We start from the raw sequence: 144,179 nt of genomic DNA on the forward strand, positions 1-144,179 counted from the left end.
TCAGCAATCTTATTTTTAGACAGAACAATTGATCTAAGAAGAATTTGCAATGATGCTACATTAGTATATGCTAACTAAGCCCGAGAAGATAGAAACAAGTGTACGAGCTGAAGGCTTGGCAACGAGAGGCTGCGGAAGGTTCACTGTTAAAACGGAAGGAAGACACAAATGGATTTCCTCAAGCATGGATCATTTCCCTCCTCTATTCTAATACCCCTGGCAGAAATTTAGGAGTATGCTGTGACAGGTCACAGGACAAGAGCTGCTGTGGTCAATAAAGGTGACCAAAATGCTGGTCAGGAAGCATGAGATGACCTTGACTGCATAAGAGAAATTATGTGAAAATGAGTAATCAAAAGTGCTCCTTGTGTACATAAGGAGTAAACCCAGTGATTTCTATTGGGAACTGGTGGTAAGAGAAGAGAAATGAGTCCTACAGGCATTAGCAACCTCCATGTAATCTTAATGAATGTAGCACACCCATGCAAAAAGCTAGTATGACGCTAAGAGGTATCAGGAGAGGTATTTCCACCAGCGTTAGGGGAAAAGCTTTGGGAAGCAGCACATATGGGTTTGAAGATGAAGTTTTTGCTTAGGGTTAAAATGAGTCTGACGATGACAGAGATGTAGGAAGAAACTGAGGGGATTATGAACTTTGAAAGATGAAGGCTTAGAGATGGGTCCTCTGATGAAAGTTGCCCATTCTTCATGCACGTTAACGCTGGCTAGCCACACCAGTTATGGAAAAACAGGCAATTAGCAATACCTCACATCTCTCCAGGAATTTCATCAGGTTTCACAGCTATCTCTATAGCTAATTATTTGTTATTTAAAGCAGTGTTTAGCTTGCACTTACATGTCAGAACAGATTTTCAGGGCTGACAAGCCTAACCTGTAGGTGTAGGAGCAACAGTTAAGAGATGGATAGATGCACAGGTCACACTGAAGATACCCATTCAGATTCAAGCACCAGTGAAACAGGCATGTCAAGCCCAGAGGTTAGGGGTTTGGCAGGAGAGAGCTCCAGACAGCCATGGGACAGTTATGCAGAGCCACAGCCCTGGATGCCCAGAAAGGCTTGCTTATGGCTGCGGTTATTCTTGGTGGCTGCAGTGAAAGGGCTAGTGTGACGTGGGTTGGGAAGTGATGACTTGTGTGGTGTGGATGATGTGAGCACAGGACAGCAGTGCTCCTGTCCAGGAGCATCACCCCACCACAGAAGGGTGCACAGGGCAACACCCGAGGGAGGGTTCAATTTCAGGCTGTTCCTGCATAGAGAAAGGGAGTGCCCTGGTCAGAGCAGAGCCCAGTTTCTCCCCAGTGCAATGAAGGGATCTTTGCCTGGACAAATTCAAGCACAAATATCTGCCCCCAGCCCCAAGCTCTCAGCAGCAACCTTGCCTGCCCATGCCGCAGCCTGTTGCAGGACCTGCCGAGCCCGGGCAATGCTCTGAACAGCTGATGGGGAGAGCTGAGACTGCAAACCCGTAATTATAGAAGATGAATTTGCATGTCATGCTGGCACATCATTTTCTGTTAGATTTGCTGGATGAGTGCTTTGATCAGAGGGCAGGGTGCTTCCAGGGCGAGCATAAGCTCTGTATCTGAGCACACAGAGCCACGCTCCCTGCTAGCTTTTCTCCCATTCTGCATCTTTCCAAGGACAGTCCGAGCCCCATGTTAACGGGTGCTCCAGCTCCTGCCTGAGAAGAGCTGGGAGCTTCCCATTCAATTACACAACAGATGTCCATTTAAAGGCAGCCAAGAGGAAATGGGGAAAGCAGAGGAGCGGCTGGGGCCTTTCCTTCATCAGGAATGTGAGTGTCTGAGCAAAGCCTCATTGCCTCCCTGGGATGCCAGGTCCAACCCCCCAAGAATGAAGCCCGTGCTGCTGCTCAACGCTGTTCCTGTCCACCCAAGTTCCCAATTCACTATTTCTCCCAGTGAGTTTCCTTCTGTTCAAGAACCTGATTTCCTTTAATATATCCACAGTTATTATTGAATCAAAACCTTCCGCTTTTCAACTCCAGGTAAAGAAAATTACAATTAACCTGATTTGGTTGTGAGTTAATTCATTTAATCTCCAGGTGCCTTTAGTCTTGAAATTAGTGCCCCTAAAACACTGCTAGATAGCATTCAAATCTCTTCCTTTAATTATGTGTGTAATGAAGCTCATTTAGAAGGCAGCCAGCAGGATGGAGACCACACTGCAGGCTTCACTCTTTGCCACCACCATCCAAATCACTTTTTCCAGGTTAGGCTGACACTCAAGACTTTGGTCCCCTGCCCTGGATGCGGCAGCCGAGGGATGCTCTGTCACCATGGCCAGCCTCCCAGCACCACCCACTGGCTCAGGTCCTGAAAAGAGCATCCCACAACAGCAGCACCTGGAGATTCTGAGCCCTGCCAAATACAGAGCAGAAATAGCCTTGGTGGGTTCAGTTTGTGGCATGTCATGGCTTTCCCTGCCATTCCCAGCAGGTAAAGGGGTTTCACTGGCAGCAGTCGCTTCTTATTCCTCCCACCTCTCCCTGCATTAACCTTTCCCTCTGCTGCACGTCAGCCAGGCTCCCGCAGCCCTCAAATGCTGTGCCTGAGCAACAACATTGACCTAAACTACTGTTTTCTACCTGACCTCCTCTGTAAGTCTGCAGAAAAGGAGGCTCAGGGGAGACCTTATCTCTCTCTACAACTACCTGAAAGGAGGATGGGTCAGTCTGTTCTTCAAAGCAACAAGAGGTAGGACAAGAGGAAATGGCCCCAAGCTGCACCAGGGGAACTTTAGATTGGATATTAAGAAAAGTGGCAACTGAAGGGTTGTCAAGCATTGGAACAGGCTGCCCAGGGAAGTGGGGGTACAAGATGTGTGTATGTGGCACCCAGGGACATGGTTTAGTGGTGGACTTGGCAGTGCTAGGTTAATGGTTGGGCTTGATGACCATAAAAGTCTTTTCCAACCTGGCCGATTCTATGATACCTTGGTGTCCTACCTGGAGGAGGGCTGTGAGCTGTACAGCGTTTCTACTGAGCCCTCCAGCAAACTTCTTGCTTCCATCAGCAAGGATGGTACTACAGCTTGGGGAATCTTCACCCCTGATGCTAAAACCCAGGCAAAAGACTGAGGACGTACAAATCTTGCCATGGCCTCCTTCAGCTGGAGCAATGATGGTGACTGAGAGGACCAAACACCTGCAATGGGCTGTAGGCCCACAGTGGTAGGCAGTGAGGACAGCACAGCGGGTGAGACTAACTCTGGATGCCCCCATGCTAGGGGATTTGAACTCCTCTGCGACTGCGAGGTGTCATGCATAGGGTACCTGGGCTCACATGCCTTGGTACAATACTCAGCTTTTCACTCACTTACGTTTTTGGCAAATTGCATGTTTTCTTCCAGGGTTACTTTGGATGGGCACCCCCATCTGACCACCCCTCATGACAGGTCACCAGGCACCAGCCCGCTGCACCCCCTGCGCCAGGAGCTCAGTGTCCATCTTCCCTGTGTGTTCTGTTTGGTCACAGGTTGCAGCTGCCTGGCTCCTGGCATGGAGTATGAGCGTGGCTGGCTCATGGGCAACCCATGCTATGGAGAGGTGTGTCCTGCAAGGAGCATCCTGCCTGCCACCCCACAGTGCAGCAGGCTGTGTTGTCAGAGCTGGTTGCTTCCTTGCCTGTTCATTATGTTTCCGTCTAAAGTCTTTGCTGGGGATGCCAGGGAAAAAAGAAAATAAAAACCAAACAAACCACCCAAGCCCCTTGTAATTAGTTCCTGTAACTGGGTTTTGAGCCTGGTTACATCTCTGGCTCAGTCTGACCTAAGGTTTTTCACGCCCTTTCCAAAATCACATGCTAAAACTGGTTCTCCGAGAATATTCCGGGGCATTTGGCATAAACAATGCTGGTCTAAAATGGCAACAAGGAGTTATTTGGGTTTCTTTGTGTTTCCTCAGGACTTTTCTAATAATGGCACAAGGACCATATCCCTGTCCCTGTGGGAAATGAGGACTTGTTCTCCCTGCCTGCTGCCAGCTCCAGCCCCTGGGTAGCTCGGCAGCTCCGGCTGGCCAGCCCGTCCACCCATTGCATGCCTCTCTGCACGCCAGCCCTTGCCCAGACCTCTATCCTGGCTCCTCTGGGCTTGGCATAAGCAGGAAAAACTGGCATGACCAACACCATGGTCACCATCACTCATCCCCACTGGCACGGCATCGCTTCTGCCCATCCCATTGCTTCATGTGGATCCCTCCATCATGGAATCTTATTGTAGAGACAGGATGAGGAAGGGGAAGAGAAGCATATAAAATGGATCTTTAATCAATAAAATGGATTAAAGATGGGCTCAGGCTCTTCTCAGGGTGGAGGGACCCTGTCCCAGGTGGGCCAGGACTCTCCCCAACCCATCGTGTGTGGGCAGCATGAACAGGACAGAGGATTTGGGAGGGGATTGGAGGGTGCTGTCCTGGGGGAAGAATTCCTCCCCATGCCTGTGGTAACTGCATCATGGATTGCTGGCCTGGGGATGGGCAAAGATGTGGTTGAAGGACATATACCAGATTTAATCATTTAACTTTATGAGGCAGAGGAAGAAGAAAAGCCTTTGTACCATCACGCCCAGTGTAAGTCCTTGCATCCCGGGCAAGAAATCACCTTTCCAATACCTTCTAGAGAGCTGGCAGCTGTTGTTCGCTCTGTCTTTTCCTTCACTGCTGAGGTTCCCCCAAGCCCTGTTTGCACCATGGTGGCTCATGGCAGCCATCTGGTGACCACATCGTCACCCTCTGAAGAAACTAGGTAAGTGATGGCAACAGAGCACTGTCAGGCTGCAGTCTGAGTATTCCCCCACCCTCCTGAGCTGACCTGAGTTGGCACACAGCTTTGCCCAGAGAGTAGGCAGCACAACCCCAGACAGACTCTTATGCAGTAATAATTTAGTCATCTCTTTTGATGTATCCGAAGTGTCTGTATCCTCATCAATGTAGTAACATAGCTAATAAAGCCAGAGGAACATTGTGGCATTCAAGCCACAACCGTTATGCTTACTTTTGCGTCTCATTTCATGTTTCTTGGATGCTCAAAATGTTTAGGGTTTGGTACGTGTTTAAAAAACCTCAGGATTTGGATTCAGTGTGATGAGTGAATTTGCAGGTTTCACACTGGAGCACTGTAAGTCCTTTCCTTCCCTGATCTAAGTCAAGGCATTCACCCTTTCTAGCCTGCAAACAAATGCACTCGTCACATTCGTTCTCTCTAACTAGAAAAGAAGAAGAAATAAAAGGTGCTTTTAAGATCCTAATGCACATCTTTGCAATAAGAAACATAAGGGCTCTTGCTCTGAAATAAGAAAGGGCTGAGAGACACGGGCCAGTTTTAATCAATAATGCAGGGAATACTTTGGCTCTGGGCTCATCTCTGCAAAAAGATGTTGTGTCAAGGGTTTGAACCTCCCTGGGACCAGAAAGAGAGATGTGCTGAGTCACTAAAGGACATCACCCTATGCAGGAAAAACCTTAGCGCGAGATGCTCGCGAGGGATTTAAGCAGCCTGTGTAGGCATAGAAACTGTCAGAAAGGATCCTGCCCTCTCCCGGGACAGCCCCTTCATCAGCAGCATTCACAGTGTAAGGACCCATTTCACCTCTCTGAGAGGGGGTAATTATTTCTTGTCAGTTAGACTCAATCACTGAACTCCAAACAGCTGGTGGTAGAGAACCATTTAGCCTCATTTAGCACCGTGATAGCCTTTTAGCTCTTCTACATTTCACACGGTCTCTGCCATTTCGCCCATAAAAAAAAAAAAAAAAAAAAAAAATCATAAAAATTTATGAGGGGGGAAAAAAAGGGCAGAAAATGGAGGCGGCCAAGAGAAAAGGTACTGAAATTTTCTAATGAAGATGAGGTTACATACCCCCAGCTGTTTGAAGTGCAGTGATTGAGGGTCTCACTGATGAGGGATGATTACATTCCTCCTGCTCCTCACCCCCGTTAAAGGCAACGCGCATCCTCCCTCTGGATACGGTTGATTAGCAGTAACACAGGGAAGACCTGGGAACAGCCACATCCTCCCTGTTTCAATACGATCCATGAATTTTCCTGATCTTATTGAATGAAAACAAGCCCTTTTCAATAAGCTAGCACCTTTAAACAGTCTGAAAGGTTTATAGCAGCAGGAACTGCAGGTAACACTCTGCAGAAAGGCCAGTTTGTGGCAGTCTTTGAGATGGAGAATATACACAGAAGTGATCTCCTCACTCAGTTAAATGGGGTTCGGCTTTCAGGACTGGTTTTGTCACATAAACTTCAGGCTGGAATCAGAAAAGGACATATTTACAATGCAGAGGTTCTCAAAGAGCACCCTGGGCTCCACCAGCCAAATCCTAGTTAGTTCCCTGGGACACAGACTTTGCATCCAGCTACTGTTTGCAAAGCCAGTTTCGATAACAAAGTTAATAACAATAATAACATAAAAAGCAATTGATAGGAGTGACAAAGAATAGACAGATACCAGAGCCACTGAATATCTGCACAGAAATCTTAAATTCATCCAGAAGCAAACACACAGCAGCCCTTCTGCTTTATTAAAGCCCTGTCTAAGCACAAAGCAGTAAGGATTTGCATGATGAGTGTTCAGTGTTTGTAATTTGACTTGCTGTCAGCTTGTCTTGAAATGTTAGATTTCAGAAAGATACTATAATTTTTTAACAATTAGACCATGCCAGTGAACAGGATTTTGCCTACATGTGAAAGACTTGATTCCAACCACCACTAACTTAAATATTATCCCTTCATGGCTTAAACATTAACATCCCATGCTCATGAGTACCTGCCCCAAGACCATTTTGCTAAATAGATACCTCACACTTGAGAAAGTGCCCAAACCCCCTCTGGTGTGTCTTAGAAAAACACCTGGAAGACCCCAAGCTGTAAGAGCACACAGGTATCCCAACCACTGAATATCTTTCTGACCCCTACCAAAACAAGTGCCACAGTGGCCTTTTACCGTTTCCTTTCAAGCTTCTAGCTATTTCCCCAGCCCACATGCCCTGCAGGGTGGGATCCGTGTTAACTGAGGCCATGGAAAGCATGCAGCAGAGTGTTGTGTACCTGACTCACAGCATGGATATATGAAGGAAGAAGCCTCCAAATCTCCTTTCCTTCTGTTCACACTAGGTCTGCCGTAATGCTGTACTGGGATACCTAAGCTTTGGAAGACGCAGCCCAATTTGTTTGTGACCCCAAGAAAACGGGACTGGAAAAGGCTGCTGGGCTACTGAGTCCATCCTCTCTCTGTTGTCTTAAAATTCTTTATGGAAGTAGAACCCTCTCATCAGTAATGAAAAGCAGGTAATAAGTTAAGAACCAGTGGAATATGGGACGAGAATCAGAAGAAATGGAAATGCTCCCAAGCCCTATCCAACGCATTCCTAATGCTGACCACATCTCCACAGAACAGTTTTCCCAGTCAGCATCTTTAATTTTTCACCAGTCGAAGACGTACCTTCCCCTGGGATCCTTTCAAAACATCATGGATGGGTGAAAATGTTTAATGTACATTCAGCAGTTACCAGAATTGACATTTGAAACCGAGGAGCAGTGGCACCGTGTGATACATCAATTCTCATTGAACCCAACCAAGGATGTTTTCTGTAGCTTAAGCCCTGGTCTTTGAAAGGCTGAACGTGTAGAGCAAAACCACAGAAAATCTTTGATAGCTGAACCATTCAAAAAGCTCCCAAAATAAATATTCACAATGGGAGGGCTGTTGGCAGGGAGGTGTTTGGTTGCTGTTCTGAAACCCAGCACTAAATCTTCATACTATACATGCTAATGTTCATTTCTGGAAGTGCCTGACCCATCCATCCTAAAAAGGCAGCCAGTTGTCTTTTCTCACAGTTCACTACATCAGCTATCTGCAATTAATTCACGGCTCCTCTTTTCCCAGTGACTCTTACAGCAAACCCCCTTATTTATTAACAGCAGAGTGCACGGTCTTGCACTTTGCAAGATTAAATTTAATCTCACCTCTATTACTCTAATTCTCCAGCTCACCCAATTGCTCTGAGATGCTCCAGTCCTCCTCCTCATCTGAGCCCTCCCTCGTGAGCCTCCCAACACGCTCGGTGAGCACACTCCAACTCCTCCTGCCCAGATTGTTACAAATTAATTAAGGTCAATCAAGACCAATTTTTGAAGCACTCCAGTCGGCACCGCAGAATTTGATTTCAAAGGTTTATTTGTACCTCCCTTCATCACTCCCTTTCCATCCTTTCAACTAGTTTTTGAACCCATGGATTTCCTCCATCACTGCAGTTGTCAGCCGTCTAGTTCTCAAAGCACATCCCTGCATGAATCCTGAAATCTTATGAAATTACAAGTTCATCAGCAGGACATTTTAACTTCTGAAGACCACGTGGACTCATATGCCTGATCCTAACCAGTGCTCTCAAAAAGAAAGCTTGTTCCCCTGTGCTGCGTAATGGTTAACCCATCCAGTTTATTGCAAGAGTGGGCTGATGAGTTGATACTCAGCGGTGCATTAACTTCACTAAAACACAAATCCAAGTCCCAAGACTGCAGATGGACAGAGGCAGGGTAAGAAGGTACAAAGAAACAAGGAGATGTAACTCATCAGTCTGGAGTTTGAAGGGTTTTGGTGAGGTTTAGTTTTGCTTTGAGCTTTCTGTAGAGGAGATACAGAAGAGGTGATCCTGCAGCATCAGATGGATATTTACAGTGTGTACCTCTTATTAATTCAAAATTAAAAGCTGAAAACTAAGCTGGAACTTTGTAAGCAAAGGTGATTATACATTACTCACTACAAAAAACACCCTATCAGAGGCATTTTTAGATTGAGCTTTCTAAGATCACTGTGTTGCTTGTCACTAACATGTCCTCTATTGAGGTACAAGCAGAAACAACCACCTTGGAGTATCATTAGTCTGCCCCCAGGTAACAATGTTCTCTGGAGATCTACCCTCAATAACGATGATGTGACTTGCTAGTAATGCATCACTGAAAACGTATGTACAGGATCACAGGTGGCCGCTTCCAGTGACAGTAGGGCGATAGTGAGATGGTGTACATTTAACTTCGTACATAACTTTAACGAACTATTAAGAAACTCTATAAAGTGCAAGGCAGCCGAACCCAATCTCTTTTTATGATACACATTAGCCTCCATTTCTGCTGATGTAATTGTGTTCAGGTTACAATTGATGATGACCATGCTAAGAGCTCCTCTTTACATCATAAGGTAGGCAATATTTGAAAGTAGAAATCTTTTACTAGACATGTCAGTATGGATGAAAAAAAGTGGAAAAGCTTTTACACTCCTATACCTGCAACATCCTTGTTAACCTCTAGACCATTGGAACTGGCCACACAAGCCCAAGCCCCTTTCACTATCACCTATCCTCAGTCACTTGTTTTTCCATCTGGGGCACCTTCGTACGGCTCTGAAAGAACCCCGTGCTGAGATGCTGATGTAAAAGCAGGAGCCCAGAGATACTACCATAATAAAATCATAAAATAATATGGTATGTGGAGCTTTTTCTGACAAGCTCAAGTTGTATATCAAGCACCAACAGAGGAAATATGATAAAGATCAAGTTTTATTGACATATTTGAGGTACAATAAATAGATTTACATGCTTACATTTCAAACATAAAATTACATGTAAAAAAACTTGTACATGAGATCATCTTGTTTCCATTTTTACATTCACTTAAATAGGTACAACAAAGGTCTCTTATGGAAGTGTGGGATTTGGTATACTTCAGTATTACATTCAAGAAATTGGTAGTAAACACTGTGTGCAGATGATGCTGTAGAAAACATGAGGCAGACGAACTCCCAGTGGAGTCAGTATGATAGTCGGCTGTTGAATTTATATCCTGAACTGCTAATGAACAAACTCTGTAATCCATATTAGAGCAATACATTTGAAGTGGTTCTCAAAATACCCACATATATACAGCACTTAAGACTTTACAGGTTAGGAAGGATCACATTCAGTAATAGTAATAGGAGGTAGAATCATGTTGACAGTGTTCATATTTGTACATGACAATAGAAAAAGCAGTGCTATTACTATCACTGAATTCAAGAACAGAACTCCTGAAAAAGTGAAAAGGATAAAAGAGTTGTTAATCCTGTTTCGCCTGGCTTGCTGCAAATGCTAGAGCATGTAAACGAAATGTTTTAATTCTCCAGCATGAATAAAACTGCAAAGCAAAACTGTTAAGTGATGCTTCTCCAGTGCTTTGGGATGGGCAGCATCTCCTAAGGCACAATACCTGTAAAAGCAACCTCAACTTTATAGACGAAAGCCTGCAAAGGAAAGTAGAGTAGGATGCACTTCCAGGTTTCAGGTATCCTCAAAAGAGCTATAAGACCAGAAAATAGAGCTTAAGATTGAATGCAGTGCACTCCGATAGCAAAAAAGTGCGGAGAGATGAGCAGAGAGTGAAAAAGGCAGGAATGTAAACAAGGATACAAATATCCTTGTGGGAATGAAAAAACAGGGGCAAATGAGATGGAAATGAAGTAAAGCACAGGGTAGAGGCAAAGGATACCCCAGGAAAAAGAGAAAGCTGCCTTATTCTAAGGGCACTTTGCATCAATAAAAGCTGTATGCAATGGAACAGAAGATCAGCTGTGAATAAATGAGTGTTAGCATCTTGTCTCTGCTGTAAGTGGAAATGTGTATTAATTACAAGTTAAACCGCTGAAAGAAGTTTCACCATCTAAAAAAGAAATCCTGCAAAAAATGGTTTTGTTATTATATAAATAGAAATAAAACTGTAAGGTTCCAAAGTCAGCATGACAGACACTAGGAAAAAATACAATGTGTATTAAAAACTATTTGATGCACACAATGAAAATCCTGAATTGCTATGTTTAAACACAGCAGTGTCTTAAATTGTGATCTTCCAAGTGACTACACACAACAATGCAATACAGCTACACTTAACTGTACACAGATTCTTTTATAAAAATAATCTGTAATACTGTTTTAAACTATATGGCAAGAATCACTTAACCCAAGTGCTGTTACATTAAATAAAAGCAGTGTAACCTGTTGAAATACAGTGTGTATAAAAAGCCCACTTCCAGTTAGTAAGAAAACTCAGTGCATCCAACCAAGAAAAGCAACACAGGCACCTAGAAGACCTAGTGACATTAACTTTCCCCTTGAGGTTTTCTTTAGTGCAGTAAGGACCGTACTTCCCATCAAAGTAAGCAGAGAAGTAGAAAACGGAAGTGTTTTGGTTTTGTCTATTAAAAAACCCCAACCCTGCAAAAAGCAGTGTTATGAAGAACAAAATGATCCTTCCCAACCATATTATACCAGAAGTTGGTATACGTAAGGATCCAATATGAATCAGTGTTTTCGTACATAAGACCCTGTGCTCATGTGGATAATAAGTCATCTCCATGATTAAAAAACAGGTTACAAAAAACCTTACATAAAATCCTTAGGATTTGGTACTAATTAAAGATAAAATACTTTCAAGTATTACGTTTATGAATTAATTAGAGGTTAAGGCATGATTTAAGGTAACACTGAAACAAAAGCCCTATGTTACCCTAAATGACCTTTATAACACAGCTGACCTTCTGCAATCTGTTCAGGATTTGTTTCCTTCACATTTAATTCCTCATCCAACATGCTGCTAAAAGAAAATGAAAACACACAAAAAAAAAATTTAAAAAAGAAAAAAAGGTTCGTGTCTCTCCGAACAAAAAATGCCTTTTTGACAGCAAAGAGGTGAATTCAGATTTCAACCTTCAACTATCATGACTCACGTAACAAACACAGCACTACGCGAAGGACAAAAACAACACAAGGCTACACCAGAGAACAGATGTGGGATATCTCCCAGGTTAGACAAAAAACAGGCAAAAAAAACCCTCAAGAAATGCCCATGCCCACCTCCCACCACCCCTCTCAACCCAGCTGTAAGGCACCGCACCCACACACACACACAGACACGCAGCTACTGTGTGTACCCAGAGGAAGCGCCTTCAGCAGCTTCTGGGAAAAGGGCACAATTTCAAGTTAAACAGATAAAAGATACTATGTTTAAAAAAATGTATTAAAAATTCAGCATGAAGTGAATGTTTTTTTTTCTTATTCCAAGCAGCCAGATAAAGTTAAGAAAAAACAATGAAGACCCTCAAGATTCTTCTGAAATAACCCACAGCTTTATAAAAAAATTACCTATATCCTTGCAGTGGAAACCTAACATTAAATGCTCACTCTGCCTGGCATTTAAATGGCTGGGAGGACTTTTTTTTTTTTAACCAGAAATTTGGAAATCTGAAGTGAATCTTCAAGATTTAAATGGGGGAATAAATCAAGTATCTGATGATACATTACAGAAGGGTGCCAGTATATACTCTTCTTCCTCAAAGTTGCATTGGAGATGTATGCGGGCCGTGAACAATATCCCTGTCCAAATTTATTCTTTACCCTTCTCCGAGATGAACATTTGCTCCTCCAGCTATGAGATGCTATGGACCTGTCCTTGTCCTGCTTAGCACCAACTACACCGAGCTTTCTGAGCATTGCACACTGTTCCATCATATAGCACGTGCCACACTAGTTACCAACATTCTGATGAGCCAATGTGTTACATGACCGACTTGAAATACGTGTAAAACCAAAATATCCCGAACTTTTGAGAACAATATTACATGACAGACCTCATTTGCACTTGCACAGCACAATGGAACAAACCTAGAAACCCCATGCCTTGGTCTGACAGTGCACTGTATATCCCCTCAAAAGTTAAAGGACAAGTTTTTTATTTTTTTAATAATAAAAAAAAAGGTAGAACATTCTACTAAAACACCACAGCTCATATGGCCAATCCAATCTCTTAGTCAAGGCAAAATATGTTTAGTTATCAAATAAATTCTCCAGTGCTACAAGAAGAAAACAAAAGAAAAGAATTTGGAAAAAAAAAAAGTTGGTTTCATATAATCACCTCCTGGAGGTGCCTAGTAAAATCTTTATAAAGTTATGCTAATAAAAACTGTGAACAAATAATACACAGATGAGGATATATGTATTGACTTACTAGCATCTTTATAAAAATTTGAAGATATACACAAAAGCACATCAACATTTATGGAACTGTATCCATTAAACTTTGATGAGACAACACAAAAAACCTAACAAAGAGCTAAGATGTGGTTGACTGTAAGCACTTTGAGTAACATTTTAATTTTAAAAGGTCAATATTTACATACTACATTAAATGCCTTCCCTGCCCCCCCCCCCCCCCCCCCCCCCCCCCCCCCCATTTTGCATTGTATTTTGAACACATGATAAAGAAAGAACAAGATAATGGTTGCAACAGATCTTCCAAGAAAGTTAACTTGAGATGCTCAGATTTAACTATGTGCTGAAAGAGAACAAGGCAAGAACACATCCTTCTAGCTTTACCTCTACTTCCTTTGGGTTTTTTTAGGAGGAGACAGCAAAGGGATCTAAAAGAGCTGTATCACTCAAGCTGATCATTGCCAAGAGATCCACTTTTAAGTTAGGATTTGAGAACTAACAAAACACGAACATTTTAACAAATGACTCACCTAACTGCTACTTTTGCTACTGAGTTTTTTAAGATATTAGAAAGATGATGACAACACAGGGTGTGAGTATGTATGTATGCTTATAATAAAATTCATATAGACACACATACATATAGTATGTTTACATACAGTAAGATACTCTGGTACTGCAATAAGCAGCTAAAATGATCACCACCGACCCACCTGTACCCTGCCTATGAACAAGTAATACTACTGCAACTGCCTTTAAAGAGGGTGCATATAGTCATTAAACAGGCACTGCTTATGTTGCCTCCAACATCTAAACAGATGTGAGGTGATCTCAGGTCTTTAATCCAGCCACACATTCACCTCAAAAATCTTTTTTTTTTTTTTTTTTTAACCCCAACTGAATAAAAATTCTTTAAACTGAAGCTGGCTGAACCTCAGCCTCTTTGGGATAGATTCAAAACTCAAAGCAGAAGAATTTCTACAAACTTCTTTGACTTTTGAATCAAACCCATATTCTTAGGCTCCAAGAAACTCTTAACTCCAGTAACATTTGGTTCTGACAGGACAGCTGATCAGCTGCAGATGCTCCTACTGCTGAACTCAGCTGCTGGCCTGTCTGGCATTTGCATCTAACCCAGATTTCCAGACATGCACTATTATCATTCCACTCCGAGACATCTTGCCATCCTTCTCATTGCAAGAAGCTGCTCCCTAACAGCGAGATGAACAACTGCTTCATGACTTGTTTTAAAGATAAGCATTTAATTATTAAAAAATAAAAACTACATAACCTAAGGAAGCAGCATAGGGATCCTACTGCTCACAGTGTGAGGAGTTAAGCAGCATGGGAGAGATCACCTCGTGTGAGTCTTCAGGGTTGGCTCCCACCGGGCACCTCCTACCTGCAGCTGGTTCTCTGTCCTGGGTTTGAGTCTACCTGAAGCACTAATAGGACTTTGTGTAGTAATTGTGCTGGATGTTACTAACTATTAAGCACAAATGGGGAACTACAGAGACAGATGCAAAGCTCAAAACTCACTCACGTGCAAAAGTGTCACATTACAAGAAAAGTTGTAAACGGGCTTAGAGTATCTATTTCTTTCCCAGTACATTTCCAAAGTACTACATTACTGTATTATTTCAATGAACAAAGAGCAGTTTTACCTAGATTTTTGACAGTATTTTATTATTAAATCATTAGTAACTTCTACTTAATTGAAAATCTGGACCAGAACTGTAAGAAAGCCTATTAGGCCTTTGTGACTTAGTTACCATTAAATCTTTATAAAAAAATTAAAAGAATTTAAAAAAAAAATGGTACTATATGGTACTTTATGATGCTATAAACTTGCTTACTTCACCTTCTACATTTGACATGCCTATTTTGGACCCCGTTTGCAGCTGTTTCATTACATACCAATAGTGCTCTCCTGCGGTCACTCAGGTAACAAACCTGGACGGGTTCTGTAAGTCCCCACCTTCACGCAGTAAGTGGGGTACTTACTAAAGTATTTCTAAAATAAAGGATGAACCAAAAGCTCATGGTCTAAAACTAAGAAAGTGTTCATAAAAACTGGAATCCAATATAAAGATGACATTGTAATAAGTTTATTCAGAAGTAACTGAAAAAAAACGTTCCTTTGGCAACACCATCTAGATGGTTCTTAACCAAAAGGAAATAATACGGATTTTACTTTGAATAAAATATAAGCTCCTTAACGTTTGCACATTATTTTGGGAACTGCCACGTTCACCGGCAGACTCGCAATGTCATAGTCCTGTATTTTATTGGGAACACCACATCAAACCAAGTCCTTTCAGTTATGGGTTTCTTATGGTTCAACATTAGTCACAAAATAAATCCCAAAGAAAAAAACTCTAATCAAAATAAAGCATAAGGCAATCATTAAACGCTAAGCCAAGAGAACTATTAGGAATACAACACTCTTCCTATGTAGCATTTTTGAAGTGAGCCACCAAATATTTATTTTTCCTTGTATCTGGCAGCATCATCTAAAACAACCTAGTTACAACTTCGAGTTCACTACCCCACGATGCTCCTGAAGGGCAAAGATCCTTGTTTTTAAAACCCAAGGGAAAATACAGCAATGTTATATCTACACAGGGTTTTACGGAATAAGTGGAGTTGGAAGGAGAAAATGGAAGTCTGTGTTGGAATAGAAAAATGCAAAGATGGATTTAACTTATTTACAAAGATCAGAACTACAATTTTCCAGTGTCACCTCCATAGCTTCTCAGCATACTGCTGTTCAGCGAAGTAGACCACGTTTAAATCTATGCAAGAATGCCTTCTATGCTCCCAGATATACAATGTAGCTAATGTGTTTTGTTTAGAAAAGTGAGTTTTCATTCAAAACTGAAGATAAGAGCAACCATTATCAAATATTCTTTGCTATGGAGAAAGTTTTTAAATCTTTCTATGTAAACGTTCTCTCTCAAGTCACTGTGGTCACACAGTAGGATCTTGAAGAACAGCGTCTACGTGCATTGAAAGCGTTTTGAAAAAGATTCTGTAGTTCCATGTGGTTACAACAGAATGTGAACAAACCTAACAGAAATTCCACTTTTGCAGATCCTCTCAAGTTCTGCTCTTCTGAAGAAGATCTTGCTGCTTTCTGTAGTTAGCAACTAAAGACTAAGCTGAAAGGTTTCACAACCCGATGGTTTTGCCACTGTGCCTCATGTAGCTCCACAGTATGCTCCTGTTAGTGTCAGGGTTTCTCTCAGCAGTCATCACTCAACTATCAGTGCCACATTTATGTGGGACAGATCTATCATGTGCCTGTTAAAAGTTAAAAGAAATTTAAACCTGGTACTCAAACCGAATCTAGGGGTGGAGAACAAACAAGGAGGTTCTATGAAGGTCACTAATAAACAGATGCTTGGCTGGATTAAGAGAAACATTGAGCAGAGAAGACTGATTTAATCTTTTGAAAGGAGGGAAGGAACTGAAGCAGCAGCACCATTTAATTATTTACCTGTGGAATTTCTGTTGAAATGCTAAAGCATGCGCTGGCTCCTTAAATTTTGCTATGGCCTTCCGTTGTTGAGGAAGCATCTGTAAACTCTGCAGAGAAAAAAAAGCCAAAACACATTTTTAATATTCTCTTACAGTTACACTTAAAAAACCCACTCATTCTGCACCAAACTGATGGAAATTCTGCCATATTTCTTTCTTCTTACTGGTATCCAGGAAATGGAAAGACACTTCTGGGACTGCAGTAAGGGACACAGCTGAAGGTGTTTCAGCTGCTACGTTAAGCAACTGTACTGACTGGAAATCCCAGACCATCACACTTTAAGCAAAGGCAACAGCTCCTCGATTCTACCCATATAGATGACCCAAACCCTGCAGCCAAATTCACACCAACTAAATAAGAAACATTCCACTGGGCAGAGCAAAAATTCACACACAAGCACCTGGAGTCACCCACTTGATGTACATTAAAGGATCAGGGCTTTCCACAGGTCAAACAGGGCAGAATCAGGAAAACGAAGTGGTAGGTCTTGATCTCTAGACTGCATATCCTCAAACGGCTGTACCAAAAACAAGTGGCTAACTTTTGACAGATGCTAACCACCAAGAAACCCTGATGAAATGGCTTAGGTCACCACTTCCAAATCCTCCTAAGTAATGGGAAACCATGCCACACACATCTACCCAGGTAAGTCCATCTGATACGTGCTTCTCATACCATGAGAGCAGCATTTCACAGTGCTACAACTATCAAAAAACCCTGTATAGTATTGACCACTCCTCAGCCAGGGCTTTGGAGAACCTGTGTCCTTGCTCCCTGGTGCATCAAGAAGTCCTGGTAATGCCTGATGATCTCCATGAGCAGCCTGTGGCCTTGGCAATGAAAACTTTTCAGACTTACTAAGATTAAAATTGATGCTTTGAGTTAGCATGTTAGGTATAACAGCATATTTTTCAAAAAGACAACTCGCAAATTTGAGACTATGAAGTTTTACACATCAAGTAGGTACACACCCAACAATCAATGAGAACATGCAATAAGTATTCAGCATCGCAGAATATTCAAGTTAATCTGGACTGTATAGTTTTTGGAAATGTAGATTTTTCTATGATTAAAAGATTTAGTTAAGTCACTGCAACTTTTTAGTTTCTGGGCTTGTAGGAATGGCATTTAGCTTTAAAAATGAGAAAACATTTGGTAGATGATTTTTGTCTTTTTTCAATCTGAAAGCCCTTTACAAGGTTAAGCACATTCTACCCGCAAGAATAGAGTCAGGCTGCAGAAAATGCCAATGGAAGTCCTTTGACAAAGCTCAGTTCTCCTGGAAGTTATCTGCTGGAGTAGGTGAAGAAGGTACTGAAGTCTGTGTTCTCCTCCTTCACTGATGTCACTTTATCATGATTTACAGAACTGTATCTAATGCACATTCTCTTGACACTGCTTTTCTGGATAGAAAACACTAAGGATTAACTCAGTCCTATCACTAAGTTTTGAAGACTTAGTTAAAGGCATTAAATAAGATTTAGAAACAAGAAGCTTGGAATAGTTGGGGAAAATCTCTGAATTGCAATAAAAAAAATAAAAATCAAAACCCAAAAGTAAATCTGTTCCTTTCAAAGAACTTGACACTTTAAATATGAGAAAACCTGTTTGAATCACTGAAAGGATGAATATTTCACAGAACAGTGGAGCTGGAAAAGAACCCAGGGACGTATCCTTTCAGCTGTACCCTGAATGTCCTGCAGTTACCTGCTTCTCTCCCCATTCCTGAATCATCTCCAGCTCTCTTGCTGACAATCAATCCTCACAACAACAGGTCTCACTCAACCACAGGAGATTCTCCAAATGCTTTATGGTCTAGACCCATGTTGTGATCAAGTGAAGAAGCTACATTTAGTGACTTCTTGCACCAAAATTCAGTTGTTACTGCATTAATGAGATGTATAAAGGAAAATTTCATTTTGCAGTTTATATACCCATAATGAAAAATTAATAAAAGTAATTAGCATATAAAATTGACTAAAGGAAGACATTCTGGTATAGTACAGACTTACTAATGAAATTAGGCAAAGTATCTAAATATTATTACAGACAAGTTACTTACACTTTCATACAAATTAATAAAGTTTATTGACTGACTAGCTTGGGTATTATGTCACAGCCTGTTCTTACGTTGTTTTATTGCCTTATTTTTCAAAGAAAAAAAACCAAAACAATTAAAACACTAAACACATTATAATTTTAATGCTCAGCTGCTTTGGCAACAAGACATCAATTCTTTGATAAGTCCATTGAAAAGCATCTTTATCAGATTTAATTTCACTTGTCAATACAGACAGTTGTGGAAATAAAAAGCCAACCCATCTCATCCTTTGCTGAACTGCCCAAACACCTTTAGAGAATCCTGGAGTAAGGCAGTAACTTCTAGCATCAGGATCTTCTCAACTACTGCAGTTACACATGCCTATGCTTTAACCAGAAAGAGAATTAAGGACTGCAAAAAGAAAGATAAAATAATGCTACACAAACAATACTTCTTCAGTTGGAAACTGTCTGAAACATGTTAATTCAAATGGTTTAAAACCAAATTCTCAGCCTCTACTGCATTTAAACTATGGTAATGAAAATGGTACACAATCACTTCACGTTTGTTTAGGTATATTAGCTATATACACCTTATTTAGGTAGAAAAAAAAAGTTTGGGTTTTAAACACAAAAAAAAGGCAATTACTAAGCTAAGTTAATTTGATGATATGACCACCATGGCCTGAAATACCAACATAAATACCTTTGCTGACAAAGATTTTTAATATCACAACATAAACTGTGATCTACATCATGTTTTCAAACAAATCCACATCTATCATGACCTGCAAGTATAAACATTATTTATCCAAGCTAACAAACACCTCTTGAAAACATATGTTCTGATTTTAGGGTAATATTTGCTTACTTACATTACTATTTAAATCCAAGTTTTGTACTTAGCAATGCTGACTATCAGATACAGAAGAAGCAGGTATGATTTTGTCGAGTGTGTAGGTCCTGAGCTGCTGTTAGCCCACCCAGAGCAGATGGGTTATCAGCTGGGCATACAAACTAGTGTTCCACTTCAGTGGAAACCTGACGTAAAGTAACTACATACTCATCCTACCGGATTATTTCCATCTCCTTGGATTCAGGATGACATGCAGTTAGATGATGATAACAGTCTGAAGAAAATGTTTTTTTTTGTGTAACCTGTGGATTTTTATTAGCTCAAAATGTTGCTCAAGGCATTATCTTAAAGACTTACTTCACCACCTTCTGCTTTTGTTGATTCCAAATACATGTTGGGAAAGTACATACAAAATTAATTTTGTGTATCTTAATCATGCTACCTTGCTTTGTTTAACAAAGTTCTCCACCTTTGTTTAATAATTTGTCAGCCTATTTTTTTCAGTGATAACATGCAGTATTTCTAGCATCCATAACATTCTCTGATAGTTTGAGCGCTCACACATTAATTGCAAAGATCTTGAAATAAACTCCTAGAAAGCTGTTATTTTTAATCATGCTCTTTCATCAGACTATCACTGTATTAGCCAGTTTACTTGTAAAGAATGTCCTAATTTTGTTTCCAAAATTATTGGTACCACTATTTAATGTGTTTCATTAATGTAAAACCCCATACATGTGCAAGCATTAATCTTTCATTTTCAAAGTAAAACCTGAAGTACTCCATTAGCTATTGTAGAGCTTGTACAAAAACAGATGCTCACCTATTTTTATTATTTTTGTTTCCCCACAGTGTATCTTAACTTCTATTTCCAACAATACTGTATATCAGGATAAATTTAAACTTTTGTCATTTCCTTTCATACTGCCTAACTACTTCTGAAGATTATGTTAGAACAAATTAAACAAGGTTTTACTGAACAAAAGCTCTTCTTGCCTGGAGCATCTCCTCCCCTCCTTCTGCACCAACCTGGGTGTCTGCAGAGATGTTCCTCTCACATTTTCTCACTCTTCTCTCTGGATGCAATTTCTCCTGCACACTAACTTTTCCCCCTTCTTAACTATGTTATCCCAGAGGTGCTACCACTGTCACTGATGCTCTCAGCCTTGGCCAGCAGCAGGTCTGTCATGGAGCTGTCTGGCACTGGCTCCATCAGACCTGGGGGAAGCTTCTGGCAGCTTCTCAGAAACACTCCCACTGCCAAAACCTTGCCGTACAAACCCCATACACATTCTGAAAAAGTACTTTAGTATGTTGGTTTTAGACCTGATGCAATACCACAAAGCTAAGAGCATCAGACTGGTCTTCGTATAGTACTAAAGACAGCTGCTCTCTCATTTTCAAAGAACACATAGTAAGTACTAAAGTAATCCTTAGTCTTATGATCTCCATCATAAAAACATGATCTTCCCCAAAGTATCATGGCTCATTAGGAATTTGACCTGAATTTAGTATTATTCTGTAACCTACTGATTTTGAAAAGCCAGTCAGAGGAGACAGGAAACAACCAACACCACAGCACTGCCTCTGGAGACAGGCTGGTTTTACTGAGCAATACCTGACCTCCCATTTAATGGGAGGACACTCATGTTTCATCCACAGGAGCTTTCCCTGTTGCCACACTGCACTGCACTAGGATCACCTTCTATCATGAATTCCAAAGCTGAAATACCACAATCCTCCCAAACGTCACTGCCCTGAGAAAACAACTTCATTCACATTTCTCTTTAAGTTGACCTAATAAGATGTTCACCAGAGGATGAAAACCCCTTCCCAGATCCACTCAGGTGTAAAGGATTGACAATACATACAATAACTGCCAAGGGATTTCAAACAAGTGGTTACTTTACAGATTTGGGTGTACAGATCTACCATACACCATTTCATGGGACCAACCTGAGATCAGAGGTATTCTTGGCATGTTCCTATTTGACTCTGTTTTCCAGAAATTACATTCTGACATATTCCCAGCATCAAAAATAAAAAGCTGGTTTAGGCTAAGAAGGAGTATTTTATATGGAAAGGATTTAGGCAGCATAGAGATCATACTGATTTGACTGTCTCCCTTTTCTGCTTCTTTAGGCAGTGCCATGGGAAGACGCATACCTTATATTGAGCAGATACCAGCAAACCCCAGTATTTCATGATCACTCATGTTTTTTTGATTGACAGTTTGCCTACAAACTCTTTTAAAACATGCTATTTAATTCAACAACTTAAAAAAATTAAACAGGGGCTCTGGCTTTTTCTGCAACTGAACTATTACCAGTGACTAAAGCATGAATATCATAAAAGGACTATTCCCTCTGCAGAAATTTCTTCAGAGTCTGCAGACCTACACTGCCCTTTTCTCCTTTACATAAGCTCTGTTATTAAATCTACACATTCACAATATTATATGATTCTATGATATCAGTGAAAATAATACTAAAAAGCCTGTATGACAGTAGCTGCACAATAATCTCTAGTTAATCTTTGCTGCAAAACAAAGAGCCTTGAGATAAGCAGCAGGACATCCATGAGTAGAAAGCAAGAGATCACTTGCAGAGAATAAGCATCTTTGACACCAAAACTCTCAGAGGTTACAAAGAGAAGTTAAAAGGGAGATAACAGAGCACTGGGAGACGGAAACCAAGCAGGCAGGAGTGAGACTGGAGCAAGCACTCATTTCAATTATAGGAGACAAATGAGAAATAAAAGTTTCCTCATTTAGTCAATTTCTTTCATTGAAGTAAATGGACTACCTAACAGTCTGCAAATTCAGTTCACCAGTGAGTTTGGGACTAGCAGTGGAAGTGCATAAGAAGCTGCTAAAAAGGGTCTATGCAGAAAGCATAAATGTTCCTAACCAACATCATGTCCAGCGTGTGATCCATCATGCTCTGCAACAAGTCAAATAGCAGCATGGCAGGCACTTTCTAGAAGGAAAGATCAGATTCTAGTTAATTCTTCCCTCCCCATCAATAAATGCGGACACGTTTTTATTATCCTCGCAGTCTCCTGACACCTGAAGCATCCTTCCTGGGAACGACACTTCCAAGTCATTTCCAACAAGCATACAGGCTGGGACAGAATGTATTTATTTTATCCTCAGTTGTTGCAACTGATCCCTTCCACCTTTTGTCCCTCCTTCCTGTTTTGCTGCCATCTTTGAATTCATACTTTAAAAGTGCTCAGCTTTCCATCTCCATATGCAAGATGAGGTGAGAAGAAAGAATCTTCTCTCATTGAGATGGGCATCAGCAGGTTGAGAAGTTGAGCCCTCCAAAGCAGGGCTGAGCTAGACAGGATCAGGATGGAGCTGCTCTTCTCTTCCTACAGCCCCAAGGATGAAGCAGAACTACCAGCATCTGCTGAAAAGATTTTTACAGAAGACTACACATATTTTTGGGAAGACTACACAGGTCAGCTCTACGAACCTTGTGTACTGCCTCACACAGAGAACCACCCCACTGATCTACAAGAGCACTCACGTCCTGGGCATACTCATCCACGTGCGCTCGTCATTTCCACTGCTAAGTCTTGAACTAAATTCAGCAATTCTGAATAGGGTCAGCGCAGAGAGCTGCGTTTACCCTGACTGAGCACTAGGTAGCGCTGTCTCTCTAAGAAAGCAAAGAGAAACGCACCGACATAGGAATTGTTTTTCTCTCCTAAGACCAAAAAAGAAATGACGACGTTATCAAACTCGTATTCATAAAATTACTCAAAATACACCTACAGTTGCAACATTCTTGTCACCTCTGATACACAGCAGTGGGTTGTTTTTTTTTTTCTAGTATTTCTCCCCCCTTTTTATTTAACATCAGAATTTGTAATCTTGAATCTTCACAAAGCAATGCTGAGATTTTTGTGCTGATGTTGTATGCTTGCAACCATTTCACGTAAGAATATATAATTAAAGATGATGATGGAAGACATCCACAGAATGATCAATCAGTACTCAAATTATCTGGAGGTCTAGTAAGCGCTCCCCTCTGTCACCATCCTAGAAAAAATGTGAGGGTGGCAATAACTAGCTGAATGCAAGCCTCCAGAGACAGTATAAACATTAAACCCAGATTCAAGAGCTCCAGAAGAATGCACTTCATTTTTCCTGACCTTTGCAACTTATTAGTAATCTAGTTCAGCAAGTGTTTCTGAATGGATGTGTACCGAATGTTACTGCTTTAGCACAACCCCATGAGGCTCTATTTTGGTGATGTGCTCAGAAATCTGTACTTTCCGACACTCTGGAATACATAATTTCATTTATAGCATGTAATTATTTTAGGTTGAGCACTCTGATTTTACTGAAGGTACATTATTTGTACCTGAAAGTTTATCCTCTCCAGAAAGAGTCTGACAGCAAACTGTATGTTGAAAGGAAGCACTTTTCCTGCTAATTTAATTATGTTTGAATTGTAAAATGCAGCTATGACTAAGGGGGGGTTCCTGGAGCCCCAAAGATTTTTTTTCTATTTGGTATCTCGAGAATCTTCATGGTATTTTATTCTCCTATGTTAGTAACAGAGCAGCTTTAATGAAGCAAGGATGAGAACTAAAGAGTCTTCAGTGATTAGGCAACACAGGGTATTTCAAAGCTCATACACAGGAAAAGATAATTTTCTTAATTTCTAGGGTATGGAGGAGACAAAATGCTGAATTGCCAACTACAACTGTGAAAGTATCCTTCATCTCTTATGCACACCCAGCTATTCCCAAACCCTGGCTCCCAGAACGCCCACCTCAATGATGGCAAAGCTAGGAGTGTTGAACATTATGAACTGAGAAAAGTTTTTAACTTCCCTTCTCAAGGTTTGTGCAAGGTGCTTGCATCTCAATGACACTGATACGAAAAAGCTAAAATAAAAATCCAGCCTTTTTGTACCCAGAAAAACAAAGTAGTCTCATCCTCCCCTATTCACTCCACTGATATTGGAGTGACTTTTTCCATAAATACGTTAAAACTTTCTGTTACAGAATCATAGACTGGTTTGGGTTGGAATGGACGTTAAAGACCATCTAGTTCCAACCCCCCTGTCATGGGCAGGGACACCTTCCAGTAGACCAGGCTGCTCCAAGCCCTCTCCAACCTGGCCTTCAACATTGCCAGGGATGGGGCAGCCACAGCTTCTCTGGGCAACCTGTGCCAGGGCCTCAGCATCCTCGTAGTGAAGAATTTTTTCCTAATATCTAATCTAAATCTACCCCCTTTCAGTTTAAAGTCATTTCCCCTTATCCTGTCACTACACGCCCTTGTAAAAAGTCCTCTTCCTGAGAAAACACATGAAGGATTAAGCACACTGCAACAAAATCAGGAGTCAAACTGTATTTGAAAATAGGAGGTGGTGTGGGATCAACGGCTCCGCAGCAGAAACTGTTACACGAGGCAATACTTAAGATTTTTGAGCTGTGTTTGCATGTCACTTTGAAGCAAGATGTTTGCTTACCATTACAGACGCATGTCCTACGAGGTTGGACCAGATGATCCCTGAGGTACAGTTTGGAAACCTTTGACTTTAAGCAGGAATTTGAGTGCTGAATAATAAGCATGTGTAGTTTCAAAACAATATCCAGGCAGGAAGGTAACTCCTTAAATTCTGATTCAGATTTGAAATTTCTTTTAGAATTGCAAAAAATAAGCATGAGTTTGACACACACATTTCTCCCCCACCCCAGGATAAATAAAATTCAAGAAACTGCTGTCTCAGTCTTCAGTTCAGTAAGGAAAAATTTACTGAATATAGCCAATAGCTAAAGATAGAACACTCTACATCTTAAAGATGGAGTCAGCCACAACTGATTCACCTTTCTCTCCTCTTACTATCTCTTGAACTCCATCTGAACAAGCTAAAAACCTCAGCACCATGCTTCATTTCCAAAAGAGCAGCTAGAATTTCTCACCATGCCATTTTCCCCACATTAGCCATCTCCCCAAACTCTGTCTATTTCGAGTTCAGCAAGCTTTTCATTTAGAAGACCAGAGCTCTGCACTATCTGAGATCTCTTTGCTCTGGTCATGGCCATGACCTGTACTTGCCTCTCACATGAAATCCCTTAAAGCCCACACAGCAGGGAGCCCTTCCATTCACTACTCTGCTCTCTTTAGGCGCTCATGCCTGCACTCCTCATTGCAAGTCACTTACATGAAACCCATTTTAAAGAAAGAATGAGGAAATAACCAAGCAGGGTTATTTCTACCAGTTATCACTACCAGAGCCTGCTGGCCATTTCTAGTTGCAGGAGATTTAGTGCAGCACTGAGCACAAACACCAGTAAAAACATTAATTAACAGCCACAAAAGAATCCACTCATGAACTTCAGAACAGTGACCTCTTTGAAAAATCTAGCACCATCTGTATGAAAGTGACTGCTGTGAGCAGGGACAAGACAGGTTTTCAAATATATCATTTTCAGTTCTTCAGTTTCTTGGTTCAAGGCACCTAAAACTGCTGCTGCCCCTTCCTCATTTAGTTTGTTAACATTTCTGTGGTACCACTTCTCAGAGTACCATAAAGAAAAACCAAAAACAAACCAAAAAGAAACCCCACAACCAACCAAAAAGCTAAATATTGCACATGGTAATACCAGTCTTAGACTCTTCCTACAGAAGGATCACTTCTCCCCTGGATATCTATCTCATTATCCACATTTGTGAAACATTATTCAATCTCAAACTAGCCAGGAAATTCCTAGCCTTCTACAAGTCAGACTTGAAATTCAAGTGCAGAATTAGAGAAAAGGCCTCCTGCCCTGTTAGCTAAATTCAAACATCTCTTTTAAAGTACTACTTCAAGATCTCTGATAAGGTGAAAATGATGATTTAGAAACCCTCATTTCCTAAGGTACAGCTGATGCTGCTGTAAGAATACAAGTTCTGTAGGGCACACGAATGTATCAAATCCCACTACAAAATGAGTTACCTTTTTTTCTTCCTCTAAGTAGATCCTTCTAAATTGATCTGTGACACTGAATTGAGAGACCAGAGTTTAGATTCGGCTAGCAACAACTAGCTAACAGGAAGTTTTGAATAAATTTTTTAGCACATTCTCAGTAACTTCTCTCAACTGTGAGTATCTCCTAGCAGGGTTTCTGTTAATCTCCTCCTAAAATTCTCATGCAAGATTTAGCAAGTAAACACTGAATAAATGTGCTTTGGAACTGTATGAATAATTTCCTAGAGTACTACAGAACATGAAGGCACAAAGTACGTTGTGAGAGTGTTTTCGCTTTCACAAACAAATTAAACCTCTCTGAATTGACGACATAAATAATTCAGCATTATTCCATTTACTAAATTGGGAAGAAGTGAGGCAGAGTGTACATCTTTAAGAGAGCAGTGTGTTTTGCAACAGAGAGATGATCCCACTAACAGAGAAGTCTCCCAGAATACCACCAATTCATGCATTGCATTTGTCTGAAATCGTTGATCCTGTCAAAAGGAGCACTCCAAACTGAAAAAAATCAAGGAAAAAATTCTCTTAATCTGTATGTTTCATTATTTATTGACTGCCATTTTCAAATGCACTAACAGTAAGTCAGCCAGGGCCTCCTAAGCCCTTCAGCGCTTTGAAAACCTCCTGTATTCCTAAAGTCAGTTTAACTGATACATCATTTCAAGGAGGCAGTTTACAAACAGAAGCTTCACAGGAGATATATCAGTGTGTGTGTTTGTGTCATTACCTTGCTCACAGGCCCTTCCTCAAAAGAATCCTCTATAAAAATGAAGGATAAATAAAATCTTTCAAAGGAGACTGTGTTTTTATCTGAAAAATTCAATGGTGCTACATGATAAAAAACCTCCACTGGGTAGTGGTCATTAAGTGCTCTTACCACAGGACTGCAATGACAGGAAAAGGTAAATGTCAATAAAAGATGGTAGGTGCAAGTCAACAATAAAAGCAAGGACAGCAACCAAAAATACATTTGCTTTTATATGATCGTCTGTCTTTAACAACCTCACAGAATAGACAGGCTTGTATTGTGTAAGAAAATATGGGAGACAGCACAGGAACTCCAAAATGAAGGAGACTTTTGCAGCAGGAATGTGATGGTTAGCAAAATCCTCCTGTGCTGCAGTATCATCACGTGCTTGTCTTTCCTACCAGGTGTAGCATGTGTGGATGGGGGTGCCTTCAAACATAAATTACCAATAAACACACATTGTATTTAGTGTCAGGGAATTAATTGAGCTTTCTGGAATGAAAGCCTTTTGGCACAAAAATGATAAACCGAGGCTGACCTACCTGAATGGGTCCCACTGACATCAGCAGGTTTTTCAGTTGGACATCAGTAGTTGATGAAGAAAGCCCTTCAACTGACACAATACAGGGCTGAGGTTTGCACTCCACCACTCGCAGGTTCTGTTTATTTGGCATCAAGCGTCCTCGGCCCATCTGGCCTGCTACTCCTCTGCCTCTGCCATGCATAATGACCTGCCAACAACAAAAGTAACAGTATTTTGATTTACTTACCTAGAGCTTCTGCTCACAGCATTTGACAGGTGATACAGAAGTTGGCTATTTACTTACAGACTTGATTAACGAACAGGGTGATGTAAAACAGCTTGTTGCTGTTTGCTGATTTGAAATGCCACTTATTAAAATATTCACCCACTGCTTATACAAACCTTTTTTAGAAGGACAGCAAGTTGTATATTGAGTTATATATATATATTGCATTGAGGCTAAAAGCCGTAGCTTTACCACAGACCAACAAAGCAGTGGAGTTTCTCAGACCAAAATACATAACTTAATTTTCAACACGCTAGCAGGATGTGTTCGGCTCCCATATTTTAAGTCTGAACAAAAACCCCACAAATCACCCCCCTCCTTTTTCTCTTCTCAACCTACAGGTAAATCTAATGTACCCACAAGACCAGCAAACTGCTTCAAATGCCTCCAGTCTCTATTGCTACCAACTCTTGGTCTGGTATCAGGATGGACTACTTGCATATGCTAAATAATTTTAAAACAATTTTTCAAAGTTCCTTTCCCCCAGATCCTTAGGACCTGGCACCACCATATGCTCTGGAGCTGGAAATGTGTGGATTTAACTCTTGTAAACGAAAGACTGAACAGGTGGAAAGAGGTTAAATAACAATGAAACAGAGTAACAAACATTAAACAGAGTTAACACTTAACACTGAGTTAACACCCAACATGGTTTCTCCATTCCTACCTGGAAAGCCTACGGAGGCTAACAACTTTCTACACCCCTCCACATCAGCAAGGAAACTTAATCCTTACAAGAAGCAGGAAGACTATGGCCAACAGTTCAAAACCAAGAAATTAACCTGGAAGTCAAAATAACAGCTATCTTCAAGGAGCATGCCAGTTTGCAAATGCAAAGGCGACACAGGCCACTGCCACCCCAACCCTTGCCCTGCCGCCTCCCAATGCATGACCAGTGCAAAAATCAAGTTACAACATTACCAACTGTTTTGAGTGATATAAACTTGGAGGATCGACCAAAGAGCAACCTGAAGCAGTCGCTGTGCACTCCCCTATGTATGCCAGAAACAGCTGGAATAAAACCGTAAGCACAACTTCAGAAAAACTCTCAGTTTTAAAGACAGAAAACACATTGGCTACCACCTCCTACAGCAGCTATCTTGGGATGCACTCATTTTCCCTAGGGACTACTGTGCTGGCCAGGAAGTCAGCAGATGAAACAACCTGCAGGCATCACCAGCCTGCACTGGGTACAAACAGGTCTCTCTAAATTAAAAGCTTGATGTGCAATTATGCTTCTCCTGGGTCATGCAGCCCTGTGCTAGCAATTGACAAACAGGATGCTAGTTATTAATAGAGCAACACAGCTAGACAGTAAAATTTCTAGCAGTGACATGTATCTAAAAATCACCTTTTTAGGTTGATGGATTCCCTGGATGTTTTTGACCCCTTGAGGAGCTGGTGAATGGATCTGTGCCTGCTGCTGCTCTTGGTGGTGCTGCTGCTGTTGCATTCCTTTTGTCAATGTGACCTTCCGCACTGGCTGCTGTTTCGGCTCCAGGGGTTGTTGAGGCCGCTGGGGCTGGCCCTCTGGGTGAAAAAAGCCAGCATCATCTCCCCCCTGCTGAAATCAACACAACAACAGGCGGCTCAATGTCCAGGCACTGCAAACTGCCCCATTCAGCTTGCTCAGTGCAGAGAGAACACCTAGCGGTTTGCCTGCTAAAGCGAACCAGTGGCCATGGTAGGCATGGGAAGTGTGCTCCAGCCTAAAATAAACCCAGGGTATCTGGAGAACAGTTTACTTTGTTCAGGCTTTATTATAATTACAATGGTAAATTAATGTCTTTTCATACACCAAATAGCAAGGTGTTTTCACTTCTCTTCCCAAATACTTTTTCCTTCCAGGGTTACATGTAAACTATGAGTTTATTTTGTCATTACTGTTACTTATTACTATTATTTTTTAGAGACATACACATTGCAGAAGGAGCAAAGAACTGTGAAGGCTGGAAGAACCAGGTAAATGCTCATCTTTAAAACTTCAACCTCTCTTTAGTTAAATGATATCTACTTCGAAGCATGTACTTTTTCTGCCAGCTTCTATACCAACAGCCTTTTAAGCAGTCTCCTTCCTCAAACACTGTCTCTACTTGGAACGGTTCTTCCCTAAGGTTGTTTTGGTTTTCTTTGTTTTCTAAAGCTCTTATAGATATTTATAATCACAAACATGACAAAACACCACCTCAGTGCCTCTCTCATCCAATGTATCTCTTTCCATAACACCCCTCAGTGCAATCAAGCAGAATAAAAGCATAAACTGAAAGCACTAGGAGAGAAATGATTCCCTTCCACTGCCTCTACCCAGAAAGTTTAGTCTTTATTACAGACTGATGATTCTTGAACCTGTATCCTGCTGTCCAGATCACATCAATTCCTGAAAAACATCACATGGAGAAAGAGACAGCAGAGCCTGACAAAAGAGAAGTATTTTTGCATCTATAAAGCACATCACATTATTGCATGGTTTTAAGAGCAGTATCCATACCTTGACTGGACTCCAACTTTAGAACTCAAATACTAGCAAGGCTTGTATTTGCCAGGGGAAGGCTTCATTTAAGTCCCTAATCAACCTCAAGAAACCCTGCCAAAGCTCTCAAAGAGAAGGCATGTCTAAACAGAGGGGGAGGGGGGAAAGGAGGAATTATGAAAGCATCTTTCTTTACACAGGGTTATTTTCCCCCTTTCCTTAAATATTAACAACTCAAAACTCCTTTTTCATCTGTAACATATCTCACAAAACAGAGGGTTTCATGCTAACTGCCATGTTTCTTGCGGATAAGGAGACAAAATACAAGGCTGCAGAAGAAACAGATTTATGGTCTAAGAGCAAGATTACATTGATCGGGAATAAAAATCATTACACTTCTACTGGGATTAAACAAAAGCAAAAGAAACACTTACTGAGGACTGGTGACTAAGTCTCCTCACTATCATTTGAAGAGAAATAGTCCTGTACATGTGATATGCATGTTTGCAAGTTCACTAGTTCACAGTTTACGCCCTTAAATCAAGTCCTCGATATTACCAAGTATATACAGGTAACAATTTCTCAAGAACTAGTTAAATCCCAGACAAATGAGCTTCACTGCCCCCTTGCACTGTCTACACTACGAAAGCACAATCTGTCACAGGAAAAATCTTGAAGCTCTTCCCACGTATGGGCTTTCAATGACAGTGTCCAAAGTGAGAGGGCATCCGGTTTTTCCACTTCTAATCACATACAGTGTTTTTTTCTCTACTATACTGAATGGCTCCGTCGCTTTCCAGAAAACGTGATATATAAACCTTTGAGAGAAGGAACTAGTGAGAAATTATAAAGCTTTCCCTTCAGAGTCTCTCTCTTCAATTACTGCTCAAAAATATAAGAGCAATAGCTCTCCTCCTCTCCTGAAAAACCCAAATGTACACATGCAAACAAAACCTTACCAGGAAACCAGCATTAAATCCTCCTAAGTTTAGTATTAATTCAATATCAGTATCACCATAAGCCCTATAGCCCAATTTCTTTTATTCAACCCTACAGCAGCTGGAAGATGATGAAACTAACAAGAACAACAAGCATTTCAGGAGGAATTTAAATGCAATAATTGGGAGCTAAATATCTAATCTCTGCTAACTGCCTGCTGTGAAAAACAGCCATAAATACTTGCAAGCATTTCTTTTCAAGGCAAAAAGCAATCCCAATACATAGGAAGAGCATGTGAAAGTGAAGCCCTCAGGTACAAAACACATCCAACATGCTCATTACAGAAACTTCAAAAGCAAACAATCATTTCCCATAAAAGGCTAGCATAGCCAACAACCCCCCAATATTTAACTACCAAGCCCAATTAGCACCAAATAAAACTGTGTAGGCTAAACACACAGAGTTGAAGACATAACACACAATGTTAGGTCACACTGATGAAAAATCTGACAGGGTTTGCTCCCTGCTGGGGTCTTCAAATGCCACCTTTGGGCTTCACTGTGAGCATGATGCTCTGGCAAAAGTCAAAAGGTAGAAAAATCTCCACACTTTCTGATGAATTAACACATCTCAGAAATAAGAAAACCTATGCAAAACAATAAATAAAGTCCACAGGGTAAGAAAAGGGCCTTGAGCAAGGTCTGCTTCTTCCTGCAACAAGAAGGAATAAAGGGCAACAGGATTAAACCCTTTCTTTATACTACTGCTCTGAACATCCACTGCTTTTTGGGATGACTTGAAGAGGGGAAGCAGAGGTGAACCTGCAAGCACCACCTCCCAGGAGAGGTCAATGAGTGAGCAACTTGGTGCTCAAGGACTAACAGTGCTCCCTACAAGTCAGCAGTACATTGCTTCCTGTTACAGATAGCCCTGGCTTCAGCTGAAGACAAGTTTTGGTGGTTTTCTTATGAAAATGAAAACCAAATGTGACTCCTAGGTCACTATGCACCTAAAAAGCAGAACACCACGGCCTCAAATTATGAATTTTAGAACCAGTTCCTTTTTCACTGGCTACAGATATGACAGTGCAAGGACAAGCACTGTCCGAGCCAAAATGAACTTAAGTAGTAGTATTTACTGGCAAATTAAGACTCACCACCACCGTCATCCTTTAAATTTCTACGCAAGACAATTAGTGACTTCTTGAGGCACGTAAATGGAGAAGAACTAAGTCAAGCAAACACCCACAAAGAGCTTTGAACATCTGGACTTCAAAGATACAAAACCTCAGAACATTACACACAAGTTATACATTCATACAAGATCATTAATATTTTAGAGAAAAGACGTATGACTAAAGATGACTATAAAGATGACCATAAAGATGACCATATGTAACATCAACTCCTGATTTTCACTCATGAAGTATACAATAAGCTGGCACCCATAAGGTAAATCAAAACCTCCAGCAAAGCTACAGGTGACTAAGTAAACTGAAGCTGTACTGCAGAAGCTACCCAAAACAATGACTAAATCATAGAAGCTAAATTGCTAGCACCTCTTCTACTTAAAATGTCTCAGTTCTAGACCATCTGAAATCACCTTTTGCTTTTCCTAAAGTCAATTTCACCACTGCTCATTTTTCATTAGCTTACATCACTGCCCTCCCCAGATGTAAACATGTAGCAACAGAAGAAGGTAATAAAATTTTGAGTCTTCTCTTGCCAAAAAATATCTTAACTCAATTTTTTCTATAGCATTTTGACATGTACAGGACAACACTAAATTTTTCAGAGATATCTCTATTCATTATCATGGCCTGCCTCATACAATTTGATGCACAAAGCGCTGAAACCAGGTACAATGCTTCTCAGGCCACCACAGAGACCTGCGATTGACTGAAACAAGCTCTGATTTTATACTACAAATTTCCTCTAAAGTCCTCTGCAGAAAAGCGAATTTCCATTCTTTGTCTGCAAACCAATAAAGGAAGAATATTGTTTTGTTATTGTCTACTGCTTGATTTCTATATTACGTATCATTCTGACCTTCAAAGTTCTGAATTTCCAAGTTTTTTAAAAGCTCTGCTTTCACAACATACAGCCAGGAAAAAGTTCTCTTGAATGAAACTTTACCATTATTCAGTTAACTCTGGAATAATGAAAATGCCTTTTTTAAAGTTGCAGGAGTTCTGTTCAGGGGAAAGTATAAAAACTATCTTTCAAATTTCAAGCACTGCAAGATTATTTGCAGTGCCAAAAAACCAAGTTAATTTCAAAGACTCTGCGTAATTAAACAAAAAAAGATCAAGGCAAAAGGGTTTATCTACATGGTGAATGGTTTTCAAAAGTTCTACTGTGGAACAGTCTGTGCAGTTTGATCCAAAACTGGATCAACAAAATGGTCATGTATTTTAGAACCGATTCCCTCATACTTATTGAGGCTGCTTTTCATTAGTGAGACTCTCTCACTATACACATAGTCAGTGTTGTGTTTTGAGAAGCATAGACCATTCTGTCAAATATGAGATCACAAATTCTAAAAGCAGAATTTTATGAGGAACTGCTTGAATTTAGCAAGCTGAAGCTCTCTCCTCTATCACAATCATTATGACAGTTTTACAATGAAGTTTTTTTGCCACCAACATTAGCAGGACAAATTTATTTATAACAAATGCTTTAAAATGTACTGATAAAAATGCCTATTGATACTGTCAGAGCCGCTTGCAATTTGACAGATCAAATCTTATTTTCATTCTTAAACCCCATGAAGAAATGGTATCACCAACTTGCATTCTGTAGTGAGCAAATTGATTAATCCTCCTCTATAGAAATCTCAACTCTTGATTACACCTATCAGACGTTAAGCAGCATTATTCTAGAGTGACAACACTTGACAAATTCCCAAACCATTTCTCTCAGCCTTTGTGGCCCTGCTAGCTTGTATTAACCCTGATGAAAAATTAATTTTCCTTATCTTCTGCTAAACCCCAAAATCCAAATCCGCCAAACTGGCAACTCTTTCTGTAAAGGTATTATGAAAACCTCTAAAAGATTAATTGCATGTCTTCAGGTGACATTAAATTAATTTCTGTACTCGTGACAGACATTTGATACTCCGTACTGAGAGGACAGATAACATTGTCAGGATACACAGAAGGACAGTGGTGCAGTGTCCCAGGGCAGCCTCTTATGAATTCTCCTTTCGATAAGGCCATACTTCACTGTCATTGGCACTGTTAGTGATCTTGCAGCCCATAGACCTCACTGCACAGGTTTCTATTAACTACGACAATGCTGTGTCTATCCATGTAATCTTTATAAAGCTAATTCAAAATCACCCAATAGTAAAGGGATGTGCATGCTGGATAAAGCACTTAAAGGAAATAAACTCTGGTTGATTTGTGTAAAAATAACAGAGAAGCAAAATGTTTTCATCTTTTCTTCCATGCACTGTAACTCAAATTCTCTGTAGCATGATGAAGGCTTAAATCTTGCAGGAAAATCTCAATCCAAAAATGTCTTGTAATTGATTTCCTTTAAGAAAGGAGAAACCCCTCATCTGTTGCTAGTTTAAGTCAGTATTTCAGAAATTAGTACCTCTACAGTATCACACTAGTGAAGAAGTGAAAAAAAACACCATCCTATAGCTTATTAAGTTCATCTTCACTTCAAGGACAAGAGAAACTACTATTCATCAGCTACATAGGTTGTCATACATAAACTTGTATTTTAGTGAGACTGACTACAGTAAAAAGGACAGATGCCTACACAGACAACTGTGTTCCTCATGTAACAAACAGATGGAAAAAAAAAACCCAACACTTAAAGCAAGAAGGACTATCATCTAATATATATGAATATTTTTCTCATTACAGTTATCAGGAAGAAGTATTAAAGGCAAATCCCTAATAATATGCTATTTCTCTTTGACTGGTGCTCCAAATGCTCTAGCACTTTGATATGGCTAGTTGACAGATGGGGGGAAGTGGGAATATGAAGCCTAATCACTTGCCAAATATCCCACAACCAAGTGATGTGATCAAGCACTGTTTCTGAACAGCTGAAGATCTGTTTTCAATCTGCCAAATGACACTGAGAAACACCTGGAGACTTTTTTTTTTAAAGGCCTTCTAAGACATTTAAAAGTATCTTTTTAAGTTCAAGAATAACAGTACTTAAGAAAACTCCTGCTCTCCAGCCAGGCTAGAATACACTGTCAATAGACAACTCATCATTAACAACCAGTTTAAGACATACTAATGGTCTAGTTTTGGCTGAGAGTACACACAGAAATAAGCTACATCAGACTACACAAAGCAGTAGAACAATCAAAGCATTCCCCATCCACACCAGAAAAAAAAAATAAAAAAATTTCTGGTACTAGCCAGTGAATTACAGGTTATTCTCCCAGCCTAGAACTTTTCCATGGAACTAACTTACCTCAAACAAGAGCACCCAGACTATGCAATAAATGAAGTGCAGAAATAGTTCCCGTCCTGTGACAAAAAGACGGCGCTACACTTCAGTGAGCCATGATGTGATGAAGACTATCTTCTGCACTTCATGGTGTATGAAAAGTCAGAACAGCAAGAAGAAAACATCTTGCAGAAAAAACAGCCAATTCCATTTAATCTCATGTACTAATAGAATTCTTACCTTAAGTATCTCCTCAACTGCCCAAGAAGAAAATTAAGGCATGGAGAAGGACTGGTCAAAATGATGCTAGAGAATTCAAGTCATAGCCATGCTACACTGAAGTTTCACCAGGAGTGCCAGAAACACAGTTGATCAGACGTTGAATCACGACTACATGTGTTTCTAGCACAACCACCCACGAGTTCATAATGCAAAAAACTATGAATTCTGTGTCAAAGCTACAGGAAAATCAGAGTTCAGGACTGGATATGTGTAATACTCTGCGAAGTAGCCTCATTTTTATGTTGCTGTCTGCAAAGTATATAATGCAATGTAATGTCAATAAACATGGCTTTGAGCAAGTTTCCTGGCTCCTTCTCAATGTGATTTGAGTGGCACACAGGGGAATCACCAGGAGAAAAGACTCCTGCTGGAAAACATCAGCAATTCAAAACTTCTGACAGCCTAAAGTTCCTAAAGGAGTACTTCCCAGCACAGAAAGCCGGCACTGGATATCAGAAACCAGAACAATTAAGAGTTTGCCTTCTTCTGTCATGTCCATTTTTTCGGGTTTACGTTCCTTGAAGCTTAAAACTAATGGCATCAAACCCTTTTGGTGTGCTCCCCTAAGGTCCTTGTACAGTCTTGATAGACAACCTGCATTACCTCCCTTCCCAACCACTTACAGTGTTAGGATTCTCCCACACCTCTGTACTCTAGTCCATTCCAGCTGGTCAAACCTGAAATACCATTTAACAAACGCATTTGTGACTTCTGGAAATAGTAAATTTGAATTGGACAAATCTACATGCTTCCCTCAGTTAAGAGACCGCATTCAATTCATTTTCATTTCAAAACTAGCTCTCTTTGTAATTGTCATGGTTTAAGCCCAGCCAGCAACCCAGAAACCACGCAATCATTCGCTCACTCCCCCCTCCTTCCTCCCCCCGCTCCTGGAGGGATGGGGAGGAGAATCGAAAGAATGTAACTCCCACAGGTTGAGATAAGAACAGTCCAGTTACTAAGGTATAACACAAACCACTGCTGCTACCACCAATAATAATAATGATAAGGGAAATAACCAGGGAAGAGAATACAACCGCTCACCACCCATCGACTGATACCCAGCCCAACAGAGCAGTGATCTAACCCTTCCAGGTGACTGCCCCCAGTTTACATACTGGGCATGACGTGCTGTGGTATGGAATACCTCTTTGGTCAGTTTGGTCAGAAGTCCCATCTCTGCTTCCTCCTGGCTTCCCCTCCTCACTGGCAGACCATGAGACTCACAAAGTCCTTGGTCAGACTAAACATTACTGAGCAGCAACTAAAACCATTGGTGTTATCAGCGTTGTTCCCAGGCTGAAAGTCAAAACCACAGCACTGCACCAGCTACTAAGAAGGAGAAAAATGACTGCTACTGCTGAATTCAGGACAGTAATGCACTTTAGAAGTGCCAAGGCTGCCTTTAGTCATTTCTAGCAGGAAACTGGGCTACTAGATACTCTAACACCAACATCCTATCAATATGAATTCTGCACTATAACATGATGGTTGAAAAACTCTCCTTTGAGACTTAACAAGAGCGACAAGCAATATCAAATGCCTTGCTTTCAGGGTGTTCAGGAGAAAGCAGCGCTCTTCTTCAACATACAATTTAAAAGTCTCCTGAGGAAAAGCAGAAACCTGTTCTGAAGCCTACAACAGAAACACTTTATTGCACTTTAGTTCCAAGTTATCCACAGCAAACTTAAATTCAATTTAGGGAGATCTTTCTTCCCACTTTCAAAGATTTTATTAGAAACCCATAAAAAGTACTGTCTGCATCTGGTGGTGTTCAGTTTAAATCCCTCTAGTTGCTAAGTGCATCCACACCTGCCCCCGTATTTCATCTTCCCGGTACCCGAATATGCCCCAAACAGTAGAACACAGTCTGTCTCACTACCCTGAGCCATGAAATAGTGTCTCTATAGGGACCCTCCTCACGAGAGGACTGGGAGGACAGGGTACTGCTCATTTCCAAATGTTTCATGAAAATACCATGCCTTCTTCATAATTGGAATACCAAAGGGCTTCCTTTTTTTTATTTTGAGATTGAATTAATGAATTAATGCCCATTTGTGAAATATGTCCAGACTGAAATCTTGCAGGTTGTGGCAGGCAGTCCTTTTCCAGCAGCACTTGTATTAGTACTGCTTCAAGGGTTTTGCCCATTTCAACACTAAGTGACAAACATGATCCCCAGGCAATCAGATACGACGTTTTCTGCAGCTCCTTCAGTCCACAGAATATGGACATCATCCATGCTTCCTTCAAGTAGTGGTATACAAACAAAACACAATGCCATTCTCTTGCTTCATAAAAAATAACAGGACCACATATGGCAAGCGTTTCTGTGTTGTTTCTCGCAGCTGGTAGCACTGCAGAGCTGGGTAAGGGGTTTCCTCAAGAACTTGTCAAAGAAATGACAAAAATCCTAGTGTTTGTAATTCCTGACATATTTAGATGAAAGGCGCTATAGAGCTTTCAATTCAAATATTTTTAATTACACTTGAACATAAACATGCAAGTAGAAATAAGTACAAACATTAAGTGAGGGTGTATGATAAGGTTACATTATTGAACAAGAATCATTTCAATCAGTCTTTTTCCATACTTAGAACTCCATATTAATTTCTTAACACTTTTCAATTATTCTAAATATGAATCAAGCTTGCTAGCTTCCATTCCAATTCCCTTTTTCTTTTTATAACCCAATCAAAGTTTTTGTGACAAGATTTCCAAACAAAAGAACGTCTCAGCTCTTCTTCAAGCTTTTCAGATGAAGCATTCCAGGTTTTCAGGAATTATGATCACTAATAAGATATTGCTTTTAATGCAAGAGGGAACAATGAGATTTTTATGTATTTTTATCTATTACGTGTTTTTATGTATTTTTATACATCCATGAAAAAAACTCATTGTGCAGCTTTCCACAGTGACAAAGACTGGTGTGTTCTTGGTGCAGCATAAGAATCAGCATTTTCAGGCCTCTGGGACAGACACACATCTCTTTGAAAATGGCAGGCTATTTTCTGGCTAAAGAGAAATCACCCAACAACAATATTAAGATGGCTGAATGATACAGTGAGTTTAAAATGCTATTTCCAACAGAAAATCCAACTAAATGAAAAAACATGTTCAGCACACATTTCATATAATCTTAAGATATCTAAGGTCACAGCTAGTACAAACCAGTTCCTCCATGAGTAAAAGCACTGCTAATATATTGGCTTAAGAAATTCAGTTACACTTGGTCCTAGAACTATTTACCAACAGACTGATCACAGAGAGCCCAAAGACCACCACCACAAACAGCCAAACTGTGAGAGAACATGCCCCATCAAGAGGGAGTGAAGGATATTAGTGCTCAGAAACAGTTAAGAGATCTTTTAAAAGAGAAAGTGCCACAAAGGGATATAAATTCTTTCCTGCCTCTCTCAATCACAGAATAGAATCACGGAATCATGAAGGTTTGGAAAGACTGAAGTTTAATACAAATAGTCATAGACTGAATATTGCAGTTTGGTCAATATAAGAATTCTCCTTAATGTGCACACTGGACACTGGAACAGATGGCCAAAGAAATCTCCAATAATGAGATCTCAGAAATAGACTGAAAAAATCTGTCAGTAATGCTACAGAGTTCATCTCCACCTTCAAAACAAAATAAATTATTTCTATGGTCCTTTCACCCCTATTTTCTTTTACTCTTATACCTGGAAAGGATGGCTCTGAAGCCTTGTCACACAAACCATAAATGACACTGGATCCACTAAAAGTTATTTGGGCCTCCATAATAAATAAATCAAATCAGAGTTCATTGCTAACCACTGCCTTATTTTCAGGAACATAACATTTAAAGGGAAAGAAGTAGAGGGATTTGTTTAAAAAAGCAAAAACATAATAATAACAAAAAAAAAAAAACACAAAACAAAAACCCAACAAAAAACAACCAAAAAACCCCAGACAAAAAAAATCACTGACAGTACCCAACATGTGTCACTTAGATGTGCAGACTTAGTCTGACATACAAGAAATGGTGAATTATTTTCTAATTCCCTTTTCTTTAAGAAACCATAGATTAAGGCATCTTATATATCACATAAACTAGACAAATTAAAATACTTACTGGAATATAATTAGTAATTCTTACAATTCCATAAAAATACTTATAAAACAAAATCTCCTCAAGAGAGAGTATTATGGAAACAGACAGATATTTTGACTTCTTCCATAACAAGGGATACTTCTACTTGGAGGTCAGAAATCCTCTGTAGTACTGCAGTGCCCAGCAACACAAATTAATGTAGATGCTTAAACTGGGAAAGATACTTCCAGTAGTACTTGTATACCACAAATCTTAACAAGTACATCTCCTATCTGTTAAAAAACATCACCAACAGCACAGCATCATTTAATCCTAGTTCTGCAGATGGTCCTACTAAATTTCATAGAATCACAGAATGTTTTGGCTTAGAAAGGACCTTAAAGTTCATCCAGTTCTAAGCCCCTGCCATGGGCAGGGACACCTTGCAATAGACCAGGTTGCTCAAAGCTTCATCCAACCTGGCCTTGAACACTGCCAGGGATGGGGATTTCTTATATAAATTTACACAGCCCTTGCTACCAGCTCCTGTTTCAGGTCAATTTGGTCCACCAGCTTCTTCTGCTGGCAACTCTACTATCATGCTGACAGGCTGTAAGAGAAGGGACTTTCCAAGTCTTTACCAACATGAATCAAGAGAGCTCTGAAAAGGAACCTGCACTGCGTCTAACCTACATTGCATTTAATCAAAAGCCATCTAACTTTACACAGGTATTCAAAACATTTCTGCACAGAGCTCTAGAAAGGAAAAAGGGTACAAGCGTTTGGACTGAGAGCAACAGCAGGGCTGCTTAAGTGCAGGATCGAGTCAGTGCATACAGGTAAGGGATACCAGCCAGCCCTTTGGCCAAAGGCAGGGAATTAGAGAAGGCACTAAGGAGAATGGGTAGAAAACATGAGATCTGTTTTTTGCCTTATATTTAACACTGAGGCAAAAGTTGTGAAAAATAAATATAGCATGTGGCAGGACTAAGCACTAGAAACAGAAACTAAATGTGATCTGTGATCTTTACAGTATTCAGAGTCCAAGTAGCTTTTAATTAATTCTTCTTCAAAATCCTGTCAAAATGGACAAGATTGGCCCCCCTGCTGCTCAATTTTTTCTTTTGCCTTGTGTGGTCAAAGAAACAAAGTCATAGATTCAGCTTGGCACTAATTAAAAATTAATCAACTACCTTGATCAATGTTGAATAACTAATTGCAATGCCTGCTTTTATTCTTCCACAGTTGGAAGGAAAACTTAAAATGGCCATGGCAATACAAAAAGAAACAACAAAGGCTACACGTGAAGAGCCTGCTTTATCTTGCTAAAGCCTCAGTTTCTGAAAGTTAAGATGGACAGAGCAAATCTGTTTCTGTATGCAATGAAAGAGGGGTTGCAATGTATTTAACAAAGCTAATTGTTCTTGCTTACCATGAGGCTTATCTGAAACAAAACACGGTTTTATGAAAGAGTATTATGATAAAAAAATATTTCATTGAGAATGCTACTGTGGGCACTGATAACCATTTGTTAAGAAGAGCTGTATACAGTGGTGACTGGTGTTTTGTTTCACCACATAATAAAAGAAGTTGCGCATGATTGCTTTATTCAATTATTCATGAACAACAAACCTGTCACACCTCTTGCAGGCCACTGGGATTCCTTCAGACATATTTTATATATAAGTATTTTTAGCCCAACAGAATCATTTTCTTTCAGCTTCTTGCAGTTTATTCTTCTGCACTTAAGTTAGCCTGTCTGAGGAGGAATTAGACATACTCCAAGCTAAGCTGCTGTCAGCTCTATGTGGTCACTAAGGCCCTTAATGTTAATATTTTGAAAGACCACATGGTCATTATGCAGTTCACAATTTTAAATGCATTTAAGTTTTATGAGCTGCAGAAAAACGTTTCTAAAAAGTAGTTAAGACTCTGGCATTTTGACTTTCTCCCCATTTTACAGAGGAAAGTCTAGCCTCCAAAGCCTTGTTCAGTCTCTGTAAACACACTGTTCGCTTTGTTACAGATTTACAGCAGTTCTGCAAGTTTCCCCAATGAATGCTCTAAATAATTTAAGTAGCATTCTTCCAAAATAAACTACCTCCAATGCACCACAGCATTAAGCCCACACCACATCCTCCCTTCTTCCTCAGCATTAAACCTGAGGACAGTCTTCGCACTGATAATGCCATCTCACTATGTCCCCTCCTCTCACTTGCTTTAGAGCCCTAACAAATTAACTTGTCTTTTCATTAAGACAGAAGAAATTTGGTAGAGATACCTTCTAACCAAAGCCCCAAATCTTAAATAGGCACACTGCCATCAAGATCAGCATTGTGACTCTTCCACAACACCAGTGCTCAAGGGACATTCTGCAAGATAATAGATCCCTAATCCAAAGATAAGGAAATCTCATTTAGATGCAGAAGTGAAATGGTAACATTTCAAACCCAGCCTGTGTCAGAAAATATCCCCCTCAGATACACTGCTTAGTTTCAAAACACACTTTCCAAGAAAATGAAACAATCTTCCCTTGTGTACAGAAAACACATCAACACTAGCACACAATCAAATCAGGTGGCTTCAACTACTAAGTAAGCAGAGCTGGCTTTTAACCAAACCTTAAAAAGAGCCATCCAAACCCTTTTCTCTGACCAAATATCAGACCTATTAACTTTAAGCAAAAGGAGCTCTGTGGAGGAGTCTTTCAGACTCAGGTTACAACTTATAGGAGTATTATTTCAATGATGTTTCAATGATAACTGCTTGGCAGTAAAGTATCACAGGAAACATTAATTTCTGAGTGATAACTGCTAATAACTTACAGTTCTGAAAACATAAAATATGGACTATTACATCTGCTAAACCTGCTACTTCCCTTATCAGCTTAGGCCCATATTTTATTTGGGGATTGCACAGAATGAAACACACAAAAACAAACCACAACACACACACACAATATGAGCCTTGGAAACTTACCCCTCCTGACAACTTAATCACCCTGACTTTGCTGCCGACATGGGGCTCATCTCCACTACCACAGTTTGTCCGGTGCATGACAGTCCTTTTCACGCCAGATTTCAGTTCCTGTGGCCTTGCTTGTACCGAAGCCACTCGAGCAGTCTGTGTTGTGGGCAGTGATGCTGCAGCAGGCTTTGTCTGCAATACTTTCTGTGGCGCCTGAGGTGAACTCAAAGGTATTGTTCTAGTCTGCCTCAGCTGCTTCGCTGGCTTCATCTGCTGTCCTTGATACTGCATATTTGCCCCAACCTGTGGGAAATCTGTGGGTTTGGGTTGGATATTTGGAACTACCGTATCTTGCTTTCTAACAAGGAGTCTGTTTTTCACATTTTGCCTGGTCTGTAAGCCAGAATGGGGTATGTAAGGGCTGCCATTGGTGGGGTACTCGGATGAGTCGTCCTCCTGCTGCATGTAGGACTGTTGCGTAGAAGGTTGCTGCTGCTGCTGCGCAAGTCTTTCAAGCAATTCTCTCTTTCTAGCACCAGCCTGCTGCTGCCGCCTCAGCTCCTTTTGTTTCAGGATTTCTTCTCTTAGACGCTTCTGCTCTTCTATCTTCAAGCGATACAATCTAGTTTCTTCATCTTCATCTGGATACTATACAGGAAAATACAAATGAATTTATTAAATTCTTAACAAATGCCCAGCTTGGTCAAAACAACACCTGAATTGTTGTTTCAGATGTTGTAAAGCTATAACTCTTTGAAGAGCTTTTGAAATTATCCGTGATACCAAATTAAGGCTACTACTGGAGTGTATCTGCTGGAAAGTTTTAGTTGCTATTCATTACAGACAAACAGCTCAAATCTGGTTTAGGACTTACATATACTAACTTCCTAAACAGAAAAGCTTCAACACCAGCTGAAAATCTGATCAGAATATGAAAAGAAAATTATTAAAATCTAATGAAGTTTTACAAATTGGAACTCATTTAGAAGCTTCTAAAACCAATTAAACTATCACTGTAATTCAAGATATCAAAATATGTTTCAAATGGAAGGTAACAATACAGAGGCAACCCACTGTCACACAGGTTTTATCTTGCTCTTTTCTGACAAAGTAACAAAAGGTAGGGTGGTAAATGACCTGAAAGGCCCTGATTAGAACTATTGATTTTTCTCACAGAATTTTCAGCCTGATCTCAAACTCATTTGTCACACAGTAATTGGTTATAATGAACAGCACAAGTCAATCTCTCTGACCTTGAACTCATGCACTCTCTTCAGAATCAAAATGTTGCCAAATGCAGTGTTGGAATATTAATAGTATATAGAGAATGCCTTTAATATTCCAGCCCTGGGCTCTTCTGAAAGAATTACACACTAACAAATAACCTTTCTCAAGGTTCAACTTTGGCAGAACGGGTTCTTACGAAAAGTTGTATAAATAATGGACAACAGTCAAGGAATGCTGATGCTCATCATCCCAGAAAAGAAACCAAATTGCTCGTATGATATAATCGCACGAATTTTTCAAAATTACAAAGCAGACTTTTTTCATTATACTTCTTTCTTTTCATCCATTTGGAAGATTTAGATACTTGACATATACAGCCTGCTTACAAATAAGCACAACATTCTACTTAGTATATATTAATCACCCCTAACAAAAACAGGGTCTCAAATTAACAATACTTTGCATGTCAGTAAATTGCAGCATAAATACTAAAATATTTCTCAAAAATTGGGAATCCACGATGAAGTTATTTACCCTGCAGCAAACAAGTGCAAACTTTTCACAACATAAATGCCATTTTTTGTACACCAAATGTGTAATTACCCCCCCCCCCCCCCCACCTTAATTTAAGAGCTTTCATTCCTGATATGCCCCAGAATCCTCACCAACCCAAGGGGAAAAAACAAACAAAAGAAACTGCAGAACTGAACATATACAACCATAAAGTTGGTTCACAGATCTAAAAGTCCAGTTGTCGTATTTGTACTCATAGAATCCAGATGCACAAATCCTGAATGGCTGTTTTCTACAGCAGTAACTGCTTCTTTCCTTAGCACGTATTGATAGGGTTTATTCCCACAATTACTAAAAAACAGCTGCATGTCTCACACTAGACATCCAGCCTAAACAATGGCTAAGACTCCTCTAAAACTGGATTTGCAAAATTCGTTTTTTTGTTGTTTTTTTTTTTTTTAAATTCAGGGATGAGGCCTAACGCTTTCCCTTTTTATGAGACTGCTTCACGTACTAAAAGGTTCTGATCTTCCTCTATACTTTTTGGACTATGGTGGTGGTAATTAATAATTAATCACTGTAAGAACAAGATTACAGGTCACTGTTGATAGACAGAAGCATGCTCCTACAGAAGGAAACTCAAGTATTTCACCTTATATTGAAAACTGGAGATGCTGGATTGTAGTAAAAAAAAAAAAAACACAAACAAAAAAAAACAACAACAAACTACTATCCTTACAAAATACAGTCAAAGGGTAAGGCCCTTTAGTTTTCATATGATGAGAAAATACAGATAAGATACAGACAGGAGGAGGATATGCTGCTATGCTGATTCTGATGCAGCAAAGAAAATTTTCAGTCATTTTCAGAGACAGTAAATATCTCAGTTAATGAAACTGCCCAAACAGAAATCATGTTTAACTTAATGAATTTGTTTAGCCATTTGCTTTCCTTCAAATCATAATATTCAACATTTTACCTAAACAGGTTTGATGGATTCCAGCAAGCCAGTACCAAACTTACCTTTGGAGTATTTTTAACTTATATTCAACTTAAGATGTCAATACCATCACAAGTCTGCATTAAGACCAGCTCTTTTATGAGCTGTCCTTTATTATTAGGACTGTCTGCTCATTTTATCATCTAAAAAGCTCTGAAGGCCTCAAAAGAGGTGGATCATGATGTATAACTTCCAAACATTACCGCAAAGTTACATATAGCAGCACAGGTATGTGAACTTTGCAGCACACTTAAATGAGTCTTGCCAGCAGACAGTAAATGAACATCCTGAGGGACTCTGGCCAATACATCCATGCAACATCGCTTGAACAGATACGCTGATTTCCACTACACTAGCATTAAACTCAGAAGACAACTGACAAACTGTAACACCAACACGTATGAAATTAGATGAATGTTTAGTACAGTATTCAGGTAACTTGAGCTCAAATACAATCTGAAATTTTCCTTTCAGGAACTAAACTCAAAACTTGGGAAATCAGTAATAATCCTAAGAAGTCGATCCCTTCTTAAAGAATAATCTTAAACATCAAGGGCCAAGAGCTCTGAGGTTATTTCACAACTGCAGATCAGCCTGTTAATGGGCTATAGGTAGACCTACATCCTTCACCATCATAAGCAAGTTCCTACTACTGTTCTCAGTAAAATCCCCTTGCAGCTAGAGGAAGACCAAATAATTTAACAGCTTGATGATTAACAGAGTATCTGCATTAGGAGTCAGGTTTAATTGAAACTAGTTGCACAATGACCCAACAGAACAGATTCAGAATGACAAGAAGTTTTTTACTAGGATGAAAACAGTGGCAATTAAATCCTCTGCTGATCAGCTTTAAAAGCACCTTATGTATACTGTATTACAGAGTGTGGGTGCGCGTATATATATGACCTATGGTACGTAATAAGGAGCTTCATCGTACAGAACAGGCAAGACAGTACTTTGGGTCAAAATGGAAACAGTACATGATACCGACTGATAATGATTTTCATCCTATTAGTTTAATAAGCCCAATACAGATTTTTCCAACAAGCAGTAAAAAATGCATTTCGCCTCCCCCGCGAAAAAACCAACAAAAAAAAACCAACAAAAAAACAACAAAAAAACCCAAAAAAACCAAAAAAACAACCAAAAAAACCCCACAAAAAAAAAAACCAACAAAAAAAAACATCTGGGAAAGAGTAGATATCCTTCAAAGTTGTCATAAAGTTCAGAGCTTGTGTTTGGAAGTTTGATGCCAAAACCAACATTATCTGTAGGTGAAGAAGCAGAAAAAAACCTCAGAGCAGCCTTTTTTCTGGATAAACTATTGATGTGTCACACTTCGTAGAAAATTCCACAACATGAAAAAAATGGTATATTGGAAACAGCTCTTCCTTTTAGAGAATGCTACAGCGTATAAAAGGCCAGAGATGCAAATCAGTTCCCTTGGCTTTGTGAAAGTCTTTTTTTTTGTTATTGTTGTTGAGTTTGGGGAGTTTTGGTTTTTGTTTAGGGGACAGTCTCATCCATCTTTGAACAGTTCGTGAACACATTATATTTCATTCTGGTTTGAAGGGAAGACTGAGCCTTAGCTATAGGCTTTTCTTCTGCCCCAAGATCCAAAGCAGCTTTGATGGCAAGTGCCAAAAGAAAATGTTACAGGCAGCTTTTCTGAGTTTAGCTGAGGAGCAGCAGTAAGACAAGTAGCTGTCTTCCATCGTTCTCCAGGAGAACTTAGAATGGCACTGTTAACTGAGGAAAAGACAGCAAAGACATGCTCTAAACCAAGGAAATAAAATTTCTAGTGAAATTTAAGTCTCAGTATTATTAGCTTGCTTTTTATATAGCAAATTAAAAAACTCATCCCACAGCTTTTCAGAGCTCTGCAGGCTTTATTACTAGTTAATAGAACGATTGAGTCGTACAGACTGCAAGTGTTCTGGTTTGCTATCAGGGAACAAAAAACAGAATCATGCAACCAGGCTCACTTGTGTCCCTCAGCAGAATGGGTGCAAGGACAGAGTGTCCTGGGTTCAGCAGTAGCAGTCATGTTTGTTTTTTTTTTTCCTTTGTGGTAGCTGGTACAGTGCTGTGTTTTGACTTCCAGCCTGAGAACGGTGTTGGTGATACCGATGTTTTCAGTTGTTGCTAAGTGATGTTTACCCTGACCAAGGACTTTGTGGGGCTCATGCTCTGCCAGGGAGGAGGGGAAGCCAGGAGGAAGCAGAGACAGGGCACCTGACCCAGGCTAGCCAGGGAGGATATTCCATACCACAGCATGTCATGGCCGGGGTGGGGGGTGACTGGGAGTTACCCGGAAGGACAAGGGCTTCCGGGTGGAACTCGTTTTCTTGGCCGGTGGTATCGTATTCTCTTCCCTTGTTATTTTCCCTTATCATTGTTGTAGTTGATAGTAGCGGTGGTGATTTGTGTACATTGGTTGCTGGACTGTTCTTGTCTCAACCCGTGGGAGTTGCATTTTTTTCGATCCTCCTCCCCGTTCCTCCGGGAGTGGGGGAGAACCCCGGTGGGGGGGGGACACGGACCTCGATTGTTGTCAGCTCGGCACCACTCACTGGGAGTGAGTGAACAAGTTACCTGACTGGGTTTAAACCACGACACAGAGTAATCAAAATGGTTTGATCTGTGACATAAACACAATCTGTTCAGCAGGCTCATAGTTATTTTTTTCAGTTGCAACATTAGAAACAAAAAGAGGCTAGAATAATTTGTCAAAAAAAAATCATGACAAGTCTTCATAAAACGTAAGGCTAGATCCAAGTTGCGTCATTTATCTGCTTGCTTTCAAAACCACAAAGTATCTTAAATAAACGTATCTACATCCACATCATATATTTCATGTTGCTGATATCAGCTCCTGAACCCTCAGAAGCTATGAGTCACCCTACCAAACACAGGAGCTGCACATCTTGGACAAGCAGGAAGAGAATTAAGAAGTTTAAGTTACTCTGAGAAGCACACTGCCCTCTTGCGATCTTCCAACTGGAAAAAAAAACCATCACGATGAAGAAGAACCTTCTAAGCATAAAACAGAAGGCACCATTGCAAAAATTTAGAAATCAAGCCTATTTAAACTGGACAAAACTCAAATTCAGACACATACAATTTCTCAGGTAGTTAATTTCCAAGAAGATGAAAAGATGTAGTTACATTTGGTCTTGTAACTTAATGCAGCTACTATTTTTCATACTATGAGCCTTGTTAAAACAAACAAGACAGCAATATAAAATCCAACAACCCAGCTACAAAATTCACTGGATTTGGGAGAATGACATGTGAAGATTTCAGTATAACAGGGCTATTTACTGCAAAATAAGTAGTTAATATCAATACAGTTACGATTATGCAGCATTAATTTCTCTTCTGTTTTGAGCTCCAATACCCATTTCGCCTGAATAGCTTCACACCACCTTTCCACATTCTCCCCCTCCTTTAAATCCAAAAATTCTTAATACTGTTCTTATATTATTGTCTCAATTCCTCCTATGCTAAACTAACCTCAACATGAGCAGAATTAGGCACACAGTCATCACCCACAATTTCCGGTTCCACTGACAGAATGATTTTTCAGACTGAGGGTATGTGAGTTTAAATCTTGAAGAGTTACAACTATTCTGAACAAAGGCACTGAAAAATCAGTATTTTGTAGCCTCACAGGAATGGGAACATAAGCATACCATTAGTAAAGTAGAAATAGAGCTTTTAATCTTCTAGTCAGTCAGGTTGCAAACCTTTCAAGTATCTATTTTGAAGGTGAGCAAAACCTCTTATAGCCAACACTGCTATTTTTTTGGTGCTTCCTGAATTGATAGGACATTCATAAATATGGCCACTGACTCTTCAGGAAGAAGGTTACAAAGAGAAGTCTTAATAATTTTCCAGTTGAAGACACTTGCAAAATAACCTGCCCAGTTCACTTATGAGCAATGCAGCTTGAAAAGATGACAGAACTTAACTCTTTCTCATCTTCATAGGGAGCTGAAGAACAGGAAGAAGTTAGGTAATTAGAAGAAAAACACATGAAAAAATACTGGAGAACATTACAATCTAAGGAGGGAAATGTAGCAACATACACTGCAACAGTGAAGAATATGACTAAATGCTTAGGAATGAACATTACTAGTGCAGCAATCTTGTCTGTAGAAGTGACAATAAGTGGCATCAGTGAACAAGACTACCACAGTGGCGTAGCTGAGGAGGTACAACTGCTACTACGCTGCTTGCAGCACAAGGCTCTCTTTCATATTCCCTCTGGAAAAAGAATGGTTCTGTGTGGGCACACATTCACACACTTTTCTAGCCCTTGCTAAGTGTATCTGTAAAGGCTTTACTTCTACAGTTAATAACTGGAAACTCCAGGAGACATCATTTTTTCCAAGACAGCCTTTTTTTTTTTTTTTAATCCTGTTTTGCAAAAACTGCCATAAAAGAGGTATCAAACTGTTTTAACAGATAGCTTTGACATAGCAATAAGGCTTTATTTTAAAACACTAAGAATTCATACAAGCAAGATCAGTTTGTCTTGCAACTATAAATTTGTAAAGATGTGTTTAAAACTTAAACTGGAGAGAACAAGATGACTGCTTTGGGGTTTTTTGCTTTGTTTTTTTGTTTGTGGGGTTTTATGTTTGGTTAGGGGTTTTTAATTAATTTGATTAAGAGCGGTGAAAAAATATTAATTTGTCTAAACACTGCCAGAGATACTTTGGAATTAATGCCTTAATTTTTATGACTACACTCTGGAAAAACTTTAAGACGTCTTAGATGGAGAGTCCCATAGCTGATTTGCTTCAAAATTTACCTTACTAATGGCCTGAAAGACAGAGGCTTCTCTAAGAGGAACTGCATTTTTGTGACTTAGGTTATTCCAAGAGACAGACTTCAGAGGAAGGGGATTACTTCAGTCATTTTTTCAATGACTGAAATTTGCATCATGATGAAAATTAAAAGCTGAAAAAAGGATTTTTTTAAATATTTCCAATGAGAAGCAAGTGCACAAGAGGTCAAACACTGATAGCTATGGGTTTCTTTTGTGCCTCACTTATGAGTTATGACCATCCTTAATTCAAGAACAAGATGAAAAAGCTAATCATGAGCAGCTTAAAGGGAATGCAGTATTACCACAATTAAAGCTTTCAACAGCTGTTGAAGAAAACCTGGTGCTTGAGACAAGATCCACAGTTATCTTAACTATAAAATTTACAGTTCTGCTCAGAACAAACTGACACTCCGAAATTATACAGGGTGCATTCAGCCATCATGTTCCTCTTGTATCTCCTGACATTCAGGATTAACAGCACCATCAGTGCAATCCTATGCACTCTCTCAAACTAACAGTGGGAATGGAGAGTCTTCTCTAGCTTCTGGGACAATCTGTGCAGGGAAATGGTCATCTGTTCACACTGCATGATGTAGCCGAGGCCTAAAATACTGGCATCTCATTCTTTTGATTGTGAAGAAGTACTAGCAGAGCTAAGAGTAAAATTTTCTCCAAAATGGAAAACGTAAGAGCATTTCCTATTTTCCTTCATGCCAAAAGTTTTCATAAAACACACATTTTCCTCTTCAAAAGCAAGAAGCTCCATGGACAATGGAGCTGCAACCCCCTGCATGACTGCTCAAGACCCTAAAGGAGACTTAACAGCCTAAAGGACAACAGCATGAGAAAATCAGCTCACAGGTCTCCAAACAGCCTCTTTTTTATCCAGCCATACAGCATTACAGGAAATGGAAGAGAAGAGGACTCCTGACTTAAAGAATGTGACTACTGGGAAAGAAAAAAAAAATAAGGGATCATAATCCTGGAAGACAAGAATAGGCACAATGGGTATTTCAGAGGCTTGCATCATTGATGACCCTTACTCACCCTCTGTCTTTCATAGTACAAAAGCAAAACAGATTCACCACAGCCCTGCCAACCTTCCAGATGTCTTTTTAATTTTTTGTCAATGGAGACTGAATTTGCTATCACATTAAAGTACAACTCAGAAGGGAGGCCTCTAGTGGTACCAAAATTTATTGGGCGAATAATGCATTAAATGTGCTTACAGGTCACAAGTGAAAACTAGAAGAGTTTTAGAAAGGTCGGAGTTTTTTGTTTCTTGGTGGGTTTGGCTGTTTGTTTTGTTTTTGCTTCTAAATGAAAGATTTTGTTTTACAAAGCCTTACCTCTGGTTCAGATTTTACTTCTGATTTTGCTTGGCCCACTGGGGTGATTGCTTTGGCTTTCATCTCAGGCCTTCCCTGTGAGTTTCCAACACCAGCTACAGACTTGGTGGCAGACATTGTGCTGGTAATGGGTTTGACCTGAGCAGCTGGGGTGGAGGTTCGTCTGTTGTTGCTCATTTCCATAGCATGTGATGGTGCTATCGGCAACTCACGCAAGTTACTATTTCTTGGAGCAGTTGACTGTAGCTGCTGATTTGGACGCTTGACAATATTTTGTGACGGTGTACTCTGAAAAGCAGAAAGGAAAAAACCTGCAGGCTTCTACTACAAATCAGACTGAAGTGCTTCGTGTTTCACATTTTCATGATTTTGAAGAGGCACAGTAGAAATGAGACTATTTTAACAATAGTCTTAGGGCTTGGTTGTTTTTTTTTTTTTAACTAAAAGCAAAAGTGAATCTTGTTTAACTTCTTTCTCAGAATCAGCCGCACTGTGTGATTTCATTTCCTAATCAAAGCAATTACTTTGAAGTACAGTCTCATTATCTCAAGCACTGCTACAGACTGTTGTGCTACCCAACCAACAGAATATGCTGCACAAAGGCAAAGTCACAAGACATGAATGGCACTATCTGAACCAGAAAGCTTATTTGCAGTGATACAGAGAGGCCTTCAAATTAAAAGACAGTGCCAGAGTATTGCACTCCCACACAACCACAGGCTACCAGCAGTTCTGAAGTCTTACTGAGCAAATCTATCTTTCAGAAACCCTTTATTGCCAGTTTTTGGGCAACTGAATCATCTCTTACTGGACCCAGATCAAGAAAAACACCCAAGACTGGAGAAGAAAATTAAAAGGGAAAGATACAAGTGCTATTTCTGGATGTAGTGCTATCATCCAAGTGCTATAATTTGGATGTTATAAAATGATCAAAGCAGAAAAGAAGCAAGAAAGGGTGGAAGAAGGGAACAGAGTAGGAAGGAAATAAATGGGACTGGAAAACCATGCTGGTGAGATCTGAAGCCTGTGCTTACATGTCTGCTACTCATGCAGAACTACACAAGGCAACAACATTGACATATGTGGTACTTACATGCCTTGGCTTCATTGGACCCTGTCGTGGCTGACACTGCATCCTGTTGTTATTTGGTGGCTGCTGCTGTGCGGCCTGCATGTGAGGCCTGAACTGTGGCTGGTTCATAGGCATCAAGGGCTGTGGCGGCCCTTGGAGATGATGATGGTGTTGCTGCTGTGGCTGCTGGTGATGGTGTTGCTGCTGCTGGTGATGGTGCTGCTGAGGTTGAGGTTGTGGCTGAGGCTGTAATGGAGGATGCAAAGGACCCTTCACATGAACAAAAAGATTATTTGGTTTTAGTTTCAAGGTAATAAACTCCTGAAAAATAGCTCCAGCCTTCCAAGTCCTCAAAAACATCTCTAAGCAGCTATGGACTAGGGTAAACCAAAAGTATACTGAGTAGAAACCAGACTAACAGAAGCTGTACAGGGTCGTCATTCTGCACTTAAACCTGTGTAAGTCAACAGCTGAAATGGAAAAAGACACCTGCAAAGGTTTCTGCCCTCTGTCTGCTTTTTTAATTACTTTTAAATTTGTTTGTTTGGGTTTTTTTATGATTTTTCCCTTCTCCAGCATCATTAGACTTCAGGATTCCCCCAGGTTCAAAGCGCAGACACTATGAGAAAACCCCGCATAAATCCCACAGAACATGCACGGCCCTATACATCACTCTGCACAACCCCAAATCATTTATCCATTTCAAACATCACTTCAGCTTCCTCCCGGTTTGCAGGAGGCCCCCGGCTCCCTGCCGGGCTCCGCAGGTGAGCGGCAGAGGGCGCTCCCGCCCTGTTGCTGACCGGGACAGGGGCCAGGCCGGGGCCACTCTCCCTACTTCTGCGGAGCTAAAGCAACTTCAGGAGCCAGGGCTGAGCTGCAGTCTCACTATCTGAAATGCGTTAGTGCTGCCAACTAGGTAGAAGATTAATCACTTTTTCAGGTACAGCAATTAAAAGTACTACAGGTCCATCTGCCTCATACCTGTAATCTCAAATAACTCTTACTTGAGCCACATTACTCCTTACATGGTAGCACTGGGCCACTTCACATGCTCCTCACAGGCCCCTTGCCACTGCAGACCCATACCTGCATGGTGGGCTGCGTGTGTGCAGCAAGGAAGGGCTGTCCCGGAGCCTGCAGGAACTGCTGTCTTGGAGGGATGAACGGCCGTGGATTTGCTGAACCCGGCTGGTTGAAGTGGAGAATTCCCACAGGACCTTGAGGCTGCATGTTCGGACGAACCGGCCGCTCCCTGGGGAACACGGGTTGCTGGCCCTGCTGACTGAACGCTGGCCCGGGCTGGCTGAATGGCATTGGACTTTGGGTAGGGACAGGATGTGCGCTATTAAGAAGTGGAGGAGGTGGTGGTGGTGGGGGGCTTCGCTGCTCAAATAAGGGATGAGTTGGAAACCTTGGATCTGTGGAAATCAGGTAAGCAATTAAATGACAACCTCCCTGGGACACAAACAAGCTTTTGAAATGTAATGCTCTATATTGATTTGGAAGAGTTACCTGAAATCTGTAGAAAGCAAAACTGTATGGGATGTTTTAATTTCAAAAGCTACCTTCAAGGCTATGTTTCTCTTGCTTCTGCCACTTGTGTATAAAAGGAATTGATGCCTGAAAGACCAGCACAACTGGTACTTTGCTGGAATTAGCAACATCTTTTAGAAATTCTACTTTAATGAAAACAAGGGAGGATTCCAGGGATTAGAGTATACATATACACACACTTAGCAGCTATTTTATTTGCTACACTGTATCATTTTAGGTAACCTTAACAGATTTCTTACAAAACACACATTTTCCAGGTGGTTAAAAACTTACTGGTGGAAACTAAAGCTCATGAAGAGTACTAGTATCATAACAAATTACACACAACTGTATTGCAACCACCACTTACACACTAACTTCACTTTGTATCTGTATAAAAATATCCAGGTTGACGGCAGTTACAGATACGAGACATTACATCAAAGTAGTAAAACCGTAAGAGACCACTGGAATTTTTGATATGTACTAGTCTGGCTACATCAAACAGGATCTTCCAGCCTTCAGGTTCTTCCAAACACTTCACATTGTATGATAAAATTTACACTGCATAGCCACTTTACAAAAAGTGGATTGTGTATGTTAATGGAAAGGCTTACCTGCTATGAAGAAAGGATCTCTTTCCTGTGGAGGTGGAGGAGGGAGTGGTGGTGGCGGTGGTGGTGGCCCTCTCCACTGGTCCTGGATTGGCAGCCTTGGGGCTTGGGAGAAGTTGGTGGGAACTGGTCCAGGCGTATGCTGCTGAAATTCCGGAGGGCCCTATTTTATAAGGCAGAGCTAAGATTAAGACTAACATCCAGGAATTTATCTATTGCCTGCTATAACTGCTCTTAAAAGTACAGTTGCTTTATGAATTATCTCCTATCATCTGCACAAACTGGCAGCCCTTAGTGAGTCATTCTTTCACAATGGAAGATCTATTAAACCAAAGTACAGTATCTTGAAGTGAATTCACAATGCTTTAATAATCACTAGCACCGCAGGAATGCCATTTCTTCTCAAGCTTATTGCAATCCATGCAATTATTGACCTTCTTTCCCATTAATCCAAAAAAATCTGAATGTCTACTTTAGAAGATATTCCTGACATTTATCTTCTTAAACCATGATATTCTTTACCATCAATTCAGTACAACGTAAGCTATAGAAGTGAAGCAGCTTTACTTAAAAGAAAAAAAAGGAAAAAAAAAAAAAGAGGGGTGGGGGAGGACAATTTATGGCATCCAGAAAATTAAAGAAAACATCTTTTAAAAATAAATGACAGTAGAGTCACACTCCCATCTATTCACAATGTACCATCTAAGGCATTATAAGCAAGAGTACAAAATTATCTTTCATCCAGTAAGGTGGGTCTGTCTTTTTTATTCATTCAAATGTGAAATGAGCCTTTATATATTACAAAAACCAGGATGGCAATCCAAAAGAATAACATTAATCCAAAAGCAGAATTTTGCTCAAGACACACTTGAGTCACACTATCATTTTTTCTTTTATATCTAAGTTGATAAAATACGTTAGCAATGTCTGATAAACGGAAGAAGCTTTGCTTCACAAAAATTATTATATGCAGAAGTATTTCCTTATTATGATTAAAACAAATGACGAAAGTCATCTATGAACACCTTTGCTTTCCTCTTTTTACAGATTCTGCAATCAGTGGTGGCATCTGTTCCGTTTACATTTGATGCTCACCTTAAAGCTTTTCAAAACAGAATTCAGGTCAAACACTCCCTGCTAGACTGAAACACAGTCATCAGCAAAGGATCATACAACTACACTGCAGTGGCTTATAATCTGCTATACCAACAGTATGTGCAGTCCCACACTATCCTAGCTGTACTGCAAAAAAAAAATATGAGCAAAAGCAAGTCTTCACATAGCAAAAATAGCTATTTGCCCTGGAAAATGAAGTCTACTCACTACTGAAGTAGCACGAGACAGAGCTGCTTCACATACTCCTACCAGCACAATACAAGTGGGATTCGCAAGGCCCAAGCCAGTAGCTGAGAGGCATTGGGGATCACAGCCATTATTAAATCTCTGGCCCTCTTTAAACTCCTAAACAGGGATATGTGAGATACTAAGACCTCTTACTTGGAAGCAAGACTGTGACTACTTATGTCATTATACAGCTATCACTTCTAAATACTTTTTCATTCCTAGAGATTAAAGGGTCTATATCCCGTCGTCAGTGCTCCTAGTCAGCCAGTCTCCTCTGGGTTTTCATTTAGTGGAAAGACAGTATATTACACTCAAGCATGACAGTCCTCATAACATACATGTAGTTTGTAAGAGGAGCTGCTACACTTCTACAAGTGAACAGTTACCAACAGAAAATATTCTTTCTACCTTGGAAAAGACTAATGCCTTTGTATTTTCACAGGCTGTCTGCAAAGAGCAGCAGCTGGAGGAAGAGCAAGCTATTTGGGATGGAAAAAGTGACATTTATTTGTCCCATCAAAATCCATTCAGGGTTAGCTGAACAAGGCTGCTCAGCTGCATTGCCCTTCCTTGTGTTGAGCTGGACAGCACTGACTGCCTGCCAAAAGAGCAACTGAACACAAACCTTCAGCATCCTGACCCTTTGCTCTTAAAATACAACTTTTAACATGACTGCATGGAGAAGCTGCCAGAGGTACTTTTTAACTAAGGTTAAATGCATTCCCTCATCTTGGAAGCCGTGGTGATAAAAGCCTATTTCTCAATGTACTGCTCTTACAGCCATGCTAGGGAATACACAGTGCTTCTGCAAGCTGCACAGCCTTGAGGGAGGCATCCCGCAAACCAACTGGTATTCAGCTATTTAGTTATTTGTTTATGAATGCATGAGGTCATTGCAACACAGGCAAGGGAAAACCAGTTCATCAGGGCAGTTTCACACAAGACAGTTTTTATCTTGCATCTTATTTACAGCACACAGTCACACGAACATGTCACACCTGGGGAGAGAAAACAGTCAGAACAGACAACCTGTTTTTTCCTATTTTTGGAGTGCTTGGCTTGGAAGCTCTGCAATTCTCCCTGTATTTTTCTCTAGACACAATATATACCTATATGTATCTTAGCTCTTTCTAAAATAGACAGCAAAAAAATTATGTGGAAACCTACCGTAACATGGGCTAATAAAACATACTTATCACATATTTGCCTTTTGAGCTGAAGAACTGGCAGCAGTAATGATATGGCTGGGCTTGCTTCCAAGCACCAAATGGCACTACAGCAACCACAGTCTCCTCTGCCTTCTTCTTCTTAACTCAATGTATTCTGCCCTGGTTGCGGTATCAGACCAGAGTCTCTCCTCTCGCTCTCAAATGTCAGTTTTAGTGCTAGGTTACAAAATACAGACTGAGGCTATGAAATAAGCAGGTATCTCTGCTTCTATGACCAAATTTGTAACACAGTATCAAGCATCTTCACAGTATCACAGCATGCTAGAGATTGGAAGGGACCTCAAAAGATCATCCAGTCCAATCCCCCTGCCGGAGCAGGAACACCTAGATAATGTCACATAGGAATGTGTTCAGGCGGGTTTTGAATGTCTCCAGGGAAGGAGACTCCACAACCTCCCTGGCCAGCCTGTTCCAGTGTTCTGTCACCCTCACTGAGAAGAAGTTTCTTCTCAAGTTTAAGTGGAACCTCTTGTGTTCCAGTTTGTACCCATTACCCCTTGTCCTATCATTGGTTGCCACTGAGTAGAGCCTGGCTCCATCCTCGTGACACTCCCCCTTTATATATTTATAGACACTTATAAGGTCACCCCTCAGTCTCCTCTTCTCCAAACTATAGAGACCCAGCTCCCTCAGTCTTTCCTCATAAGGGAGATGCTCCACTCCCTTAATCATCTTCGTTGCCCTGCGCTGGACTCTCTCCAGCAGCTCCCTGTTCTTCTTGAACTGAGGGGCCCAGAACTGGACACAATATTCCAGATGCGGTCTCACCAGGGCAGAGTAGAGGGGAAGGAGGACCTCTCTCGACCTACTAACCACCCCCTTCTAATACACCCCAGGATGCCATTGGCCTTCTTGGCCACAGGGGCACAGTGTTGGCTCATGGTCATCCTGTCGTCCACTAGGACCCCCAGGTCCCTCTCCCCTACACTGCTAACAGGTCATTCCCCAACCTATACTGGAACCTGGGGTTGTTCCTGCCCAGATGCAGGACTCAACACTTTCCCTTGTTATATTTCATCAAGTTATTCCCTGCCCAACTCTCCAGCCTGTCCAGGTCTCGCTGGATGGCAGCACAGCCTTCTGGCGTGTCAGCCACTCCTCCCAGCTTAGTGTCATCAGCAAACTTGCTGATAGTACACTCAATTCCCTCATCTAAATCACTAATGAATATATTAAATAATACCGGTCCCAGTACTGACCCTTGAGGCACTCCACTAGTTACAGGTCTCCAACTAGACTCTGCCCCATAGACTACAACTCTCTGGCTTCTCTCTTTCAGCCAGTTCACAGTCCACCTCACTACCTGATCATCCAGTCCACACTTCCTCAATTTAGCTGTGAGGATGCTGTGGGAGACTGTGTCAAATGCTTTGCTGAAGTCAAGGTAGACCAAATCCACCGCTCTGCCATCATCCATCCACCGTGTTATTTCCTCATAAAAGGCTAAGAGATTGGTCAAGCATGATTTCCCCTTGGTGAAGCCATGTTGACTGCCCCTCATAACCCTCTTATCCTTGATATGCCTTAAGATGGCACCAAGGATAAGGTGTTCCATCACTCCCCCAGGGATGGAGGTGAGGCTGACCGGTCTATAGTTACCCAGGTCCCCCTTCTTGCCCTTTTTGAAGACTGGAGTGACATTTGCTTTCCTCCAGTCCTCAGGCACCTCTCCCGTTTCCCAAGACTTGGTAAAGATGATGGAGAGTGGTCTAGCAATGACTTCCGCCAGTTCCCTCAGCACCCGCGGGTGCATCCCATCTGGACCCATGGATTTATGGATGTCCAGATTGCTTAACCGGTCTCTAACCCATTCCTCATCGACTAAGGCAAACCGCTCCGTTGACCTGACTTCATTTAAGGTCTCAGGGGTACAGGGCTCTTCAGGACTGCCCGCAGCAGAGTAGACAGAGACAAAGAAGGCATTCAGTAACTCTGCCATCTCTTTATCTTCTGTCACCAGGGCATCCATCCCGTTCATCAGTGGGCCTACATTGCCTCTGGTGTTAGTTTTATCTGCCATGTATTTGAAAAAGCTCTTTTTGCTGTCCTTGACCCTTCTCGCCAGGTTTAATTCTAAGGAGGCCTTAGTCATCCTAGCTGCCTTCCTACATCCTCTAGCAGCAGCCTTACATTCCTCCCAAGTGGCCAGCCTCTCCTTCCATGACCTGTAAACTCTCTTCCACTTGAGCATACCCAGCAATTCCCTATTTAGCCACGCAGGTCTCCTGGCCCTCCTCCTTGACTTCCTATGTGTCGGGATGCTCTGATCTTGAGCTCAGAAAAAGCAATCCTTGAATGCCAACCAACTATCTTGGGCCCCTTTACCTTCAAACAGCCTTGCCCATGGGACTTCCCCTAGCAATTGCTTGAAAAGGCCAAAGTTTGCTCTGCTAAAGTCCAGGGTTGCAATTCTACTTGCTATTCTACTGGTCCTACCACACAAGATCCTGAATTTCACCATCTCGTGGTCGCTGCAACCAAGGCAGCCCTCAACCCTTACTGCTTATCTTCCCCAATATCAATTCTGTGTCCAATTAGCTTTACTGTTCTTTTGGTCCTGCTTTCTCTTCAGATACATTCTCGTACCCCCATTGCATCTTCTGCTTTGCTGTTGGTTCCTAACCCCAGCATGGATCCAGCTTTCCAGCTCCCTGACTCCATGGCTGGCAGCCCTGTCTTGTGGCAGCCAGTCAGAAGCTCTTATTTGCCCCCGGCAGACCCTGCCATGTTTGCCTGTACACTTAGTCCAGGCAATTCCCACTCCTTTGCCTGTCAGGGAAGGATTAAATGAGAGCACAGGTTGAAAAAGATCCTCTACTTACGTTTTAAATACATACTTCTTCGTACCAGCTTGCCCTCTCCTGCCAGCCTGTACCCTCATCATTATGCCCAGATCTACCTCATCCCAAAGCAGCAACGAATTGCAAATGCATGGAAAGTCCTGCTGAATTTCACACAGGTCTTACATACCAAAACATCCCCAGTGCAGCCAAACTCAATTTTCTTCCTTGAAAACCTGGGCAATAATAAAATGTTTATAAATATTTTTCCATCATTTCAATCTTGGAATGAAACTATTTGGAAAATTTCAACCAAAGCAATTCAAATTGAGGCAGGCAACCAACATATCATCTTGGTTCAAGGCACAGAAGCCTGGTAGTACTACACACACTGGGAGCAGCTGTGTATTTCCCATCATAAGGAAACTTTAAACCCGTATGAAGTAAGCTTTAGTTAAGTTTTAGAACTGAATAACACAAGGGGGTTTTAGAGCTAAGAAAGGTCACACTTTAAAAAAAGTTATGCTATAGTTTATTTACAAAAATATTCCAGAAGCCAATAACCAGAAAGATACTTTACTGCTACAAACATATGCAATACTGATTTCAAGCTCCCTTCAGTACCAAAGGTGTCCACCCAGCTAAATTTAAGCAACAAATATTTACTGTTTTCTAACCACTTTCAATAATTTTAAGACATACTAACAGTTATCCAACTGTTATCCAAAAATCCCAAGAAATGCCTACCAAGACACACTGAGAAAACATCTTTTTTCCTCTAGTTTTATTAGTGGTGTTTTCATACAAGTATATCCCACAACACAAGTCTGGGTCAAAATAATTGAAACCAGTTCAACAAAATCAGAGTAAGACGGAATTATTTGATGTTTGGAACATTTCCTATTGACCTCTCTTTTTTCTGTCCTTAAGAATTTGGGAGGTTGGATGGTTGGGGTGTGGGATTTTTTTCCACTTTTAAAGATTCCAGTTAAACTTTGTGGCTCAGAAGTTTTTAAAGATAGCAAATACTTTCCAATCCTAAAGCCAACCCCTCCTTCTCCATTTTACATTAAAAGTAACATGAAGATACTTTTTATATCCTGCAACAAACGTAAGTTGCGCCCCTCTGTCAGGATTCATTAGTGCCAAAGCAATGACACTTCCCTGCCAGAAAGCTTACCCCATGCACAGGGTTGGGTTTTCTGAAATCCAAGTTTCAAAAAAGGCAAAACTATGAAAAGATGGCTGACATAAGTCACACCACAGTATGTGCATGCACAGTATATGCATGCTATACAGGAAATTGAGTACCGCTAAGAAATGCCTACTGAACAGATTTTAACTTCATGTGTATGACATTTTGAAGAATTACTAAAATATGACTGATCACATTTCTTGGCTGATAACCACAGGCCCCTCATGCAAAATTAATTGCAAAGACATCTGTTATTTGCTGAAAAACGAATTACCAATATTTGCTAGTTTGAGTCTCTCAATTAGTTTGATCCTCTTCCTCCTAACATCTGTGAAAAAGACTGACCTCTGCTTTTTCCCCTACACCAACTTAGCTTCTGCTATCCCTAAAGAGTGAAATAAAATTTTGCCCTAAATTACAGTAACATGGGCAGGGAGAATCTTGTATTTTCAGATTTTTACGTCGCTGAGATTTTTCTTCTGGAAAAAAGCTTTCAGGTCAATTCCAACAAGAAATTGATGGTGTGATGGATCAATTTCACACATATGTGAAACTTGAACTTTTAAAGTTCAACTACAGCTACTACTTCCAAAAAACACAAATTACTTTTTTTTTTCCTAATCTGTAAGAAAATATGTAAACTATAGTGGATATTTTTCTAAGTTATGATGTGCTTGTCTGTTATTCTGAAATACCATTACATCTTTTTCTTTTTTTTCCAATCCAGTTCAATAGGAACAATTCTACAACTTCATCTTTTACTAATGTTGAATTCCAACTTTCCTAAAGTTAGTACAAAGTAAAGGAACACTTCTCCACTACTTACCCTTTTTGAGGGTGGGTTTGGTTGTGGTTTTTTGGTTGTGGTTTTGTTCTTTTTTTTTTTTCCCTTAACAGTATTTAAACTATAATTCTAGAAGTGGATTATTTCCCCATTAGTGTTAAACTTTACATTCAGCAAGTATCTGGTGCTAATAACCCCCAAGTGCCCTCTGGTATTTTGCAGAAAAGACCACTCAGACCTATTTAACTTTAAAAATTAATGAAGAGCAGGTGCAAAACACAGTTTTCATAATGGTCTATTTTTGATAAAATAAGCATACTGTAACATAGATGCATAATAAATCTCTATATGCACAGTAGTTACTCCCATTTTTCACGGTTTTGCTATCCGGACAGTTTCAAATTACAACCAACTATTTAGTACACATGTCAATGAAGACTCCCTACAAAAAATAATTTTAACTATTACTTTACTGTTACTAAACCTTTTAGGAAACCTCTCTACTTACTAAATTTCAGTCTTCAAAATAACAAAAGAGAGAACTGAAAATTCATACTATCAGCTGAGGCTGTTTCTACTTTTCAGTCAAACACTTTTCAGTTTGTGGGGAAAACACAAAATATTTACGTGCCTTTTCAGCAAGATTCCACAAGGCTGGTTCACGTTCATACAGAAATGGTTATAAAGATGGTGTTAACAAATGTCCATATAAGAATGACCCAACAGAGCATATACGGTAACTTCCTGGAGAAGTCTTCTCCTTCTCGTCATTATTGGATCATATAGTACCATTATTATTTAAAATCATTAACATGGATTACCAGATTGATTACTTGGAAGGGCACCAAACTGCAAGACTTCTAAAATGGAGTTTTTAGCTAGATTTAAAGCTTGCTGCACAAAGAGGACAGAATAAGGAAACAGAGGAGCACTTGAAGCAGATGTACCAGTCATGCCACAGTCTGGCCTTGAAGTCCTTAACCAATCAACAGGTTCCCCTTAACAAAACCGCAACCACTTCAGCACTGTAATTTCTTCTAAACCACTACCTGTAGCCCTGGTGTTAACCATTTTGAAGACCTGAGAGACCAACTGTCATTTTGGAAAGCCAGAGGGCTGTTGAACAGCCTCTCAGCAAGGCTTTGTGGGCCACAAGGGAACCCAGCCCTGGCCATTTTCTCTTTTCTGTGAAAACCAAAATAAGCCCATGCCTTAACACTGAAAGCAAGGTACTGAAGATTTTTCTTAAGCTACCAAAGAAAGCAAATTTTGGTCTGTACTTTTCCCTGATTTTTAGGAGTGTGCTGAGCTCTATCATTTAATTTATCTTCATGCAATTTTACTTCAAAAATTCTTATGTACTATCTTCCTTTAAATACAAGAACTAAGGTCTAGAAAGAAATTACACTGGAAATAGGGTTCTGTGTAGATTTCCAAAGAGACCACAATCCCAGGCATTTTAGAAATACTTTAAAGGTGAAGATAACAGCACACTGAAGTGCTCCTGACAGGTATTTTATTGTCTTAAATTTTTAATTTTCTGAAGTTTACTCTGACAAAGAAAAATAAATGTACCCACCCTTCCTCCCCCACACAGTGTAATTTATAGCTCTGATATTATATAAAAATGTCAATTCTGCATGCCTGCGGGTTGTACAACTTCCCCTTTTACTAACTCTCATTATTTAATATAGCTAAGGCATAACTTACACCTTATCAATCACTTTTGGAAAAAAAAATGCAATGCAATAGTGTGTCTACAATTCATCAGAGTTGTGAATAGCTCATTGAACATGACTTTCACACACTGGCAATCCCACCTTCTGAAAGAACATGAGATAAGGTTACTTTAATCCTTTCAAAGAACTGCACTCTTCTGCCTTCCTTTTATCCCTTTAAATATCCTTCCTAGTTAAGAAATTAACATTCTCTCTCATACAATTCTCACACAAATTGTACTTTTACTTTTCTGCATCTCTTGTTAATTACATGATGTTATCTCCAATAATCTATTCATGAAGCACAGATAACTTTAGTTACCAATAAAAGGGAAAACTTAGCATAAATTGCTTAGCACAAAGTTAATCTTATAAAGCAAGGAATAAAGAGGATCTAACAGCTATTATATGACTTATCAGCTTCTCTAAAAGGGTCACTCTACTTTTTTTTCATGAGACTAATTAAATACCTTAACAATGTCATTGAAACTTCATGAATCTTTCAATAAAATACACCCTGCCTCTACAACATGTTTTCATTTATTAAGCTCACTTAAAATGCAAAGAGCTAGGAGAACCCCATTGACAGTTGAGCAGGGCCACTCAGTTAATTCTTCTTATATGGTTTAAATGCAAAGAATAATGACCACTATAACCTATAAAACTATAGCCATCTGTCACAAGATGTTAATCCTCTTATTTCAGCAGCTACTAGACTTTACGAAAAGCTTTCCTACAATGCCTACCTTCCACTGCAAGGAATTGACTTTTCATCTGCTTGTGTAGTAAGCCCTGCTTCATACATCATGGATGTATCAAAAATTTTCAGGTAGAAATGTATGTATCTTACAAACATGGCTCTTCATAGTATTCCCATTTACTGTGTACAACATACAGAAAGGAAATGATATACTGAAATTTTATAGTAAAACTTTATTTGATATTTCCTTAATTACAGTTTAAATGACTCAGCTGTGTCACACTGATCCCTGTGATAGTCAGGTAATTCCATCAAAGTAAACAAGCACCATGATTTTTCTAATGGATTTAGTATTATAAGAAAACCTTATATAAAAACTCATGCCTTAAATACATTTCAATCAAGGACAAAACTTAAAGTCCAGAGTAATCATAAAGCTCAAGATAGCAACTGTGTACTACCCATACACGATTCTTTTCAAAGCTTCTGGAATATATCTTTTGAGGGGGAAAGTGTAAGCAGACAGTTAAGTGCTGGTTCAAGTATGTGGGCTGCCCAGATCCTAGCATTATGGGCAGGCTGAGTTCGAGAAATAATGGGTTGATCTTTTCCCCAGCTGAGCTGAAAGAGATTTTTTTATATTAAAATGTACCACATAACTGGGACAAGCTTCTCTTTGATACTACACAGCTCCAAAAGATAAGAAATGTGTTAGGAGGTTTAGGCCTCCTGACAAGTCCAAGTCATCAGTTAGAGAAGTCACCAGTGCCTGACTTCACTGTTTAAGGTCCCAAAACAGAATTCAGTCACCATGGAAAACCATTACAAGCAAAGAGATAGGCATGGAATCCCTCATTATTTAAGCCAAGTCATGATCAAATAGCTAAAATAAGAACACAGGCAATACAAAAAAAGAAAGATACTCCAACCATACTAATACAATCCCAAACGGTTCAAGAAACTAAAGCTGAAAATCAGATTCATTGTATATTAAAAGTATCACTTTCCAGCAAGTTTCAGGGCATCCTCCCCTACTACATCAAGCAGGGACATATTTATGTTGCAAATAGAGACAAAACCACTCCCAATCTCAGTGTATTTCTGTAAGAGAAACGATAAAGCAATACAGCCCACAAGCAACCAGCTCTTCATGGGTGGACCTTCTGAACCTCCATTTGTTTTGCCATCAAGGTATGTATGTTAGAAAAGGCAAATCTGCAGGACATGCAATCCCACTGAAGAACAATTCTCAGGAAACACTCCTAAATGAAATGCAGGCATAGGAAAAGTATCCCAACTCTAGCTTTAAATTCCTAACACTGCTGATGCGCAGAAAAACCATGCTCTAATCCATCTGTTTTGTATGGATGAAGAAAGGGTGTCTCTAAGCCAGCAGAGCTGCCTCTCCCCAGCCACAGTAAGAAACTGTGACAGAGAAGTTGTAGCAGGCTGCACTTCTTCAATAAACCCAGCCCCTTCAGATTAGAGCATAAACCTAAGTAATTTCCTCAACAGGTGTTTTGAACTAATTCATCTGGAAGATTCAATTTCACTTTAGTTTACAATCCTCTTAAGGGGTGTGGTGTTATTTCTGTTTGGCACCCTCTAACTTTTTAACATTAAATACAATACAAACAGAACTTGGAGAAAGTGCAAGGGATATTAGTGCCATTTAGAATTATGAACTTTCCCTTGAAATAACAAATTCATACTCATTTTATCTACAAACAAAATCCTTCTGTGTATTTTTTGTTCTGAAAGCTAACCGTTTCAGGAACGTGGCAAAAATTAGGGACCCAAAAGTTCTGGACCTCCTCTGCCTTCAGAACTAGTGAGATAAAATAACTAAGAAGATTCACATGTTTTCCTTGGACCTATCCCAAACTACTCCATGGAAGTATTACTGGAGGTCTTGGGGACGATGCTTCTCCCTTCAACAAAAAAAATGCTCAGGTTGCTATAAAAACATCAAGAAGCAGCTAGCTTTAAAGAAAATAAATATTAGAATTTGCAAACACACTGTTGTGAGGACTTTTCAGATCCAGAGCTCCCACTGTGCCTACAGGTACTACTCTGATGTTGTACATGAAGGCCTAGGCAGTTTTTGCCTTTTGGAAAGGAAACCCCATACAGTCAGCCACTAACATCCCTCTGAACTACCATATTTTACCGTAAACAGTAGTATATGACTGGTTTATAATGAACTAAGCTTTTTTCTTTCCACATTCTAAACAATTAGCAGGAACTGAAGGTGCAGATTGAATAAATACCAGTTTATAGATTTATAATTTTTGTACTGTGATGACACTAATGCACCGAATTATCTTTTAAAAGGACATTTTTCTCAACTCAGTTAAAATAGCTTAGAAGAACTACACTGCAGGACTCTAATAATAAGTATATTTTAGCTCTTCATTCAGTATTTAAGCACTAGATTACTCTTACTGCATTGTAGTAGGATGTCAACCGCGTATTTTAACTGGATTTCTGTATGAATCCTGATTTCTGTGAAACATCTCTAATAGTGCCTAATTCATGGCTACATAGCTATATGCACAGTACTTTTTCCTCAATAAAAATTTGTGCTTTGCTTGCAAGGCTTAAAAAAATTTTCATATTTCATTCATACAAATATATCAAAACTGATGTACATACCCATATATGTAAAAAGATATCTCAGTTTTTTTACTGTGAGGGTGCCTGAGACTGGGACAATCTCCCAGGCAGGTTGTAGAGTCTCCAACCTTGAGACAGTCAAAACCAACATGGACAGAGTCTTGAGCAGCTGGCCCTGGGTGGCCCTGTTAGAGCAGGGGTTGGGCCATATGACCTCCAGATATCCCTGCCAACCTCAGCCATTCTGTGATTCTGTACCTATCAGGTACTAAAGCTGAGATTTAAAAACATCTAGCACTGCTGACACAGGAAAAAAAATTAATTCTACAACACTAGTTTTCTTGGCGGTGCTAAATAGCAGTCGCTTAACACAAAGGTAAATTACAATAACTATAAAAGTCTTCCATTTGATTTTAACATCTATGGAGCATGTGTACAGGGGGGAGCTAGTTAAAGGGTTCCTGCATTTAGAAATCATCTATTTCTCTCTTATTTAATAGCTGTTACCATCATGTTTTGCTGCTGCCGCTCCTCCTGCAGATGGGAATTCACTGATATGATTAAATTTGATGGTATGATAATGTATGGTAATCGTGATTAATCAGAAGCCCACTAGCAAATGGAGGATGTTGGGTATTATGTCACCTGCATTTTAAACTGCATTCCCTCTATGCCAGCCTGACAATACTTGACAGCTGGTGGGATCTCATGCTGCATCTGCTTGCTACTACTTATAGATCTGATAAGAGAAAGTGCCTATCATTCCTTCACTATCTTAAGTGCTGTAATTATACAGCTTTGCAGTCAAGTTCTGAAAACAGTGTTAAAAACAAAGCTTTTTGCTAGCTGCTGAACAAGCTCAGTCTCACATCTGCAAGGGCTATAATCTGAAAGAAATGTAATTTGATGCAGCAGTCTCATTCAAACATGATTTGCATGAAATGCTGTGTAAAGCAGCATCCAAGAAATGTCAATCAACACCACCTGATACCATGTATCCTGTTAAACGAAAACAAAATGCTTTCTACACTACCTGTGATCTGCCACCGCTACACAGTAATAGAGTGAAAATTTCATTTATTCTTACTCATTATAGTAAAGCCATAACTAAAGCAGAATAATTGTGAGGAAGTAGGAAAATAATTTTCACAAGTGGCTTCTTATTTCCATTAACAGTTTGTCTCCTACATACATACTGTTGCAAACATGTACTAGTTACTAAATACCATTACTTACTTAATGCCAGTTTTAAATGATTGACTGTACTCAGATGCAGGACTGTTTAAGTTGTCCTTACTGTAAGTACTGGAGAATATGAGCCATGATCTTAGTAGCAGCTGGCAAAACCTTGATTCGTATGTGGAAACGCATGGCCAAATTAGAAACAACAGGAGTGAAGGGCTACCTGCACTTCCCACAACAAACAAAAAGCACTACTACAAGGAGGTTTGTTTTAAAAAGCACCACTGCTACATACTGCAAGGGGTGTTTAAAGGCATACTAACAGACCCAAGAGCACTAATATCCATTAAACTGACCCAAGTTTGCTACCATGGTGTTGTAGGCTTATTCAAGTCAGTCCCAGGACCGCTTTGGGGAAATAAACTATGCTGAAGTACCTTTTATAATTAATTTGTATAGCACTGATATCTTGTTTGTCTAAAAGAAATGTATCAAACAAGCAGCAATGAAGAACGGCAATCTCTTTTGAGCAACAACTTGAGCACATACTTAAAAACCTCTCAAAGATTAAAAGCCTAAAGAAGCATTTAAAAATAGTGTTTGAATTACAAATAACACTAGAAAGCTTAGAATTCACCAAAATAGGGTTCTCAGAAATGGTGGGGAAAAAATTAATCAAAACTAATCAACTGCCTCTGACAGCATTCATTTAAGACAGTACCTCATGTCCTGGAGAAGCTGAATGAGAATATACAGGAAGTTTATATAAGATTTCTACAGTTAAAAGGAAAAAAAAATCCACAAGTATTCTTTGGGATAAAGATTATTTTGAAAAGAAATTGTAAGGTAAGTGCTAAAACCAAATGATGTCAGAATCCCCTAGGAACTGAAAAGACATACAGTGGAGAATATTCACAAGGGCCTGAGGACAAGTCACTCTATTGAAGTCTTTTATTTTTCAATACTGAATAAAACATTAAGTTATACAATTCAACTTTTTCAGACTTAAATTCAACGGTTACCTAAAAGACATCCAGTGCACTAAGGTGTCCTATCAAAAGATAAAAGCTTTGTTCATTAAAAAACTTCAAAGCCTTCCTGGCATAAATTAGTCAGGCAGACACTAGTGCCACTTCATCTTGTGCCCCGTATCACTTCAGACTATTCTTACTCCAGTTCTGAAACTCAAGTTGATTTAAGTTCATAAAATGTATCTGTGGGTTGGACATGTGCCCAGCTCACACCACACCTAGGGTATCAGATTAAGAACAGTGCCAGAACTGGCATCACAAAATCACAGGATGGATTAGATTGGAAGTAACCTTAAAGATCACTTAGTCACATCCCCCTGCCATGGGCAGGGACACTTTCAATTAGACCAGGCTGCTCAAAGCCCTATCCAACCTGGCCTTGAACACTGCCTGGGATGGGGCAGCCGCAACTTCTCAGGGCAACCTGTGCCAAGTGTCTCAGCACCTTGATAGCAAGAGTTTTTTTCCTAATGTCTAATCTAAATCACCCCCCTGCCAGTTTAAAGCCATTACCCCTTGACCTGTCACTACAAGCCCTTGTAAAAAGTCCCTCTCTGCTTGTCCTGTCAGCCCCTTTAAGTATTGGAAGCTTCTCTAAGGCTCTCTAAGAGCCTTCTCTTCCCCAGTCTGAACAGCTCCAGCTCTCCCATAGGAGAGGTGCTCCAAACCTTAAGAGCATCTTCATGGCCTTCTATGGACTTGTTCCAACTTTGAGAATTCTCCTGGCAAAAGGCATACAGCTGCATTAACAGGCTCTGCTCCCTTTGCAGTGGTTTCAGAGAAGGATCCAAGACAGAGACAGCGGGGAAATGGCCTCAAACCCAAGGAAATACTCTACTTTGAGCCATGAGGCAGGTTCCCCCCAATTTACTCTTCACTCTAAATGCCCCACTCCAACCACAAATGTGGATGGTAGGGATATCCCACAATTTCTGGCTGAAGAATGTTATCAGTGAAAACATCTTCCCTCTTCTGACACGCTTTGTCCCATGGCAGGCATGACAACAGTCACTACACTTTTTATCTCTATCTCTAAAATGCACACACATGCCACACAGTTATTACTTCAGTGTTCATTAATTTAATGATGTCTGAAGTAAAAGGTCTTTACAAATATTTCTTCAGGCAAATGCTGAAATATTTCAGGCACAGAATGTGCTGTGGACTCACATAAGGGATGAAAAGACGTGGACCATCAACAGCTCCCACTTTCGTATTTAGTAATGATCTGGCCTCTGTAACAGTTGATTAGCAGCAGCTTACATGTAATTGTTTAGAAACACCTTTTACATTTTCTACTGATTTTCTTCTTCCCTTGTTTTACCCCACCTTTCTTCACAGAACTTTTAAACTACTCTCTTAACAGGAGTTAAAAGAAAAATTAGCCAAGATAACAAACACTGGAGGACAGGAACCACAACTGTCCCTCTTGTGTAACAAGAAAAACCACAGGCTCCTGCAGAGAGGCATCTGCAGGAATTACTAATGTGGTCAGAAAACATGCAAAAAGTTCAGGAGTCTCATACATACACATAGTCTCTGAATAAACTATTCCATCACCTTCCTTTAAATGGATCAGTCCCCATAGCAGACTGTTATTTATGAAATTCCAACTGTGACACTAAGACAGGATCTTGGAAAAAGACATCTTAACCACTTTAAAGCAAAGGTAGATGATAAAGCAAGACCTTCAGAAGGACTCTGACAGAGGCTAGCTTAATCTGTTCTTTAAACAATTTAAAGAAAACACACGCTTGGCACTTGCACAGCTCCGCATTAATTCAAATACCTCAAAAAATATTAGCATTGACTACGCTTGAAGATTGGATTACTATCAACCACAGCCACCTAAAGAGAATTGTGCAATTCAGACAAGCATAGAAGCCTTCACAGAACTCTGATCTAATTCTGAGTTACCACAGGTTCACCACATTTCTCAGCTGTAACATGCTCAGATTCACCACTTACTCAGTTTTAGTTGGCTGAACATATCTCTCAAACATCACTCACATAAGTCACCTTTGAACGCTTATGGAGTAACAGAGAAAGCTTCCTCATTTGTTTCAAGATTATTGTAAATGTTAAAATAACTCTAAGTAGGGAATACAGATTTATCCCATTGGGTCCTTTCTAGTAATTCCTCTCTAAACATTTCAGGAGTTAAGCTCTAAAATAAGAAATATCTTAACAATGAGCCCTATCCTGAAATATTAAAATTTAGATTCAAAGTGAAGCAAGTTTAATCAGTCCCAACTCAAAGCAGGTTCAATCCTGATCAACATTACCCTGATTTAATACTACATTATTTCCTATGATTTAGAACTCACACCAATATGCTAACATGTTCATTACAACTTTCCCCACCTCCTCAGTTACATTCTTCTGCAGAAGGTTGTAAGAAATTAACCATTACGTGGTTACAAGTCTCTTGATTAGCCCCAAATTAATAATACCTGGTTTCCAATGGATTTATGACTTGCAATTGATTAGCTCTGATAGAAGTTCTTCCCATGTTCAGAGCACACATAGGCTCTCTGTGTTGAGAAGTTTCTCTGCTAGGTAAGATAGGAACTTAAGAGGCATTTCTTCCTTCAGTTAGGGCACTAGTCACTTTTAGGTCTCTCCCCTGCAAGATGTTTATTACCTTTAATATTTCCAACTCTGCCACATTCAATCAAAATAAACCATCCAGCTCGAAGTTAAAGGGGAAAGCAGGCTAAAAACTTTTAATTCTAACCCCAAAGTGTTTTTTTTTGGAAACTAAGCAATCAGAAACTGCAATTCAATATTACCCTGTGATTAGGCAATCCTAAAACCAAGAGCAAATTCAAGTTATTACATATCCAGAGATTCTTCCTACAGTCAGCAAAAGGATGAGTGAACTACAGTCTGGAATACTTCTTTGATCTTTTCAAATGGCTTGTCAAAGTTGTCTTAAGCATTGCTATGAGTCAACGTTTATACATAAACAAGTGCATTATAATGGCACAAAGGCATCTGACATGTAACAGAGCAAAAAAGGTAGTTCTGCGATAAAACGTTCCTCAGAAAGCAAATTTGTCTTCAGCTCAAGAGCTAACATACTACATTTAATAAAACAAACATGAGATATGTACACAGTGACACTTAATTCCTAATCCTAATATGACTGATAACCTATGCAAAATTTATAAAGTACTTCCTAAGGGAAGTCCATATTATACCCATTTTATAACTCGTGAGCCATGGAAAGATTAAGTAACTTTCTCAGGGTCATACAGGAGGCTACCAGCTGAATTAGGGTAAATAATTAAAAAAAAAAAAAAAAAAACAAAACACAAACAAAAAAACCAATAAAAAAAAAAAAAAAAAACAAAAACACCCACCCAAACCCCCCCAAAAAACCAAACTCAGGTCAAGCAAATCCCTATACTGAATCTTCTTATTTAAGATAGCCCTTCTCCTCTTCATTGGAAAAGAATTACACTGATTCACTCTCTCCTAGTGTGCTGCTCACATGAAAAGGCAGCAAGCAGCCAACTATTTTCCTTCAGGCAAAAAGAGTGAGTCCTACCAAAAAAATTCAGTCAATTTGATTCCCTTTTTAACACTGTTGCACACTAGATTAGCAAGGTTTGCAGTACTTCTCAACTTGCAAACCCAAAAGTGAACATAATTAAAATCTCATTTCACAGTCAATTTAAAAAAAAAAAAAAAATCCAATTTTTCTACATTGCTGTAAACACACTTCAAAGATGTCAGTCACAATGCCTTTACAGATAGTTCTTGTCCCCCAATTTCTTTTCTATCCCAAATTGTGTTTATTGGCAATGCAACTTAGTGTTAAAGGAAAACAAATGCAAGACACTCATTTGCATAAAAACCAATCAAAATTACTTTCAAAATGCTAATAAGGTCTCCACATAATACTAAAGGCTGCTGAAGAAAATAATTTCTTTTGAAAACCACAGTATCTTTAAACACGAAAATATCTATGTTTAAATTCTGACGATAAAATTATATAACATGAATTTCCCAAATGTAACTGTGGTTTTAATGTTTCATCATTTTACACTTCCCAAAGGAAACATGGCAAAAACTCAGTTACTATACAAAATAAAGACATCACAATTCTTCACCTAAATGTCCTGTACAAAATATACTCAGTGTCATAAAAAAAACAGGTATGCAACATGGCAATCGAAAGTCACAGGTTTCTGAAACCTGCTTCTTTCAAATACATCTGATTTCTATCGAAGTAATTTACCGTGTAATACTACACAGATGCTCGCAAACATCTACTTTCCGCCTTTAACACTGCACACATTAACAGAGGGTAATTTTTGTGTGCTTTATGTAGTTGGGAAACATAATATATGGGTCTTTGAATATTTAAGGTGATACTGCACAAACTATTTTTTTCTTTTGCTTATTTTGATACTCTGCAAACCCCCCAACCTAAAAATTCAGGCCAAGAAAGCTGAAATGGCAAGAAAAGGTCTAGCACCATCTACACAGTTAAAAAAAATTACCAAGTGAAATCAGCCCACTGAAGCAGCTTAGTCCCTTGTTTGTTTTAGAAGTCAGAAACATAAGAGAAAGCAAGGTCATGCAACGCCATTCCCATTTTTATGTAAAAAAACATGAGGGCATTAAAATGCCTGAAGAGACAATAAAAATGACTGCTGATTTTTACAATAAATGTATATTACTGCTTTTTAAGCTTAGGGATTATTAACCTTTTATTATATCAAATAAAATAAGGATTCCATTTTCACATAAAGAGTCAAGTAATAAAACAAAGCCAATATTCCTTAAGACAAGACGCATTCATGCCTCTCCCACTGGAGAGAGCAGTTCAACAATTTTACAGTTAAACAGAATTAATTCTGCTCTCAAAAATCCATTGACCTTAAGCTTTTAACAAACATTTTCAACTGCAGAGTGTATTGTCAATATTTACAAATCCTTAAAATTATATTTCACTAGAACCGCTTTTATTTGCTATATTAATATTTCCTTGCAAATGTATGCTTATCCATATCAGAGAAGAAGAAACAGCTGCTACTCACAGGAAATCTCTGGGGTCCTACAGCAGGTCGTGGCTGGGCTGGAACTGGCAGCAAGGGCACTGAAACAAGAAGCACCTTTTAACACCATTTGTTTTACCTAACAGTTGTTGCTGTTATTTCCAATAGGAAGCCATGATTAAAATCTGCTACACTTACCCTGACAAGTCACAGTTCTTACAATTAACTTTAAGCAACCATTCCCTCCCCTGCAACATGCAACAGGGCAATTAGGATTCTCCTTGTTAATTTGCATAATTTAATTCTGCATTTTCCAGAATTAAATTGCTCCTTGTTGCAGGAAGGAAAACTAGAATACTTATTCAGCCAAAGACATCTCTTAGACAAAGCTGACAGAGACTCTAACGATAATTTCATGTTTCAGACAGAAGGATACATGATTAATTTGCCTTCTCAACTTCACGCCCCTCAAGATTTCCTAGGTATCTCCCAGTGTCACCACCAACCTCCCACAGCAAGCACAGGCATGAGAGACTATCTGGTATAAATCATTGTTCATAGGAAGGTAAAATGAGGGAGGCAGTGGCAATTAACAGCTAGCAAAAACTACTTCATCTGGCCCTGCCACTGTAATAGTACATGCAACTGGGATCACAGTTCATGTAACCACAGAACTGCTGATCTCAGATTAAAGACTGCTAGTTCATAAAGAGACACCAAGAATTAGGAGACCCTCTTCCTGAAAAACAACCTCAAAAATTAGTATTTCAGGGAGATTAACATGGATGACTTGTCCATACAATTGCATTTTAGAAGGCTAGTCACAAAAAAATATCTCCCCAAACATTCACTTAAGGTTATGACATAGTGCACAGAGCACCTACAGCTGGATCACCCTGGGGACTGAATCTACATTTGAATTGCCAGTACAAAGTGTATTGACAGATCTCTCATCTTCCAATGTGCTTTTTTATTTCTTCAAGTTGTCAAAATAGTTAAAAATACACGTTTCAATGTTACACCAAAGGTCTAGAGAAGTGAAATGCTGTTAAATACAGCATTTCAACAGCACCAAATGTGCCTACATATTTACTAAAATACTTTTAGTAAGGTTATTTTTCCTCAGTTTGTTTTTAGCACTTCTGAAAGTGACAGGAAAATCTTTCCCACACAGGGTTAAACATCAACTTTGTAAACTACTGTATGCCACTCCAGAACAGGAAACATGTTAAGAAAAGTAGCTAGTTTAAGGGAAAAGTTCAGTACATTTCCCAACACAGGAGTTTGCCAAGATGCCTCAAAAATCTCTTTTTCCTTGGCAACTGAGGCACAAGAACTAATGCATTAGTGGCTATTTTTAGTCCACGCCCATTGTCTAGCTTCTGTCCACTTTTGTTAAGTACTTGTGGTTTACTAGTTCAGGGACTGATGGGATAAACTAATTGCACAAGTCTTTCAGCACCCAAGGACTGCGCACAAACTTTGTATCATGTTACACAAGAAAATTAGTCAAACAGTCTCATCTTGGCTTCTAATGAACATCTGTCCATGCTCAACAGCCATAGCCACTTGGAAAAAATTGACAGGGTGCTCTTGACAGACCTAGGATGAAAACAGCTCAGGTCAGAGAGGCACTGAGAAAAATTGCTAAGGTCAGAAATATAGAGGAATGTCAACTGAGCACGGTACTTGCAACTATTTCAGTATCCTGCCTCTGGCAGTAGCATAGAGAGATATATTTATATATTTTAAGGAAATGAATTTAATACTCATGAAAGATAGTTCAAACGTGCCCTTTGGACGCTTGGACACTTGCTGAAGCAGCAGTATCAGGCAAGCATTCATTTTCCTGATGACAAATCTTCCATAGGTTTTAAAAGTATGTTTCAAAAATAATGCACAGTATTTTGTTAGACACTATTTTAAGGAGACTTAATTGCTTTTGGCTCTAAATGCCAATGCTATACCTCAAAAGATGAAGAAGCAATTCCCATATTAATTATTTAGGAGAAATATAATGCTATTTTTCCCAAGATACCAAACAGTTTTGAAAAGGTAAATGGCATACTGATCTACGGAGCCATATAGTGCTCATTAGTTCATGTCAATTTTGGCAGCACCACAGTAACCTTGAAATAGTTGTTTGTGGTATAAACATGAAGGGGAAAAAAATCAATACTTATTATCACAGGTTGAATTAGTATTTCATAGTGTATCTACATACAGTCTTCCAGTATTTGTAAATTGATCACACTCAAAGCACTGGAGATGCATTCAGCCAAGAATTACTAACTGTAGCTCAAAACTAATTTGAGAATAGGACACAAAGAGAAAACTATTTGACAAGCAAACCACTAAAGGACATGGGATTCAAACATCACAAAAGACAACTGAATGCCAACTGAACAGTAACTGCAACAGGTATGCACAAAGGCTCACATAACTGTTCTAGGGAGGGGTTGATACACTGAGTCCTTCTTAATCATTTATGAAGCTTCAAAAACTAAAAATAGAAATCTGTTCTAAAAGTAGAAAAGTTTGAGTAAAAGTAGAAATTTGTTCAAAACAAGCTGAAAGTAACTATTTTTTTTGAACCAAGATTCAAAGGCCAGGCAGGGAGATGGTGGCCACTAGAAGAGATTTGCCTTGGAAACATCGGAAGAACAAGCAAATGATAGGATTCCTCAAGAGTGCTTCAACTCCCTTTCAGGCTGCAGTAGCTGGTACTACAGCCTTTACACATGCTCTTTTACTCACATGAAAAATTCATAATAATTTACAAGAAGTTTAAGTCTATTTTAGAAAACACTTGATACACTCCATGGATTTCAAGACTAACTCAAACAGAAAAGATGTTGAGAAAGTATATGTCTATGATTTACAGTTTGAAAAAGTGTTCCTGGTGCTGACAATTAGAAGTATCTGAGCTTAATCATGCCAGAAAATTAGAGAGGAAAAAATGCTAGTCTACACTAAAACATGACAGCACACCATTAAAATTACCAGAACCTAAGTGTGCATATCAGGTACTTCCAGACATGGCATTTTTAGCTTCCAGGCATCACATTTTCAACAACAGAATCCCAATAAACTTTGCACCTATCCGACTGTATTCTCCCATGGGTAAAACCCCTCATGTATCTGGAAATATATTCAGCCAAGAAGGGACAAGACATCATCAAGAACATGAAGTCCATCTGATCTTTCATACCTGCCATTACCCTGAAATAAATGATGCTGCATGAGAAATGCATCCTAACGCTGTCCACTACCAGTCTCTGTCAACTGGGCCCGCATGCAGAAGGATTAAACTGAGGATAACTTTTTAAGAGTAAGTTTATAACAGCCCTCCCTACACTGAAATTTCTGTCTACCATTTGCCTGCAGTGACAACTGCCATTGAAGATTTTAGAATTATGCTCATCTTCCCTGAAGAAGACTAGTGATTTCCTACACATTTTCTTAAGGTGTGCAAACGTATATTTTCATGTAACATAATTGTCCTGCTGCAGACTAAAAGACTGAGACAGCCACTGTCAGTCACTGCAGAAAATTCAGCTTCCTATACATGCTTTCTGATCAAGAAGATTAAAATTCTACAGTGATTTAAAAGATTGCACTTAATAGGATGCTGCACACCTATTAGCAGAAATATTCAACAGTCTTGCCAAAGATTCCTTGAGTAAAATGTACAGCACAAAGGTATCTCGTGTGTACTAGTTGCCATCAAAACGCATAGCAAAGATCTTTCTCACTGAAATACAGGTCTTCAAAAACTAATCACTTATTCTCCAGGGCTGCATTATTCATCCAATAATGAAGACCTTCTAACATGCAGGTGGTACACAACTTTATTAAAATCAGGATCTGCAAGTAAAGACAGAAGAACAGACTATTGAAGATCAGGCAAGGGCCTTAGAATACCCACAATGCCACAGATGCAGTAGTAAGGCTGAAACAAGCCTGAAGCCATCTGATAATGTGAAAAGAAAAATACCTCGGACAAAAGAAAGATGATACACTGGCATAATTTTGATGTTAGGCAAAAGCAAAAATCCTCAGTAGCCACTGCTGGCATTAGGAGGATACTCCTACAGACAATTTGTTGACTGTTTCACAGGAAGAGAGGACAGGCATCTAGCCAATTTTTGCCTTTCACAGAATAGTTAACTGTTGCTTTGGAAATGATAGGAAAAGCACAGAAGGCATAAATCCGAGACTAAAGGACCTTTTGGACTGCTTCCATATAATCTGTCCCAATGCATAATTTAGTGGAAAGCACTGATTTCATTAGACAAGGAAAAGCAAAATAATCTCTCCAATACAGCTACTATGAAGCCATCTGCGATAAGCCTAAAAGATCTCTATAAACTGGCAATATCCTATCCTTCCAAATTCCTACTTTTCACAGGTCAAATAAATGAAGCAAAGATAGTACTGGCTTGGAGTTCTGCTGATTCGAAAGGGGGAAGAATACAGAAAATCTAATGGTGAATCTGTATAAATACTAAGTATTCCTTCACTTTGTCTCATCTCAACAGAATCAGAGCTATGCATGTGTCTCTTTTTCCCTCTTAGGGATTAAACACTTCCTAAGTAATGTTAACAGCTCTGCTAAGAAATGCCCTAAAAAGTGTAGCCCAAAGACTGCTTGTGTTAAGTTATGGAAAAAATGTACTTGCAAGGCTACAAATCCAACAATCACAAATATGCCACTGAAAGGAGAAGGGTATGTATCTTGGTAAGCAAGGACAGCAGCTGGTACCTTTCACAGAGCGTTTACAGTGCAAGGAGTGCTTTGGTGTATTCTCACTGAAATAGGTGGGTGGGCATTCTGTGAATGCAGTACTTACCCAGTTTGAAAACTGACATTCACTACTTTTAAAAAGCACAACGTCTTTTCAGTTTCCATTTTTACTGTGCTTTGCAGGCTTTACAGTAGAGTAACAAAGATGATAAAGAAGTGAAAAGACCTTCCTATTTCAGCTGGCCACAGTCCAACAACATTATGTCTTACTTCAGGCAAAACATTTGTTTCAAGCTTAAGGAAAAAATACCAGCCTGAAGCACATTTCCATGAAGTGATAAACAAACTGCTGCATCTCTGGCACAGAAGATGATGACTCACACTTGCATGACTGGGAAGGTGTTCAGAAAGCTCACCTTGTACAGGTGTCACTACTGTCCCCTTGAAATGTGGATTTATGTGTATGTTCTTCGGTTGCTGAGGTGTCACTGGAGGTGGAGTCATCATTATTCTAGGCGTTTCTATCTGAGGGGGCATATGTAGCCCTGGAGGAGGAGAAGAATGATGCTGATGCTGTAAAGGAAGCAGAGATTGTAACTGTTGCTGCTGCTGCTGCTGCTGTTGCTGTTGTTGCTGCTGCTGCTGCTGTTGCTGTTGGTGGTGGTGCTGCTGTTGCTGCTGCTGGAACAGACTCCTAACAGGTTGCTGGTGTGTTGGAATTAACCTCTGTGAATGCGTCTAAAGTCAGACAAAAGAATAAAGTCAATAGGCTTTAAAGTTACAATATCCTAGCATAAACCAGCACAAAACCAAGACACCACTGGCCAAATACGAACAGAAAAACTTCTGTCCCATATCATCAACTGGAACTGTTAAGAACCATCAGCACAGGGACAACTGAAGACATTAATGTGAAGGAGAGGATGGCAAAGAGTAAGGAAGCACACAGGAAATGAAGACAACCATCCACTTATTTTTAACAGTGAAACTGTCTAGTTTCATGTGTTAGGGTTCTGCATGTGTTACTGGAAACTGTCATCAACTGCAGTAAGGTATGTGTGATGATGACTAGAAATCTGAACCCTAATACCAAAACAAGTCCATTAACATCTACGTCATGTGCAGAAGAGCCTCTCTGAGAAAATAGGCCTAAGAGTAGCAACACAAATCAAAACACAGATTTAGCTAGATTCTTAAGGTATCAGTGCAGCCCATGTATCCATACTGCTTGAAGAAAATAATACTTGACAGATACCTTTCAAGGTACGTTTCTTAACATAAAAGAAAGCATCTTGCAACTGAACACTCTCAAATATAATTGACAAAATCAGTTATAATTAAAAAAGTGATTATGTTCAGAAACATTCTTTGCTTCTAAACTCACTGATACTAGATATCAGTCCTAGTCAGTAGGATCAGTAACTTATAAACAGTAGTGCAAAGAGTCCCAAACAGGCCTTTTAGTAACAAGTATGTGACTCTTTTTTCAGCAGCCATATACCCAGAGCAAAGTAGCTACAGAGTATGGGCACTCACTGTGGTGTGTGCAAAAATGTTTACATTTATGATCAAAATAGCTAGCAAAGACTGCAGCAATACAGAAGTAGGACACCACTGTTTTAAAAGCATGACATAGTCTACTGCAGGGCTCTCAACCGCTGAAATATCCACCGACTCCTGCTAGCGATCAGCACCTAGAGTAACGCTGTTGGAAAAAAATCCCCTTTGTTTAATACAGATGACCTTGTACTGCAAAGACATATACAGGCTTTGTTCTACAATCTCAGCTTCCAGTATGTTTTATGCCAGTTAACAAAGGTAAGTGTGGCCTACCTCTTGATCACACGCTTGTGGTTTGTTTGGGGTTTTTGGGTGGAAAAAGTAGCATCATTTAGATTGTGATTCAAATCACAGAGTGGAAAAAGAGCAAAGAGGCTATCTTTCATCTGAATTCCAAGATACTAATTTATCTAGTGTGATCACCTTCTTAGGGTTTTGCCTCCGCAGTATCATGGCAGGTATATAAATAGATTTTTTTTATTTTAGAAATACCAGCAAAAATACGTTTGACAAAACCCAGTAAGTATTTTACAGAATTGTATTTTTACATTTAATCACTTTTAATAATGTGGGACTGAACATGCGCTCATGCTGTATGTAGAGGACTTGTCCGAGTAACCAACTTTCTCCTCCATCCTTATGCAAACCAGTAAGTAAGCCTAATTGTATTGTATGAGTTGAAAAACACATTTTATTTGAAGGCTTTGAGGTTCCTCAAGTTGAGGCTGGTAGCAGGACTAAAAACACTCTTTACAATCACATTACAAAAGCCCATCCTGCCTAACACTACTCTGAAAGAGAAAAAAAAAAAAAGATTCACTATTTATAATGCATTTCTCTAATTTCCTGAAAGTATTTTCAAAGAATACTAAGGATTAAAGGTACCATTGTTGATGGCTGGTTTGGCAGCAGTGCAGGCCTGTGATCCTTCATTCTTCCCCTATCATTGTCTCTCCTTTGTTCTCCCATTCCATGGCACATAACTGAGCCTCCTCTTCGCCCTCCTCTCCTTGAGCCATACCGTCCCTGTTTAAGCTGCCTTTCTCTCTCTTCAAATTCAAGTAATGCTGCTTTGGCTTCTGCAGAAAGTTCTGTTGAAAGACAGAGATGAGGAAAAAATATTTTAGCTTTGTGCTGAAAATCTGGAAAATATAATAACCAGAAGCATCCCTGCAACTAACAAAATTTGCAAGCACTTCAATCTCCTTTAGGTGGCATGTTAGCATTTCATTATAGACATGTTTAAAAGGAAAAAGCACAGATACCTGTGTCTGCTGCACAAGCAAAAAGCAGCAGGTAAATGAAACGAACAAAAAAAGTTTGGTTGTTGGTTTGGTTTTGGGTTTTTTTTAAAGCTATTGAAATTTGCCTTATGCTGTAAGAGGCAGCTGTGGCTCCTCTCAAATTTGTAGTATCTTTAAAATCCCACTTATCAGCAGAGATGTCATGCAGTATAATGAAACCCCCAGCAAACTTTACAATAAAGAATATGCTGAGTCTTCCATATGAACAGATTTAATCCACCACATTCTTTTGCACATTGGACTGTTTCAAAGAATGACTTCCTGGCTGCTTAGGTGTTTTCCCAGTATGTAACTACCTAGTATCTGCTCTGTTGCATGTGGTTTGAGAACCAGCTGCACTCTACAAGGGATAATTCCACTTAAGAGAGCACACATCAAAATTAGTGCTAAGCTCAAGCCAAATACATTGCCACTGTTAACACCGACTCACATCACAGGCAAGCACCAGAAAACAGATGGTATTCAACCAAGATTGCCAAATTTGCTTGAAACCTGGGATTTATGCTGATAATATTAAAAGAAAACCATATAGTAACAGTCTCAGGTAATCAAGTTACCTGGAAATATAGAGAAAATCTACAACAAACTTAGAAAATACACTGTGACAGCAAAAACAGCGCCATTTGCCAGGTTTCAATTACTCAAAAAGAGATAAACTTGAACCCATGGAACTGAGGATTTTGCCATGTGCCAGCCAGATTCCTTGTTACCGCTAAAATTAACTTCTGCCTCTAACAGGGCAAAATTAAACTACTCTACAAGAAACACATTCCTGAAAAATAAAAACATATTTTGAATTCATATAAGAGGCAATTAGTGCAAAAATTCCAGTTTTCCATTTACAAATTTGCTCTTAATGTTAAAGGAGACTGGGCACAGGGATCACTTTTCAGGATAAAGTGTTTCTACTTATTAATACTACACATAGTGGCTGAACATATCTGAACACATATCTGGACATCAGAATAAGAGTAGTTTCTATCCAGCAGCTGAGACACTACTACTACATCTCCACGTATCACTACACATCTCACATCATAAAGCAATTGGAAATTATTTAAATTTCTTGTGAGTCTAACAGCCAAAGCTACTTAAGCTAACATTTTAAGCATCTTCATAAATAATTAGTCTTTGTAGTTGAGGACTGACAGAAGGGTAGAAAAGGGTGAGTGCCATGCATTCCCACTGCGGCAGTTGTTCCTACTTGGCTACAAAACCTACCTGCATGAGTGAGCTGTAAAGACTAAATTTGCATGTCCTGGTTTTCAGAGCTATTCAGCACCTCCAGAAAGCAGGAGCTTTTTTGATTTTTAAAAGAAAACTTTACAACTTGCTGACTGTCTAAGAACACAGCAAACATGACAGATTTCTAAAAGCAAAGGATCTGCCATACAGTTTCCTATTTCTTCACACTGGCGATGAGACGTGTACCTCCTTTTCTCTCCCCTCTGACACTGCAATTAAGTGTCATAAAACCTTAATTTATAATCATGCCAGATACTCTTATGAAATGTTGCTTTGCCCTAGCACCTGCCTCAAGACATTGTCAGAATCCAAGACAATCAGACTGTATCAGGAAAATCCCATACCATGCTTTTAAAGGGGTAAGGAATCGCACTCCCTCAAGTCTTAGTATAGTATTAAATGTGCATGCTATGGATTTCTGAGAAAAAGTAAGACAAATATACCTGTCCGAAGCAATCAAAAGCATTAGATGCAACTAAAAAGACCCAACTTATCCAGCCTCAGCTGTCAAGGGATAAAACATACCCGGCTTAACAGGAAAAACAGAGCTCCGTTTTCAAGACTCCTTCCTGTCAGGCTTGGCTAACATGGGCTTTTAGCTGGTCTGCAGGAAAGACAGATCACTAGGCCCCATATACTTCTGGGAAGAAACTGTGCCATTACATTGCAAAGCGATAGCTTTCCTCCCTTTAACCAGAGAGAACCCAAATCCTGCAGGGCACCCTGGGCATGCTGCTAGCTGGAAAGAGATCCCTTTTCCCTCCCTAGAATCTTCCAAAGCACAACCAGGTAATCCACATGAAAAGGTTCACTGCTTCTCCCTGGCCAAGAGCTTGTGTGTGCTGTGACCAAAACACGCTGAGCCAGGCTAGATGCTGCCATGTCCCCGAGAGAGTGCATGCAGGCTGCAGGACACTGCCACTGGCTCCTGCATACACTAACCCTGAGCACAGGTCTCCACAGCTACATTTGTCTTAGACTGCACCCTGCAAGGAACAGCATTTCAAATCCCCAGGTCTGAGAATCCCAGAATCCCTATTATCCTGGATAATGCAGAGATTTACAACATAAAGCACATTCCAGAACAGCTATTAAAAAATAGAAAATACATCTGCACTTACATATACACATAATCCAAATCGAGAGAGCAAATACTGTCCTTTGTTTTAACTTCTCTCCATTATCCAGACTTGCAACATGATTACACTATGTGCTTCTGCACACAGTGCAACAGGACAACAGTGAAACCACTATTTTTACTTCCTAGTCTTGACCAAAATCTCAGACACTAGTTATCAGAGTCAACATAAGCCAGCTAAGCAGAAGGTAACTACCACATCCAATAACCTTTGTTATCACTTTGCAAATGGATTAAGTGTAAGGGTTTGTTCTGTTTTAAATTAAGTACAGAGTGAATACTTTAGTTTGGTGATGCCAAACAAAGCCATTTTTCTTCACGCTCCTTAAGAGGTAATTAATCCAGAGGCATAAATGATAATTCCTACTCCAGGAAGACCTTCAACTACATGCACTGAAAGAAGTTATATATTTCTCAAAGATGAGAAACTCAGTATCTCTAGAAATCAACTGCATAGCTGTCCTACAGTATCTTTCCTTTAAACTTTTCAAATCACTGCTTACACATTATCTTGGATAAAGAAGGGTTTTAGGAAAGCACTCAGCTACATTCAAGAGAATACTCCATATTTTTAAATATTTTTTACCACCACACACTTATTCTCATCTTGACTGTACAGTTCTTACACACAAAGTTAATGCAGTGAATCAGCAATTATTTTTCTAGTGTCTCTAAGTGTCAAGATTAATTTCACTATCGCTGGTAATAAAATGGTTTCAAATGACATCTTTAATCAGCAAGTAAGAATGCACTCCTCCAATAGAGACAAGCTGTCACAAAAGGTCACCAAAATGTGACAGGATGGAAATTACATTTGTAACTTCAACTGAAATGTTAATTCCTCTTTAAAGTGTTTCCTCAACTACCTTCAGACTTTAAAGTAAGGAGATGCAGCTCTGCAACCAGTAGCATTTGTAAAACTTCTCTATAATCTCATAAGCAAGCAGATATTTATAAGCAAACAAGTATTTTTTTCACTGTTGAACTCTCCACCACATGGTAAATCATCTGGTCTATCAAAAAATTAAAATGAAACACTAGTATGAATAGAAACCATTTCACAACAGCAAGACTGCCTTTTTGCCAAAGAATAGTTTCAAAAAGAGCTCTTTGGTTTAGAGATTCAGCCACATTTGCATCATATTTTCTTTATTATCCAAGAGCTACGTCCCAAATCAATTAAGATTACACTTAAGAAGAAGTCTAATTCAAATCTTTGTCCCTTTAACAGACAAGCTCCATTACAGTTTTTCTTCGCATTGGCTGGTCTTGTGTTTACATTAAACTATAAGGTAAATCCAGATACATGAAAACATATGCAATTGACATTTATTTTGCAATTAAGTGCAGAAATTTAGCTATTCCAGTGCACTCTTGTTTTTAAAAAGAATCTGTTTTGTTAAGCCACCAGCACCTTTTGTACAAATATGATATGGTCTGTATGTGGCATGTAGAACTACGGTCTTATGACTGAAAACACATTTGGAATACACTTCAGCTAAAATATCCCTTCCCCATATAGACTACTCTGTGCCTCTAGAGGGTTCCCTTCAGTCTTATTCTAATCAGAATCAATTCCCGTTTATTAAAACAGGGCTGAATAAAGGACCTTAAATACACTTCCCCTGAAACTGCAAGTACAAAAAGCTGTTTGCTAAATACAAACAACGGATGAGAAAGATCTGATTCAAAATCATGCACGGACATCTCCCTCTCAGCATAACACAGCCTACATGAACACCACTGCAAAAATCTGGTTCAGCCTCTGCAGCTGACTCCCTGCTTTTCATGAACAAGTCCTCTTAGCCACAACACCTTTGTTAGAATTAAGGCTTCTCAATTTTTGCAGGCATAGTAAAAGCCCAAATTCACTGTAACTTAATTGAAGGATTAGTAGGCCATGCAACTCAAGGAAAAAAAAAATTCATAGAACTAACATCCTTTGCAAAGCAAGGCTTTAAAGGTAAGAGGAAAATTTCATAAGGATGAATTCCAGCAACCTAGGCATGTTCTGTAAATGCAATTCCAAAATGTCCTATTGTCTCAAAGACACTTACCTGGAACAAAAGCAGAAGCACACAGCTTCCAAGCTCACACTGTGTGGCATCACTCTTAAAGCAATGCTGTGTGAAGAATCCATTCCTACAGCCTGGCAAAACCGTGTTTATGCTGTCTGGTACCTACTTGCCAGCTGGGGTAAACCATGACACTGAAGTATCATCAAAACATACATATTCTCCCAGTTGTATCTTACAATTAGCCAACAGTATCTGACAATTTACCTTCACTACCAGTTCACCTCTCTTGCATACCTTGATTCTCCTCAAAAGATCAGGGCCTTTTCTCCACAGTTTGAATTGATATTTTGATTCAACAGCAAAACCACGAGATTGGTACAGCTTTCTGAAAGCAAAACTTAAATTTCTGCCTACCTCCTTAATATCACCATTAGTTTGACTTTTTATTATTATTACCGCAACTGTTAGACAAAGAAAGAGGCAACACAGTTATCCCCAGTGGGGTAGGTAAACCACCAGTATCAGATATTCAAGTACCCAGGGCACACGAGGGGTCTTGACATTAAATCTCTAAACCATAAACCAATGTGATTTTATATATAAACTAAAATACAGTAGCTGCAAGGAAGTCGCAAAACTATTGTTTCTTCTGAACTAGCAGTGACAAATTCATTAGCAACATGGAGCAGCGTTCCTAGAAACACACACACTTGTGCTATGCTATTCAAACACGAAGAAACGCTACCCTTTTAGACACCACCTTAAGAATCAAGGTAATAAGAGGCTGATTGTTCCATGTCAGAAAAGCTGAACTAAGAAAATAGGGATTTCTGCAGTTTTTCTAACACACTCCCCCCCCAGTATGTTACAATTCCTCTAGGCCAATAAAAAAGGAGGAACACAAGCGATTCACAGCACACAGATGCTCCTGGGGGAAAACAGCAAACCTGCAGGTATTTCGCCGCAGAACACAAGTAACAAGATTTGTGTTATCAACTGAAAGTCTTCCAAGGATATAAGTCCAAAGGAATTTCTTAAAATGTATTCTATCACGAAGCGTAGTGAAAGAGAGATCAGATAGCCACTGCTTGAAAACAGAAAAGCTTTTAAAGACACCACAAAAGTCACAATGAAACATTGCACTGGTTTTCAAAACATCACATGCATAAACATCATACCCAAGGAGACAGACAGCACATATACTATGACAGACTACATATGACTTCAACAACTTGGATATAGGCCAGTCTAAGTTAAGAGACACTTCCATCTTTTCCCATTAAACTCTTTTCTAAAAGTGTCAGCAAAAATGTCTTTTCTTTTACTTTCTTTTAATTACAGCTCTTCAAATAATCCATTTTCATAAAACCTCACCCAAAGTTTCTGGAATGTTTCTTCTTTCTCTTGTCACATCTGAGAGCCTAATTATCGTTCCTTCTTTCCGTTCAGTTTTGAAACGTAGTCGTCCAGACTCTTCATCGTCATCCTCCTCTTCATCAGATTCTTCTTTTCTTTCTTCTTGAAGTTCCAGAGATGTAATAGCTGCCTGGAACACAAAACAGAGGACATGCAACCTGAAAAATCCACTTTGTTGTGATCAGTGTCAAAACCCAAAGACTTCTTTAAAGGTCCCTTTGAACAAATGTTGCTGGCATTATACATTATTCTCATACTCGGTTAACATTTCAGAGCTTGCTTGTTTGGGGGGGTTTTATAAATATATAGACTGTATAATAAATTACATAGTAAAATTACTGACAAAACCCATTTTTCTGAAATATTTAAGGGAATATGGGAGCTCCAGTTAGAACCACTAGCTGATTAGTATCTACTTTTTGCACAGATAGACACTTTATCACTGAATTGGCTAAGATGCAAACCTGGGATACTACCATGCTCAAGTAATACAAACATTAAATCATTGTTTTTCATTTGTCAACAACTGTCAGTAGTGTGTTGTTAAAATCAACCAAACAGAACAAAAAAAAAAAAATCAACCAACAAAAAACCCCATCTCAGTTTTATTTCTCTAGGTATGTACAGCTGCACTTGTCCTTCTTACACTCCTTGAAAAATTCACAGTTTTAATTCAGCAACTGACGATGCAAACGGAGAACAGCATTAGGTAAAATCTGAACACAATAAATTTGTATATTGGAATGCTACTCCCTTGTCCTCATTTACTTTCCAGTTCACTTTATAACAGAGAGAGCAATTATTTTGACGAAACAATGTCCCAATGAAAATGGATCCCTCTCCTTCAAATTAACATAAATTAAAAAAAAAATAAATCAAATTCACTTTCCTGTGCTGGCATGATAAAATTAATGTTCAGGATGTTACACAAGTTATATTTGATTTCTAGAGTTGAAAATTAGAAGCATTCTAATATAATACGGTTTTCCATAAAATATTTGGTTACTGTGTATTTGGTCATTTCTTGTACAAACCCACTTGCTCATTTCTTAGAACCTGCACATGCATTTTAATTCTTTGCAAAGCTAAAAAATACGTCATAACTTTCATGTTGCTTGAGAACAGTTAAAAAAAATATTGGCTGAAATATAACATGCAGGAAATGGTTTAATCTTCTAATAAATCAGACTGGTACAGTAATTTATATAAAAAGGCACAGCAACTATGCCAGTCAGGTGGCCAGATACTGTCACAAATCAAGAATTAATGGCAAAATGGTGCGAAAGATCATAAATGTCCTACCCAGGAGCCCAACTTCATCCAAAATCAGAAAGAAACACAGGAAGCAAGACCCAAGACAGGATGGATCTGCAAGACAGCTTCTACATTAAAAGACAGTACACCACATGAACTTGAGCTCAAAGGCACTCTAACTTTGGTCTGGTGAATAAATGATATGTGTATGTTAGCTGCGGGGCTCTAATGGGTTATTGAGCCCAAGTTATTCTCATTTTATCATCTCCATAACTCAAAATGTGTTTTCTCCATGCCAGGCAAACATTCAAGCAAAACATTTCCTAACCTCACAAAAATATTTTAAGATGTACCTAAAGTTTACAAAAAGCTTTAAAGATTATATTTTTAAAACATATTTACTTTTACGTAACTTTATCTTATAAAAAAATGCAGCTAAAAACAACAGACAGGATAGCAGGGGAAAAAAAGAGAAAAGAAAAAAGAACCAAAACAAAACAACAAACCTTCTGAAAGACTGAAAGAAATCCAACCCTCAAAACCAAACCCAAATTGAGCACAACCGGTCTGATTAACATATCCATGTATAATCAAAGCACCTCTGAGAAAAGGCAGTTGTGTCTCATGGAACAGAGGAGGGATGTTAGCAAGGAAAGAGACGCTAAGGTGGTTTTAACAAAAACAAACAAAAGCAAGGGAAAAAGACAGGGTTAGCATTTTACTTTCAAAAGAGGGACTCCCAAAAGAGAAAGGTGCAGCAATATCTCTATCAAATCTATGTTTTCAAGTATCATAAACCCCATTAATTTTACTGTCTCAATGCTTGCCTTTAAAAACTTTCAGGTTTGTGAGACATGCTCTCCCACTACACTGAGCCTCCTGCTTTACTTTAGAGCATAAGCCCCTAACACATCCACTCTCTACGGCCATGACCCATAAAAGCTACGTTGGAATTCAGTTTTTATACAAAGACTGGTCTCAACCATGTAACCTCATCTGTGAGTGCAAAACTTACTCATGCAAAGCTCCATATATGGTTCAGACTGCAGAATCAGTACTAGAAAGCTTAATGCATTCTGCATTACCTTGAAAGATTTTACAATGCTATAATGAAATGCTACAAGAAAATACCTGTGGAAACTGTTGCTTTTGGGTAATTATTCATTCTGAAAAAAAAAAAAGTATCCATTCTAAAAATACCTCACCCAAGTTGTAACAGACTACAAGACAACTACTTTCCTATGCAATAATAATAAACATTTCTCAAACTCTTCTAGAGCAGCATTATTCTGTTCTTCAACGTTTCTACTAATTCTGTACTCTTCTAGGTCTAACTCACTCTATTAATCAGTATAATGCTCATGCCACCTATTAACAACCAACAGCTGTACAAGCATTAAATATCAAAGACAAAAAAAATCAAAGGAGCTAATGAAAAAGCAGGCACCAAGGAAAGGCAGTGCTCGGGAATGCTAACTGACCCATGTCCAAGTCTGATTACACGTATTACTGAGGGATTTATATTAGTTGTGATGGAGACACAAGTATGTCTGACAGCCAACCATATGTTCTCCACATATAGCTCCAGGAAAGGTTATCTGAGCTATGTAGGGGCATACACCCTTCCCCCGCAATTTGTTCAATAGTTGTAGCATGCAAGATTTCTTTAGATCATCTTTTCCAACTTGCAGCCTAACAGGATGAGGTGTTATTTCAAGACTACAGTGTATGAATGGATCCTGTGTTTCAAAAGAAATTTATACAGGAAAAGACACAAGTGCAGACACAGAATTCATACACACTTGTACTTACAGGATTCTATTTAATACTTACTAATCATGAATATCTCTTCATATACATAAACAGTCCCTGAAGAGCCACTTGAGGTCACTTTACTGGACTAGCCAGCCAAGGCTTCTTAGCAATTCTCCTCTAAGGGAGCTTAACATTTCCCATTACGACACCTTGCAAAAAGCCATCAAAGAGCTTTGCTGACTCTTCCTTACAATGAAAAATAAGGACCTTTCTTCAATCACAAGGTATGAGTTTTCTGCCATCCTTATTAATTATGGCATAAATCCCATCCACGAACTGGAACTCCCCACGCTGATTTATGATTTGCTGCGGACAAAGAGTAAGTACTCCTGCTCCAAACAGCTTACCAGGCAGTTACAGAACTGATAACAGACACAGCCCAAGAAAAGCAGAAGGAAACACTAGTCTGTATTATAATCGTTGATCTTGGCACAGGATCCTCCTACACATGGGATTGTAAACTGTTCTGGAGAACTTTTTGTCAGATAGCCAAGATGTACAAAACAGGTAAGCACTGTAAAGGCTAAACCAGATTCCTTCCACATGAAACATTACAAAGGTGAAACAAAGAACTTCCATTAACAAGGTAGTGAATAAGCAGTGGAGACTTCTGCCAGAGGCTAACACTGAAGCAGCAGCAACCACTCAATCCTAAGGGATCAAGCATTAAGCAGGTAAGAGGATGTCACCCTATTCCAAGTGCACCTCCATTCATGGCTGAAAAACAGGAATCAAAAACCAAACATTTAAAGCTTGGCCATTTCTGCTTGCACTCGTTTCATCATTTTCTTCCAGGCTAACAGGGAGTGCCTTCAAATTTGAGCAAAAGAACTAAAATGCATAAGTTTTGGCTTAACAGATGGAAAAATTCAACGGACAGGCACATCAGCCTTTTTTCCGCCTCAAGTCTGTATTCTAGCAAAAGAAAAGCAGTACGAAGCATTTCTTTATGAAACATTTTCTTGATTGAAGTCCTCATCATTTCTTATCACCATAACCAAAGACATGATTTAAATTTATACAATGAAAAACATGCTGTCACAGACTTCACAGGAGATTAGTTCCAATATAAAACAGAAATTACGAGTTCTGATTTTATAATGTATATTTTTATAAACGTCTTGCAGAAAATTACTGGTATTATTCCTTGAAAAATATTTAGGACATGATAACTCACATAACTGATGGTTTTGCCACACTTCTTTGCTGCTGAAACTTCTGGGTAGTGGGTTTTGCTTTGTACCTTATGAAGGCAAAAATATTTCCTGAAGCATTGCTACATTTTTCAAGGAAGCTCCAAAGACTGTTATTTATTCAAAATCCAAGATTTAAGCACTGTTTCAAATCAAATATCAAGTGAAAAAGCATGCCTTGAACCTGAGCTGGTCAAAGACACAAAATTCTGCCTCTTTCTCCCACCTGAGTGCCACTCAACAGGTGTCTCACTTTTCTTATTCACCAGTTTCCCCCTGCCATGTTCCAATTCCCCAGCTATCCAGCTTTTCTTGTTTTACGAATTTCCTTCATGCACCATAATAAGAGAGTTTATTTAGGTTTAATGAGGAAAACACTTAAAATACAACACTACCACTCTTCTCTATCAGCTTGCTCTCAGTTATTCAGATGTCAAATTTCAATGAAGAAATAATAATGCCATTTATTTGTAACACATCTATTACAGGTCCATTCTTGTGTTGCATTTTCTACAGAAGAATGCCAACAATTGCCCTCACTTACAAGCAGCGAATGTTATGAGATTTAAGGAGGAGTGCTGTTATATAAAACTAGAATAAAGAACAAAACTCCTTAGAGCTGGAGGCATGCATCTAACCATGTAATACACAAAAGCGCATGCTCCTCAAAGGTTCTCTTCTCTTGGTAGCGTTCTGATTTGGAGATGCAATTGTGAGCTTCCTGACAAATATAAGTAAAATACATAGAAAATAATAAAGGAATAAAAAGGCGGCATTTTGGAAACAAGAAAACTGGCAATCCGCAAGCTACCAGGATAAAGGCAGAAAGTAGAATAACTGAATAACATGGCCAAAACATTCATGTTATATGATTAACAAACTCTCTAGAAGCTCTGTTAACAAAATCAATTAAAAACTTTACTATTAATTTTTTAACAAAAGGAGTTTCATTTTGAATTGGACAAAGACATGACCATTACAAATTCTCTTTAGTTCACACTCTGAAAATGAAGCTGTGCTTTTCTAAAGCAGTAAGTCTGACAGTGAAACCCAACTATATACTTAGAAAAACTTCACACAATGTGCAGTGCATTCTAATCTCATACAAACTGTGGCTGCAGTTAGCACAAACCCATCAGTCTGCTTTTAAAACACCAGAAGGAAAGTGTATGTAATGCAGAAAATGAATAAAAAGTGTTTCACAATTATTTGGAAGGGTAGATTTAATACTTAGTAGGAAATGAACTACATTAAGGTATATTTGGTGTAAGTTGTCAGGCTTGCAACAGCAAAGACTGAACAATGCAGGTAGCCCCTTTGGATGCATCTCTCTACCTACCAAATAATATTACTTTATTACAGCAAGTTTGATACAGCTAGAGTATCACAGCACACCCATTTTCAGAGACTAAAACACTACTGTGTCTTTAAGGAATTAATTTTCTGATGAGTTAAAGCTCCAAAGAGGGAACACACTCTGACTACACTTCTCAGCAGGTAATCCATTCAATCCTATTTAATTAAGAACTGCAAAAAAGAAAGGAATATTAAAGCAGATTCCTGGTGGGGAAAGGAAATAAATCCCACACCAAAAACTCGTGGCAAATTAGTAACGCATATACTACTGATCCAGGCTATAACTAGTTAGCATATATTTGGCAGGTTTTGGAATAAGCTTTGCTCTTACAAATGAGGGAAGTCCTCCTTTCCCTAATCAAACAATAAAGATAAAACTTCACAGAAATTTCAATCCCAACACATCTTTCAAAAAAACAAACTATGCCTTTCTAACATGGAACCTTCCACACTCACACTCCTCCTCAAAACAGGATACCCAAGAACTGTATCTACACTCCCAAGAGCAGCAAATTAACCACCTGGAAAGCAAGGCACCACAGCTATTACCAATTTAACAGACTGTATGCAGTATTACTACCACTGTCCTGCCAAAAGGGCCCCTGAAGTTTCTGATGTTGAAACTACAATTAGATATGGACATTCTGAGCTCTCCCTTATGATTTTGATGCCAAGAGAGAGATGGGATCTGGTCTATCTGATAATACAGATGCAATTCATCTTACATAGAGTAATATCACCAATAACATCAAAGTTGCATCAGTTCTTACCCAGCAATATGGACAATTCTACCAATTCAAATTCTGAAACAATTAGTTATTTTAAGTATCCATTAAACACACAACATACTTCTGATTCATTTGCCATTGCATGGGATTCTTCCAGCTCCTCATCAGCTGTATATTCTTGTTCTTCCATTCCTTGCTCATTATATGACTGCATGTAATCTTCATCCTAAGGCAGTAACACATGCAGATGAAATGACAGAGGCCAACTTTACAGAATCATAAACCCATTAACAAATGGCATCTGTATGCACTGTTACTGATTTCAGAACTGTATCTATCACAACTGTCAATTATAAGTGACATATATAATTATTAAAAAAAGTAACTATAATAGTTTTCATTCAGATTTCAGTGTCAAAGATCCCATTTACTACTGTTTGCTCCATCTACTTCTGTATTCTAGTCCCATTTCTTATAAAATCATGAAGCCAGCACTGCAGTACTTTCTTACCAAAGGAAACGTGCATCAATAGCACATACACATTAACAACAGATGTTATGCCATGAAAAATATAAACATTCTTAAAACATTCTGCACATGCTTACATATGAGAGCAAAACCTTTTAAGTTTGTTTGTATTTGAAAACACCTCACTGATCACGTACAGTTTTAATTAAGATTCAATAATTTCACTACCAATTAAAGTCAGTTCATGTTCTCTAATACACTGTTTAAATTATATTGAATTATGCAGGTGACATTTTCTGAACTACCCTCCAATCTCTTTATTCAGGTTTAGACAGTTCTCAGTTACAAAAAGGATGAACGAGCAGGACATCAATCACTTTGGGATATTAGCACCTTAAAGATGTCTTTAGCAGGTCAATAATCTTTTCACCTTCGAAGGACTTTATCAGATCTTGTCTAAAGCCTGGATAAAAGCTTTTGCATTAAGTACTTCTAACAATTGGCAGTGTATCTGCACCACACAAAGCTGTTTTCTTCCTTAAGGATACAATCCTCAAGGTCATGATTCGAAACTGCCTTCCAGCATGACAAAGGAGCATTACCTACTGCCAAACAAGCTGTCAACACAAACTTTGTCACAGGCTAGATAAAGAAACTGGCAGACAGTGATAATAGGTCTAATTTCCCCCTCCTCTCTAGGGAGATAAACAGATTTCAAATCAGTCTAAAATCCTATGCACGTGAGCCAATGTTATCTTTGAAGATAAAATAGAAAAAAAAAAAAAAACAAACTCACTGGAAATTCATCTAGGGGTTCATTGATTTCAAGGTCTAGCACTTCATCTTCTTCTCCAGGTTCTTCCCCATATTCTATTTGGTCTTCAGTCAGTTCAGGATCATTGCCTTCATAATGTCCTTCCTCTGCATACTCTGAAGCATATACGTCAGATGCTTCAGATTTGTCATAACCAATTTCATCTTCCCCTTGGTCATACTCAGACTCATGTTCTAGTGATGGATCGTTGATGGTCTCAGATAGATCGTATGATGTAAGTATGCCAGATGTAGCATTGAGGCTAACTGTGACACTTTGAGAACTATGGTATAAGGGGGGGAAAATTCAGAGGTTGAAGTGTAACAGTCAACTACTCACAAAGATTTAGCAAAAAAAAAGCCAACAAATACAAATTCTCCAAGTTGGTGGGCAAAATTATACCTCATATGCTATTTGACTCCATGCCATATTCTTATAATGCATACTGTATGCAGCTTATCACCACCTGCAGGCTATTTGACCAGGGGAATCAAACCAACCAGATGGTTTAGCAGGTCAAGCTGGCAAAAGTCCTACTTGGTAACTAAAGCAGACTGGATTCAATTTTAACTCCAAGACTAACAAAAAATACATAAAATTATTATAACTGCATCTGTTATCCCAATTTTTCAGAACACGTTAGTAATTTTTTTAATTAAATATAGTATTTTTCCTTGTTGATTGTCTTAAATTCAAACTTCCATTTTTATGACAGATTTTATGTTCTGCAAAAAATAATGTAAAATACATATAGTCAAGAATTGTCATTTAAATGCCTAAGACTTGTTCTAACTTTGTAACAACACTGGCACAGACACTGTAAAAAAATAAAATCAATACAAACAGTGGCAAGTTTATCATCTGGCGAAAAAGCAAAACTCAGAATTCACTGTTTACAATAACTAGTGCCATCAGTACATACAGGAGCAACCAAACAACTGCAAACTAGCTAGAAAAGAGGGGGGAAAAGCTCTTCTTGATTTGAAGGCTCTGCATACAAGGAAACCCAAAGTTTTTTATTTTTGTTTTTAAATTACATTCTTAATTCACTATTTTCCTGTGATTAGGGGAACAAGATCTAGGCAGCTCTGAACTATTTGCATCTATAAGATGGAGAAAATTTAACACCAAAATGAAGACAATATCCAGGATTATCATTATCCTCCCAACTACAGAGGCATAAATGAGTTTCAATGCAAACAGAGAGTAGAAGGAAAAGGAGTGGAGCAAAGCTTACACTCTGGCAATAAAACTGCTAAAAATGCAAGACTTGTCTACAAGAACATGGTTCCATTGATAAATATTATCACACTTCAGGTACTTTCTCATTGACTCACACAGCCATCCCTGCTGCCTAAGGCTCATAAGGAGGAAATCCAGAGAAGCAGCAGCAAGGAATTGTAACTGGGATTCCCCATTTTGAAGGGAACTGTCCAACCCTCACTCATGCAAGTAAGGTAACAGGTAATGGAAAATTGTCTGAGGTATTTCAACATACCCTCATCAATCCAACACAGGGATAGTAATCCTTATCCCATTCTAGCCAAGAACAGAAAGATCTCAGAGCATATATATATATATATATATATATTCATAGAACAAGTAAAGGAAAAGCTAACAAAACACACAGGTCATTAAAACCAGCACTGCATCACTTCTGCATCACAAGCATCTTCCTTCCCTTTCAGTCCAACACGAAGAGTAAAAACGTCTAGACACTGATTTTGACTTGCAATGCCCACAATTCAGTTGTGGAGCTGTATCATCACAGAGTATTCACAGGGTAGGATCCTCAGAAAACTTCCATGGAAGTACCTGCTTATGCCGATAAACTGTACAAAATTTTCTGCTGTGTAGTACATATTAAGTTACAAATCAAGCCTTACAAACTATGAAGCTGCCCCCCTCAGGATCTCTAGGAGGCAAGATACATTTTTAAAATTCAGATGGCAGAAAAGGACTTTACAGGAGGAAGAAGCCTACAACAATATCAAGCAAGGCACAGAACGAGAGCTCTGTATGTAGTTATAAATTCTAAATGCACAGATGACAGTTTCTTCTTTAGAAGCATTTTTTATAGAGTTAAGTTGAACAGATTCAAATAAAAATATTTTACTGAAAAGCTAACAATGCTACTGAACACATACATATGTACATCATCAAGTCGCTCACTAAATAAAAAAAGCTATTTTAGTTATATACCAATAACTTCAGTTTAGTAGTTACCAGCTGTCAACAGTAGTGGTCATTAACAACTCTGAGTTATCCAAAGTACAAAATTTAGAAAACAGATACCGAAATTCTTGTTCCTCTTCATTGTCACTTTGCAGAAGATCATCATTCAGCTCTTCATCTGACAAGTCTGACTGATTCTAGGTTTCAGAAAAAGTCAATCATGAACATCAAGGATATAAACTTTCAACTAACTAGGTACCAAAATTACTGACATTTCTGAACATTTAGGTATCTTTTTGTAAAGAACACAACCCAGACTAAAACTATGATGATAAAAATACGCCAACAGAAAACAACAAATATGAAAATAAATATTTGACAGTCTTATTGAAATTTACAAAACTCAAATCTCCCTAGGTATCAACACTTATCATTGATGCATTCCGAAATACAGCCAATGAGGACAAATCACTTAAGAAATGCCAGGAAGAAAGAAAGGTTAGCTTTAGTATGCTGCCTTGTGACCTTGATGCAGCAGACAGGAAAATCTACTATGTTCCTGCAGTTTCTAGACAGCAGAGATACTTTTTACTATCATACTTTTTCAGTTGTTTCACTTATTTTTTTTTAGTAATTACCCACTAGGAGGAAGTAACTGCAGTTTCGCTAAGCAACATTATTTCCATTTCTAAATAAGTAGGGGAAGAAAGGTTGTATAAGAGTAGATTTATCTAAAAGTACTGGGATGAGATTAAGTAGAAGCAAGTTTAGCCTAAATAGCCCAGGAAAAACTTCTTGAGAAATCTAATATTACTCCATCATATGAGTCCATACCCACAGACACTGCTCAGAGCCCTGTAGCATGGCAAACTGAAACCAAGAATAGAAAAAACACAAGAACACATACTACATGAGAGAAATCTAGTATTAATGTTTGCACCATTTTGTTTTAATATAAATAAGTAGTTTTATCAACTCACATTTCAACTATGAACACATATGCAATATTAACTGCTTACGTTTTTGATAACTGTGACACACGTGCAACCCCTATCCTCCTGGAATTTTTTTTAAACCAGTACGTGAGGCAAAGGGAATACGTATCTTTATTAGGGATTTCTTGCAAAATAATTTGAAGAAATTATTTTGAATCTGAAACATTCAACGTGTGATTGTAAAAAACAACATCAATTAAAACTCAACTTTTCCTAGATCCCAACCAGAAGGAAGTGCAGCAAGAGGGCCAGGAGACCTCCTTGGATGCATAAGGAGCTGCTGAGGAAAATTCAAATGAAAAAAAGAGGCTTATAATAAGTGGAAGCAAGGACAGGCGGCACGGGAAGAGTACAGGGATGTTTTCCAGGAAGCTAGGGACCAGGTTAGGAAAGCTAAGGCCCAGTTAGAATTAAACTTGGCTAGGGATATTAAGAATAACAGGAAGGGATTCTACAAGTACATAGCAAATAAAAAACAGACTAGGGAGAACTTAGGCCCCCCACAGGAAGCTCTCAGGAGAACTGGCTACACAGGATTTGGAGAAGGCTGAGGTTCTGAATGACTTCTTTGCCTCGGTCTTCACTGGCAAAGGCTCTGACAAAACCACCCAAGTCTTGGAAGGCAGATGCAGGGACTGTGAGAATGAAGACCCTAGGCCCACTGTAGGAGAGGAACTGGCTCGAGACCATCTTAAAAATCTGAACATGCACAAGTCCATGGGACCTGATGAAATCCATCCACAGATCCTGAAGGAGATGGCAAATGAAGTTGCTAAGCCACTGGCCATCATATTTGAAAAATCATGGCAGTCAGGTGAAGTTCCCGATGACTGGAAAAATGGAAATATAACCCCCTATTTCAAGAAGGGGAAAATGAATGACCCGGGGAATTACAGACCAGTCACTCTCACTTCTGTGCCTGCCAAAATCTTGGAGCAGATTCTCCTGGAAGGCATGCTAAGGCACATGAAAAACAACAAGGTGCTTGCTGACAGCCAGCATGGCTTCACTAAGGGGAAATCCTGCCTGACCAATTTGGTGGCCTTCTATGATGGGGCTACAGAACTGATGGACAGGTGTAGAGCAGTTGATGCCATCTACCTGGACTTGTGCAAAGCGTTCAACACTGTCCCACACGACATCCTTGTCTCTAAATAGGAGAGACATCAATTTGATGGATGGACCACTCAGTGGATAAAGAACTGGCTGGATGGCCGCACACAAAGAGTTGTGGTCAATGGCTCAATGTCCGGCTGGAGACCAGTAACGAGCGGTGTCCCTCAGGGATCGGTATTGGGACCGGTCTTGTTCAACATCTTTGTCGGTGACATGGACAATGGGATTGAGTGCGCCCTCAGCAAGTTTGCCGATGACACCAAGCTGTGTGGTTCAGTTGATACGCTGGAGGGAAGGAATGCCATCCAGAGGGACCTTGACACGCTTGTGAGGTGGGCTGATGCCAACCTCATGAAGTTTAACCATGACAAGTGCAAGGTCCTACACCTGGGTCAGAGCAATCCCAGGCACAGCTCCAGGTTCGGCAGAGAAGAGATTCAGAGCAGCCCTGCAAAGAAGGACTTGGGGGTGCTGGTCGACGAGAAAATGAACATAAGCCGGCAGTGTGCGCCTGCAGCCCAGAAAGCCAACCGTATCCTGGGCTGCATCAAAAGGAGCGTGACCAACAGGTCAAAGGAGGTGATCCTGCCCATCTACTCTGCTCTCGTGAGACCTCACTTGGAGTATTGTGTACAGTTCTGGTGTCCTCAACATAAAAAGGACATGGAACTGTTGGAACAAGTCCAGAGAAGGGCCACAAGGATGATCAGGGGACTGGAGCACCTCCCGTATGAAGATATGCTGAGAAAGTTGGGGCTGTTCAGCCTGGAGAAGAGAAGGCTGCGTGGAGACCTCATAGCAGTCTTCCAGTATGTGAAGGGGGCCTATAGGGATGCTGGGAAAGGACTCTTCATTAGGGACTGTAGTTATAGGACATGGGGTAACGGGTTAAACAGGGGAAGTTTAGACTGGATATAAGGAAGAAATTCTTTCCTGTAAGGGTGGTGAGGCACTGCAATGGGATGCCCAGGGAGGCTGTGAATGCTCCATCCCTGGCAGTGTTCAATGCCAGGTTGGACGAAGCCTTGGATGACATGGTTTAATGTGAGGTGTCCCGGCCCATGGCAGGGGGGTTGGAACTAGATCATCTTAAGGTCATTTCCAACCCTAAGTATTCTATGATTCTATGACCTGGGGTTCTTCACAAACCCATTCACCTCCATCTAAACACTGGAAATTACTTTCTAGATTAATTTATTTAGCAGATAAAGTGGAAAAAAAAAGGTGACTAGCCAATTCTGATTTCCCAAACAGAAGTCCTGTCTTCTGTAGGTATCTGGCAAATCCAAACATGCAGTTCATTTCAGAGAGTTCCATTTTGGAAATCGGCACCTGAGTGAGGAGTCTGTAGCAGACGTGAAAGGCTCATTTATGTTCTCCAGTGTTAGCTGCTCCATATTCTTCCCTGACTGTAGAACAGGAAATCTCTGCCTACTTGTCAAAGTAGTAGTGTACTGCATACACTAAGTGGATCTTTAATAGACATCACTGATTGCTTTTTTATTTACTCTCTGGTAAATACCACTGGTACTTTGATAAGTAACTTTTAATAGTCAGGAAACTGGCAGTTGAAGTAAATTGGCTAGAATGCTAATCATTACTCAGGAGGCATAACTAGGGGCAGGAAGGGTTGATTTGGTTGTTCTGGTGTTTTTTTGGCAGAAGGGAGTTTTGTTGGGTTTGGGTGTTTTTTAAATTCATTTGGGGTTTCTCTGATTTGGGGGTTTGTGTTTTTAATTAAGTCAGTATGAACCAATTTTGAGAACCATCTCCTTTTTAAAGTGTGCTACAAGAAGAAATATCTCAGAAAAGAAAGTACAGGTTTTCTAAAACTTGTATTTTAAAAAGCCACACTTGGAGGTACTTCACAAAAGCAAACAGAACTGTGGGTGCAGATCTGGCTACAGGGCAGACCTCAGGTACCTATGGGTGTCAGGCTTGAGGGAGGTGATCATAAGATACATAAGAGGCCATACCAAACAGCTGAAGTTGGCAAGTTGAGTAACATTAGTATTTTAGTATCTGTAACACTTCACTTCGATGCACATCTCTTTCTTACCTTTTTGCCAGTTAGCAAATCCTCTCCAAGCAAGTCATCATCAAGTTCACTGGAAAACATTAACAAATTTCAGAAGCTGAACCTCAGAAAACAGAAACAAACACCATTTAGGGTATACACCTTAAAAAACTAACTTAAGGAGAACTGATACCGAGTCTGCACGAAGCTTTCCTTTACCAAAGCATTTAAGAAGCTGAAAAAGGAGAAACATTTTAAATTAAATAATAGACTGTACATCTTTAGACCATTGCTGTGCAGTTATTTTCATATGCTCTCCTTTCCATGTCCCCCAAAATATAACACAGCGCATAAACCTAGAGAAAGCGCAGGCATTTAAAGCGCACTTAGCCAGGTCCCCACTCTACATCCTTCACTTCAAGACCATGTGGGCATAGTCTCCACAGTGTTGTTTCCCACCTCCTCAGGAAATAAACAAGTGACATCAGTGTCCTGAGGGCAAGACTCAGTGCCCAACAGCACTTCAGCAAGGAGGCACTGGGAGACCAGCCGGTCTGGGAGGTCGTTTAGGCCTAGATCTTCCATAAATGCTCCCTCCACCTCACATTGAGACTGAGGTCAAACAGACATTTGTAGAGTAACAAAATCAAATGCATGCTTTGCCGTCTTTAGAAGTGTGGCTAAGAATTCAAGAAGCATAGAAATAAATGGCTTACAAAACTTCTGCCAACACGTAGCATCTGTCCCATAAATAAGATGCAACACAAGCAACTATAGTCCAAATTAAGTTAAACTTTAGGACAGCTGATTAATCTCATTTTTTTTCTTCAGGGAAAGAATTACCTAGTGACAGGAGTAAAGAGATTCTCCTTTCTATAATAAACACTTACTACTCACAGATGTCTGTGTTAGAACACGCATGTCTTAATACTAAAATGCCAGTGATTTGACATGAGCTGTAATTCAAGAATGAGACTCTACCAGCACCTCAGAAAACAAATAACCCCCTCACCATGCCTTAGATACATCAGAATTAAATACCCAAAAGTGAGAATAGGCTATATGAACAGAACAGGAAAATGGAGAAGAGCTCCTTAGGATGACAAAAGAAATACTTGAAAATGGAGAGGTAATCCCAAGATGTAAATCAGTGCCAAGAGTTATTTTTGCAGATGGTTCCTACACAGATAATGCAGGAACAGATTATATTCAAAATCAGTTCTAAATAGGATGTTATCATGAGTACACAGTATTTGTCCATAGTTGCTGATCTCAAACAGTTCCAGGAATGACTCAACATTAACAAATACCAGTTGCTTTGTCTTCACTGAAATATTAAACAAAAATTGAGACATAAAACATATCATACATTCCAAAGAGCCAAATCACCAGAATTTAAGGTCTTTATTTCAGAGACAGAAAACATAACAGAAATTGGTGCCAAAAAATTTAGAACCAAAACTGTAGCAGGAAAAAAGTCACTAATCTAATCTCTTCAGTAATCTGACAAATGCACAAAAAGGTTTGAAACTATTTCCCAGCACTATGGGCCACCACTGACAGTTTTTAACAAAACTTAGAGAAATTCCAAAAGACAGCAAAACCATGTGTTATAATAGCATTCAATGATGAAAACCAAGCGCAGGTAGTAAGGAATTTAAATCAAAAGAATGGAAAAGGGAAAGATTAAATTATCTAAGCACTAGCACATAAGTGAAGCTCATGACAGAAACAAAAGTCTTTCACAGAATGCCCCTCAAAACCTATTATAATATTCACTGTCGCTCAATTTTTTCATTGATAAATTAGAAGAAAAATTACCATGGTAACTGTTTGAATAAACTAACAGTGAAAAGTCTACACAGTAAAGCAGACCTATTTCAAGCTTCTTTTAAGCTATCCAAATCTCAAGTTATCTATCAGAAAGACAAGGGATCAGTTACCAGATCTGACTATTTTCAAAAAAGAAACAAGATTCAAAAAGATACTAAAATATCTTAGGCTAGCTGAGAAAAACTGACAAACATGAATGTTTGCAATCTGATACCACACGACGCCACATAAACTAAACTGGAATAAAAGTACTTATCTGTGATTGTTCCAAAGGCAACTCACCCTCACTGCCATCAAGACGCAAAGGTCTTTCCAAAAACCACAATACTAGGAAATTAGTGTTCAAATAATCTAAAAGTTCTCGCCACTCTCACAGGAGACAGATCCATTTCCTCCCCTTCCTGAACTCTCAATACTCAACATTCCCCTCACTTAATAAGCTCAGCTTACTAAATGTGGAAGAGAAAGTAACAGGAAAAAAAAAGACAGACAACAAATGTGGAAAGTTTTCTGCCAGTGTAGAGAAACTAACAAACTCAGAGAAGGGTCATAACAAGCGAGTTTCAGCAAAAGTCAACCACTAAATCAGCACTGTCATCTCACAGGATAACACCAGAACCACATCTTTTTCCCAAACCAAATCTTTGGGCTCTGTACAGAGCTAAAGATATAAATTAACAGCCTGTGATAAAGATGTCAGACTGGCCCTTTCTGGCCTCCAATTTCATGAGCATGCCTCATTAAACATGAGCAGTAGCAAGGACACAAGTGTTTCAGGAAAAGAACTCATAAAAAAAAAATGTAATGGGAAAAATTCTCCAAGAACAATGCTACATTTGTATTCTCGAATCACAAGGGTATGTGCTTGGGAAAGGAAAGAGATTTGGAAATTCAAAATTATTTACACATCTTGGAGATAGGGCTCAGTTAAGCAGCAACACAGTAAGAGTTGATGGTTGATCAAGATATATGACCAACAGCATAACCCCTTCACCATTCCCCACAAAATAAATTATTTAGGATGCAAAACAAAGCATGAGGGAGATTTAAAAAAAAAAAAAAGAAAAAAAGGTGTTCATTCAGCCTTTTTACCATCTTCAAGAAACTGTGTCCTATACTAAATTAAGCCAGTAGTTAAAAAAAATTCAAGCAATTACAGCAGGCAACAATATATCCATGTACAGCATTAGTAACTGCCCAGACAACCATAGAACTTAACATTTCCAAAGACAGCTCCCTCTAAAAATAATTACTGTATTTAAAAAATCCAACACATGCAAATAATGTTCTATTAGGTAAAGCTGGAAAAACAAACAAACAAAACCCATAAGAAAAACCCACAACATTTTCTGAAATTACCAGCAAGATGACTTTCTGGATTTATGATACTAAACTGGGAAGAGTGGCTGACACACCAGAGGGCTGTGCTGACATTCAGCGAGACCTGGACAGGTTGGAGAGTTGAGCGGAGAGGAACTTAATGAAATTCAACAAGGGCAAGTGTAGAGTCTTGCATCTGGGGAAGAACAACCCCATGTAGCAGTACAGGTTGGGGGCTGACCTGCTGGACAGTAGTGAAGGGGAAAAGGACCTGGGGGTCCTGGTGGATAGGAGGATGACCATGAGCCAGCAATGCGCCCTTGTGGCCAAGAAGGCCAATGGCACCCTAGGGTGCATTAGAAAGGGTGTGGTTAGTAGGTCAAGAGAGGTCCTCCTCCCCCTCTACTCTGCCTTAGTGAGGCCACATCTGGAATATTGTGTCCAGTTCTGGGACCCACAGTTCAAGAACGGCAGGGAATTGCTTGAGAGAGTCCAGCGCAGAGCTACAAAGATGATTAAGGGAATGGAACATTTCTCTTATGAGGAGAGACTGAGGGAGCTGGGCCTCTTTAGCTTGGAGAAGACTGAGGGGTGACCTCATCAATGTTTACAAATACATAAAGGGTGAGTGTCAGGATGATGGAGCTAGGTTTTTTTCAGTGATGTCCAGTGATAGGACAAGGGGCAATGGGTGTAAACTGGAGCATAGGAGGTTCCATGTGAACATCAGGAAAAATTTCTTTACTGTGAGAGTGACAGATCACTGGAACAGGTTGCCCAGGGGGATTGTGGAGTCTCCTACGTTGGAGATATTCAAGGCCCTCCTGGAGAAGTTCCTGTGTGATGTACTCTAGGTTACTCTGCTCTTGCAGAAGGGTTGGACTAGATGATCTTTTGAGGTCCCTTCCAACCCTTAGGATTCTGTGATTTCCAGCACTGCACCTTCAAAATTTTACCACTGGCAATAAGATTACAACTTGCAGTACAGCAGCTGTTTGACTCTTCCAAATCTTCTGAAGTGGTAAGAGTAGGACAGCTAAACACAGATGTGGCCAGCCAGCATCTAAAATCCCATCTGTTCATACAATTAAGTTAGTGAAGGCAAAAAGTTCAGAAAATATTCTAATATATTTTGCCTGTAATACTGACTTCAGGAGTTCTGAATACCCAGAGCTGGGGCTGGGAGGCAGCACAGCACAGTGACCCAACCTGAAGTTATTTTAATTACACTCTTACACTGGATCTGTCCCTTGCAGTTCAGCAGCCAGCCCTCAAACAGCTGTCCTGGCTTGAAAGAGAACAGATACCCCTCACCAGTGTACAGCAAAACACCCCGTACACTGAAGCTATTGTCCAAACCCCTTATTCCTTCTTACTCACCCCTTAGAGCAACGAAAACTACCCACTTAATCCAGCAGAAAAGCACAGAAGAGGAAACTAATTCCTCTGGAATGACAATAAATGTAGAGTACCTGATTCAATCCAAGGGCTCAGCTCAGTGAAAACTACTTACAGTAATTTTTTTTTACTATAATCACTGGAACTATTAGAAGAGACAAAAATCTATTTAAATATTTGGGATTTTTTTCCTTTTTACAGTGAAAACCACTGGCAAAGTCTGAAAAACTCTCCCTTTTCCTAAAAGGGAGTGATAATTACAAAAAAGAGGAAAAAAAAAAAAAAACACAAAAGACAAACACCAACCAACCACAAAAGTGAAATTTTTTCCCCCAAAAACAGGCAAGTCTAGCCAGCAGCTCAATAGCTTAAGTCCTCCCAGTTAGAGTGCCTTCACATAAAAGAACATGTTCTTATTCTCTCCCAAAATAACTAAGTTCATGCATACTTTAAATCTTTACAGCAGTCATATTTTTCAATAGAAGTCCATACCTGAGTTCCATTACTCTTCCCAAATATAAAAATGAAGTAGAACTTTGAGAATAAGAATTTAAACATCCCATTAAAAATTTAAAAAATTGGACAAATTCAAGTACTAGCAAAAATTTAACTACTTAAACCACTGGGATCTATTAAATATTTAAAAGGAAAACCAAAACAGTAATTGCAAAATTAATTACACACCACAAATACTTTCTATTTATCTGATTTTAAATGGTATCTCCTCATAGCGCTCTTATATTCCTCAAGGCAAGTATATGTTTGGCACAATCTAGCATCAGCTGACATGCATAGATACCAACATCTTCATCAGTTTCTAAATGTGTGCTGCTCTAAATATTAGAATACAAAATGACAGAACAGGAAAACAGCAATGCAATTCAACACACAGAAACTGAATGTGAAAGTATTTTACCTACCTGTCCCAGTCATCATCTCCAGCTCTTCTTCTCCAAGACCTTTCTGCACCAGGCTTATCAAACTGATCAAAGTCATCATCTGCAAAAAAGGTGACTACGTTAAATAGTTCTCACTGAATTGAAAGGTTCCTGAAACAACCATATAATCAGGATTACTTGGTGGGGATTGTTTTTCAGAAGATGCAAAAAATACCTTTTTCTGCTTTCCATGTTAACACAAGGAAAGCTGATAAATACCAACATGCCTCACTAATTAAAAAAAAACATAATATACTATGTAGCTTTCCCTCTTCACCATTGAGTTGAGGATGACCCAAGGAAAACAGAACATGAGATAAATCACTGGAAAATTCTGCCAACAAAGGTTAATTCCAGAGACAGGCACTCCCCAGGAATGCACAAAACTGAGGTGCAACAGAGATGAAGGAAACGACATCTGCCAGTTCTCTGCTTGCCTTGGGGGCCACAAGCTTATCTACCTACACTGAGCCTGCAAAGGCACTTTGCAGATAGGAGTAAACTTCAGGTCAGCACAAGGCAACCTGGCACAGAGCAAGGGAGTCAGGTGTAATACACCATCAGTTACCTCAACTGGGGCATTACAACCATTGGAAGTCACTGAAGCAGGTTACTCCAGGTACCTAAGCATAGAAGATGCCTTCCAAGATAAAACTGATGCTCCATATATTTCTCTCAACAAGTACCCTCACTTTAGCCTATCAAATCACAAATTACTCTTGCATAGATTAGTTTGCAAATTATAATTTTGCTACTTAAAAATCTTAAATCTTCCATTTATATGCAAAAGAAATGCAAAGCTCAGTTGCTCTATTCAGACACCCAGATGTCTCTATCACCTGCAAACTGGAAGCACACACTTTCAGAAACACTCAACCCTCACTCTCCCATCCTGTGGCTAAAGCCCAACAGAAAAGGCACACCTGGATTTAGTGTCTTTTCACACCTTTTAATTACTTCTGTAAGAGTCAAACAAATGCGGAAATTAACATTATGTTTAAATGAGAAACCCGCTGCAGTTTAATGGTCTGCAAAATACAGGAGGCTGAGCAATACAGTCCTTGCAGTCTGACAGTCAGAAATTACGATCACTAAGATGCCATATACCCAGTCAGTCTCCTGACTCTATCTGGATCTGCCTCCTTGAACGAGTAAAATGAACAAGTAAAATGTGTGTGTTTTTTCAGGGAACCTTCAAAATCAAATCTGTTTTCAGCTCTTCAAACTCAACCCAGTATCCTTTAGTGAATATACCCCACATGCAACAACAAACCTATTCACTTCTTCCTTCATATTATCAAAACACAAGTGATAGTGACCAACTAAGTTTAAGAAGATGTAAAAATATCAAAAATATAAAATTCAGTTCTTGCAATGTCACTAAATGAAGAGCTTTCAAACCACAAAATTCAGTCATAAATAGCTATGAAAATAAGACTACCCTGTAGGAATTAGGATGCAACACAAGCCCAGTGTGGCAACTCTTTTATTCTGAAACAGTAGCTAAATAGAGTTACTTTTTAGCAGGTTCTCCATTTTACTGCCTACAGATACTTTTATATTTTTAACTAATCTTCTATATTTAAACTAATTTATGGGCTAACACCACTGAAACAAACTGTCAGTTTACATTTCTCTGCAAACTCCTATTCCAATTCCTATTTCACTCACAGGGGAAAGCCACACAGACGTAAGTTTACTAGCTTCACCCAATACTGAAAAAAAAACAAAAAAACAAAACAAAACAAAAAACACCATAAAAAAAAAAAAAATCTGTAAAAAAAACCAACACAACCACACAATAAAAAAAAAAAAAAAACAACAAAAAACATGCCACTAAAAACAAACCCCACATTGCCCTCCTTATGGTCGTTCAAAACCATACTGCATTGATCATCACAGAATCACAGACTGGTTTGGGTTAGAAGGGACCTTAAAGCTCAACTGGTTCCAATCCTCTGCCATGGACAGAGACACATTCCACTAGTCCCAGCCGCTCAAAGCCCTGTCCAACCTGGCCTTGAGCACTGCCAGGGGGCAGTCACAACTTCTCTGGGCAATTGCATCTCTACTGCATTGCCATTTTAAGGGTGCAAGTATCCTGCACTGTCATTGTTCTGATGTAAACACCTCCTAAGTGTTTTTTTTTCTTTTGGTTTGTGGGTTATTTTTAAGGTAATGAGGTAATTGCTTTTGCAGCAACCCAAAATTACAGTGTCCACATGTTGACTAACACAGCTTGAAACACCACTATCAGGAAGAACTAGCTTCTTTTTAAGCTACGCCTGCTTGCTTGCAAGATACAATATTTTTTCATGCCAGGCACCACTTGCAGAACTCCAGAGAGCTGCATTATAAACCAGCACTACTTGAAGATCTTAGCTCTTCAGCACACAATTCTTACACATGTGGACCTTTAAGTCAAACAGGTTTAAATCTAGAAAAGTTATGTGCCAAACCCTTTATCTCTGCTGAGATCTCTCTACAGCAAAAATGATCATTCTTCAGTACAATTCATAGTACTTTTCCAGGCCAGACATTGAAGTTCCATGGCCATACAAGCGCTACAACCTAGTATTACTACTAGTAAAGAAACAATACAAAAGAGAGTTCACATGCCTGTCAAGTTTCTAGTGTAGAGCCAGACCTCCACTCTATCATGATACCAATACCACGAACCCTCAGCTCTTCCAACCCCTCCAAATTTCTCACTACCTATTCCTTGGTTTTGAGCCACTCCTATCAAAATCCAAAGCTGAGTTGCATCCATGCAAAGCCCTTTTCACTAGTCTAGCAGGATGCACACGAAAGCCCCAAAAATTAACTTGTGTGTGGTGACCACAGCTTATTGGAACTGCTTCACCTATGTCCCCACCACTGCCCTGTCCTCATCTCTCCTTGTCTCATCACATTCCAATGACACAAAGATCTTTGGGACAGAGGAAGACAGCTTTTTTATACTTATTTGTTCTTGACAGCTGACAGTGACAATGCACATTACAAATTATGCTATTTTGACATTAAGTACTGTCAGAGCCCAAAGCAGGTTGTAGCTCTCCTTTAGAAAAGAAGGTCACAACAATCACACATCTACAAATAGCATTCATTGCCAGCTTCATCATCTGTGAGACCGCAAGTATTGCAATAGACACAGGCCTTACACCAGCAATGTGATCTGATACCTAGCAAACCTCAGTGAGGCATCACTTTTTTTACATTTCCAAAACTACAAGTTTTCATTTTCTTCTGTCTAAGTAAAACAAAAGAGCAGTAAACAGCAAAATCAGCATAACATTTATGGATGTTTCTCCTTAAGAAACTCAAGTCAATGTTTGTGTCAAGCATGGTTAAGTGCCTGTAAAACATTAACTTGTATATAAAGAGGAACACTCAGCATCAGCAAAGCACAAAACCACTAACAGCAACAGCCAAAGACATATTTATATATCTATATAATTCTCAGTACTGCGTAGGAGGTGAACAGAGAAGAAAAAAGGGAGGGAGGAATCCATGAACTTAAGCTTTTTAAGCAGGAAAACATTTATTGTAGAAGCGGGAAGAGGTTTTGTGTTTCTTCCAGTGGCATTAGTGCAGCCTAGAAAGGCAGTAGTACACAGGAACTGTTGCTAACAGATGCAACTCAATGGTACAGCTCCTTCTTTCAATGCAAGGCTCTCTTGGCAAACCTTACCAAGATGTATGCACATTAGCTGGGTATCAACTGTAAGATCCTAACAGGTGATCACTAAGTACGCTAAGCCTTCTCTCTAACTTCCAGGCCGCACTAGAAGGACTGGGAAAAAAAAAAACAAAAAAACACAAACAAACAAAAAACCAAACCACACTAAGCCCTGTGAAATACCAAAAACCACTAACTGGCTAAGGAAGCAGGGCAGATCAGTTATAGAGGAAAACAAAAGAAATAATCTACCACATAGCTCTTCCTACTGCAGGAAAACCACCATTATCAAAGTGACAGAGAAGCTGCAGGATGCTGCAGAGATTGACTAATGCTGGCTGCTTTGGAAGGCCAGTCTGCCTGACAAGGCTCTGGCCAGCTGCGAACCAGAAGAATCATAGAATGATCTGGGTTGGAAAGGACTTTAAAACTGTCTAGTTCCAACCCACCTGCCATGGGCAGAGGGACATCTCCCACTAGACCAGATTGCTCAAGGCTCTGTCCAACCTGCCCTTGAACACTGCCAGGAGTGGGGCATTCACAACTTCCTTGGTCAACTGTTCCAACGCCTCACCACTCTCACAGGAAAGAATTCCTTCCTTATCTCTAACCTAAATCTCCCCTGCTTAAGTCTGAACTTAAGAAGCACAAAGCTTCATTAAAATGTTCCCATTTGCTTTATACTTACCCTGGTGTAGCACCAGCATGCTAAAAGTTGTTCTATACAGTTGGGGTTTTTTTTTCAGTTGTTTTATGATATATACCCAGAACTGCTTAATAAGAACAAATCATCCACACTAGAAAACTACAAAATACAAGCCTCATTTCCTCTTTGGCTATGCCAGTCACAGTTTTTAACTCTGTAGATACCCTTTCAATAAAACCTTCACTAATCATTTTTCTATGTAAAATCGAAGTCGTAAGCTACAGAGTCAAGTCTCACAAGCGTAGGAGGTGAATCAGTAAGAACACTGGAGAGCTTTAAACATCTTAAAATGGTACCAATATAGCCTAAAAAGGTAGTCCTACATAGCAACTGTTACTAAGCTGGAGTATTTTACTGCAATGAGATGGCCAAGACTTCTCAACTAGGAAAACATTTGATGACTGCATCATTAGTCTTCCTATAAATACATCTGCCCACTTTCTGGAACACTAACTACATGTTGTCTCATAAACCTTAACAGTTCAAAATTTTGTATTTTGCTTCAATATCACACTATCATGAACATAAAACATACTATTAGTTTCAGGCATCAAAGATGTCTCCTTATCCAAAACAAGACGGAGATGCCACAGTGATCCAATAGTTCAATGGATAAAACATATTACGCACTGTTTACCCAACAGGTCTTTTAGTAACTCAGCTACACTGCTTTGGGGCAGAGCAAGTAAGAGTAAGGGAGGCATTTTAAAAAAAAACAAAAAAAACTAGAGGAAAAAAATTATTTACCCCATGAAAAAATAGCAATTCTCTGTGCTCAGATTTAATGCTGAACATAAGTCCATCTTGACCTATCACATTCCCTGGTATCACATTTGAAACACAACACGACAACTTGACAGCATTTCAAGCACAAGTCTCCAGATTAAAAACAGATTACCATTTTATCATTATGTAATAGTTTGGTTTCTACGGAATATTTTTCTTTATATTTTGTTGTAAAAGGTTACACAACATACAGGTATTGTAAAGCCTCAGCGTTCTGGAATTGAGTATATACATTTATATACTATTTTTCTGCCTGGTAGTGAACTGAATTTCAGTATCTCTTGCTATGCAATACAGAAAAGTAACAGGTTTCACAAGGAACAGACACATCTAAAACACATAGGCTGGAAATGTAACTACTATTAACATCAGTTGAATGGAAACTTTGGGTAACAAATCGTGACAGCATCCAGCAATAAAAACACAAGGTCAACAAGAACTCCTATGCCTGTGATGTAAATCTAAGGCATTATGTAGCACACTATAAATGCAGTCCCATTTATTATAGATACTCAAGCTCTCTACCCATTCTTAAAAGGGGGGGGGGGGGGGGGGGGAGTCACATTCACTCCTATTACTGCATTATGCAAAAGAACACAAATATACCACACTCAAAACACAGTTTAGTTTATCTGTTCAAGAACAGACATCATAAAGCCTTTATACTGGTAAACACTCACAGAAGCCTTAAGTATTTATAACAATGCAACAACTGCTTAACATGGTCCCCAACTAATGTATTTCATGCTTTCTTTCCAAATTACTCTATAGAGTTTAACTTCCTCAAAGAGACAAAGTAGAAAAAATAATTTCCACAGAAGTTATTTTTACTGTCTCAAAACCAATTTTTTTTTTTTTAGAGAGTTTGTTATGATGCAAAGCAGCCCGCTAACAATAAGCAAGAAGAGAACTAATTAAGATATGCTGTCTGGAACCATCAAGCCACAAAAAAAAAAAAACAAACCAAAAAATTAAAAACAAACAAACAAACAAACAAAAAAAAAACCAAAAAAAACCCCACAACTCCAAAGTCTGCTTGGCTTTGAAAACATATCTGTCTTGGAAAAAACATTTTAAAAATGTCAAAGTCTTTGCTTCACAAATGTGGAACAGTGAATGATGGCCAAGAGCTTAAATGAAATTCACATGAACTCAGCTGCCAAATGGCTTTGGACACTGATGAGAAACTGCAACTTTCCAGAAACTCCTCAGCATCTTTCACAGTCACCAAAATTTACAGTAAAAACAGAGGCTGCCTTACAGTAGAATATAACACAGGACCAAACACATTACTTGGAGTTTTTTTGGCCAAGTCACTAACAACTATCTTCTTAAATTATTCTGGAGAACAAGCCCTGTGTGACCTAAAATCTGAGGTTGAGTATTTGACACAATAAAGCATGGTTTGGATTTTGTAAACACAAGTGATAGTATGTTTAATTTAGATGACCTGAGAGAACATTCAGAATAATGAGACTTTCAGTGAAAGCTTGTCAAAGAAGCATAGAGATTATAAATTGCTACGCTTTAAAGCAAATTTGCCTGCCACAAGCTCGTTCAAACAGTAATGGGTTTTGGCACTTAGCTGGTAGACTAGCCTATGACCATGTATTTTTATTTCATGAATTGCAAATGCTATAGACCTTTGACACTTAAAGGAGTTTTACTGCAATATGCACACACTAAGTTATAGTGACCAACTGTATCAGTCCACCTAACAAAATAGGATGCACCACCCAGAGACACCAAAATACAGCCAGCACTCCACACACTTCAGCTAGGCACAAATGCAGAATCTGTTTCCAGCCCATGTATGCTACTGTTGAACAGCCTGAAGCAAGACAAATTCAACTGAATTTGTCATGCTAGAGAATTTTTAGTCCATCTTTGAAACTGACAGTAACCCACAACAACAGAGAAAGGTGCTTGCTGTGCTAACAGTATATAAGCTTTTCCAATTTTTATCAACCGCTTCACAAGAGGTTTTTAAAGCCACTAAATTGCTGAAAGCACAACAGCAGCCCTTAGATTACTTAAACTGATGACAGCGTAAATTCAAGCTGGAGGAATAACATAACAAGCTAAGAGGTAGAGAAACACCCGTTCAGCTACTGTTAGTACAGGACCTCCGGCGGGAATATGAGGTAGACACGTATAGACAGAGCCCTCTTCAGCTCCTCCTCCACCCCTGTCATGATTCATACCCCAAGAATATCTACACTAAAAGTCTTGCAGACTACTGCAGTTCATCAGCAGTTAATTAATCTGAAAGGAAGAAAACTTACAAATAGTTTTCCCTTACTTCAGTATGACAAGCAAGATACATGCTCCTTGCTTTGTTTTAGTAATGGTTTGTTGCTTATCCCACAACCATCTCTCCCTAATAAGCTTAAAATCTAGCTGTAAGCTGATTGCAGTGAACACCAAGAAAAAAATGTCAGCATCCACACAACACAGTTATTACATTACACTACAAGCAGATGATCACTAAATCATAGAACAGCCCAGATTGGAAGGGACCTTGAAAGACCATCTGGTCCAACCTTTGTGGGACAGGAAGCCTAGGTGAAATAATTTTTCTAGCACCCTTGTCCAATCACACCTTGAAAACCTCCAGTGATGTAGATTTCATTATGTACCTGAAGGTTTTTCCAGTGACTGATTATTCTCTATGTAAAAACAGAATTAAAAAAGTATTTCTTTTATCAAGTGAAGCCTCTCCTGATGCAACTTGTAGCCATTGACCCTTGTCTTCTCCATGTAGCTCCTTGTGAATAGAGGGCTTCCACTCTCTTTACAGTCACCCTTTGAGTAAGATTATGTTACCCAACATTCAACATGTTTGCTCTGACTCTGTTTTTATATGACAGTTTGAATCGAAGTTTGGGAACCACTGTCTTACCGTATCAGTAGACTGACAAGCAACCGTAAGCTCTTAAAGTCCCTCATCATTACTAGCACACACATCTTGAACTTCTACAATACAGCCACTCTAGAATTAGAAGTAAACCGAGTCTGGCTACATAGCAAAGGAATTTGTGAAGTAACATGAAGCTGTGAATCACTCCCAGATACCACCACCTGAAAACTTTCCTGTTTATGTTTGTGAAACCTATCACCAAAAGAGCCTTTACCTTCACCCTTAGAAAACTTAGTTTCACCAAGTGGTCACAAAAATACATACAAAGACTTTATTATTATGAATCAAGCCTGTATTCCCCAAAAGCCTAAAAACTTGTAAATAACCAGTGAGTCCAGACATGCTGTCCAACAGATCACCTTCCTTCCATCAAATGTATCTAAATGTTCAGCCAACACAGCCATTTCACTCTTTTTCAGCCATGCAACACAGCCTTACAGAAGATTTAAACTTTAATCTACATCTTCAAAGCCAAAACTTTCTCATGTTACCCTGAAATGTCATCAAATTAACACTCTATTTACCTTCTCAAGACCTATTTTGCACTACTTTACCAATTATTAGAGCTTTAAAAACAAAACAAAATAAAAATCACCACACCAAAACAAGGTGCTGGTACTGCCATATTTTAAAGTCTTTTGATCTCCCCCAAAATATAAAAAAAAAAGCTTAAATTCTACAGTTAAAACTTTAACTGATCAAAAACATTTAAGACAAACAACCATTTACTCCTGGGCTTCTTTCCCATTTGTTAGTACCATTGACTTTGGACAGTAGTCCCTTTCCAAGAAGGGTTGCATATACCACTCCTGTAAATTCTATACTTTTTTACTGAGTCTTAGAAACGTATCTAACAATTTCAAACAGGAATTTTCCTTGACTAGTCATATGGCCATAAGTGTGACACCTCTTCGTTTCTTCATTAACACAAGTGCTGCACAGTGACCATCTAGGCTAGACAAATGCTGTTTATATGGGGCAAGGATTGTATTTATAATTTGCACCATTTATTGATAAACATAGTGTTAATGCTGAACAAACAACGGCTTGTGCCCACTTAGTACATGGCTAAACACATACAGTACTCCACAACTAAAAACAGTCTCGAAACTGCAGTTTCACCACTTCATTGAAGGTTTTTTGCTGCATATACCTTTGTACATGAAGGCGCATTCAGTCGCCTTGCAGTAGTTTTAAACACAAGAATCAAAAGGACTCGAAAGTGACACTTTATTTAAATTACTGTCCTCATAATAGTACCAAATCTCCCACAGATAGAACATGCATACAAACTTTGCTTCCACATCACATGTAACTAATCTGAACCACAGACTCTAGCACCAAGGTTTTTTGTAAAATAACTTTAACATTGCAACATATTTAACAACATTAAAAATGCCCAAGATATTAAGATATTTATTGTTTTACCCATCAGTGCTGTCCTTCCTAACCTTCTTCCCAAACTCAACTCCTAAATGTGAGAATTTCTTTGTGATATTTAGCTTTAATAAGAAGTTTAATTTTGTTTATGTACACTGTAGCCAATTAAGCTAACAATGCAAACAGTCTGACCACTTTGGTGAGTGATCACAAGGTTGAGCCATGCTCTTCTTCATTACACCTACTTACAGAAAACACACACAGACTAAAGGGCAGATGGATTAACTGACAACTCTGACAAGCTTTTATCAAAACTGTTATTCTAAGTGAAAGCAAGGCCAACAGCAAGAGGGGCCCTGCCCCAGACAAGGGAACACAAGAGTTCCCACCAGCGCACAACGCCGACTCCCATTAGCAAGAGCGGAGCCCCTGGGGCCTTGCAGTGCCTGTAGAGCTCCTGTTGCCCCGCGGCAGCACGGGGCTCACCCTATCCGCGCCCCGCCGGCGCAGCTGGCCGCGCCCGCCTAGGCGGAAGAGATGGCGGGGTGCAGGGGCGCCACCGCCCCAGGAAGGCCCCACGGCTCCCGCAGCCCCGCCAGTCGCTCCGCCCCGGCCAGGCCTCGCGCCGCGGTTCTAGCCGGCCCCGCCCCACAAAGCTCCGAACCCCCGGCGCAGCCCTACAAGGCCGTGACACCCACCTGCGCCTCCTCCCAGGGCGGCAGCCATGGCTCTTCGTCTTGCCCAGGCAGCGGCGGCTTCCAGCGGTGACCCCGTGCCGCACGCGGGAGCGGCGGGGAGCGGGGGAAGACGGAATGGGGAGAGGCTCGGATTCAGCGCCCGGCGGTGCATCATGGGATGGCCTCTAACCCCCCGTCACAGTGGAGCAGGGTCGCTGGCCCTGAGGGAGGCTGCTGTCAGCTGCTTGGTTGCGGTGCCTTTGCCTAGCCGGGACCGGTCACAGGGAGTGGGAACGGGAGGAAGCGGCTTGGCAGCGTTCACATGCTTCCCTGATACGGATCTGTAGGTGTCTTTTGCCAAAGTGGGCTGCTCGCAGTACCCCCGAAACGCCAGGTGAGCGTTGGGCACCACTGAGGCTTCACTAGGTCATGGGGCCAGCTGCTGCTCCTAAGTTGGGCTGCCTCTTGTGTCAGAAAAAAAACCCATGAGTTAATGGGATTAAAACACGCCATGAAAAGGACAATTTGGGCTATGTTAAGGACATACGTGGTCTTTCATCTTTTGAGCGTACAAGGAGGTTTGAGCTTGCATAAACTTAAGAGTTCAGGCCATGTAGTTTTTGCTTCACTGAACCTGGGTGCTTTACAGCCATGGTGTTACAACATCCTAAATCTGTTTACACTGTTACGATCATCCTAAATTCCAGTGCAAGCTGGAAGTCCTTTTCTGCTATCTCTCACTGAGCGCATCCCTCCTGGCTGCCTGGCAATGTGCTGCCCTTCTTTTCAATCGTGTGGCTGTAGAGTAGTTCAGTTTGGATCACTGATTCCACAGAAAAGTAATTCTCCAAAAGGAGCTTTCCTTTTGAGTTTCCTTCCCACCTTTTAACAGGGAAGTCAGAACTTTGGCATTCTGCACACGCCAGATCAAACATAAAGAATAAAATTGTGCCTTTGCATAAAACAAACTTTTAGGTTATACTGCTTGCAAAGAAGCCAAATCTGATCTGAAGCACTTCAGTGGAGCCTCCTATAACAAGACTAGTTGAAGAGAATGGCAAATCTTTCCCAGGTGAACAACTCCTCATGGAAATAATTAACAGTGTTAGTATTTAAATTATCGGTGTTACCTGATTAAACCATTGCTATGAGAATAGGGAAGTTCTCATGTCACTTTGTTCTGGGCTCTCTGCAGACTTACCTCATTTGGTCTCATTTTTCAGATTTTCTTCACATCTGTACAGCTAGACATTTATTCTTTACATATTCCTGTAAATTCACAGCCAAATTCTGACTTCAGTTTAGGAAACAGACCGTCAGTAGGAGATGCTTGCTGATAATTTAACACATTAAACAACCAGTCCAGCCCTGGTTGCCTGACATGGAGACAGTGAGATGAATGCAACTGCTATCAATAGTATAAAACCATGATGATTGAGTGGGGCCAGGATTTCAGCCATCGCTCCTTGGTGTTGATCTTTCTTTTGGTTAGCAGGTTTGCAACACAAGAGCATTTCCTGGTAAGGGAGGCAGTTTTCTGAGCCCTCTAAAGGCTGGATGGAGAAGTGGGGGAGGCAAGGCTCAGTTACTCAGCAGCAGCCTTTTAAAATTCACAGTTCTCTTGTCCTAATTCTCTGTATCCCTTCTCTTTGAGGCTGGGAAATTACATGTTAAACAGAAGCACTATTCACAATGAGCATTTCTGTAGCATTCAGACATTTAGAAGAGTGTATTTTATGCTCTATATTTTTGCTCATGGTGATGGCTGATTTTATTTCCATGACAGACTGTCCAAACATAAATCAGGTTATCATTTGCTTAACACACTAACATTAAAAAAGAATAGCATGATAGTTCACTGTTACTCTGTTAATATACAGACTCTTTAGGCATTTCTCACGGTTCTAGTACAAAAAAGTGACCATTCCCAGATGTGTGAAGTTCAGCAGGTGTGGAACAGGGACTTAAACTACAGCGACAGACAGGTGTAGTTGCTCTATTTGCCTTCACTCAGGACTTTCACTGAGTTTTGAAATTCTGGGAACTATAGTTGCTCTGGATTCTGCATAAAAATTTCTGATACTACCTAACCTGTGCTATAAAATTCATGTGTGCTTGTGTCTTTTCTGTACATGGGATTAACATTATTGCTGTCTCTGGAATCCATGAATTAATATGACTTTATGTGAACTAGTCATCATCAATTTGTTAAATACTTTTGGAAATTCTGCATAAATAATTTATTTGCCATATGTCTTCCAAAGGAAATCCAGTTGCAGTTGGGAATGCAACAGATTGCCTGCAAGGAGATTAAGTAAATAACTGAGCCAGAACTCAAGAAACTTTTAATCCTGGTTCTGCACTTGCTTGCTGCATTACTAGGGCAGGTTGCCTTGCATCTGCTGCTTCAGATTTCCCCCTAAACTAGGGAGAATAATGTTAAATCACTGCTTTTTTTCTGATCATTTTAAACCTTTCAGTAAAAATGGTTGTGTCCTGACCTCTACAACGCGCTGTTTGCATGGCAGTAGTCATTATCAGTTTTATTTACAGTGGTTTTGGATGTTATTTTTTTTCCCCCAGTGTACTTAGTAGGTTAGTTTTGGAACAGGCACATTCAATTTTTTATCTGTTTTGGTTTGGGTTTATTTTGTTTCTTATTTCAATTATTTGTTTTTGCATGCACACTGAAATGGTTTGAAGTCACCAGTCAGAAACACAGTAAAACAGCCTTCCAAGTATAATTTTATTAAACCCCTAAAATAAATACAAAGTTATTAAGGACAGTGTTATTGACACCAAATGACTTCTAATTCCCTAGAGAAAATATACTTCTGGTTTATTTTTTAACCACGGTTACCTCTTTGTGAGCTTTCACTCTGGTCTGGCACAGCCAGGCTATGTTTTCATAGCGTGCAGGCTGGCTGAGATGAGTGCTCAGGTTGTGGGTTTGGCTCGTAACCTTCTTGTGGTGAACCTCTGAGAGCGACATCAAGCACCATCTTCTGTTTAAAGTTAAGCCTGTCTTAGGCACTAAACAGGTCTTGGGTTATGTCAGCACCATCCTGTGATGCAACAAATATTCTGTCACACCTGACAGGGAATTCTGTATTTAAAGTGTGCACACAAGGAGTGAAAAAGCGAATTCAGTCTCTTTGTGAGTGCCGCTGGGCCTGGTCTATGACCTGTTGGCAGCAGCAGCAGTACCTCTTAAAAGGTATACACAGGTAAAATAGGCTGCTTCTTTGAGCATATTCCCCAGAAGGGCAAAGGCAGAGTAGGAAATGGGAAAGACTCTAAAAACTGAATATCTTACTTAAGGAAAGGGAACAGTATGAGGTTAAAACAACTAAAATATGAAAAGGCTGTTGTGATAAACTTTGAACACAAAACATTATGAGTGTGTTACAGCCTCTGGACTGACTGTAGTTTCAGAGCTGCAGGCAGTGTTTATGTGTCTCAGATTTTGTTACTGCTGCAGTTTTTCCTTCTATTTCTTCTCGCATTCTTGTTACTTATTTATCCACTTATTGCAGCTTATCTGCCTTTTTGTCTGCAATGCACTTGATGCATTTTATTTCAGCTGTAATTTGTTCAGAGCAAGGTGACCTAAGGACCCCTGAAACAGCTGCTAGGGTAGAGAATAGGAGAGCTTGTGTACTGCTAAATGGTCTCAACAAGCAATGTGTCTGTCAAGTGTATTATTAATGTGTCACATGTGGAGTCCCTAGAAGGCTGGTCACCCACCACAGTTCAGAATCTCAACAGAACACATACAGTGTGGAAGTATAGTATTAAATATATAGATCATTACTAGCTCTAACTGGCTGCAGGGAGGTTAGGGCTGTAGCTTGAGTTCTGAACTGAGAGCAGCATGCAGAAGACTGGGTATTTGCCCTGGACCCCAGTGTTTGCAATATATTTTAGGGTTCTAGAGGAAATAAATCAATAAACACTGGAAGAATCCAAGTGTTAAGCATGGATTTTATTACATTACAAAATATTAGATTACAAAAATTTACAGCATTTTATTTCTTTTTTTTTTTTTCAGTCTGGATGCTGAAAGTCTTGATGACTAAGCTTTTCTTCGTTTCATAAGGATGCCCATCTGGTGTCAGGGGCAGCAAGGGAGTTGGGGCAAAGCTGACAAATGTAAGGCAGTCCTTCCTTTCATGAATGACTCAGAGTGGAAATTGTCTAAGATGCGTCACTCTAAGGCAAAGGGAATGGTACCCCATAATAAATATATCAGAGTAAGTAAAAGTTGGGAGCGTTTCCCAAACTTTTCTGACAAGGAGCCAATGTACGGCATCGTTGGCCTTGCTCAAATGCTAAGTTTTGGGAAGGGCTTGCTTTCTCTGGACACAGGCCAGGGTGGCCCCTTCCACTCTGTAAAGAGCAGAACATTTGATGGATCTAGGCAAACCTCAGAGCCTGACAAGCAACTTCTGTGGCTGAGATTCTTGTGGCCCATACCTGTGAGCAAAGCCCAGTTCTCTGTGGAGGCCCACTGAATGTCGAGACATTGTACACAGGTTCTAAATGTCAGCTTTCATACATGAACTTCCAGATCAGAGCTTATGTTCCTAAGAACTCCTTGTACCAGAAGGCTATAATCCTGTTAAAAGCCTCTGGGAACTACTGAAATGCAAATAATAGTAGCAATAATTAGCTCTGCTTTAATTGATACTGTGTATTCCTCAAATGTCAGTGAAAATTTACTTTGCTAAGCCAACAACTTCTCCCCTGGTACTCTGCTGGCTTTACCAGAATTACATGAGGGGTGAATTTGGATCATTGTAGGTTCCTGGCATAAATTATCAGCTGTTGATTCCTTGCCCTTTAGAACTTGGCAAGCATACAGGAAGAGTTTGCCAGACATGCAAGAACTAGGTCTATGCATTTATGGGGAAATCCTTTGGGACTATGCACAGAAAGGAGTACAATTTGCTAGAAGTACCCAGCTGTGAAATCCAAGAACTGCACACAGCTCTAGCAACTTAGAGCATATTTAGCCTGGCCTCAATACTGGTGGTTTCTGGAAGCAGCTTTTTATGCCCTCAGCTTTATGAAAACATGAATGTGATTGTAACAGACCCTGTAAATGTGTGGAAATGCTAAATTTACAGAATAGCTCTAGCAGGGAGGCTTTTGGTTTGCGTGATCTAGGTAATTTTATGCTTACTCCTGTTTATCCCAGTGGCCAGGAGTTGTGTCTGCTTAACATTGACAGTGTAGTTCTGAGCATATCACTGGCATAAATAAATAAAGATCATAGAATCATAGATTAGTTAGGGTTGGAAAGGACCTTAAGATCATCAAATTCCCACCCCCCTGCCACTGGCTGGAACACCTCACAATAAACCATGTCACCCAAGGCTTTGTCCAACCTGGCCTTGAACACCACCAGGGATGGAGCATTCACAGCTTCCCTGGGCAACCCATTCCAGTGCCTCACCACCCTTACAGTAAAGAACTTTTTCCTTATATCCAATCTAAACTTCCCCTGTTTAAGTTTTAGCCCGTTACCCCTTGTCCTACCACTACAGTCCCTAATGAAGAGTCCCTCCCCAGCATCCCTATAGGCCCCCTTCAGATACTGGAAGGCTGCTATGAGGTCTCCACGCAGCCTTCTCTTCTCCAGGCTGAACAGCCCCAAGTTTCTCAGCCTGTCTTCATACGGGAGGTGCTCCAGTTCCCTGATCATCCTCGTGGCCCTCCTCTGGACTTGTTCCAACAGTTCCATGTCCTTGAGGACACTAGAACTGTACACAATACTCCAAGTGAGGTCTCACGAGAGCAGAGTAGATGGGCAGGATCACCTCCTTCGACCTGCTGGTCACGCTCCTTTTGATGCAGCCCAGGATACGGTTGGCTTTCTGGGCTGCGAGCATACACTGAAGTTGGCTCATGTTCATTTTCTCGTCGACCAGCACCCCCAAGTCCTTCTTTGCAGGGCTGCTCTGAATCTCTTCTCTGCCCAACCTGTAGCTGTGCCTGGGATTGCTCTGACCCAGGTGTGGGACCTTGCACTTGTCATGGTTAAACTTCATGAGGTTGGCATCAGCCCAGCTCACAAGCATGTCAAGGTCCCTCCCTTCCTTCCCTCCAGCGTATCAACTGAACCACACAGCTTGGGGTCATCGGCAAACTAAATTTTATTCTATTTTATTAAAAAAAAAAAAAGAAAAAAAAACATGCAGATTGAGCAGACTGGTGTGGGTTGGCAAGTACATATGCTGGACACACTCTACACAAGATCTGCAAACAGGACATGATTGCAATTGGGCAGCACAGGTCTTGCAGAACACTGTGTGGCCACAGGGACAAAAGGTCAAATTTATTTCCTCTTCACAACATACCATACAAAGCATGGACTTTCAATAGCACCCTTCAAAGCAATTGGCATCTTCAGTGTGAACAAGATCTGCATCTGGACCTTTTGTCTTAATGAGCACCCAAGAATGTGTCATAGCAGTGCTACAGCTCACACTCATATTGCTACAGCATGCTCATACTCCTTGGGGATTCTTTCTAAGGGAAAGAGAAATGTTCCTTAGCTCTAGTTGCCTAAAAGTTAAATGCCTAACCTAAGCTCACTGTGTGAACCTCCTCTGTTTATTTACATTGGATAGGCTGAATGGCAGATCTTAGCTGTCTTCGTAAAAGTGAAGGGGGATAAATGCTAGCCATAGAGTCTGTATTTTGATAGAGCTGAATAAGATTAGAGCCAGTGACAGCTCTCAGGTCTAAAATTTTGCACATTTACCAAAAAAAGCATCCTGGCTTGTAGAGGTTCAGTGTGTATTGGAATATCAAGTAATGGGTAACGGGTTTAGGCTAGAGTGGAGTCCTTCAGAGACTTGGAGATACAGTGCACCCAATTTTATGGATTATCCGTATTATTATTATTATGCACAAAAATGTTGTCACTCACCAAACTCAGGAACAGATTACTCTAGCACATTATCAATAGGTTAGTGAAATGAAGCATTTTAATTATTAGACTTCTTTATGCAGATATGTTTGTGTGGCAAAGAGAATCATTTGAACGGGGTTTAGTATTCCAAAAGACTTTGCCAGGATGATATCTGGTGATAGTTGCTATAGCTATTATTGATCAGTTTCTTTTTTCTCCCAGATATGTGTGGGTATAAATACAATGAGTGATGTAAGCTGTAATGAGTAAAAGGATGGTCAGGATTTACACTTTATTGTGTGTTCTTTTCAGTAGCTGTGTTTGTTCTACAGGTTTCACAACACCACCTAGCATTAACTTCGGTTATACTATTTTTCCATTGCGGCGATCTGTAGCATCGGTATTTTATTTCGGCCACAATCCACAAATCTTTCACATTCAACTGAGTTCCTTACAAAGAAAACTGACAGAATTAGGCCCTACACATCAAATCAGTTTCATCTGGGGACCTTAGTTTATCTAGTCAATTCAACAGATTTATCTATCACAGCCTGTCCTTGCTAAGCTGAGCACCTTTTCTGTAATGAGTTCCTTGCAGCCCAGGAGCAGGTTATGGAACATGAGCCGTTACATCGTGCTGTGGTACAGGGAACCAATAGAGATGCATTATCCAATGCAGCCACGATTTGAAGTGCTATCTTGTATAACAAATTATTGACTTCATTGTACATAGTACTGGGATTTAATTAAGCGATAAGGCCCATCATAGTGGTCCTTTGTCTAGCAGATAAGGATTTACCAAGCTTATCCAAGAGGTCTTTATCTGAAAGATAAGGAAAAGGTACATAAGGTGCCTTCACCTGTTTTTAAATTGTTAATTGAAAAAGACCTTATTTTTTAAGTTCTAGGTTGTTGTCTTTTCTTCATGGCTTAGTATTAAAGATTCAGATGGACTTTTGTAAAGGAGGTTGTAACAGGTAACAATGTCACCCATGGCCTTCACTGGTGAAATTAATAGGATTTATATAGTTTTTATCCACAATATGCCAGCTTTCAGCTTAAATGGAAATTTAGCTTCTGATCTGCAGGAGATTTTCAATTGACTCCATGATGCAATGGCCATAGAACAGATATGATTGTTTCTGATTTCAGAGGGCTACAATTGTGATTATGTTGTCAAGTTTAGGGAAAGAAAATGGGTTACACAATAGAAGAAAATGAGAGATTCACATAATTTCAAGACAATTCTTTTAATGACTGTATTTTCAGCTAAGCTAATGATGCCAAAATCTCTGGTCCTTTACCTGTTTGATCTAAAGACATATAAACAGAAAACATATAAAGAAATCACAGCTAATGCAAAGACTTGCACTTAAGATTAACACACTGGAAAACACAATACTACTGCTAATGCCCAGAGGAGAACGCAGAGGAAATGACAGAAAAAGGAGAGATCATACGCTTTTTTTTTATGTGAAAGGCATATAAGGGCTACCGTGTGGTCAAAACCAGGACAGGATCTTTGGATTTAGCAGATTTAATCCCTCATGTTACGGGATTTTAGTATTTTTTAATAGAATCCTTTCATAAAGGTCCAAGCTTCTTTTAGAAGTAGCTAGGCTGTTGCCTCCCCTTCCTTAGAGGAAGGCTGTTGTGCAACATTCTTATGCTAGTAATTACCTGAGATCTTCCAGTTTACAGTGTGACTGTACCTGTATCGCTGGCCAGTCCATGCTTGTTTGGTCTTATGTGCTGATATTATCACTTACTAGTATAAGTGACATATTCTTTCTTCCCAGTGTTTTTCCTTCCCCATACAAGCCCTGACAGCAGTCAGCCTTTACTGCACTATGTAAGCTGAGACCCCCTTGGACCATTCTGCCCTTGCAGGCCCAGAAGTGACAATCACAGGCTGACTCCATACCCCTTTGGGCATCAGGGATGTATCACACACTGTTTGTTCCACCTCAGATTGCTTTGTGAAATCCTCGTGAATTTCCAGGCATCCAAGAACCTAAGTTGCCAGATACTGGAAATCCAGTAGGTTAGTGCCCAAAGCAGTTGTCTACCACATAAATTGATAGTGTTGGCAGCTCTGCTTGTGAAAGACTCCCTGTTCCCCAGATTGTATTAATCATCTTGCTCTGCACCTGTTTCAGCTTGAATTCTTCATGCTTGAACAGGGGCAGTAAAGTAGGGTCTGAAGGGATCAGATTGTATTAGAAGTGCTCGGAGCAATTCAAGCCAGGACTGAGTAGCAATTATAATGAGGAATACCCTCCAGGTTACACGAGAGGCAAATTGCCTCTGCAGTGAGTGGAACTTTGTAGTGCTGTTCCAAGCCTGTTTGTTCTGTAACCAGGGGATTTCATTTCCATTGTTGACAATCTGACACCTTTTATGGTCAATTGATTCACTTTTTTAAAAAGTATCTGGCACAGAGGCAATAAGTGAGTGGAAAGGTGTGAATTAAAATGTGTACGCAGCTAAAGACAATTACTCAGATATTTACTTAGACCTGAAATCCCAGTTGTAAAGCTGGGATTATTCTCTTGCTCCAACTACCCTTTGGTAATTGCCTTGTGAGCAATTTTTCTGCTGTGTCTTTTTATTTATTTATTTGCAACTTTGAAAATTGAGTGGCCTTTCTGCTTCAGAGAAAGCTATAGGCACAGTCCCTCACCTTAATATACCCCATATAGAGTTCCCTCACCTTGGTGTAGCTTCTCATGCCTGCAAGCCTTTGGAATGGGTCTCTGATGGCTCATACTGCAGAGAAGCCAAAAGAGCTGCATCTGCTGGCTTCAGTAAAATAACTTTCCCACCACATACTTCATGTTTATTTCACTCAGAAAAATATTTTACTTGAGTGCTGCTAGCAGGTACTCTGCTGTCCTTCCTTGACAACTAGGGAACAAAATCAACCCCCTTCATTTCCATGTATTTCAACACAAAATTATTTTGCTTTGTACATCTGAATGGTATCTTATAAGAAGGGATTTTTATTTCCTTCTAATCACACTCTGGTGCGAGCTGCCCCAGTCAGCAATGTGTGCTCCCTTGCTCTCTCTGTGTAGTTTTTCCATTAAAGTAGTGTGAAAGCTACAGCTGTGTGTCCAATGTCATTCTGTATTAGAAGTCAGGGGTAAGGTAATGATATGCAAGCTTGATCCTTCTGTAATACTTTCCTTGGAAGTACAGTTCTGCCATTTCTGCTGTCAGCCTGCATTTACAGCGCGAACAGTGCTGCATGACTTGAAAGCAGCAGTAGACAACTCCCAGTCTAAGCCTTAGACATTTACATATTTATGCTCACTTCAGCGGAGTAAATATGCTATGAATAAATCCTATTATGTTTGAAACTGTACTTGCAGTATAATAAAAACACACAGTACAGTGGTGCAATCTCAGGTTTTCTTTCGATGTCAATGTGGGCATATATTTGCTAAATTATTTACTGTTAACATGGTATTCAGCTTCCAGAAGCTGTTGGAGTACTTTGTATAATACGAGAAAATAATGATGGAAAAGTCCTTTAAACTTAAACAAAAATTGAAGAAAAAACACTGGCTGCAGGTAAACAGTTCTGCAGGAAATGGCCAGTCCATAAGGGGTGACTTTAGAGCTGTTACTTTTGTTATCATTGCTTTTGATCTTGTGTGCATCTGAATATGCCATCTAATGTGAGTGATATTTTCAAGGGACATTGCCATGTATTGCTGGTACCATGCTGCCATGTTGCACATGTCACAACCATATGTAGGTGCTGCATTCTGGAGAAGAAATTGTTTGACACCTGCCAAAATTTCTCAGAGTTTCATTACTGGAAATGCGTCTGGCTGATGTTTGTGTTTACATGGTCCCCTCAGCAGTTACTTCATCATTACACTAAGGTGAGGGACTCCTACAAGAAGAGAGACAGTGTTTTCCTGTTACAAAAGCCCCATCCAGAACACCTGGTTTCTCTTCTGGGTCTTGCTACCAACCTTTTCTGTGACCTTCCTCAAGGCACACCACCTTTCTCTGCTTCCATTTCCTTTCCATCCTTTTCCGTGCGGAAGTTGTGAACTCTTTGATGATATTGTTATCCAAAGGAATTTTAAACATTTGCATTGTTTCCACATAACTTTCAGTGTGCAAACCTTTAGCACAAACCATACAGCATATCAACCAGAGAAGCCCAGAAGAAACCAAGAGGTTGTTCACTGTAGGAGGCTCTGTATAAGTGTCGCGGTTTAAACCCAGTCAGGCAACTTGTTCACTCACTCCCAGTGAGTGGTGCCGAGCTGACAACAATCGAGGGCCGTCCCTGTCCCCCCCCCCACTGGGGCTCTCCCCTTCCCCGCTCCCGGAGGAACGGGGAGGAGGATCGAAAGAGTGCAACTCCCACGGGTTGAGACAAGAACAGTCCAGCAACCAATGTACAACACAAATCACCACCGCTACTATCAACTACAACAATGATAAGGGAAAATAACAAGGGAAGAGAATACGATACCACCGGCCAAGAAACGAGTCCCACCCAGAAGCCCGTGTCCTTCCGGGTAACTCCCAGTTACCCCCCACCCCAGCCATGACGTGCTGTGGTATGGAATACCTCCTTGGCTAGCCTGGGTCAGGTGCCCCGTCTCTGCTTCCTCCCGGCTTCCCCTCCTCCCTGGCAGAGCATGAGCCTCACAAAGTCCTTGGTCAGGGTAAACATCACTTAGCAACAACCGAAAACATCGGTATCACCAGCACTGTTCCCAGGCTGGAAGTCAAAACACAGCACTGCACCAGCTACCACAAAGGAAAAAACATGACTGCTACTGCTGAACCCAGGACAATAAGACTCCATGTTGCTGTGGATATCCCTGTGCTTTTACAGCTTGATCCTAAATCCACTGAAGTAGAAGAGTTACACTTTACCTCAGCACAGACAAGCCTCTAATGTTTGCAAAGAGCCTTTCAGTAAAACCAAAGATTAAGCCTCACTCCATCTGCTAGGTGGTGTATGAAGACTATCCATTTTAACTGGAGTAGGTGTAAGATTTTCCATGGAGTATTTTACAGCATCCATCTAGGCTTAAGTTGTCACTTCTTCAGAGGTGACCTGTACTGCAGAGGGAACTTCCAGTCTAAGAAGCTCAAAGGGGCTGAATATGTGACAGTTTTAGAATCATAGAATAGTTAGGGTTGGAAAGGACTTTAAGATCATCAAGTTCCAACCCCCCTGCCACGGGCTGGAACGCGCTAAACCATGTCACCCACGGCTCTGTCCAGCCTGGCCTTGAACACCGCCAGGGATGGAGCATTCACAACTTCTTTGGACAACCCATTCCAGTGCCTCACCACTCTTACAGTAAAGAACTTCCTCCTCATATCCAAACTTCCCATGTTTAAGTTTTAACCCGTGTGTCCTCCCACTATGGGGTACAAGGAGTGTCTCATGGAGAACCTAAACAAGGGAAAAGATGCTTACAAGACTTGTGCAGTAAGGAAAGTTGAAAAACAATAATAAAAAAGTACAGAACTTTAAAGTGCTGTAAAAAGAAGACAGAGCTCAAGCTAAGCACAACCGAACTCAAACCATAGATAGTCATGTCAGGTTACTGATGATAATTCAGGCTTTGCTGGACACAGGGATTCGGGATGAATCCAGTACCATCTGCTTGACAGAGGAAAGATCAGAATATTAATTAAATGCTTTGATATTTTCCGTTGAGACCAAAATGTTTTTCACTTTGAGGGAAGAATAAAAAAAGCCAAAAACCCTCCAAAAGGCACTTGATGCTCACTTTTCAGGCAAAATATTATCTGTGAAATTTCCTGATGGAATACTTTATCTGAAAGACAAATTTTAGCAGGCATTTGCAGGAAGAAGTTTGTGTTAATATAGTCTGCAGCCTTGAACAGCACAGGACTGTGTGTTGAGTGAGTGATGGGTAGAAGAAGAGTTGCTGTAACCTGTGCTTATCCCAGAACAGTTTTACACAGTGTTGAAGTGGCTGTGCTTACTTTAGGACATAAAATGTGCAACTTGCTTTATGTGGAGTTGGCATGCTGTGACCGTTTCAGTTCTTATAATTGCCCCTCTGTTTCTTAATGATCCTCGGGACTGTCTTTTAAATATATTGGTCTTGCTTTGTATGTTTACCTTATGAAGTCTTTGAGGTAGGGACAGTCACAAAAGCTATGAAAAGGCAGATTCCGTCCCCAGTAAGAGTCTCCAGCTGTAATGAAACACAAAAATCTCATAAGGGCATTACTTGGGTCAAAGTTGGAAGAAGATTAAGAATCAGTATGCAGTTCCACTTTAAGCAACTACTGGAAAAAGTAGTTCAAGATACAGCAGAAATAAGTTGTTTACTGCTTTTCATTGATGTATGAATCAAATTGTTTATATTTCTTTGCAGTTTTGGTTTAGGGAAAATAGAGATTTCCTTCTGTTAGGCATCAGTACTACCAGGAAGTGTTGAGATTGTGCTACATTCACAAGCTGTTTATTCAGTCAGTGCAATCTGTCTTCAAACCATTTACCACAGGATCATTATTTAAAAAACAAATGAGTCCTAAAATGAAGAGAGTGGCTACACCTGCATCGGTGTAAATGACACTGAGACATCAGATGACAGGAGACACCAGAGATTAATCTCTTGCTCTGGGGCTGAATGGCCCAGCTCAATGAACGCCTTTACCCCCAAAACAGGATGGCCAGACTCACCTCACCAGTCAGCACTGTTGTCCCCATTTTAAAATGAAGAATAAAATGACACAGGAGGACTAGTGGACTGTAGAGATATTTGAGCTACCTCAGCTATTGCTAGAAGTCTAGTGTCACAGTGTAGGCTAATTTTCCAGTCTCCTCAGGTCTGTGGCTACAGCTATCCCCTCAGGCTTACAATGCAGAGATCAGCATAAAGATACCAGCATGAACACATTTGGACCTGTCTCAGGACCCAGAAAGAGGCCATCCACAACAGCATAAGGCTCCAGATACACCAATTCTCCACAGTCGGATTGCTTCCCAGACACTGCAGCGTAGACCTTCACAAGGGTCTTGTGCAAGATCACATAAGAAGTTTGAACTTGTGGTAAAATTTAATTCCTCTCCCCTAAATCTCAGCCTTTTATGGGACTGTTGATTCATTGCTCCTCTCTTTAGGAGATTAGATTTCATTTCTGTGGCAAATCAAACACGGGTCTCCAGAAGACCATTGTTTCACAGAATAGACTGCTGGCAGTTGTTCCCAGACTTGAAGGCCTATAAAACAAGCTGTGTGGTTATCTGCTGGGGGGACAGAAAGATACTTTTAAATAAGTAACAGATATATTTCTAGATTGAGTCTGTTAAGATCGCAGTGTGTAGGAATTTTGCCATTGTTCTCAGAGATTACAGCCCTGAGAAATTTGAAAGCCTGAAGACCTCGAGTGAGTTTTTAGTTTAGAAAACATGGGAAATGGTATGCAGAGAAAACTTTTGTACAAACTGCAACAACTTGACAGATCTTCTGCTGAGGATAGAGCGCACCAGAGCAAACCAATATGTCTTAATTAATAACCCTGTCTACTCAGTACAATTGCAGTAATACTAATCATTTTCTGCGGAGAATCTTAGCTGAATACAAAGGCTTTTTAGACTTCTGTTTGATTTGCTCTTTCAGAACAGTAGTGTTTTGAAGATAAATAAAAACTGCTAATGAATATGTATGTGTTTCCTGCTGTAGAGTATCTCAGTGAATATTCTAGGACAGTTTGTAGTCTGCCATGAACATGCTCCTTTGAAGTTTTTACTGCTTTAAAAACACAGTCATTATGTTTGGGTTACACATCAGTTTACTGATTCAGTTAGACAGTGAAAATAAGTATACAAAGTATTTCAAGACAAGAACATTTTTCAACCTCAAACAGCAAAATGCCTTGAAAATTCTTTTCAATAGCTGCAAGACAATTAAAAATTCATTTAACAACACAGAACAAGCTCGATTTTTACCTGTTAGAAAAAAAAAAAACAACAAACCCCACCATTTTCTCATCCGCTTAAACAAGAAAAATTAATGAGCTGAGAGACACCAGAGGACTAGAGATGTCCATATGAAGGTTGCATGGAGACTGTACCATGCAGCACCTGCTGGCCAGTGTGCTGACTGTGCCCTGCTGCCCAGGGAGAACAGAGGCAGCTGGGGTCTTTGGAGGCAAGTGCCTATGTTCTGCACCTGTGGGCAGTCCCAGGGACAAGAGCAGACTGGCTGCATGGCTGTTTGCTTGGTGGCTGTTCGTGTGGTCTTGTTTCAGACTCACAGCTGCAGCAATGTCCTTTGACTTGGCTTTAATGGGAAGCCAAGGTGGGTCTTCAGTTTTACTTCAAAAGTAGGGGAAAAAATGATCAATACTTAACATTAGATTTCCATTTTCTCTTTGTGTTTTCAAAATACCACAGTCTATCAAAAGACTTCAGTGAGAGCATCATCCTGTTGCAAAAGGTACTGCACAAGCTCAGGGTATGGTAGTTCCTGCCCCCCCAAAAAATGACAGTCTAAAAGATAATAGAGAGAAGATAGTAAAAGGAGTAAGGGCTCAAAGAAGAAAAGTCGTTTACACTGGATTATAAGCAGTGAAGAATGTGATGTCCCCTCCAGTCTAATTCACATGCTGTCAATAGATTTGTGGGCAGCTTCCTCACAGAATCACAAAATGCTTGCAGTTGGCAAAGAACTCATTTGGTCCAGCTCCCCTGCTCAGCAGAGACACACAGAGCCAGTTACCCTGGACTATGTCCAGATGGCTTTTGAATATCTGAAAGGATGGACACTCCACAACCTCCCCAGGCAGCCTGCTCCAGTTCTCTGCCACCTTCACCATAAAAAATGTATTTCTCAGTGACAGAGCCTCCTGCAGTTTTAGATTATGCCCATTGCCTCTGGGCCTGTCAGTGAGAACTCCAGGCTAAGCAGTCCCAGCCCTCTCAGCTTTTGCTATAGGAAAGATGCTTCATCATCTTTATAGCCCTTTGTTGGACTTTCTCCAGTATGTCCATGTCTCTCGTACTGAGGAGCCAGAACTGAACACAGTGCTCCAGGTATGCCCTCACCAGTGCTCAGTAGTCTCCTGGACAGTAAATGTTAAACACTCACGTAACAAACAATTACAGCAGCCTAATGCTAGCATCTATGTCAAGCCAGACTAATCCAGTGATCTCCTTGCACTTCACTGTGTGGAACATCTGCAACTGATCTGTTCTGATCCAGTAGAGTGCTTCCACTTTGTACCAACTGAAACCTAAAACTGGATGGCTGGAAAAGCATCTAAGTCTGAAATCAGCATTTTCCTGTTTCAAAAGGGGAAGGATGTCTTACCAGTGTGTAAGATTTGAGCCATGTCCTGTTGAAATATGCTCTTGAAGTCCTGAAAAGTGACATGCTAGCACATGACATAGTGCTGAGAAAAACAGATAACTGGCTTCCTTTGCAGAGACCATCCTGCGTTATGAACGGAGTTGTCAGGAGGCTCTTGCTCTGTCCCTCACCATCATGAACTGCAGCTCTGCAATTTTCTGCAGGGCAAGATAGCCACAGGGGGACATAAGTACAAATGAAGCAGCAGATCTGGAGTGATGCCGATCTACTGACAAAGAGCAAGTAGTCAAAGTGCCTTAGAATGGATGCTGTGAGGATTTGGGGAAGAACTGAAGGTGCCCCAGCCACAGTATGGTCATATTTGGAGTTGTTCTGGGGGTGCTTTAAGGGTCTGCTGTGTGGATCTAAATGAGTAGTCCTTGTGAATAAGCTAACGGAGTCACATAAATGTGGGCAATGTGAACCCCAAAGTTAGCAGAGATATCAACCTGGTTGCATGAACTTAATATTTTCTAGAAGCCAAAATGCATAATATTTTCCCAACAGAATCCACCTTGGTCTATTAAATTTTATTTTATCAAGCAAATGCTGTAGTTAGTGCAAGCCATGCAATTTGGTAAGTGAAATTTACTGTATCTGCAACAGATGTTTTAAGTAACTATCACAGCCACTAGAATTGATAGCATTGCACATCCACTTAGATACTACATCAAGCCTCTCCCCAGTGCAGCCAAATGGTTTCAGGTCTTATAAATACCATGCCAGAGTTGCAGAGATGTTCATTTGAACTTTTGATAGTCTGTGACAAGCAAAAGCTGTGCTGTTTGAATCTTTCCGGTGACAATTTCATCATCATTTTAGCTTCCTTGATTGGCAGCTTGGCCTTCTCTCCAGACCTGGGTGTGTCTGTAAAAATAGAGCATAGCTCAACTTCTGTATGTGAGCACCAATGTAACTTTCACATAGATGCTCACTTTCCAAGTAAAAAGAGCTTTGACAGCTTTGTAAATCTCATGGACCTTGACAGCTTTGTGTATCTCACGGGCCTTCTTGGTCTTGGTACTAGGAGCAAGGCTCCTAGTGTGCTGGTTTTGGATAGGATAGAGTTCAGTTTCTTCACAGTAGCTAGTGTGGGGCTATGGTTTGGATTTGTGCTGAAAACAGTGTTGGTACTAGAGGGATGTTTCCATTACTGCTGAGCAGTGTTTACAGAGAGCCAAGGCCCTATCTGCTCTTCACCCCACACCACCAGGAAGGAGCCTAGGGGTGCACAAGGAGTTGGAAGAGGACATAGCCAGGACAACTGACCCCAACTGACCCAAGGGATATTCATAGAATCATAGAATCATAGAATAGTTAGGGTTGGTAAGGACCTTAAGATCATCAAGTTCCCACCCCCGAGCCGGGGGCAGGGACACCTTACGCTAAATCGTGTCACCCAAGGCCTCGTCCAACCTGGTCTTGAACACTGCCAGGGATGGAGCATTCACAACCTCCCTGGGCAACCCATTCCAGTGCCTCACCACACTAACAGGAAAGAATTTCCTCCTTATATTCAATCTAAACTTCCCCTGTTTAAGTTTTAACCCATTACCCCTTGTCCTACCACTACAGTCCTTAATGAAGAGACGCTCCCCAGCATCCCTATAGGCCCCCTTCAGATACTGGAAGGCTGCTATGAGGTCTCCACGCAGCCTTCTCTTCTCCAGGCTGAACAGACCCAACTTTCCCAGCCTGTCTTCATACAGGAGGTGCTCCAGTTCCCTGATCATCCTCGTGGCCCTCCTCTGGACTTGTTCCAACAGTTCCATGTCCTTTTTATTTGAGGACACCAGAACTGCACACAATACTCCAAGTGAGGTCTCACGAGAGCAGAGGGGCAGGATCACCTCCTTCGACCTGCTGGTCACACTCCTTTTGATGCAGCCCAGGATATGGTTGGCTTTCTGGGAAGCAAGAGCACAATGAAGCTGGCTCATGTTCATTTTCTCGTCGACCAGCACCCCCAAGTCCTTCTTTACAGGGCTGCTCTGAATCTCTTCTCTGCCCAACCTGTAGCTGTGCCTGGGATTGCTCCGACCCAGGTGTAGGACCCTGCACTTGGCATGGTTAAACTTCATGAGGTTGGCATCAGCCCACCTCACAAGCGTATCAAGGTCCCTCTGGATGGCATTCCTTCCCTCCAGCGTATCAACTGAACCACACAGCTTGGTGTCATCGGCAAACTTGCTGAGGGCGCACTCAATCCCACTGTCCATGTCAGCGACAAAGATGTTAAACAAGACTGGTCCCAACACCGATCCCTGAGGGACACCACTCGTTACTGGTCTCCGGCTGGACATTGAGCCATTGACCACAGCTCTTTGTGTGCGGCCATCCAGCCAGTTCTTTATCCACTGAGTGGTCCATCCATCAAACTGATGTCTCTCCAATTTAGAGACAAGGATGTCGTGTGGGACAGTGTCGAACGCTTTGCACAAGTCCAGGTAGATGACATCAACTGCTCTACACCTGTCCATCAGTTCTGTAGCCCCATCATAGAAGGCCACCAAATTGGTCAGGCAGGATTTCCCCTTAGTGAAGCCATGCTGGCTGTCACCAAGCACCTTGTTGTTTTTCATGTGCCTTAGCATGCCTTCCAGGAGAATCTGCTCCAAGATTTTGCCAGGCACAGAGGTGAGACTGACTGGTCTGTAATTCCCTGGGTCATCCATTTTCCCCTTCCTGAAAATGGGGGCTATATTTCCCTTTTTCCAGTCATTGGGAACTTCACCTGACTGCCATGATTTTTCAAATATGATGGCCAGTGGCTTAGCAACTTCATTTGCCATCTCCTTCAGGACCCGCTGATGGATCTCATCAGGACCCATGGACTTGTGCACGTTCAGATTTTTAAGATGGTCTCGAACCAGTTCCTCTCCTACAGTGGGCCTAGGGTCTTCATTCTCACAGTCCCTGCATCTGCCTTCCAAGACTTGGGTGGTTTTGTCAGAGCCTTTGCCAGTGAAGACCGAGGCAAAGAAGTCATTCAGAACCTCAGCCTTCTCCAAATCCTGTGTAGCCAGTTCTCCTGAGAGCTTCCTGTGGGGGGCCTAAGTTCTCCCTAGTCTGTTTTTTATTTGCTATGTACTTGTAGAATCCCTTCCTGTTATCCTTAACATCCCTAGCCAAGTTTAATTCTAACTGGGCCTTAGCTTTCCTAACCTGGTCCCTAGCTTCCCGGACAACATCCCTGTACTCTTCCCGTGCCGCCTGTCCTTGCTTCCACTTATTATAAGCCTCTTTTTTCATTTGAATTTTCCTCAGCAGCTCCTTATCCATCCAAGGAGGTCTCCTGGCCCTCGTGCTGCACTTCCTTCTAGTTGGGATGCAACACTCCTGAGCTTGTAGTAGGTGATCCTTGAATATCAACCAACAGTCTTGGGCCCCTCTACCCTCTAGGGCTATATCCCATGGAACCTTCTGAAGCAGGTTCCTGAAGAGGCCAAAGTCTGCTCTTTTGAAATCCAGGGCAGTGAGCTTGCTGCACGCTCTTCTCACTGTCCTGAGGATCTCAAATTCGATATTCCATACCATATGGCATCATGCTCAGCATATAAAGCCGGGGAAGAAGAAGAAAGGGGGGAACACATTCAGAGTGATGACATTTTTCTTCCCAAGTGACTGTTAGGCCTGATGGAGCCCAGCTGTCCTGGAGATGGCTGAACACCTGCCTGTCAATGGGAAGTGGTGAATGAATTCCTTATTCTGCTTTGCTTTTTCACTTTTACTCTTCTGATTCTCTCCCCCGTATCACCAAGGAGGGAGAGCAGGGAGAGCAAGTGGCTGCGTGGTGCTTAGTTGCCAGTTTAGGTTAAACTAAACCAGATAATCTAGATTACTAGATTACAACCAGGTAATCTAGATTATCTGCAGTAAATTAGATAGACCAAACGTTTCGTTGCTCCTCTGTACCTCTCCAAATTGCCCTGGGCAAGATAGCTCATTTGAATTGTTTGTTTGTTTTCATGTTAGGAAGCAATTCCGCATCTGCCTCTGGTCCTAGGTGCACTGCTGATAGCTGTGTGCAAACAGACCACTCACATCAGTCTGCAGTCATTAACAAATGGGACCACGCTCCTTCACTGTATAAAGCCCATTACTTAATGAGTGATATCAGAAGTGGGCTTCGAATGCATATTCTGTATATTTGTTTCAGTTAACTATGGAACCTTAATTCACAATTCCATCCCAGAATTGGACCTTTTCAGGTCTTTCATGTTGGAAAATCTGTAAATGCTTTAAATACTGAAAGAAATGTGTGCACACAATTACATATGTGCTTATACCTAAAAATGTGATGGCTTCCTCACAAGTAGAAGTCTTTAAATCATGAGTAAATTGTTCATGTAATGATATTTCTTCCCTCAGACAGAAATGAAAGACTCAACAGAGGTCTTGATGAAACTCTTGTCTGTTCAGTGCAGGTGATGAGACAAAATAATTGCCACCATCCCTTCTGATTTTGGAAATATGGAAAGATAAACTGAGAAATAGCCAATGTAAGAGAAGCAAAACAAGAAAACTCAAAGCAGATAAATGATACTAAATGTCATATAGATATTTAAAATAAGCCCTTACATATGATTTGGATGGAATCACAACGGTTTTCCTGGATATGGAAACGCACTGGAAATGTCCACCAATGTGGAATTAGTTGCCTCCCTTCTTAACTGCATGCTTTCACAGAGCTTGAACCCTTGGTCCTGTGCAAGTGTGATGCCTCTTAACCGCAGGACTGCCTAAGACCGGGAGTCAGTACAACCAGGTTCCAAGAGGTGTGCCTGCCTTGCACTCAAGGTATGTTTAAGCACAATGAGACCAGAGGAAGTCAAATCATGAACGAGATCGATGCAGGATAAGGTTATAGAAGGGACATTGTTCAGGCACCAAACATCTCAGTGCAACTGTTGGTACAACAGCAAAAATCCCACCCTTAGCTATACCTTGAGGTGTGCCAATGAATCTTGAAGTGGAGGCAGACAGATGTTTCCAATATTTGTTTATATCATATATCCCATATACACCCCTTCACACACCCATTTTGGAAGCAGCATTCAGTTCTGCTGTGGAATGAGGAAACTGGGCTTAATATGAGAGCATTTATGAGACTTAAAGCATAGAGAATTGACACAAGCCACAAATGCTTAAGCCATTGCAAGCTGCAGCCCAACCCTCCTGGAGCCCTGAAATCCTCACTTTGGATCTCTCTGGAGCAAATGCTGCTCTCTCCTGTGGTGCAACCAACTGGTGATTAGTGAAAACTGCTTTTTTACTTGGTTTCTTACCAATGATTTCAAGCAGGATTCCCAGTCCCTGAAGTGGGGGTACCAGTCCTGCAACCAGCAGTGCTCAGCATCTGGCATAAGCACAGCACTGCAGTCCTGTAAGAGAATCAGTATTAGAGTCAGCAGTACAGCATCCCCCAGAAGTCTTGTAGGGAGAAAGTCTCCAGTGAGGTCATGTCCCGCCAGGTGCCTTACCATGTAATTCCAATTCCAGCCTTCTTGCTGGTGCCACCTGGCTGGAACTTTGTGCAGGTAAAGTAAGAAGCTCTGCTGCTGAGGTTCCCAGGTTCTCCAGTCGTTTAGGTCCCTGGTGTCACCTCCAGGGGCGGTGGCAGTAGCAAAGAGCCCTTGGAGCAGACCCATCACGTGCCAGCAAATACTGTTTTCTCTCTGGCATAGGTGCCAGATTGCAGATGCCAATAGGAGGAAAACACTTATTGATCGGCATTGGGCTCTGAATGCGTACTGCATGAGCTCAGGTTGGGCTGTGTGCTCTGTATAGGTTTGGGGAAAGTTTCAATTCCAGCTGATGAAGCTGACAGCTGTCAGCCTGGAGCTGCAGAGCAAAAGATGCTCCTTAATGGGAGCTGCTGACCTTCTCACTAATCTGGGAGAGAGCTGTGGCTGAGTGCTCTGCAGTTAGAGATTTGTAGGGGAAACTGCAGCATTTTTCACCTGCTTGATATTTTGTCTACGTCAGGTTTGGCAGCCACTTGAAGAGAAGATTAATTTTTTGTTTTCTTCCTTGACAAGCATTTTGTATTTAGTTATTCAGAAGCCAGGGATTGACGGTTACATTCCTCTTGTTCCAGAAGAAACAATGCCAAAATGCACATTCACTGGCAGTCATGAACCAGCAGTGCCTGCTCTGGTACCAATGGCGCTGACTTTGTGTTGCACCTCCCAGAATCTGGTCACTTTCATATTTACATTGTCAACATAAATCAGCTCGAGAGAAAATGTCTTGGTCAGTGATTGCACAAGTACCAGCTCATGTTCAATGCTTATATTTGCACACATAGCTGTGTTAAACAGATTATTTCAGAAAGTGCATTTGCACCATGCTACATATCCTGTAAATAGAGCATCTCAGCAGTGCTTGTTAGTGCCCAAATTTAGCAAAAACGATCTTCTTCAGCAAGCTAAGGGAGCGCTGTTATCAAATGTTTCTGGTTTGAAAAGCAGGCTTTGTTGGACTAAACATCCTGCCTCCCAATCTGATCTTGTTCCAGTAGCTGTTCCAAAGAGCTGACGTACATACAGAGTTTGTTGTTGTCCTTACTGTAAGGGAAGAGTGATCTCTGAAACACATTGCTCCAACTTTGTGAGTTCTGGGTTTGGAAGCTCTGGCTGATAGAGATCAAGAACATCAGTGCCAGGTTTTGTCTTGCGCCTCCCAGGAGGCTCAACCCAAGACAAGGGAGGAAAATGGCTTCATGATGTCTTCACATTTCTTGGCCTCAGGACTGATCCAAGGGCTGGCACAGCTGCTGGCCATCACCCCAAGCGTTGCTATAGCTTATAGATGCTGCCCACAGTTGCCCATCAGCTGCTATGCAACCCAAAGTAGCCTCGGCACAAAGCACTCCAGGAAGCCCTCTCTTCTTTTCCCTTCATGTCCCCTTCATCCGGCACTCTGATGTGGAGGGGTTAGAATGAAATGGAGAGGTTACCTCCTGAATGAATTGAATTAATTTAATTCATTTTTAATGAATTTTTTTTTAAAAAAAAAGCAAATTTTCTCTTGTAGATTTGAATGAAGCAGCATTTTGTTTTGCTAATCATTCTTAGCATTTATTTTCACTTCTTAAGATAATTTTAATACTCCCTTAATCCCTTTTTGCCTTGTAGGAAATAAAATGAGCTATCAGGGATTTTTCTTTTCCTTTCTCCTTCTGCTTTTTCTTGTCACTCTGTAACTGTTTAATATTTTTCTGGTTATTAAAAACAATGCAGGGAAGAATGGAAGAAAAAAAGCCCGCAAAATTGAAAATGTTGCTATATTGATAACATTTATATTTCTTTTCTACTTTTCCAGTGCTTCCAGACCTAGACAATTTTTAAAAGCTTGGTCTTGATCCTACAGCCATTTAGGAAGCTGTGTACCAGGTCAGAACGAAAGTCCATCTAGCACAGTATTTATCTGTCCGGGAATAACCAGGAAGAGGTATGTAGACCCAAGACTGAAAAAGGGACCAAGAACAATTATATGTACTCAAAATATTTTCCATGCATTTGTGGCTAGGGAATTAGAAATCATACCTTTGTGTGTAATACTGTTTCACTTCTGTGACTCCCACCTTCCTTCTCAGTACAGGACCAAGGTTCAAAGACAAGGTCGGATGCCTTGCTGCTGCTGCTGCAGAATTTAAGTCATGAATGACCCGAAATGACCATTGAATTTTTGAGGTTACCCTGAAATTTCAGGTCATGCACAGTGAAATATTTATAGGCATTTTTAGTTTCTAAATGTGTTGTAGCCATTCAGCACAGACTGGCTACAAAAAAGCCAAGTATGGCCACGGTGTGCGATGAAAATATTTGCTAAATTGTCAGTGCTAGTAAAGGAGGTTGCTGGAATGCCTGGATGAGAAATTAATCTCATCAGATCAGTAGAAAATTGAGAGGATATACATAGAGAAAAATTGGAAATTAAGTGAAAAATATGTTTAGAAATTTTCATTTAATTCTTAGTGACATGGTTTAGTGGTAGTATTGGCAGTCCTAGGGTAATGGTTGGACTTTATGATCTTAAAGGTCTTTTCCAACCTAGCTGATTCTATGATTCTATGATTCTATCACTATGATTTAAGCCTCTTAAAAAATGGTGGAGAAAAGCAAGAGCTGTTTATTCACTTGTTCTTTTTGTTTTCCTCTTTCCCCTCAGTGTTGTATTTCTTCCTGAATAATTTATTTCTAAAATGTTTTACACAATCTCTTCCCATTTACACATCATTGCTGTATATTGTGGTGTAGCTTAAACATCCCATCCCAACATCACCCACATTTCGCTGCAAAGGAGGTAGTGCCTGATCACACCAATATCACATTAGTGTACCTGGTGTATGCTGCTCAGATGCTTTGTTATCCTCTCTAAAAATTTACCAAAATGAGAAACAGTTGCCATTTAACCCATCAGTACAAAACAATCTCACTGGGGGTGCCAATGGGTGTGCTGAGAGGAAACAAGGGCCCCAGGCCTCCCAGCCTTGATTGTGTTACATTATGATCATGGAGGTGCTCTGTGCACAGGGAGGGCTTCTCTCTCTCCTTTGCCTCTTCAGCTGTTGACAGTTTTTCTCTCTCATTGAACAAGACTTCCTGCATTGTACATCAGAGATGATTTTAGTGACATCTTTGAGGTGTGCAAATTATAAGTGCTGCTTTGAGTTAGTGTTTCATTCCCTGCCATGAAAACAAGCGCAGGGTGGCTCTAGAGTGTTACCCTGCCATGCTTGCTGCTAATACACATTTGCCACAGCTTTAAACTTACCTCTGAGATAGGAGATGAGCTGTCAAGAGCCTGAATTTTTATTTCTCCTCATCCCTCAGGAGCATTGCTCCAGTTTTGTCATCCTTACCAGGATGTTTATAGCTTTGCCACAAACCAAAGGGTTTGCTGTTGACCCTGTGAAGCCACATGAGATTTTCACCCCTTGTTTTGGAGTGGAGGGCTGGAAAATGCAACATCATGGTTGTACTCTCCTAGTGAAAAACACTGTCAGGGAGAAGATGGGGAAGAAGAAGAATGATCCAAGGGAGACTTCCAAGGGTATCTGGTCAGCTTTAAGGGAGAACAAAGCTGCCTTAACACTTGGGTTCGTTGCTGACTTTTAGGCTTGGAAAATTGCCCATTTGGCTGCTGAGGCAGCAGCCTGAATTGTTGTGCAACTTGGCTGTGAAGGGAATGCAAAGGGATTTCTTCCCCTTCAGGTTCACGCATCACTAACCATGCCAGGCATGTTGCTCCATACTGTACATCCTGAATGAATAAACTGCTTCTAATAAAGAACCGATGTTGCTAATATCTTTGTGTAATTTAAACCAAGGCTTTTTGAATTTAGCTCATTTGGGGAAGAAAAAAAAAACAAACCACTGATGTTGCAAATGCTTATGCATCTGATTAACTTCACTGCTTAGCTTAATTTGCAGGATCAGGGCCTTAGCTATCAAGAGGCTACATGGCATTACAGCCCTTCTATACATCTTCATTAGAGTATCTTTCTTACGAATTTGCTTTCATGTGTGTTTTTACAACCTCAGTCATAAACTGGATTGTATCTGCCAGCAGCAGTGTTTAACTATGTCAGCTCCTCAGTGCCTGAGTTAATCCCTTGTCCTTCTTGACAGGAGTCGGGGGGAGTGCTGTTTCCTAAGGATCGATGCACAAAAGTTGACATATTGCTGGTCATTTGCCTAAAGAAAATGAGGAGATCATGAGTTTTTATTAGGGTCACAGTTTTGTCTATTCAAGGGGTTTTGTTTGGTGTTTTTGTGCAAGTTTTTGTAAGAGCAGAATTGCTTTTTTCCTCCAAACTTACTCCTTTTCAGGACTGAGAGTGTTGAGGGTTTTTTCCTGTTTTCTGTTACTTCTATTCCTCTCCTTTCCATTCTGCAGTTTTTACTCTTCCTTTTCTATTTTTTTTTCTATTTCTATTCCATCTTCTC

At 40.1% G+C, this 144,179-nt stretch overlaps 1 protein-coding gene across 6 annotated transcripts; it reads right to left on the reverse strand.

Moving 5' to 3' along the window:
- Positions 1–14,760: 14,760 nt before the first annotated feature.
- RBM33 (RNA binding motif protein 33) lies at positions 14,761–118,053 on the reverse strand. Of its 6 annotated transcripts, none has more exons than XM_057416457.1 (19): positions 117,952–118,053; positions 107,765–107,843; positions 102,336–102,384; positions 98,286–98,362; positions 95,973–96,273; positions 94,829–94,933; positions 88,320–88,491; positions 82,126–82,331; positions 80,097–80,253; positions 74,976–75,034; positions 55,349–55,508; positions 54,285–54,616; positions 53,217–53,465; positions 52,124–52,411; positions 43,210–43,845; positions 29,407–29,619; positions 27,789–27,977; positions 16,563–16,651; positions 14,761–16,366 (listed from the first exon to the last, which is right to left on the reverse strand). In XM_057416457.1, the coding sequence occupies exons 1-19, from the start codon at positions 117,977–117,979 to the stop codon at positions 16,318–16,320; spliced, it is 3,438 nt and encodes a 1,145-aa protein (XP_057272440.1). In that variant the 5' UTR covers positions 117,980–118,053; the 3' UTR covers positions 14,761–16,317. The 6 variants fall into 6 exon arrangements, with proteins under 6 accessions (XP_057272440.1, XP_057272439.1, XP_057272438.1 ...); XM_057416456.1 differs by having other exon boundaries at positions 29,407–29,616; positions 80,097–80,418; XM_057416455.1 differs by having other exon boundaries at positions 80,097–80,418.
- Between the last annotated feature and the right edge of the window lie 26,126 nt (positions 118,054–144,179).

The sequence above is a fragment of the Pezoporus wallicus genome, unplaced genomic scaffold (genome assembly GCF_028554395.1).
Source record: "Pezoporus wallicus isolate ANWC-B61680 ecotype Strahan unplaced genomic scaffold, APGP_CSIRO_Pwel_v1 contig_3847, whole genome shotgun sequence".
NCBI classification, from domain to species: domain Eukaryota; kingdom Metazoa; phylum Chordata; class Aves; order Psittaciformes; family Psittacidae; genus Pezoporus; species Pezoporus wallicus.

Bases quoted from the DNA above. Each gene is read 5' to 3' on its own strand.
- RBM33 (XM_057416455.1), bottom strand. From the start codon at position 117,979: ATGGCTGCCGCCCTGGGAGGAGGCGCAG. The intron at 80,419-82,125 runs GTACCTTTAATC...GTCTGACTTTAG, and splicing joins CAAACCAGCCATCAACAATG to ACGCATTCACAGAGGTTAAT. The intron at 52,412-53,216 runs GTAAGTACCACA...TCTGCTTTTCAG, and splicing joins GTCCAATGAAGCCAAGGCAT to AGTACACCGTCACAAAATAT.